The sequence below is a fragment of the Mytilus edulis genome, chromosome 10, assembly GCF_963676685.1.
Source record: "Mytilus edulis chromosome 10, xbMytEdul2.2, whole genome shotgun sequence".
NCBI classification, from domain to species: domain Eukaryota; kingdom Metazoa; phylum Mollusca; class Bivalvia; order Mytilida; family Mytilidae; genus Mytilus; species Mytilus edulis.
The window spans coordinates 39,834,388-39,977,441 of NC_092353.1; the positions used below are offsets into that span (position 1 = coordinate 39,834,388).

Genomic DNA, 143,054 nt, shown 5'->3' on the forward strand with positions numbered 1-143,054 from the left:
GTACAACATATTGCTACAAAATGGTTTTAACTTGTACACATGTTATAGTTTAGAGATATGGTTCTATCATTGCAACATTATATCGCATGTTATTAACCTCAATAATAGTTTCATCATTTAGTGTGTTTGTTCCCTTTCTTTATATAATCAATGACAAGTTTAATAGTTTTTATAATTTCTTTATACCTTTTGTAACACATACGCAGTCAAAACACTATTCAGTATTTTAATCTGATGAATTATAATGGTGAATCTACACTTCGAAGGCAATGAAAAATATCTGCATAATACTTAACACTTAAGATGCAAGAAGGTAGCCATTTCAAGGAAAATGTCTCTACACACAATACCCTGTTTTCAAAGTAGATGATATATATTTAGAACATCAAAATGCCATTCGCCTCATGTAATGATGTTATTAGTTATCACAATCAATAATTTGATTCATAATATTTGCATTAGTTATGCTGGAAGCCCAAAATGCTGAAGAGCAGATTCAACAACTGCAAAGATATTCATAATTAGGCACGATGCAGTAAAAACATTTCCTTTCTCTGGATTTTATATAGTATGCATAGGTGACATTGCTATAATTTCTTGCATGCTTGACAAAAAAGAGGGGGAGGAGTATTATCAAAATTGTAAAGGCATTGTTCTTAAAAAGTATAGACGAACCAGTTATCGGTTTAATGGGTCATTGTGAAAATGCATGAAACTATCAAACAGCGTCAGGACTATACGGCACGGGCATTGCCCATTGTTGAAGGCCGTACTGTGACCTGTAGTTGTTACTTTCTGTGTCATTTGGTCTCTTCTGAAGAGTTGTCTCATTGACAATCATACCATATCTTCTTTTTTATAATCACACTGCTGTAAGATATGGTGGACTGCATAAAACATAAAATGACATGAAAGCACATGCCAACATAAGCCATGAAGCGATAAAAAAACATTTCTGAAACTTTGTGATCACAGTTCTCTAAAGAAAAACGTTCTTTGCTTTTAATTATTGTTCTTTATTATTCAATAAATTTCAAATGTATATTCTGTTTTACTCAAATTTATTTTATAAGTTTTGTACAAGTTAAAACTATTTTAAGCAATATTTAGTACATGTTATAACATGACGAAAATTGTCATCCACCCCACGTATTATCAGTTCTTGCTATTATTCGTCAAACTGATAGCCGACAATAAATCACTAAATTCAAACTATAAACTGTGTTAAGCAGTAATTTAAAGTATCTCCAGCTTTTGTCCAGAGTCTATAAATTTCAATTTTAAGTGTTTATAGGTGACTAAGAAATACACAAGTGTCATGCACAACGTGCAAGTTTCATTTTACACCATGCATAAAAAGCTTAATATTTTAAAGTTTGTCACTAATCGGACATCTAGGAAAAAGAAAGATGGGAGTCTTAGTACTTGTATTTACACTGATTGTAGCTGGTATGTTTTTGATAGAACTTGTTTAATCTATTGTTTCTTTATTCATTCATTCTAGTCTATTGATGAAATCTATTCATATGATGAAATCATAATCTTTCAGTCAGTTTAATTGAAGTCTGGAGCTGGCATGTCAGTTAACTGCTAGTAGTCTGTTGTTATTTATGTATTATTGTCATTTTGTTTATTTTCTTTGGTTACATCTTCTGACATCAGACTCGAACTTCTCTTGAACTGAATTTTAATGTGCGTATTGTTATGCGTTTACTTTTTTACATTGGCTAGAGGTATAGGGGGAGGGTTGAGATCTCACAAACATGTTTAACCCCGCCGCATTTTTGCGCCTGTCCCAGGTCAGGAGCCTCTGGCCTTTGTTAGTCTTGTATAATTTTAATTTTAGTTTCTTGTGTACAATTTGGAAATTAGTATGGCGTTCATTATCACTGAACTAGTATATATTTGTTTAGGGGCCAGCTGAAGGACGCCTCCGGTGCTGGAATTTTTCGCTAGATTGAAGACCTGTTGGTGACCTTCTGCTGTTGTTTTTTTCTATGGTCGGGTTGTTGTCTGTTTGGCACATTCCCCATTTCCATTCTCAATTTTATTACATTTGTTTTGGTGCTTCATATATATACGTTTGTTTATGTTACCCGAATATATTCAAAAAGCTCTAAAATTAGGTCATTTCATTCATTGATATGAAAATGTTTGATGGAATTTATACATTTATAAAATAGACAGATTACATTAAGGATGCGTGATTTTGCCTTATGACGTATAATAATCATATAATGTGGGCTAAAATGAGAACAAGGCCACTTGTTGGTGTATTTGTATGTGATATGGTGCATATATAATTAATTTGTCTAACGTTGTTTAAAGTTATCCTGTTACCTCTACAAACTACTTTTGGAATCAAGTATTATTCTAATAAAATAAATTATAAATATTATTAATTTTACAAAAATGACTAACACACTGTAAATTGTCATTGCGCGTTGTGTCTTTTTGATTTGATGTACATAAAAGAGGGACGAAAGATACCAAAGGGACAGTCAAACTCATAAATCTAAAACAAACTGACAACGCCATGGCTAACAATGAAAAAGACAAACAGAAAACAATAGTACACATGACACAACATAAAAAACTAAAGAATAAACAACACGAACCCCACCAAAAACTAGGGGTGATCTCAGGTGCTCCGGAAGGGTAAGCAGATCCTGCTCCACATGCGGCACCCGTCGTGTTGCTTATGTGATAACAAATCCTGTAAATAGTCTAATTCGGTAGGTCACATTCAGGAAAGGGAAGGGGATTGTAGTTACGACGTAAGGAACATATCCGATATCATTTGTGATACGGTTATTCCATAACGGTCAACCAACTCGTGATGGCGTCCGTAAAATTTACGAAGGGATGATTTCAACTTAACCATTTGGAACTCTTGGTTTAATAGCTTCCTTGTGAGCAGCAACCCTCTATCAATAAAATCATGATAGGAAATGCAAGCACGGGAATATCGTATCAATTGGGAGATATATACCCCGTATGCAGGTGCTGCTGGAATGTTGCTACTTAGAAATGGAAAGTTCACAATTGGAAAGCTGAAATCATCTCTTTTGTCGTAAAGTTTTGTTTTCAACCGACCCTCATTGTCAATTTCTAGATGTAAGTCAAGATATGAGGCCGACTTAACTGTATCTGTAGTATCCTTTATCTCTAGCTCGATTGGATAGATGCGTTCCACATAGTCACCAAATTTTGAATTATTTAGTGAAAGAACATCATCTATATAGCGAAACGTAGAGTTAAAGGATAGTGCTAACTTCTTATCTTTCTTCCTAAGAAGTTCCTGCATGAAGTCAGCCTCATAATGATAAAGAAACAAGTCGGCAAGTAGAGGGGCACAGTTTGTTCCCATTGGAATGCCGACAGTCTGTTGAAAAACACGTCCTTCGAACGTAACAAATATGTTGTCAATCAAGAAATCAAGCATCTTGATAATATCAGTTTCAGAGAATTTCTTGTTCGAATCAGAGTGATCCTTTACAAAGTAGGATTTATCCCTCCCTAAGACAAGATAATTTATCGCATTTCTTACTTTTTATTTATTATTACAGCCTCTGCTGTTGACATATGGCAACCAGCGAAAGAACTCATAGAAAGTGTAGAAAGGGGAGACAAATGGCCGGTAAGCTTTCTTGTTTGTAAATAACTGGGTATAATTTTGAGGACAGTTGTTTCGTTGACAATCTTGCAACATCTCTTATTTTTTTTTATAAAGAGATAGAGACAATTTTCCCTGTATTTGGTTCAATCCAAGGGTCGAAGTCTAAAAAAGGTGTCACATTCTTAACTATTCATATAGTATTAAATTATAAACAGTCATTTCGGTGCCATTTATAGCTGACTATGCGGTATGGGCTTTGTAAATTGTTCAAAGTCGTAATGTGACCTATATATACCAGTAGTAGTTAATGTCTGTGGCATTTGGTCTCAAATGTTGCATCGGAGGACATCGCTTTTTATAACTACAGATTGTAAAAATTGAAAGTCTTTTGGAAAATTGATCCTGATGTGAAAAAACCCCAGAAATAATTGGTATTTCTCTTTGCAACTGTTGGATGGGGTTTACAAATTGGTTTTAAAAAGGACAAAAACAAATAAAAAATAGGCCCAAAATCAAGAATAGAGAATAATGGGGTGCTAAAACATAACGAAATAATTATAATGAGCAAACATAGAAAAGATAGATTAAAATGACCTTAAGAATGAGAAAGAATTTGGCACATAAAGCCGAACTTTATTATGTCTTGACAGAAAGGAATAGTATGTGTATTTACATGTTGACAACCCTCCGATTGTTCCGACAACTAATGTATAAATAGATATTCTTATTATATAATTTTTGAAATGTTATTATTATGATTATAAATTTTGATATTTTTTCATTATTATTACAAATTTTGATATTTTATCATTATTATTACAAATTTTGATATCTTATTGTTATGATAAATTTTCATATTTTATTATTATCATCATAAATTTTGATAATTTATTATTATTATCATAAAAAAATGACCTTAGAAATGTGAAGGAATTTGGCACATAATTCCGCACTTTATTATATCCGGACAGAAAGGCATACATAGTTTGTGTATTCACATCTTGACAACCCTCCGAATGTTCCTACAACTAATGCATAAATAGTTATAATTATTATTCTAGGTCGATGACGGTAAAGGGAAAATCGTCGGTGGTGAAGATACAACAATTTCCCAGCACCCTCATCAAGTGTCCCTACAAAGAAGTAATAGCCATATTTGTGGAGGTGCCATTGTGAATGCTGACTGGATTGTAACGGCTGCACATTGTGTCGACAGTTCTAGACCGTAAGTGTATAGATATATTGTGATAACACGACAATTCTGAACCTTAATGCCCACATCAATATCTACTAATATATCATTAAAGTAATGAAGAACTTAACATTGAATGACTGCAAGGCGGGTGGATAGTCAATTGCATTTTTTTCAGAAAAAAAATAACATCTTTATATCTGATTTAGCGCTTTCATTTTCTGAGTATCGGTTTACACTAAATCTTTCTTGACATTCTTTTAAAACCGTTTCCAAACGGATTATATTTGGGTTTTTCGGTCTCCATGATTTTTATTTTATAGTGTCAAACCTTCTGAAGTAATCACTTGTATTTAGTAAAACCCTTCGTTATAAGACTATTAGTTGTAGGTCCCTTTGTAGTGTGTGTTTTTTTTTTTTTTTTTTTTTAATATTAAACATATTTTATTAACAATCACCTGTTACATCAACCCTCAGTTGCCCAGGGAAGCAACTAAGGGGGCCCCAATTTTTACAGTCTCATTTGTCGGGGAAAAGCAAATGAGAAAAAAACTCCCACTATAAATTATTAACATCAACCTTTATAAATATTATCTATCCTTGTACAAATGTACATGTACCTGCAATCAATATCGATCTATATATCTATACATATCACCATATATAATTATTTGAAAAAAAGTTTGTTTTTTATCTTCATTTATTTCTCACAAAGGCTACCTGTATTTATTAAGCAGTTTCAATTTTATCGTACATCAAGTCTTTTGTTATGTTAATTTCGATTACATTAAATTTATGGTCGAGTGATCATTTACCACGTGCGATTTGTTAAAGGGATGTGTAGTTCATTCATAAAAAAAATGGATTAATGATTTTGATTCCCAATAAGGATTAATATCAAAGATATGGTGAGTAAATATTTGTTTATAATATGAACCTGTTGATACAACATGTCTTATTACAATTAGATGATATACATAAATATAAACACAACAGAAATTACATTTAGGGAGTTGCGAGCAGTTTACATATTATTATTCAATCAGTATCAAAGAGGTCATTGAACTGACCTGACCATGCAAAATATATATTTATATACAAAAAATGTCACACATAGTAGAAAAGGCTTCGATTTTCGTATTCGGTTTAAAATATTTGAGCAGAAATTGCATTTCATGTTTTATCATATTTAAAATCACCAATTTACTTATCCCTTTCTTTTGATATTTTGCGATATTTCTAGTTTTCCAGATAACCCATTTCGTGATTAAAAGCACCGTATCTAAAATTTGGGTATAAGATGCATCTGCATTAATGACCCCAAAAATTATACTTGTTTCCGATTTTTGTAATTTTTGGATATTTAATTTTGAACAAAATTCCCTTATTTTCTCAAAAATTTCCCGCCAAACGTCTTCCACCAGTTTACAATAAATGAAAAGATGAAATAGTGATTCTTTTTCATTGCAAAAGTGACACTTCCCGTTTGAGCGATTCATTTTTTGTAACTTTTCTTCAGTGTAAATTATATTATGTAGTAACTTCCATTGAAATTGTTTAATTTTCCTGTTAGCTAAATTCTTATTCAAAGTTTCCCAAATGTAATCCCATGGTAGTTCATTCCCAAAATGTAAATTCCACTTCAACTGACTATTTGGAGCTGTTTTATTCTCATAAAAGTATCTAATATCTTTAAGGCATAATTTTTTGGCATCAACGACAACTCCATTTTTTATAAATTGACAAGAATTTATTATTTTTATAGGTCCATCAGAATGACTATGTATACTAGAGTCTGTTTTTAAAACGTCAATTTGTTGAGGTGTTAACGAAGATTTAATGCGGCTATATTGTGCAATCCAATTCCTTTTATCTTTAAGACTGTTAAAAATATCAAGGGATGTTTTAAAGGATTTATTGTTTAAGTCCCATATATCTTTAATTTTTTTTATTCCACTGGAGGCAAAATTTGCATAATATAATGCATGTCCCTTGAACTTCAATTTTCAATTGCCGAAAATATTTTCTTCTAAAAGGTCCTCTTTCGTGACCGATTTTTGGATTTTCTGTAAGTCAGTCCAGGAAATTAAAAGTTCTTTATAATATTTGGACATTTGTATTTGCTTAAAACATGAAGTGTCCGAACAAGAACATATAAAAAAGTCTGTATCATATTTTTCGTCTAGTGACGTTAACCAGTATTTTCCTATTGCATTCCATTTTTGTGTTTTTGAGTTGACAATACTGTACATACTTTTCACTTGTTTTGATTTAATAAAGTCCCTTAAGTTTATCATTCCTATCCCCCCTTTTTCTTTCGGTAAACAGCACACTGTTCTAGCGACTTGGTTTGTTTTCCCATCCCATATAAAGGACCATATACTATTATTTATTTGTTTTTCGTATATATCCGGGATACCTCTCATTTCAATTTCGTATCCAATGACGGACAGTACAAAGGATTTAATAAATGTGAGATCTCTTGATTTCCAAACTTCCATACAGCTTTTTATTTTATTTATTTTTTCTAACCAAATTTGATCTAAGTCCACCCCGTATCCATGTAGTACCCCTAATGTTTTCACAGGACGCTTAGACCTTTTAATTTTGTTAAATTTTGGTTTTTTATTTCGCCCCTTGCCTAAATACATGCCATATGTCTTATCCATATTCATTTTAGCCCCCGAAGCATTTTCGTACAGTTTTAAAGTTTTAAATGTTTCTTCGATAGACTCCTCGCTTTTATTAAAGAGTTGAGTATCGTCAGCAAACATATTTAGCTTTGTTTCAATAAAGTCCCCAGTTCTAGTAGGAAGTTTTATTCCTTTTATATTAGGATTGTTTCTAATTGATGCTGCAAGTGGTTCTGCTTGCAGGATATATAACATCGGGGCTATTGGCATCCTTGACGAATTGAACGGGCTATGCCTACGAATCTAGAAGTAAACCCATTCGTATGAATGCACGTCTTAGCGTTAATGAAAAGCATTTTTACCCAACTCCTGAATTTTTCCCCAAACCCAAATTTGAATAAGCAAAAATCGATCCATTCCCATTCCGCCCTATCAAATGCTTTTTGTTAATCTAAAAATAATATCGCACCCTCCTCATCTTCTAATTCACAAAAATCTATAACATCTTGTAATAATCTGTTGCCTTGAAAAATGTTGCGCCCTTTGACAAACCCTTTTTGATCGAAATCAATTATTTGCGGTAATACATTTTTTAACCTTTCCGCGAGTACTTTGGAAATAATTTTATAGTCCGTGTTCAAGAGCGTTATAGGACGCCAATTTTTTATGTTTTCTCTCTCCCCAGACTTTTATTGTCTACCATACCATTGACATTTAAACTAACAATAGATATAGACATAATACATAGTTATATAGTGAAATAATGCTTTCTTTAGTTCATTCATTTTACGTGCTATATAATATATATATAATTCCATTCTCAATTTTATTTTTATTAAACATAAGCGTTATCATACCTCTGTATTGAGATTCAGAGAGCAAATTGTTGTCAAAAATTTCCTTAATAACCGCCCCGAAGTCGTCACTTATCAAATACCAATACGTTTTGTAAAATTCATTCACAATTCCGTCTTCCCCAGGAGATTTATCAAGTTTCAAAATTTTAACGGCCTTACTTATTTCATCTAAAGATATTTCCATTTCACAAATTTTTTTATTTTCCTCACTTAGTTTATGATCTATATTTTGTAATAGATTTTCTGCAGCATCCCTATCCCAACCCTCGGATGTAAATAATTGTTTGTAAAAAGACACTTGTTCTTCTAAAATAGATTCTATATCGTCCTTATACCTTCCGTCTGAACCTTTTATTCTAGTCCATAATTTTTCAGCACCCCTCTTTTTTCGAGTTTAAAGAAGTACCCTGTTGATTTTTCGCCTTTCTCGTACCAGTTAACCTTAGACCTAATTCTGACTGCCTCGGCTTTTTGTGCATAATAATCTTTAATTTTTACTTTCAAATTATTTAATTCGTTTTCATTATTGATAGGATGGGTTCCCGTAATATTATCTGACCTTTTTTCCCACTCCCTTATTTGTTTTTCTGTTATGTTTAATTGCTTTGCAACTTCTATAGTTATACTTTTTATCTTTATCTTAGTTTCCTCCCACCATTCTAGATTATTTTCGAAATGATTTTTTTTTAATTTCCAGTTCCCCCAAAAGCTTTCGAACGTATTTCTAAATAAATCCGATTGAATAACTGATGAGTTCATTTTCCACGTTCCGGGACCGCGTTCTGGTTCATTCGTTTTTAATTTCATGAACACACCGTCATGGTCACTGAACGGAAAATAAACTAATTTTACCTGTTGTGATTTATATTGAAGTTCACTACTTATAAATATATAATCAATTCGTGACCTTGAATTACCCCGGCAAAAAGTATATTGTTTTTCTTTAGGGTATCGCTTTCTCCACACGTCTATTAACTCATTATGTTCAACAAAAGTTTTTAATTAATGTGATCCTATGTCGTCTCGTAAAGGCACTGGTTTTCGATCTAAATTTTTAATAAGAGCACAATTAAAATCTCCAAGAACGATATTTCTATTATTGTTATCAATAAGTATGTCTTTTTCAAAAAATGATTTTCTGTCACCCGCCAGATTAGGAGCATAAATATTGTAAATAAAAATCCATTTATTACCTGGGGTTTTAACATGCACCGAAATTGTTCTACCAATACTATCCCGTCCGGTTTCAGTAATTTCAAATTTTAATTTTTCAGAAAAAAAAATAGCTACCCCTTTTGAATTACTTGATCCATGATTCCAAAAACTCTCCCTCTTCCATTCATTTTTCCATTTCGTTTCGACATCGCTAGAGCTATGTGTTTCTTGTAAGCATATTACATCAATGTTTTTCTTTTTACACCAATAAAAAACGGCATTTCGTTTTTCGTTTTTTATTGTCTACCATACCATTGACATTTAAACTAACAATAGATATAGACATAATACATAGTTATATAGTGAAATAATGCTTTCTTTAGTTCATTCATTTTACGTGCTATATAATATATATATAAAAAAAATATTTATACACAAATATATGAATAGAAAGTCTCAACAAATTTACAATCGTAATATTCTTTTCTTGGATATGACACCGTCACAGTTGACTGGGGTGAGCATACACCCGTAACCGTTATTTCAACTATAATTAAGTAAACCACTTTATTCATTTTTCCAACTTGTGAACTAGGCCGACACCCACATGGGTTACTAAAAATAATCATGGAAATTTTGTTTTCTTCGATCAAAACTGAAAGTAAACATGTTGTATACTTTACTTTTTCATGTTTTTGACAAACATTTGCAGTTTCATCGTGTAAGTAACGTTAGTGAACATACACAAGTTACAACAATTCATTGAAATATTAATCAATTTTACATTATAGGGTCGTAGTACATGACATAGCCCACGTGTGTCCATGTAAATAAAGATAAACATAGGAATTTGTAGTGTGTTTCATATAGTTTGAACGTGTAAAAGACCACCAGTCATATGAAACCACATTTGTCTCTCCCTTATTGCTGATGGATAATAAAACACATATTTTCTTTTTTCTCTGTATTCAGACAAGACTACAGGATACGAGCAGGATCTTCAGCTCATGCTAGTGGTGGGACTACGAGAAGTATAGAGCTCATCGTATCGGTAATATTCTGATCATTTATTCCTGTACATACAGGGTAATATATGTGTTTGTCTAGTATTGACAAAACTACATATCACCCTAAACACAGTTGTGTATCATTAGTTACACAGTGATTTTATGACATTATACAAAACCACACCTACTAATCCTATTTTAAATATACACGGTCTCCACGCGGTTGCTTTTAACCAATGATATTCCTAGAAATTTATAGGAGGTAAGATACAAACTTTTTATATTTTAGAGACTTGACAGATTTGTCTAACGTTAAATATAATTTACCATTACATTATATTTTCAGAGTCGACAATAATGTTTATAATTTTGATCACATACATAATAGTATTCAAATATAAGTAAACTTTAATTTTTCAGTACCAAAAATGAAGAAGTAAGACAGCTTATTTTGTTCAATATAAACAGTATATATATACGACACTACAGTGAATCTGGGTAAACGGGGTTTCTGGTAAATAAATTATCCAAAATTGACAAAAATCACTAATAACTTGATTTCCTTATTTATTACGTGTTCGGCATCACAGAAGCATAAACATAAATATGTAGAAGAACCGATATGTCATGATGGATTGTTTGGAATTAAGTCCGAATATAATCATCGGGCATAAGATATAAGCTATGACATCCCAAGTCATATACAATAAAATATAAGTCATTCTGTAATATTATTGTTATAAGTCAGATAAAAGTAATGTCATACAGACATATCAATGTCTAAGAAGGTAACCCTACTGGCTCTTGAGTTTACAAAAAAGTCCTTTGTAATATATTCACAAGATATTTGATTTGTAAAACAGATTTTAGTACAAACATTTGGAAAGTAGACTGCAAAACAACTTACTGAAAAACACACAATTTTGTGTTTAAGGTAGATAGGGTGTCTTCCTCCATCTTGGATTTTGAAATACCAGAAAACAAGGTCTAGATCTTTTATAAAATGTGCAAATATTGAGATAAGAAGGTAATTCATGTGTAAGAATTTTCATTGTAACATAGAAAATGTCATGTTTGACCATATTTATGGTAGTTTTTTTATAAAAAAAAGAATACTTTTGTTTTGATTCAACTTTTGCCAACTTTGCCAAATAAGGGGAGGCAACTCAAATGCAAGGGCAGATAATTCAGATAGTGCTAATTTTTCAATAGAATGTGTTAGGAAATTTCCCATTTTATTATGTAGCAAGAAAACGAGTTCGGTGACCGCCTTTTTTCTTTTTCTTATCTGAAAGCATAGTATTGGAGCTATCTTCTCATATTTTATCTCAAAATTCTATGGTGTAGTTTTCGTTTTATGGCAGAAAATTGGGTTTTCCATGCATAATCTATACAAAATCTGACAATTTTGCACAATCTGTAGTGTGAAAATAAATCCGGTGACCCATTCTTTTTATTAATGTTTTCAAACAAGCAGGATATAAACTACATTTTGACAAATTATTAAAACATTCTATGGATTATAATTTAGACACCCCATCTACCTTAACAAGCATTATTACATTGCATTTTGGTATTGTGAAAAAAGCGAAATGAAATACCCTTTTATATTCTCTTTTTTTAGCACGAAAATTACAACTCAGGGGCTGGAACATTCCCAAATGACATTGCATTGATGAAAATGTCATCCAGTTTGTCATTAACCGGAAGTATTTCAGCCATTACTTTGGCAACAGGAAGTCCTGACGAGTTTGCTGGCCAGACATGTGAAATCACTGGATGGGGCAGAACTTGTGGAACATGTAAGTACATAACTAAAACAAAGTCTGGTAGAATTTGTGAAACGTGTAAGTAAATAACTACAACACAGTCTGGCAAAACTTGTGGAACATGTAAGTACATTACTGAAACAAAGTATGGCAGAACTTGTGAAACATGTAAGTAAATAACTAAAACAAAGTCTCGTAGAACTTGTGGAACATGTAAGTAAATAACTACAACACAGTCTGGCAAAACTTGTGGAACATGTAAGTACATTACTGAAACAAAGAATGGCAAAACATGTGGAACATGTAAGTAAATAACTACAACACAGTCTGGCAAACTTGTGGAACATGTCAGTACATTACTGAAACAAAGTGTGCCAGAACTTGTGGAACATGTAAGTACATTACTAAAACAAAGTCTGGCAGAACTAGTAGAACTTGTGGAACATGTAAGTAAATAACTACAACACAGTCTGGCAAAACTTGTGGAACATGTCAGTACATTACTGAAACAAAGTGTTCCAGAACTTGTGGAACATGTAAGTACATTACTAAAACAAAGTCTGGCAGAACTAGTAGAACTTGTGGAACATGTAAGTTCATAAAACTAAAACAAAACATGGCAGAAAGGAAATTTTGTTTTCTTCGATCAAAACTGAAAGTAAACATGTTGTATACTTTACTTTTTCATGTTTTTGACAAACATTTGCAGTTTCATCGTGTAAGTAACGTTAGTGAACATACACAAGTTACAACAATTCATTGAAATATTAATCAATTTTACATTATAGGGTCGTAGTACATGACATAGCCCACGTGTGTCCATGTAAATAAAGATAAACATAGGAATTTGTAGTGTGTTTCATATAGTTTGAACGTGTAAAAGACCACCAGTCATATGAAACCACATTTGTCTCTCCCTTATTGCTGATGGATAATAAAACACATATTTTCTTTTTTCTCTGTATTCAGACAAGACTACAGGATACGAGCAGGATCTTCAGCTCATGCTAGTGGTGGGACTACGAGAAGTATAGAGCTCATCGTATCGGTAATATTCTGATCATTTATTCCTGTACATACAGGGTAATATATGTGTTTGTCTAGTATTGACAAAACTACATATCACCCTAAACACAGTTGTGTATCATTAGTTACACAGTGATTTTATGACATTATACAAAACCACACCTACTAATCCTATTTTAAATATACACGGTCTCCACGCGGTTGCTTTTAACCAATGATATTCCTAGAAATTTATAGGAGGTAAGATACAAACTTTTTATATTTTAGAGACTTGACAGATTTGTCTAACGTTAAATATAATTTACCATTACATTATATTTTCAGAGTCGACAATAATGTTTATAATTTTGATCACATACATAATAGTATTCAAATATAAGTAAACTTTAATTTTTCAGTACCAAAAATGAAGAAGTAAGACAGCTTATTTTGTTCAATATAAACAGTATATATATACGACACTACAGTGAATCTGGGTAAACGGGGTTTCTGGTAAATAAATTATCCAAAATTGACAAAAATCACTAATAACTTGATTTCCTTATTTATTACGTGTTCGGCATCACAGAAGCATAAACATAAATATGTAGAAGAACCGATATGTCATGATGGATTGTTTGGAATTAAGTCCGAATATAATCATCGGGCATAAGATATAAGCTATGACATCCCAAGTCATATACAATAAAATATAAGTCATTCTGTAATATTATTGTTATAAGTCAGATAAAAGTAATGTCATACAGACATATCAATGTCTAAGAAGGTAACCCTACTGGCTCTTGAGTTTACAAAAAAGTCCTTTGTAATATATTCACAAGATATTTGATTTGTAAAACAGATTTTAGTACAAACATTTGGAAAGTAGACTGCAAAACAACTTACTGAAAAACACACAATTTTGTGTTTAAGGTAGATAGGGTGTCTTCCTCCATCTTGGATTTTGAAATACCAGAAAACAAGGTCTAGATCTTTTATAAAATGTGCAAATATTGAGATAAGAAGGTAATTCATGTGTAAGAATTTTCATTGTAACATAGAAAATGTCATGTTTGACCATATTTATGGTAGTTTTTTTATAAAAAAAAGAATACTTTTGTTTTGATTCAACTTTTGCCAACTTTGCCAAATAAGGGGAGGCAACTCAAATGCAAGGGCAGATAATTCAGATAGTGCTAATTTTTCAATAGAATGTGTTAGGAAATTTCCCATTTTATTATGTAGCAAGAAAACGAGTTCGGTGACCGCCTTTTTTCTTTTTCTTATCTGAAAGCATAGTATTGGAGCTATCTTCTCATATTTTATCTCAAAATTCTATGGTGTAGTTTTCGTTTTATGGCAGAAAATTGGGTTTTCCATGCATAATCTATACAAAATCTGACAATTTTGCACAATCTGTAGTGTGAAAATAAATCCGGTGACCCATTCTTTTTATTAATGTTTTCAAACAAGCAGGATATAAACTACATTTTGACAAATTATTAAAACATTCTATGGATTATAATTTAGACACCCCATCTACCTTAACAAGCATTATTACATTGCATTTTGGTATTGTGAAAAAAGCGAAATGAAATACCCTTTTATATTCTCTTTTTTTAGCACGAAAATTACAACTCAGGAGCTGGAACATTCCCAAATGACATTGCATTGATGAAAATGTCATCCAGTTTGTCATTAACCGGAAGTATTTCAGCCATTACTTTGGCAACAGGAAGTCCTGACGAGTTTGCTGGCCAGACATGTGAAATCACTGGATGGGGCAGAACTTGTGGAACATGTAAGTACATAACTAAAACAAAGTCTGGTAGAATTTGTGAAACGTGTAAGTAAATAACTACAACACAGTCTGGCAAAACTTGTGGAACATGTAAGTACATTACTGAAACAAAGTATGGCAGAACTTGTGAAACATGTAAGTAAATAACTAAAACAAAGTCTCGTAGAACTTGTGGAACATGTAAGTAAATAACTACAACACAGTCTGGCAAAACTTGTGGAACATGTAAGTACATTACTGAAACAAAGAATGGCAAAACATGTGGAACATGTAAGTAAATAACTACAACACAGTCTGGCAAACTTGTGGAACATGTCAGTACATTACTGAAACAAAGTGTGCCAGAACTTGTGGAACATGTAAGTACATTACTAAAACAAAGTCTGGCAGAACTAGTAGAACTTGTGGAACATGTAAGTAAATAACTACAACACAGTCTGGCAAAACTTGTGGAACATGTCAGTACATTACTGAAACAAAGTGTTCCAGAACTTGTGGAACATGTAAGTACATTACTAAAACAAAGTCTGGCAGAACTAGTAGAACTTGTGGAACATGTAAGTTCATAAAACTAAAACAAAACATGGCAGAAAGGAAATTTTGTTTTCTTCGATCAAAACTGAAAGTAAACATGTTGTATACTTTACTTTTTCATGTTTTTGACAAACATTTGCAGTTTCATCGTGTAAGTAACGTTAGTGAACATACACAAGTTACAACAATTCATTGAAATATTAATCAATTTTACATTATAGGGTCGTAGTACATGACATAGCCCACGTGTGTCCATGTAAATAAAGATAAACATAGGAATTTGTAGTGTGTTTCATATAGTTTGAACGTGTAAAAGACCACCAGTCATATGAAACCACATTTGTCTCTCCCTTATTGCTGATGGATAATAAAACACATATTTTCTTTTTTCTCTGTATTCAGACAAGACTACAGGATACGAGCAGGATCTTCAGCTCATGCTAGTGGTGGGACTACGAGAAGTATAGAGCTCATCGTATCGGTAATATTCTGATCATTTATTCCTGTACATACAGGGTAATATATGTGTTTGTCTAGTATTGACAAAACTACATATCACCCTAAACACAGTTGTGTATCATTAGTTACACAGTGATTTTATGACATTATACAAAACCACACCTACTAATCCTATTTTAAATATACACGGTCTCCACGCGGTTGCTTTTAACCAATGATATTCCTAGAAATTTATAGGAGGTAAGATACAAACTTTTTATATTTTAGAGACTTGACAGATTTGTCTAACGTTAAATATAATTTACCATTACATTATATTTTCAGAGTCGACAATAATGTTTATAATTTTGATCACATACATAATAGTATTCAAATATAAGTAAACTTTAATTTTTCAGTACCAAAAATGAAGAAGTAAGACAGCTTATTTTGTTCAATATAAACAGTATATATATACGACACTACAGTGAATCTGGGTAAACGGGGTTTCTGGTAAATAAATTATCCAAAATTGACAAAAATCACTAATAACTTGATTTCCTTATTTATTACGTGTTCGGCATCACAGAAGCATAAACATAAATATGTAGAAGAACCGATATGTCATGATGGATTGTTTGGAATTAAGTCCGAATATAATCATCGGGCATAAGATATAAGCTATGACATCCCAAGTCATATACAATAAAATATAAGTCATTCTGTAATATTATTGTTATAAGTCAGATAAAAGTAATGTCATACAGACATATCAATGTCTAAGAAGGTAACCCTACTGGCTCTTGAGTTTACAAAAAAGTCCTTTGTAATATATTCACAAGATATTTGATTTGTAAAACAGATTTTAGTACAAACATTTGGAAAGTAGACTGCAAAACAACTTACTGAAAAACACACAATTTTGTGTTTAAGGTAGATAGGGTGTCTTCCTCCATCTTGGATTTTGAAATACCAGAAAACAAGGTCTAGATCTTTTATAAAATGTGCAAATATTGAGATAAGAAGGTAATTCATGTGTAAGAATTTTCATTGTAACATAGAAAATGTCATGTTTGACCATATTTATGGTAGTTTTTTTATAAAAAAAAGAATACTTTTGTTTTGATTCAACTTTTGCCAACTTTGCCAAATAAGGGGAGGCAACTCAAATGCAAGGGCAGATAATTCAGATAGTGCTAATTTTTCAATAGAATGTGTTAGGAAATTTCCCATTTTATTATGTAGCAAGAAAACGAGTTCGGTGACCGCCTTTTTTCTTTTTCTTATCTGAAAGCATAGTATTGGAGCTATCTTCTCATATTTTATCTCAAAATTCTATGGTGTAGTTTTCGTTTTATGGCAGAAAATTGGGTTTTCCATGCATAATCTATACAAAATCTGACAATTTTGCACAATCTGTAGTGTGAAAATAAATCCGGTGACCCATTCTTTTTATTAATGTTTTCAAACAAGCAGGATATAAACTACATTTTGACAAATTATTAAAACATTCTATGGATTATAATTTAGACACCCCATCTACCTTAACAAGCATTATTACATTGCATTTTGGTATTGTGAAAAAAGCGAAATGAAATACCCTTTTATATTCTCTTTTTTTAGCACGAAAATTACAACTCAGGAGCTGGAACATTCCCAAATGACATTGCATTGATGAAAATGTCATCCAGTTTGTCATTAACCGGAAGTATTTCAGCCATTACTTTGGCAACAGGAAGTCCTGACGAGTTTGCTGGCCAGACATGTGAAATCACTGGATGGGGCAGAACTTGTGGAACATGTAAGTACATAACTAAAACAAAGTCTGGTAGAATTTGTGAAACGTGTAAGTAAATAACTACAACACAGTCTGGCAAAACTTGTGGAACATGTAAGTACATTACTGAAACAAAGTATGGCAGAACTTGTGAAACATGTAAGTAAATAACTAAAACAAAGTCTCGTAGAACTTGTGGAACATGTAAGTAAATAACTACAACACAGTCTGGCAAAACTTGTGGAACATGTAAGTACATTACTGAAACAAAGAATGGCAAAACATGTGGAACATGTAAGTAAATAACTACAACACAGTCTGGCAAACTTGTGGAACATGTCAGTACATTACTGAAACAAAGTGTGCCAGAACTTGTGGAACATGTAAGTACATTACTAAAACAAAGTCTGGCAGAACTAGTAGAACTTGTGGAACATGTAAGTAAATAACTACAACACAGTCTGGCAAAACTTGTGGAACATGTCAGTACATTACTGAAACAAAGTGTTCCAGAACTTGTGGAACATGTAAGTACATTACTAAAACAAAGTCTGGCAGAACTAGTAGAACTTGTGGAACATGTAAGTTCATAAAACTAAAACAAAACATGGCAGAAAAATGAAAGTTCATACCTCAAACAAATTCTTGCAATACTTGTGGACCATATAAGTCTATGGTTCCTTAGAAAAGGTTCACATGATCCTAGTGAATATTCTTTGAATATATATCATAAAATTTATTGAATACTGCCAATTTTGAGACAGCTGTGCAACTCATCTGTATGACTTTTCATCATAATGTTTTTCATATTATTAATTCAAGACCGTTTTTCTGGTGGTTTTTTTCAGAACGATTATTTGCCTTGTTAAGGAAGATAACTCAGACAATTTAATAATATAAAGGAATAAACAAGTAATTCGTGGATTGTGTTTGCCGCAATAAAACACGTCCCGGAGGTATGCCACAATTTTTCTTTTCATTTTCTCAAAGCATATCATAACAGCTATCTTTATATACCCGATTTCAAAATTCTATCGTTAAGTTTCCTTTCAAGTCACACAAAAGCGGTTTTCAGTGTATAATCATTACAAAATCTTACAATGTCACACCTTGTCTAAACAAGAGATCCGTTAATCATACTTTAAATTTTAGAATTAGCGTTATATAATCTTTATTTTGTCAAAGAATGACAAAGTTTTATAGTTTTTAATTCCCCCCTCTCATCCATCGTAAACTAAAATATAGGTATATATCAGAAAGAATATGTGGTATGATTGCCAATGAGACAACTCTCCACAAGAGACCAAAAAACACAGATATTAACAATTATAGGTCACCGTACAGCCTTCAACAATGAACAAAGTCTATGCCGCATAGTCAGCTATAAAATGCCCGAAATGACAGACATAAAAAAATTCAAATGAAAAACTAACGGCCTTATATATGTACAAAAAATGAACGAAAACAGAATGTGGCGCGGTTAAACATGCTAGCGGGGTGCTAGCCCGCCGCTAACATGTGACAGTGGTGTAACCGTACAACATAAGAACAAACCATAAAAATCAGTTGAAAAAGGCTTAACTCATCAGACGGAAACAAATAGAAACACATCTTACTAAAACAGAGTTGACGTATATTCTCTTTTTATAAATATTGGGATGAAATTTAAACGTGTTATACAAATTATGTAATATCCAAAGTTCTGTCTATTGAGTGGATTTAACCCTTGGAAAGTGTCGTTCCACCACCAGCGCCATTAATCATTTCATATAATTATCAAAATATGGGACACTTATTTCGTAGTGTACAACATTTGTTCTGGGAATCCATTCATTCGGTACCATATGAAGCCCAAAAGTTCGAGACGCTAAACATGGATACAATTTTAGAGAGTTCAAAACCAAATGGGACAAAACATAAAATTTCTAAATTTCCATGGTCAACTTTTACCAGAGGAAGTAAGTTTGTTTATTGACAATTGCATGATTAAAAAAAAAGTATATAATAATGTTTCTCTGGTACGCGTTATTTATGAAATTGTCAGTTTTTATTTTCCAGGCGGTTTACCCACTAATTTAAAAGCATTAAGCATGCAAGTGCTAAGAAACAGTGAGTGCAAAAACTATTGGACTGGCAACAACATACTTGACGGCCATATTTGTATATTCCAAGGAACTGGTTACGGCGCTTGCAATGTAAGTGATTCATATTCTTACATAGGTACTGATTAAGTTTCTGTATCAAGTTTTATATATGTATATATTACAGCGTTTCATATTTATTATGTGGATTAAATTGTTTCTTTACTGAGAAATTGTTCGCACGAAAGTTATAGGCCTCGACATTTATCAATATTCAACGTGTTTAATAAAAAAAAAACGCTTCGTGAGAAAATATTTAAGATATCAAGAGAGAAACAAGAGTCATACGACATGTGTGTTCAGTATGTGTAGATGTTATATTATTTTTTATATAATGTATTTTTATTCGTCAGAAATCTAACATAAATATATATATATATATATATATACTCCTTAACACGTCCATTATATATATATATCATCTATATTTATCATTAGGGAGACAGTGGAGGACCAATGGTTTGTTCTGGTCAACTGGCTGGCGTTACATCCTGGGGCGCGAGTGGATGTCCAGGAAGTCGTCCTAGCGTTTACACTCGAATTGGTGTGTACAAAAGCTGGATGGACTTCGTGATGGCTTCAAATTCCTAATTATAATGTCCGAATAAACAATGCAGTATAATTGTGTTATTCTATTTTTTTGTTTTACATGTATGTAAGCCAACCCTTTGATTGATTCATTGGTCTTTATTTCACGTACACGTTTTTTTTTAAGACAGAGGTCAGGTGGCTACGTGGAAAGAGCTAAACAAGATAATTGATAGCTTCACAGATAGTAACGTCTCACGTTCTCTTGTTTAGAATTCAAAAAGTAACGAAAATGTTTAAAATCAATGTTTTCCGTCAAGCTTTTATTTTTGAAATTGTGGTTTTCTAAAAATAAACGTAAAATTATAATATAAAAAATTGACAATGTTTCAAAAATCGATAGTTTATTCGAATGCGTCCTTAAAACACAATTAATCGATTTACCAAATTACTTGATATAAAAGCAGCATTTTAACTAATAAAATTGGTGTAAGCGATTAACTGTATATGAAAAATCTTGCTTTAGTTTTGGTATCAAAAGACCTATTAGTTAAATATCTGGTATAGGCATGATCATTCAATTGTCCTGCCATTCCAAGAACTATCTTCATATATTGGTTACGAAATATGACAGGGATCAATATTAAGAATCGAATGATAAACACAAAAAACCTTCGAGTTCTATAATCCTGCAATTCCATGAAAACATATCTCTATCAAACCTCGGAATTATCTGTCAACAAGTGAATTTTCAAACCACAAAGCAATAAGCAAATCAGAAGATTTGCCACATTTAATATTTATATGTTCTGTACAATAATGCATGTTCGACTGGATACACTTTTTTGGTAAATGTAACGATAGGCCGTACGCAGAGTTTCTATCAAGTGGAAAAATCATGGCTGTTTTATTTCCTTTTGATGTGTTAAAAGTTTGATGACATTGTTAACGCTTAAATAATTGATTTTATTTCAAACGAGAATGTGTGAAATTAGTGATTCCCAGTATAAATAACGATTTCAAGAATTCTATAGATATTCTGAATATGAACAAAAGGAGATGTGCGGTTTAATCTAGAAGGCAACAAATTGTTTTCAACAATAGACCGACACAATCTATACAATATGTCGGGCACCAAACAGTCCGGAGTGCATACGCTCAACAAAAACAATCAACAATCATTTATAAATTGCAGAAGTATTTTTCCGTTTCTACACAGAACTTCCTCGATGTATTCATTTCAAAGCAGGGCCACTGTGCAAAACGTCTTTCAATCATCACTTAAATCAGAGACATCGTCAGTAAAACCTATGGTTGCAATACACAGTTACAAGTTTAGTTTTTTTGGTCATGGATTTTTTAAAATATGAAAGGTTTTGTACAATAAATCTGAGTTTGAGATAGTTGAAGAATAATATAACCTTCCAAGTGGGTTTATTTGAACATTTAAATTGTGTTATCATGTTTTATAGGCCATTTGTCTGTTTGACAGTCCGGTTTTTTCACATCCGTACCGCCCATAGGTCCAGATATTAGTGTAGTGTTTTTCAACAAAGATTTGACCCATGACCTTTTAATTACATTTTATGGAAAAACGAGCCGAATTGCATATGATTTGTTTGGACCTTTTGCTAGATAAATGTCTATGGTTTCATGAAAGGTATCACTGTATTGGATTTGAATTTCTCCTTTTGACCATTTTTGTTTTAGTTTTTTGTGGCATTTCCAACCTCCCATTTTTTTGCAATTTTGTATCAAATAAAAGCAGATTGTTGCCATGATTACACCAAGAAGAGATTATATTTCACCATTATAACTATTTGAAATAAAATCTATGGAAGATGTTCTTTCCAATAATATACACATGCATAACACAAATATAAAGTATTATTTTTTTAAAAGGAAGGGGAAAAGGTGGTTACAAATTATGAGTGTCAATTTTAATTTTTTTCCTAACTGTGTATTGCTACCTATGATTGAAATACAAACCCAGTTTAGTATAATACCCATATCAGCCTAAGGCAGTTTGTTACAGATTAATCTTTTCTGGAAAGACAAATTAAACAAGAATATGTCCATAATACACGGATGGTCTACTCGCACTATCATTATCTATTTTCAGTGGACTGTAAAATTGGGATCAAAACTCTTATTTAGCATTAAAATTATCATAGGAAACATGTGTACTCGGTTTCACGTTGATTGGACTTGTACGTCCTTGCTCCAGGCAGTTCACAACAGATTGGTCACGTTTTGAGTAATATTGACACAAATAATGTTACTCTTGAAATGGTGAACGGTCTATTTAAAAACGATAATAAACTTTTAGATACGACAGAAAGAGTACTATCAACAGACAAAAGAAACTGGTTCATCCCGACAGCAAAATAAACCATAGTTTGATAAAAATTGTAAAGACAAAAGTTATGAGTATCACAAGGCTGGAAACTTGTATAATACAGTGAGATCAGGTGCTGATAAACTAGCAATTAATAGTACGGTCAAGGATTACCACAAAACACTTAACATTACTTATCAGCGGTATAGAGAAAAACTGTTCTGATCAACTGGGATCATTATCGAAAATTACTGTAAGGTATTTTGGAAGACACCAACAAAAATAATATGAGTACAAAAAAGACAAACCCTATGTCTGTATTGAAGCAATCCATGAATATTTTAGAATCATGAATGCAAGTGATGAAGACCATTTAAATGATATTGATATACAAGTCTGTTTAGTGGTCCAATTTATATTGAACTTTTAAATGGAGTTTTTGTACATAAATTTGGCCGATAGTTTCCTCGTTTGAATTGTTTGACATTTGTCATTATAGGAGCATTTTATAGCTGACTATGCGGTATGGGCTTTGTTCATTGTTGAAGGCTGTACGTTGACCTATAATTGTTAATTTCAGTGTCATTTAGTCTCTTGTACGAGAGTTGGCAACCATAACACATCTTCATTTTTACCATTATAGAACAAAAGATCTTGGTACAGACAGAATATTAAAGTAGTTTTTGAAAAACTCTCTACCATTGTGATATGTATTTACACTGAGCTTTTTAATGTAGTATTGCATGCAGGGATTATCCCAGGTATAGATAACCTGATCCGTATTTGGCACAACTTTTTGGAATTTTTGGTCATAAATGCTCTGCAACTTAGCACTTGTTTGTCTTTATAACTATGTTGATCTGAGCGTCCATGATAAGTCTTATGTAGACAAAACGCGCGTCTGGCGTATTAATTATTAGCCTGGTACTTAATTATTTCTTAAACTTGGAGAGCAGGACGATAACATCACAATGGACTTGAGGTTGTTGAAGACTTTTCTTATTTATGTGTTATCTTTAGGTATAGCGTTACTGTTTAAAATACAAAAACAAACTTATTGACTAAGCGCAAAAATCGATGGATTTTATATATCGAATGGTAAGAAACGAAAACATTACAATAAGTTTGCAACTTAAATTTTTTGATTCTTTGATACACTCAATTCTTTATGGTTTTGAGGTTAGATTTTGAGCATTTGAAAATAATTCAACAGATGCATTTGAGATTTTCCAAAAGAATTAGAAAAATTAGAAAAACTTAACCTAAATTTGTGGTGTATGAAAAATTGGGAAAATTTCCTTTGCCAATCGATTTAGGTATAGACTGATTGCAACGGTATACTACTGTTGCCTTCATTTATTAATACCACCTGACCGAAATCTCTGCTGGTAGACAATCTGTCCCCGAGGATTCTACAAGTCCATTAGCCTAACAGCATGAAAAATAGTAGAATATAAAATAAGGTTGTAAACAGGATTTGTTTTCTCTCTATCGATTTATGACTTTTGACAGCGGTATACTACTGTTGCTTTCATCTATACCGGTGTAAAGTATTGAAAAAAGCAATGAACTCCGTAGAGTTAAGTACAGGCTGCTGCTTGAATAAACAAAATCACTGTTATTATGTTTCAAAATTCAAAACACTGGGTTAGGATATCTTTTCACGAACCAGATTGCCTTTTGTGATAACAAAAAAAGATCAATATTGAGTGATCAGTTTTTACCTAATGGTTTGGCGATATAGCATATTCATCTCGAGGACAATAGAATATTTGAAGGAAAACAAATGGATCAGACTATCTGAACAGACATTCTAATTCATCATTGATTCCAGGATTGAAATTTTGCATTTGTGTCAGATGCGCGATTAGTCTACAAAAGACTCATCAGTGACGCTCGAATAAAAAAAAGAAGAAAGGCTGTTAACAAGGACATTGAGCTGATGTTTTCCAATCGAGACGGGATTCTGACAAAATGTACATAGACCACGAAAAATACCAGCATGATTCTATTGGTAATTATAGGAACAATATCTACCCAGATATTGTACTATTAATCCACAATACATCAATTGTCCATACTAGTATGTAATTCGTAAGTCTATACATACGGCTTTAATTTTATAAAGAAAAATGCTTATTTATTCTAAAATATCTACAAATTTATTTCTATCCGTTTAAAAGTACAGCATGCATAATGCCTATTTTTATTGTTTGATTGTTATACTTTGACCTCAAGCATTTATGTGTGCGCGTTATCAATAAATCTTGAAAATTTTATTAACCAATTCATAATATTTACATTAGTTATGCTGGAAGCCCAAAATGTTAAAGAGCAGATTCAACAACTGCAAAGATATTCATAATTAGGCATGATGCAGTAAAAACATTTCCTTTCTCTGGATTTCATATAGTATGCATAGGTGACATTGCTATAATTTCTTGCATCTTAACAAAAAAGAGGGGGAGGAGTATTATCAAAATTGTAAAGGCATTGTTCTTAAAAAGTATAGACGAACCAGTTATCTGTTTAATGTCATTGTGAAAATGCATGAAACTATCAAACAGCGTCAGGACTATACGGCACGGGCATTACCCGTTGTCGAAGGCCGTACTGTGACCTGTAGTTGTTACTTTCTGTGTCATTTGGTCTCTTCTGAATAGTTGTCTCATTGACAATCATACCATATCTTCCCTTTTATAACCACACTGCTGTAAGACATGGTGGACTGCATAAAACATACAATGACATGAAAGCACATGCCAACATAAGCCATGAAGCGATAAAAAAACATTTCTGAAACTTTGTGATCACAGTTCTCTAAAGAAAAACGTTCTTTGCTTTTAATTATTGTTCTTTATTATTCAATAAATTTCAAATGTATATTCTGTTTTACTTAAATTTATTTTATAAGTTATGTACAAGTTAAAACTATTTTAAGCAATATTTAGTACATGTTATAGCATGACGAAAATTGTCATCCACCCCACGTGTTATCAGTTCTTGCTATTATTCGTCAAACTGATAGCCGACAATAAATCACTAAATTCAAACTATAAACTGTGTTAAGCAGTAATTTAAAGTATCTCCAGCTTTTGTCCAGAGTCTATAAATTTCAATTTTAAGTGTTTATATGTGACTAAGAAATACACAAGTGTCATGCACAACGTGCAAGTTTCATTTTACACCATGTATAAAAAGCTAAATATTTCAAAGTTTGTCACTAATCGGACATCTAGGAAAAAGTACTTGTATTTACACTGATTGTAGCTGGTATGTTTTTGATAGAACTTGTTTAATCTATTGTTTCTTTATTCATTCATTCTAGTCTATTGATGAAATCTATTCATATGATGAAATCATAATCTTTCAGTCAGTTTAATTGAAGTCTGGAGCTGTCATGTCAGTTAACTGCTAGTAGTCTGTTGTTATTTATGTATTATTGTCATTTTGTTTATTTTTCTTTGGTTACATCTTCTGACATCAGACTCGGACTTCTCTTGAACTGAATTTTAATGTGCGTATTGTTATGCGTTTACTTTTCTACATTGGCTAGAGGTATAGGGGGAGGGTTGAGATCTCACAAACATGTTTAACCCCGCCGCATTTTTGCGCCTGTCTCAAGTCAGGAGCCTCTGGCCTTTGTTAGTCTTGTATTATTTTAATTTTAGTTTCTTGTGTACAATTTGGAAATTAGTATGGCGTTCATTATCACTGAACTAGTATATATTTGTTTAGGGGTCAGCTGAAGGACGCCTCCGGGTGAGGAAATTTGTCGCTACATTGAAGACCTGTTGCTGACCTTCTGCTGTTGTTTTTTTCTATGGTCGGGTTGTTGTCTGTTTGGCACATTCCCCATTTCCATTCTCAATTTTATTACATTTGTTTTGGTGCTTCATATATATGTTTGTTTATGTTACCCGAATATATTCAAAAAGCTCTAAAATTAGGTCATTTCATTCATTGATATGAAAATGTTTGATGGTATTTATACATTTATAAAATAGACAGATTACATAAAGGATGTGTGATTTTGCCTTATGACGTATAATAATCATATAATGTGGGCTAAAATGAGAACAAGGCCACTTGTTGGTGTATTTGTATGTGATATGGTGCATATATAATTAATTTGTCTAACGTTGTTTAAAGTTATCCTGTTAACTCTACAAGCTACTTTTGGAATCAAGTATTATTCTAATAAAATAAATTATAAATATTATTAATTTTACAAAAATGAGCAACAAACTGTAAATTATCATTGCGCGTTGTGACTTTTTGATTTGTTGTACATAATTTATCGCATTTCTTACTTTTTATTTATTATTACAGCCTCTGCTGTTGACATATGGCAACCAGCGAAAGAACTCATAGAAAGTGAAGAAAGGGGAGACAAATGGCCGGTAAGCTTTCTTGTTTGTAAATAACTGGGTATAATTTTGAGGACAGTTGTTTCGTTGACAATCATGCAACACCTCCTATTTTTTTTATTAAGAGATAGAGACAATTTTCCCTGTATTTGGTTCAATCCCAGGGTCGAAGTCTAAAAAAGGTGTCACATTCTTTACTGTTCATATAGTATTAAATTATAAACAGTCATTTCGGGGCCTTTTATAGCTGACTATGCGGTATGGGCTTTGTAAATTGTTCAAAGTCGTACGGTGACCTATATATACCAGTAGTAGTTAATATCTGTGTCATTTGGTCCCAAATTTTGTATCGGAGGACATCGCTTTTTATAAGTACAGATTGTTGGTTTTACTCAACGGTGTCATAACACTTGTGTTAGGATAAGTCACAAAATGTGCCAACATTTCTGTCAAACTCATAATTTTCATCTGTCGTTAGGCGTTTTTAGTTTGGTGATATATCTAACAGTAAAAATTGAAAGTCTTTTGGAAAATTGATCCTGATGTGGAAAAAACCTAGGAATAATTGGTATTTCTCTTCGCAACTGTTGGATGGGGTTTACAAATTGGTTTTAAAAAGGACAAAAACAAATAAAAATAGGCCCAAAATCAAGAATAGAGAATAATGGGGTGCTAAAACATAACGAAATAATTATAATGAGCAAACATAGAAAAGATGGATTAAAATGACCTTAAGAATGAGAAAGAATTTGGCACATAAAGCCGCACTTTATTATGTCTTGACAGAAAGGAATAGTATGTGTATTCACATGTTGACAACCCTCCGATTGTTCCGACAACTAATGTATAAATAGATATTCTTATTACATAATTTTTGAAATGTTATTATTAGTATTATAAATTTTGATATTTTATCATTATTATTACAAATTTTGATATTTTATCATTATTATTACAAATTTTGATATTTTATCATTATTATTACAAATTTTGATATCTTATTGTTATGATAAATTTTCATATTGTATTATTATCATCATAAATTTTGATATTTTATTATTATTATCATAAAAAAAGGACCTTAGAAATGTGAAGGAATTTGGCACATAATTCTGCACTTTATTATATCCGGACAGAAAGGCATACATAGTATGTGTATTCACATCTTGACAACCCTCCGAATGTTCCTACAACTAATGCATAAATAGTTATAATTATTATTCTAGGTCGATGACGTTAAAGGGAAAATCGTCGGTGGTGAAGATACAACAATTTCCCAGCACCCTCATCAAGTGTCCCTACAAAGAAGTAATAGCCATATTTGTGGAGGTGCCATTGTGAATGCTGACTGGATTGTAACGGCTGCACATTGTGTCGACAGTTCTAGACCGTAAGTGTATAGATATATTGTGATAACACGAAAATTCTGAACCTTAATGCCCACATCAATATCTACTAATATATCATTAAAGTAATGAATAACTTAACATTGAATGACTGCAAGGCGGGTGGATGGTCAATTGCATTTTTTTCAGAAAAAAAGTAACATCTCTATATCTGATTTAGCGCTTTCATTTTCAACATATTTCTGAGTATCGGTTTACACTAAATCTTTCTTGACATTTTTTCAAAACCGTTTCCAAACGGATTATATTTGGGTTTTTCGGTCTCCATGTCTTTTATTTTATTTTGTTTTTTTTGACATTGTTTTACAAGTAAATAAAAATCGATATTCAAGCCATGTTTTGTGGCGTTTTGCGAAGATAAAAAACTAATATACTAGTACAGCACAGCAAATGGATTATTTTGTGTTTAACGCCACATTGACACCATTGGCTATTTTTGGCGGTCAGTTTTTCATGATTGGTCGATTCCGGAGTGGTTTGAGGTAACCACCGATCAACACAACAGGCTTTAAGGTTAATTTAGTGATAAGAAAGATGAAAATATGAAGTCAATTTGGAATTTATAGTGTCAAACCTTCTGAAGTAACCACTTGTATTTAGTAAAACCTTTGTTATAAGACTATTAGTTGTAGGTCCCTTTGTAGTGTGTTTCATATAGTTTGAACGTGTCAAAGACCACCAGTCATATGAAACCACATTTTCTCTCCCTTATTGCTGATGGATAATAAAACACATATTTTTTTTCTTCTCTGTATTCATACAGGACTACAGGATACGAGCAGGATCTTCAGCTCATGCTAGTGGTGGGACTACGAGAAGTATAGAGCTCATCGTATCGGTAATATTCTGATCATTTATTCCTATAATGATTCAGGGTAATATATGTGTTTGTCTAGTATCGACAAAACAACACATCAACCCGAAACACAGTTGTGTATCATTAGTTACACTGTGATTTTATGGCATTATACGAAACCATGCCTACATGGCCTCCCTTTGAAATATACACGGTCTCCACACGGTTGACTTTATCCAAATATATTCATATAATTTATAGGCTATTTTATTGAGAGATTGGACAGATCAAGCTAATGTTAAATATAAATCACCACCATTACATTAAATTTTTAGAGTCGACAATAATGTTTATAGTTTTGATCAAATACATAAAAGTATCAAAATAGAAGTAAACTTTAAGACTTTTCAGTACCAAAAATGAAGAAGTAAGGAAGCTAGTTTTGCCCATACAAGCAGTATATATAAACGATACGCACTACAGTGAATCTGGTCAACCTTTAAAAACGGGTTTCTGGTAAATAAATTATCCAACATTGACAAAATGACTAATAACCGGATTTCCTCATTTATTACGTGTTAGGCATCACAGGAGCATAAACATAAACATGTAGAAATACCGATATGTCATGATGGACTAATTAGAATTGGGTCCGAATATAATCATTGGGCTAAAGCTAATAAGTAAATAAATAATAATATGTAAATGTTCATTAAAATACTGTTATATTTGAATTGAGCGTCACTGATGAGTCTTATGTAGAAGAAACGCGCGTCAGGCGTACTAAATTATAATCCTGGTACCTTTGATAACTATTATATGTCAGGTGAAATTAATGTCATACAGATATACCAATGTCGAAGAAAGTAATCCTACTGGCTCTTGCGGTAACAAAACATTCCTTTGTAATATATTCACAAGATATTTGATTTGAAAAACAAATCGTAGTACAAACATTTAAAAAATAATCTGAATTTTTTTTTACTGAAAACCCATAAAATTTTGTATATAACAAGCATCATTACATTGCATTTTGGAATTGTGAAAAGAGCGAAATGTAACCCTTTTAAAAACCCTTTTTTGTTAGCACGAAAATTACAACTCAGGAGCTGGAACATTTCCAAATGACATTGCACTGATGAAAATGTCATCCAGTTTGTCATTAACTGGAAGTATTTCAGCCATTACCTTGGCAACAGGAAGTCCTGACGAGTTTGCTGGCCAGACATGTGAAATCACTGGATGGGGCAGAACTTGTGGAACATGTAAGTACATAACTAAAACAAAGTCTTGCAGAACTTGTGGAACATGTCAGTACGTTACCGAACCTAGTATGGCAGAACTTGTGGAACCTGTAATCAAATAACTAAAACAAAGTCTTGCAAAACTTGTGGAACATGTAAGTACATTACTAAAACAAAGTCTGGCAGAACTTGTGGAACATGTAAATGCATTACTAAAACAAAGTCTGGCAGAACTTGTGGAACATGTAAGTACATAACTAAAACAAAGTCTGGCAGAATTTGTTCGAACATGTAAATACATTACTAAAACAAAGTCTGGCAGAACTTGTGGAACATGTACGTACATAACTAAAACAAAGTCTGGCAGAATTTGTGGAACATGTAAATACATTACTAAAACAAAGTCTGGCAGAACTTGTGGAACATGTAAGTACATAACTAAAACAAAGTCTGGCAGAATTTGTGGAACATGTACGTACATTTCGAAAACAAAGTCTGGCAGAACTGGTGGGGTTTCTTAGAAAGGAGCCACATGCTCCTAGGGAATATTCTTTAAATATATATCATAAAATTGATTGAATAATGCCAATTTTGAGACAGCTGTGGAACTCATCTGTATGACCAATCCATGATAATGAATCTCTAGTACGCCTATTGTATGAAATTGTCAATTTTTATTTTCCAGGCGGTTTACCCACTAATTTAAAAGCATTAAGCATGCAAGTGCTAAGAAACAGTGAGTGTAAAAACTATTGGACTGGCAACAACATACTTGACGGCCATATTTGTATATTCCAAGGAACTGGTTACGGTGCTTGCAATGTAAGTGATGCACATTCTTACATGAGTACTGATTAAGTTTCTGTATAAAGCTTAATATATATATGTTTTACAGCTTTTTCATATTTGCTATGTGGATTAAATTGTTTCTTTACTGATAAAGTGTTCGCATGAAAGTTATCTGCTTTGACATTTATCAATATTTAACGTGTTTAATAAAAGAAACGCTTCGTGAGAAAATATTTAAGATATCAAGAGATGAACATTAGACATAAGACATGTGTGTTCAGTATGTGTAGATGTTATAAGTAAGAAATAATTCATGGGGGCTTGAATATATCGTGATTTTACCACGGGTTGGCCCTTTATGACAAATACTTTACCCTCAGCGATTCAAATAGGACAGATACGGCTATTGTTTTGGATCGAAGCGCTCTAAATGAAGGCATTATTTGCCGTTCCCATAAATAAACGGAATATTAAATTGACGTAAAAAAACGGAACAAACTGAAAAAATGACATGCTTAAACTATTTACCATAAATTATTTAGATAAGTTTGGATTATTCTAAATGACAATTGTACTTTTATGTCTTATAAGTATACAAAAATGGCTTATATAACACATTTCAGCATTGTTTGTTTACGTTTCCTTGTTTGTGATGATTTTCGGTTTCACAAGCATGTATTTTCCCGCAAAACGCTTATATTCAGACGTCGGTTAGCTCATTCATAAAAAAGCATATGACGTGGGGGTACGATCGGAACAGCCCAAATAATATCTTCATATTTTACAACGGGTGTGCACTCAAAGCGTTTGAAGGACGTCATGTTAGAATATTTTTATATAATGTTTTTTCATTTGCCAGTAATCTTTATAAATACATCTATACCCTTTAACACCTCCGTTATATTATATCACCTTTATTTATCATTAGGGAGACAGTGGAGGACCAATGGTTTGTTCAGGTCAACTGGCTGGCGTCACATCCTGGGGCGCGAGTGGATGTCCAGGAAGTCGTCCAAGCGTTTACACTCGAATTGGTGTGTACAAAAGCTGGATGGACTTCGTGATGGCTTCAAATTCCTAATTATAATGTCCGAATAAACAATGCAGTATACTTGTTTTTATCTTTTTTTGTTTTAAATGTATGCAAGCCAACCCTTTGATTGATTTATTGGTCCACATTTCACGTACACGGGACTGGTGGCTACGTGGAAAGAGCCAAACAAGATGATTTATCATTGATAGCGTCACAGATAGTAACATCTCACGTTCTCTACAATTTAGAATTGTTTCAATGTTTTCCCTCAAACTTTCATAATTAAAATTGTGGTTACTAAAGTAACCCGTAATATTATGATATCAAAAATTGTCATTATTCCAAATTTTATCATTGTTTGGATAAAATTGAAATACACTAGCTTCATGGAAAAATTGATAGTTTATTCGAATGCGTCTTCAAAACACAATTAATCGATTTACCGTATTACTACCGTAAAAGCAGCTTTTTAACTAATTAAATTGGTGTAGGCGATGAACTGTCTAAGGAAAAATCTTGCTTATGTTTGGTATAAAAAGGTCTAGTAGTTATATATCTGGTAAAGGCATGATAATTCAATTGTCCTGCCATTCCAAGAACTATCTTCATATATTGGTTACGAAATATGGCAGGGATCAATATTAAGAATCGAATAATAAACACAGAATAATCCTGCAATTCTATGAGAAAATATCTCTATCAAATTTAGGAATTATCTGTCAACAAGTGAATTTTCATAACACCAAGCTATAAGCAGATAAGAAGATTTGCCACATTTAATATTAATATGTTGTGTACAAAAAATGCATGTTCGACTGGATGAACGTTTTGGGTAAATATAACGATTAGCTGTACGCAGAGTTTGTATCAAGTGGAAAAATGAGTAATTCCAAAGTCTTCAACAATAGACCGACACAATCTATACAATATGTCGAGCTCCAAATAGTCCCGAGTGCATACGAGCACAAACACTTAAAAAAAGCCAATCAACAATCATTTATAAATATAAGTGTTGTTTTCCCGTTTCTACACAGAACTTCCTCGATGTATTCATTTCAAAGCAGGGACACTTTCAAAACGTCTTTCAATTATTACTTAAATCAGAGAAATCTTCAATAAAACATATGGTAGCAATACACAGTTACAAGTTTAGTTTTTTTGGTCATGGCGATTTTGTTTTGAATATGAAAGGTTTAGTACAATAAAATTGATTTTGAGATAGTTGAAGTATAATATAGCCTTCCGAGTGGGTTTATTTGAACATTTAAATTGTATGAGCATGTTTTACAGCGTCTGGCGTACTAAATTATAATCCTGGTACCTTTGATAACTATTTACAGGCCATTTGTTTGTTTAAAAGTCCGTTTTTTCACATCCGTACCGCCCATAGGTCCAGCAATTAGTGTAGTGTTTTTCAACAAAGATTTGATCCTTGACCTTTTAATTACGTTTAATGGAAAAACGAGCAGAATTGCATGTTTTTTGTGCCCTTTTGCTAGATAAATGTCTATGGTTTCAGGAGAGGTATCACTGTATTGGATTTAAATTTCTTCTTTTGACCACTTTGTTTCAGACTTTTTTGGCATTTTCACCCTCCCATTTTTGGCAATATTTTTATCAAATAAAAGCAGATTGTTGCCATGGTTACACAAAAAAGAGATTATATTTCACCATTATAACTATTTGAAATAAAATCTATGGAAGATGTTCTTTCCAACAATATACACATGCATAACACAAATATAAAGTATATTTCTTTTTAAAAAGGAAGGGAAAAGAGGTGGTTAGAAATGTTGAGTGAATCACAATATGTCTATAAACCACAAAGGACCAAAACTACAGTAACCGATGTAGTCGTAATTGCGTGTCGATATCTTGCCAATCGTACGGTTGTTTTATCTGACTAACTAACTTGATGCGGAAAATGACCACCAGCATGGCTAAAGGTATTACTCCCAAAGGTATTGTGAGGGGTGTGAGGTGACACGTTCAGGTATTCAAGCGATTTCCTGTCGGGCTTGCAAGTTCATGCATCGTTTAACTTCTGTAGGTATTGATCAGTGTACACGGCCGATAACTTATAACTTTCCATTCTGAACTATATCAGGTGTATAATATACATCTCCGTCTTGCGTGTCCGAAAGTGATATAATATACTAGTCATTACTTAACTCATACGCTTGTTTACAAATAAAATTTCTGGTGTAAAGAATATTATTTATAAAAATATAAATAATACCAAAAAAAAAATAAATTTGATGAAATAAAAATCTATTTACATATTTTTCCAAGGGTAAATTTGGGAAAATGTAATATATATTCGTTGTCAATAGTAAAGGACAGATTTGAACATACCAGAAATATTGATTTAAAAAAATGTACGCACTTGTCGACGATTCGTTTATACGCCTGGATAGAAAGTTACGGAACTATAGCGCAAATTAAAATATATACACATGTATACATGGAACATAAGAAAGAAACATACATTTTGTGTAAATTGGGGTAAAAGTTTTGTAAATAGACTAGTCCACCTATGCGAACAGTATGAAATCTTCGAATGTCGATAGACTATTGTATACCAAAAGAATCAGAAGAAGAAGAAGAAGAAGAAGAAGAATTTGATTTAAATACAGGTCGATATATAACTTGCTTTGGTTCATCGAAGTTATGAACATAGTAAAATCACAGATTTATGTATCAATTAGATTATTCTCGAATAAAGGAAGAAATTCGTCATCATCACAATTGTTCCGACATGCATGTAATATATAAGCAACTGGACGTACACTTATAATCCCCAAGGGATGTGAATATTTTCTTGAAAAACTATTGAGTATTAAAGTTTCAAATCAATTTCGGGATTTATTTTCCATCTTGATATTCAATGACAGCAATTTAAAGAATATACTGCTCAAGTTGTCCGCTTAAGGGTTAAAACAGACTTATAATTACATTCAAAAATAGGGAAAGATGACATAAAATTCGTTCTGTCTTTTTTTTTTAAACATCATTGATCAAATAGCTAAAGTATTATACGTTGTGAGACGAAAACTATTTTAATAAGGACATTCCCGATTATGAATAAATTTGGTTGATGTTTTTCACACTTGAAAAGAATTTCTATTCATAATTTTTCGATTCCATTCCAAGAAGATCCTTAAATTTCCTGTCAATTTTTTAAACATCTTTTTTTTCAAATAGCTGAAGTATTCATGCGTTTTGAGATTTAAAATATTTTGATAAGACCATCGATTTCTTCCTAAAGATCGCTTTGGATGGACTAAATTATATATTTGCCATTGTTAATGATTTGTTTGAAATATCAAAGGTTGCCGATTCTAATTTAAAATAGTAAAATTTTTAGTTCATACACTTGTGTTTAGAAGGCTATTTTTATTTATAAAGGAGTAGGTCCGGTAAGGACCGATTTTGGCCTCAAATTTCAGGTTCATCTGACGAAAGATTTTGACCACTTTTTAAACACTTAAGTGTCTATTTTATTTGAATTAATTAGTTTATGTGAAAGATTTTAACAGATTTAGTCATTAAAAACGATCCGATTCAAGTTCAAATATGAAAAATCTACCTAATATGCCGAAAAATGTCACTTTTCAGATGGTTTTTGGTAAAAATGAAAGTGGCCGCATCCGTGTTCATCCTCAACCTTTATATATGTTATGTATTATCATAAAATACAACTTACATTTCAATATTAAGGATGAACACGAATGCGGCCACTTTCGTTTTACACGAAAACCGTCTAAAATTTAACTAAAATGCTAGAATTATGAGGATTTCAGTAATTTAGCATGACTTAATGGTGCTAGTACCGGATATATGTGCATTGTATTGTCAAAAACAGCCCATATTTATGTAGCAGAAGCATTCTACTGTCCAATAAATAACTAAAGGTTTACATTTTAACAATTTTGTAAAACTGCTATATTTTGGGGCCAAAAAGGGGTCTTACTGAACCTTCTCCTTTGTTCAATTAAAATAATTCAGTATTTTATCGTTACAAAAGTAATCAGAAATCATAATTTATTTAAAAGTGAGTTTATGCAAAATATACAACAGCCATCCAGTTATTGTGCGACCTTATTACTCCCGTAAAATTAATTTAACTCTTTTTCTTACATTTCTGTGTCTTATGTTAATATATAAACTATAACTGACTCCCATTTAACATTCATACGAAATGTTGTTCACACCTGAAATGGTGAACCGTGACGCCTAGATGTCACTGAATGAAGATCAAAAGATTAGAATTACATAATGCTAATCTTTTAATTACCTTGAGTTTAACCACGCATTCAACATTCACTAAGTGTCACAAATTAATACACATTTTATTTCACAGTACAAGCAAGCCAAATGAAAATGTTTGCTGGAATGAAGCAAAAAGTTCAGAATACAAACATGTATTTTTAATACACTATCGTATGGAAAGCCAACGGGGTCAAATTTCTTAATTCGTAACTTGTCAATTCGTAACTTGTAACTGTGCAATTTCTAAATTGTTAATTCGTAAATTGTGAATTTGTAACTTGTTACTGTGAAATTCATAATGCTTATTCGGTAAATTGTCAGTTTGTTACTTGTAACTGCAATTTCATAATGCTTCATTCGTAAATTGTCGATTTGTTACTTGTATCTTTGTATCAAAATTCAACATTCTTCATTTGTTAATTGTCAATTTGTAACTTGTAGATTTCAAAATTCTTTATTGGTAAATTGTCTTTTTGTATATTGATGTTTTCTAACTTGTAACATGTGACTTGTCGATTCGTGAATTGTCGATGTGTGAAATGTCGAAGTGTTAAATGTCATCGTTGTATTATGCTAACGATCATTATGACGACAGATGGCGCTCGGCTTCTTCTTCTGAGTTTAATCCTCCTGTAAGTAGGAGCACCGCCATATTGAATACATACCAAAGGAGTATGTACAGCGCATACATATAAAAGATAACAAATAGATAAATACATTGTTTGTTTTATATGGCATTTATAAAAGGGACTCGGTTTTATATTCAGGTATCCTCGTATATAAACATGTTTGTTTACTGTACTGGTCACCAAACCTGCAATGAGGTGTGTCACTTCCTTTATTAAGGTATATAGATGTGTCGCTTGGACGGGCTTCCTTATCAACTTCGCAAATATATTACTGTCACTTTGCAAGAAATTTCTACTTAATATTTAACCGGGTCAAAACAAGACTAAAAACATGAAATATAAGACGGTGCTGGAAAAATACTAATATTGTCCTGGGCCCGCAAATTAGGACTCAATGTATAATGGCAGAAATGGTTTGACAACCATCATTCATTAATATTATAATCTCAATATTAAAATTTCAGAAAAGAATGTAATTATCTAATGATATGTTTTAATACAAGAAACAAATGGACGAACAGTCTTTATTTATTTGGTTCCTGAGTAATGAACATAAATCAGGAATCTGATGTACAGTAGTTGTCGTTTGTTTATGTAATTTAAACGTGTTTCTCGTTTCTTGTTTTTTTTTAATATAGATTAGACTGTTGGTTTTCCCGTTTGAATGGTTTTGCACAAGTAATTTTGGGGCCCTTTATACTTGTTGTTCGGTGTGAGCCAAGGCTCCGTGTTGAAGACAGTATCTTGACCTATAATGGGTTACTTTTATAAATTGTTATTTGGATGGAGAGTTGTCTCATTGGCGCTCATACCACATCTTCCTATATCTATAACAAATCTTTAATTATATCTTATAAGTTTTTTGTAAAACAAACTGAATGAAAAAATATTTTAAATGAGCCACTTAGTTAATGTATACTATATATCAAAACTGTGTTGAATATGCACTATTTTGTAATAAAATCTAATGGAACCAGAAAACTAATCGAGATATTGTCAACCGGAATGCGAGAAAACCGCATATACTATAATGGTCAGGTCAATAATGGGACATCATATCGTCAATAGTATGGGACCAGTTCACATCTACAATCATCAATAACCTTGAAAGAATACAGCGACAACCTGTGAGATTTATAAAAGGAGAGTACAAATCCAGAGAAGTTGGTTGCGTCTCAAACACGCTCACAAAACTGAAACTACAGGACATACAGACAAGACGATCAAGTCAGAATATTTCTGTACGAGGGGGTCGCAGTGCTATAATACCAGACAATTTAACAAAAAAAGCTCGTCCAAAAAGAACACTAAATTGCTGTCAAGGGCCCGATTTGACAATTATCAGTCAAGAAATGTTGTAAACAAACATGCAGATAAAAAACTACACGAAGTGTTTTGAGATCTCAACGAGTAAAATACAACAATATTCCAACTCATTTTTCGTATAAACAGTATTCGAATAGAACCACATTGAACAAGCGTAGTGCCGAGCGTTGACAGCCGTTATAAAACTACTCTCGTGCATCGTCAATACATCGACAGCGCTCTCTCTACCGTTGTATTAAAGCCGGTATTTGTATCCAAAACGTTTTCCTACAGATACAGATCTAAAAGGATCATGGTACAAAGTCGAAATATACTAGGAGGTGTCCCCTCTATATATTTTTAATGACCATGATCGTTAAACTATGAAACTGTTTATTTTTTACTACACGCGTCACCTACATAAATTTGAGAATGGAGATGGGGAATGTGTCAAAGAGACAACAACCCGACCATAGAGCAAACAACAACCGAAGGCCACAAATGGGTCTTGAATGCAACGAGAAACTCCCGCACCCGGAGGAGTCCTTCAGCTGGCCCCTAACCAAATGTGTATACTAGTTCAGTGATACCGGACGTCATATTGAACTACGAATTATACACAAGAAACAAAAAATTTAAAATCATGCAAGACTAACAAAGGCCAGTGTTTTTTGGAAATCTCAAACCCCCCTTCTTAATACTCCCACTTTTAAACAAATTGACGCCCTCTCCCTCTGACTTGTCAGAGAAAAGATCTTGCCATATCGCCATTTGCATGAAAGAGGCAATTATCTGTTATATGCTTACACTAATTATACCCCATGCAACGAAGTTGCGGAGGGTGTAATGTTTTGACCCGTCCGTCTGTCTGTCTGCCTGTCCGTCCGTACGTCAGTCCATCGGTCCTGTTTCTTGACATCGCAATTCCTCTCAAACCACACAACAGAATTTCGTGATAATAAGGACATACTAAGTAGATTTGCATATCGACAAGAAATTACAATTCTTTTTTTTTCTAGAAGTTACGCCCCTTTGAACTTATGTGCTTCGATATACCTCTGCAACAGTTTGTCGTCGCAACTCCTATGAAACCACACCACAGAATTTCATGAAACCTTGTAGATAATAAGGACATACTATGTAGATGTACATATCGACAGGAAATTATAATTCATTCTTTTTTCTTATACAACTTTTTTTTCTTACAGTTATTTTATTTCTCCAGTGACAATGTGGGGACGTGGGGCATGTGAGCGCGCTCACTAAGGTTCTTTAATTTTATTTCTCCACCAAAATATTTGCACATTATTTGGGGTTTGGCCAAAATAATATGTTTCTGGTCATTTTTAGAGTAACATGATAGCCTGGGATCCTGGCTGACTGCTCGACAGAAGAGCCAGGCGGAATACAACCTGGTTTGTCAATAGGAGATTAGGATGTTACGAATTCATAGCAAATGATTTGTTATTTTATATTTGAAATCCAAATTAAAAAAAAATTAGGTATATTGATTAACATCGTGAATCGTTTCAGTTAATTAACGATTGACAACATGTTAGATTTAGTAAGGTTGCCGGGCTATAAGGAGGTGTGGCACCAGGTGGGGTTCATATCGGGAGTACGGGGCATTAAGCAGCTTTTGAGATCGAGGGACTCGTGAATATTTTGGTCTTTTTGGTTGTACATTTTTATTGTAGGAAATCTGGTAGCGGCAATTTTTAAGCTTCTTGTCCAGAAAAATTCAGTAGGCATATATCTTAATACATAAAATTGAGAATGGAAATGGGGAATGTGTCAAAGAGACAACAACCTGACCATATAATCAACAACAGCAGAATAGAATATATATGTCAGCCCTTTCCTGTCAGAATAAAATGGTCCGATAATAGCATGTTATGATTAATAGAAATCGTTTATTACTAGTACCTGGGGTTTTCAGTAATGATGTAGCCTTTTAAAGCCGACTATATGGTATACGGTTTTGTCATTGATGAAGGCAGTAGGTTGCCTATAGTTGCTTGCATGGACTTTAATTGTACTTCGTGTTGGTGGATAGTTGTCTCATTGGCAATCATACGGTTTGTTACCACATCTCCTTATTGTAAATACCTGAATAATCCAGTCGTAATATTCCACTGACCAACGACTATTTTATTAACCTCGTAATAAGAAGAGATCAATTATTTTGAGGGACTGAACTAGTCGGGATGTTTTTTTTATATAGTTTCCGAACGAAAGTCCACGTCAGTAATAAAAATAAAACTGGGATCCTGTAAACATGCAATTCTTGTTTTGCTTTTTTTAGACGCATTTGCTGTAATTAATTGATTAAAATTACTTAGGTATATATTCCACATGGAGGTACTCCGACTTACAGGAGGATTATACACCGAAGAAGAACCCGAGCGCCATCTGTCGTCATAATGATCGATAGCATAATTTAACACTTCGACATTTCACACATCGACAATTCACGAATCGACAAGTCACATGTTACAAGTTACAAAACATCAATATACAAAAAGACAATTTACCAATAACGAATTTTGAAATCTACAAATAACAAATTGACAAAAAACAAATGAAGAATGTTGAATTTTGATACAAAGATACAAGTAACAAATCGACAATTTACGAATGAAACTTTATGAAATTGCACAGTTACAAGTAACAAACTGACAATTTACCGATTAAGAATGTTGAAACTACAAACTTTAAGGTGCAAGTTACAAATTGACAATTTACGAATTAAGCATTATGAATTTCACAGTAACAAGTTACAAATTAACAATTCACGAATAAACCATTTAGAAATTACACAGTTACAAGTTACGAATTGGCAAGATACGAATTAAGAATTTTGACCCCGTTGGCTTTCCATACTATCGATCATGTCAGTTTCATATGTTTGTGTAAAGAATTTGTAGAAAAAAATATCATACAAATGTTCTATTGTATTATTTACTTTAATTACTAAAATTCGTATAAAAAATCCACACAGTAATCCTACAATCTAATTTTAAAAGTTGCATGGCTATCACTTACTTTTCGTTGGTTAATAGCTACACCAAAAGTCGTCGATGCGCTTTAAATAACGTTATTATATTGTTAACGAACAAGACTTGAATGAGATTAATTTCACTCCCGGCATGCTAAAAGACTTAAACTACGTCACATAAGTCAGGAAGTTTGAAGAAATAAAATTAATTATTCCCAATTTTCTTCTTTTTTTCTTTATTACTTTTCATATCAAAATAAAAATTGGTGAATATGTTTTTTATGGTATTATGAACATTATAAGATGAAAAGTGAAAAATCCCGAATTATCCCTTTAAACATTGTTAAAATTATCATAGGAAACATGTGTACTCGGATTCACGTTGATTGGACTTTTACTTCATTAAAAACTACCTTGCTCCAGGCAGTTCACAACAGATTGATCACGTTTTGAGTAATATTGACACATATTATGTTACTCTAGAAGTGATGAACGGTCTAGTTGATAAAAAGTATAATAAACTTTTAGATACGACAGAAAGAGTACTAAAAAAAGACAAAAGAAACTGGTTCATCTTGACAGCAAAATAAACCATGGTTTGATAAAAATTGTAAAGACAAAAGTTATGAGTTTCTTAAGGCTAGAAACTTGTATAATACAGTGAAATCAGGTGCTAATAAACTAGCAAAGAATAGTACAGTCAAGGGATACCACAAGCCACTTAACATTACTTATCATTGGTATAGAGAAAAACTGTTCTGATCAACTTGGATCATTATCGAAAAATTGCTGTAAGATATTTGGGAAGACACAAACAAAATAATATGAGTACAAAAAAAAAACCCTCTATCTTCATTGGAGCAATCCATGAATATTTTAGAATCATTAATACAAGTGATGAAGACCATTTAACTGATATTAATATAAATGAGCTGTGGACCAACTTATAATGAACTTTTAAATGGAGTTATTTTTATGCCCTACGATAGTAGAGGGGCATTATGTTTTCTGGTCTGTCTGTCTGTCTGTCCATTCGTTCGTCTGTTCGTTCGTCCGTCTGTCCCGCTTCAGGTTAAAGTTTTTGGTCAAGGTAGTTTATGATGAAGTTGAAGTCTAATCAACTTGAAACTTAGTACACATGTTCCTTATGATATGATCTTTCTAATTTTAAAGACAAATTAAACTTTTGACCCCAATTTCATGGTCCACTGAACATAGAAAATGAAAGTGCATGTTTCAGGTTAAAGTTTTTGGTCAAGGTAGTTTTGATGAAATTGAAGTCCAATCAAATTGAAACTTAGTACACATGTTCCCTATGATATTATCTTTCTAATTTTAATGCCTAATTATATTTTTTATCCAATTTCACGGTCCATTGAACATGGAAAATGATACTGCGAGTGGGGCATTCGTGTACTTTGGACACATTCTTGTTGTACCATAAATGTGGCCGATAGTTTTCTCGTTTGAATTGTTTGACATTTGTCATTAAAGGGGCCTTTTATAGCTGACTATTCGGTATGGGCTTTGTTCATTGTTGAAGGCCGTACGGTGTTAATTTCAGTGTCATTTGGTCTCTTGTGGAGAGTTGGCAACCACAACACATCTTCATTTTTATCATTATAGAACAAGAGGTTGTGGATACTTGAAACAAGATAAAGCTCTTGGTACAGTCAGAATTCTAAATTAGTTTTTGACAAACTCTCCACCATTGTGATATGTATTTACACTAAGATTTTTAATGTGATATTGCATGCAGGGATTATTCCAGGCATAGATAACCTGATCCGTATTTGGCACAACTTTTTTTGAATTTTGATCATAAATGCTCTGCAGAAAGAAGAAAGGCTGTTAACAAGGACATTGAGCTGATGTTTTCCAATCGAGACGGGATTCTGACAAAATGTACCTAGACCATGAAAAATACCTACTTTATGTCATGAATGTGTTGGTAATAAATTTTACGTTTTATTATCTATGTCAGCATGATTCTATTGGTAATTATAGGAACAATATCTACCCAGATATTACACTATTAATCCACAATACATCAATTGTCCATACTAGTATGTAATTCGTAAGTCTATACATACGGCTTTAATTTTATAAAGAAAAATGCTTATTTATTCTAAAATATCTACAAATTTATTTCTATCCGTTTAAAAGTACAGCATACATAATGCCTATTTTTATTGTTTGATTGTTATACTTTGACCTCATGCATTTATGTGTGCGCGTTATCAATAAATCTTGATAATTTTATTAACCAATCAAGGTGTCCTTTAAAGGGCAGATTAAATACAATAAACTTTTTCATAACATAATAAATAAAATAGACAATAATTAAAACATACTAATTTTTCATTAGATTAATAAATTATGCTGATTGTATAGAAATAGAGAGAAAAACAATCATTCACATTGATGTTTATATATGTCGTGTACAAATTACGATTTTGTACATGTTATAACATGTAAAAATATATCAACATGATATAAATTGCACAATCCAACTATACATATTATATAATGTCCAAAAGTACCTCGTATATGTTATAACATGTACATGTACAACATATTGCTTAAAAATGGTTTTAACTTGAAAACAGAGATATGTTTCTATCGTTGCAACATTTTATTGCATGTTATTAACCTCAAAAATAGCTTCATCTTTTATTGTGTTTGTTCCCTTTCTATATATATAGTCAATTGCAAGATGAATAGTTTTTATAATTTCTTTATACCTTTTGTAACACATACGCTGTCAAAAACACTATTCAGTATTTTAATCTGATGAATTATAATGAATCATAATGGTGAATCTCCACTTTGAAGGCAATGTAAAATATCTGCACAATAAATGACACTTTTAAAGATGCAAGAGGATAGCCATGATAGAATTTACAATGTCGACGAAATTTCTCGTCAAACAATAAAAAATAAAATTGAGAATGGAAACAATACCCTGTTTTCAAAGTAGATGATATATATTTAGAACATCAAAATGCCATTCGCCTCATGTAATGATGTTATTAGCTATCAAAATCAATAATTTGATTCATAATATTTACAACAGTTATACTGGAGGCCAAAAACGCGGAAGATTAGATTCAACAACTCCAAAGATTTTCATAATTAGGCTTGATGCAGTAAAAACATTTCCTTTCTCTGGATTGGATTGTATAAAGTATGCATAGGTGACATTGCTATAATTTCTTGCATGCTTAACAAAAAAGAGAGGGAGGGGAATTATCAAAATTGTAAAGGCTTTGTTCTTAAAAAGTAAAGATGAACCAGTGATCTGTTTAATGTTATTGTGAAAATGCACGAAACTATCAAACAGCGTCATGACTATACGACATGAGATTTGTTCATTGTTGAAGGCCGTACTGTGACCTGTAGTTGTTACTTTCTGTGTCATTTGTCCTCTTGTGAAAAGTTGTCTCTTTGACAATCATACCATATCTTCTTTTTTATAATCACACTGCTGTAAGACATGGTGGACTGCATAAAACATACAATGACATGAAAACACATGCCAACATAAGCCATGAAGCGACGAAAATATTTCTGAAACTTTGTGATCACAGTTCTCTTAAGAAAGACGTTTTTTGCTTTTAATTATTGTTCTTTATTATTCAATACATTTCAAATGTATATTCTGTTTTACCTGAATTTATTTTATAAGTTTTGTATAATTTAAACCATTTTAAGCAATATTTAGTACATGTTATAACATGACGAAAACTGTCATCCACCACACGTGTTATCAGTTCTAGCTATTTTTCGTCAAACTGATAGCCGACAATAAATTACTAAATTCAAACTATAAACTGTGTTAAGCAGTAATTTAAAGTATCTCAAGCTTTTGTCCAGAGTCTATAAATTTAAATTTTAAGTGTTATAGGTGACTAAGAAATACACAAGTGTCATGCACAACGTGCAAGTTTCATTTTACACCATGTATAAAAAGCTAAATATTTTAAAGTTTGTCACTAATCGGACATCTAGGAAAAAGAAAGATGAGAGCCTTAGTACTTGCGTTTACACTGATTGTAGCTGGTATGTTTTTGATAAGACTTGTTCAAACTATTGTTTCTTTATTCATTCCATCTAGTCTATTACATTTGTGTTGGTGCTTCATATATATGTTTGTTTATGTTACCTACCCGAATATATTCAAAAAGCTCATTAGGTCATTTCATTCATTGATATGAAAATGTTTGATGGTATTTATACATTTATAAAATAGACAGATTACATTAAGGATGCGTCACTTTGCCTTTTGAAGTTGAATAAAAAAATAATTGTATCTTAGTGGAAGCGGGTAAATACATTTTTGGTGGATTGTATCTCAAGATTAATTGTTTAAAGTGGTCTAAAAGAGGGACGAAAGATACCAAAGGGACAGTCAAACTCATAAATCTAAAACAAACTGACAACGCCATGGCTAAAAATGAAAAAGACAAACAAACAACAGCACACATGACACAACATAGAAAACTAAAGAATAAACAGCACGAACCCCACCAAAAAACTAGGGGTGATCCAAGTGCTCCGGAGAATTGAGAACAAGGCCATTTGTTGGTGTATGTGTTAGTGGTATGTTGCATATATAATTAATTTGTCTAACATTGTATAAAGATATCCTGTTATCTCTACATGCTACTTTTGGAATCAATTATTATTCAAAAAAATAAATTATAAACATTATTGATTTTACAAAAATGAGCAACAAACTGTTAAATATCATTGCGCGTTGTGTCTTTTTGGTTTGTTGTAAATAATTTTTCGCATTTCTTACTTTTTATTTATTATTACAGCCTCTGCTGTTGACATATGGCAACCAGCGAAAGAGTTGATAGATAGTGTAGAAAGGGGAGACAAATGGCCGGTAAGCTTTCTTGTTTGTGAATAACTGTGTATAATTTTGTGGACAGTTGTTTCGTTGGCAATCAGACAACATCTCCTATTTTGTTTTATAAAGAAAGAGAGACAATTTTCCCTGTAGTTGGTTCACTCCCAGGGTCGAAGTCTAAAAAAGGTGTCACATTCTTTACTGTTTATATAGTATTAAATTATAAACAGTCATTTCGGGGCCTGTTATAGCACTGCGGTATGGGGTTTGTAAATTGTTTAATGTCGTACGGTGACCTACACTAGTAGTTGTTAATTTCTGTGTAATTTGGTCTCAAATATTGCATCGGAGGACATCGCTAAATATAACTACTGATTTTTGGTTTTAATCAATGATGTCATAGCACTTGTTTTAGGATTAGTCTCAAAATGTGCCATCATTTCTGTCAAAGTCATGATTTTCATCTGTCATTAGGCGTTTTTAGTTTTTATTTAACAGTAAAGATTGAAAGTCTTTTGGGAAAATGATCCTGATGTGAAAAAAAACAGGAATAAATGGCATTCCTCTTTCCAACTGTTTGATGGGGTTTAAAAATTGGTTTTAATAAGGACAAATACAAATTAAAAATAGGTCCAAAATCAAGAATAGGGAACAATGAAGTGCTTAAACATAACGAAATAAGTATAATGGGCAAACATGGAAAAGATAGATTAAAATGACCTTAAGAATGAGAAAGAACTTGGCACATAAAGCCGCACTTTATTATGCCTGGACAGAAGATATTAGTATGTAAATTCACATATTGACATCCCTCCGATTTTGCCTACAACTAATGTATAAATAGATATAATTATTATTATATAAATTTTAATTTTATTAATATTATTATACATTTTGATGTTTTATCATTATTATTATAAATTTTGATATCTTATTATTATTATGATAATTTTTTATATTTTATTATTATCATCATAATTTTTTATATTTTATTAGTATCATCATAACTGTTTTATGTTTTATTATTATCATCATAAAAAAAAGACCTTAAAAATGTGAAAGAATTTGGCACATGATTCCGCACTTTATTATGTCCGGACAGAAAGGCATAGAATGTGTATTCACATGTTGACAACCCTCCGATTGATGCATTAATATTTATTATTATTATTATTATAAATTTCGACATTTTATTATTCTAGGTCGATGACGGGGAAGGGAGAATCGTCGGTGGTGAAGATACAACAATTTCCCAGCACCCTCATCAAGTGTCCCTACAAAGAGGTAATAGCCATATTTGTGGAGGTGCCATTGTGAATGCTGACTGGATTGTAACGGCTGCACATTGTGTCGACAGTTCTAGACCGTAAGTGTATATATATATGTTGTGATAACACGAAAATTATTAACTTAAATGCCTACATCAAGATCTACTAATATATGATTAAAGTAATGAAGAACTGAACTTTGAATGACAGGTGGATGGTCAAATGAACTTTTATCTATATCTGATTTAGCGTTTTCATTTTAAAAATATTTCTGACTATCGGTTCTTCTTTCTTGACATTTTTTAAAACCGTTTCCAAACGGATTTATATTTAGGTTTTTCGGTCTCCATGTTTTTTTATTTTGTTTTGACATTGTTTAACAAGTAAATAAAAAACAATATTCAAGCCATGTTTTGTGGCGTCTTGCGAAGATAAAAAAAACCCTAATATACTAGTACAGCACAGCAAATGCATTATTTTGTGTTTAACGCCACATTGACTTCATTGGCCAGTTTGTTGCGGTAAGTTTTTCATGATTGGTCGATTCTGGATTAGTTTGAGGTAACCACCGTTCAACATAACACGCTTTGAGGTTAATTCAGTGATAAAAAAAGAGAAAATATGAAGTCAATTTGGAATTTATAGAGTCAAACTTTCCAAAGTAACCACTTGTATTTAGCAAAACCCTTTGTTATAGGACTATTAGTTGTAGGTCTCTTTGTATTGTCTTTCATATAGTTTGAACGTGTAAAACACCACCAGTCATATAAAACCATATTTTGCTCTCCCTTATTGCTGATGGATAATAAAACACATATTTTCTTTTTTCTCTGTATTCAGACAAGACTACAGGATACGAGCAGGATCTTCAGCTCATGCTAGCGGTGGGACTACGAGAAGTATAGAGCTCATCGTATCGGTAATATTCTGATCATTTATTCCTTTAATGATTCAGGGTAATATATGTGTTTGTCTAGTATTGACAAAACTACATATCAACCCGAAACACAGTTGTGTATCATTAGTTACACTTTGATTTTATGACATTATACGAAACCATGCATACATGGCCTGCCTTTGAAATATACACGGTCTCCACACGGTTGACTTTATCCAAATATATTCATATAATTTATAGGCTATTTTATTGAGAGATTGGACAGAGCAAGTTAATGTTAAATAGAAATCACCACCATTACATTAAATGTTTAGAGTCGACAATAATGTTTATAGTTTTGATCACATACATAAAAGTATCAAAATAGAAGTAAACTTTAAGACTTTTCAGTACCAAAAATGAAGAAGTAAGGAAGCTAGTTTTGCCCATACAAGCAGTATATATAAACGACACTCACTACAGTGAATCTGGTCAACCTTTAAAAACGGGTTTCTGGTAAATAAATTATCCAACATTGACAAAATGACTAATAACCGGATTTCCTCATTTATTACGTGTTAGGCATCACAGGAGCATAAACATAAACATGTAGAAATACCGATATGTCATGATGAACTATTTAGATTTGGGTCCGAATATAATCATGGGGCTAAAGCTAATAAGTAAATAAATAATAATATGTAAATGTTCATTAAAATACTGTTATATTTGAATTGAGCGTCACTGATGAGTCTTATGTAGAAGAAACGCGCGTCAGGCGTACTAAATTATAATCCTGGTACCTTTGATAACTATTATATGTCAGGTGAAATTAATGTCATACAGATATACCAATGTCGAAGAAAGTAATCCTACTGGCTCTTGCGGTAACAAAACATTCCTTTGTAATATATTCACATGATATTTGATTTGTAAAACAAATCGTAGTACAAACATTTAAAAAATAATCTGAAATTTTTTTTTACTGAAAACCCACAAAATTTTGTATATAACAAGCATCACTACATTGCATTTTGGAATTGTGAAAAACGCGAAATGTAACCTTTTTATAATCTCTTTTTTGTTAGCACGAAAATTACAACTCAGGAGCTGGAACATTCCCAAATGACATTGCATTGATGAAAATGTCATCCAGTTTGTCATTAAGTGGAAGTATTTCAGCCATTACCTTGGCAACAGGAAGTCCTGACGAGTTTGCTGGCCAGACATGTGAAATCACTGGATGGGGCAGAACTTGTGGAACATGTAAGTACATAACTAAAACAAAGTCTTGCAGAACTTGTGGAACATGTCAGTACATTACCGAACCAAGTATGGCAGAACTTGTGGAACCTGTAATCAAATAACTAAAACAAAGTCTTGTAAAACTTGTGGAACATGTAAGTACATTACTAAAACAAAGTCTGGCAGAACTTGTGGAACATGTAAATACATTACTAAAACAAAGTCTGGTAGAACTTGTGGAACATGTAAGTACATAACTAAAACAAAGTCTGGCAGAATTTGTGGAACATGTAAATACAATACTAAAACAAAGTCTGGCAGAACTTGTGGAACATGTAAGTACATAACTAAAACAAAGTCTGGCAGAATTTGTGGAACATGTACGTACATTTCGAAAAAAAAGTTTGGCAGAACCGGTGGGGTTTCTTAGAAAGGAGCCACATGCTCCCAGGGAATATTCTTTAAATATATATCATAAAATTGATTGAATAATGCCAATTTTGAGACAGATGTGGAACTCATCTGTATGACCAATCCATAATAATGTGTCTCTAGTACGCCTATTGTATGAAATTGTCAATTTTTATTTTCCAGGCGGTTTACCTCCTAATTTACAATCATTAAGCATGCAAGTGCTAAGAAACAGTGAGTGTAAAAACTATTGGACTGGCAACAACATACTTGACGGCCATATCTGTATATTCCAAGGAACTGGTTACGGTGCTTGCAATGTAAGTGATGCACATTCTTACATGAGTACTGATTAAGTTTCTGTATAAAGCTTAATATATATATGTTTTACAGCTTTTTCATATTTGCTATTTGGATTAAATTGTTTCTTTACTGATAAAGTGTTCGCATGAAAGTTATCTGCTTTGACATTTATCAATATTTAACGTGTTTAATAAAAAAAAACGCTTCGTGAGAAAATATTTAAGATATCAAGAGAGAAACATTAGACATAAGACATGTGTGTTCAGTATGTGTAGATGTTATAATTAAGAAATAATTCATGGGGGCTTGAATATATCGTGATTTTACCACGGGTTGGCCCTTTATGACAAATACTTTACCATTTTAGCATTGTTTGTTTAAGTTTCCTTGTTTGTGATGATTTTCGGTTCACAAGCGTGTATTTTCCTGCAAAATGCTTATATTCTGACGTCATAGTTCCAAGACGTCGGTTAGCTCATTCATAAAAAAGCATATGACATGGGTGTACGATCGGAACAGCCCAAACAATATATTCATATTTTACAACGGGTGTGCACTCAAAGCGAGTGAAGGACGTCATGTTAGAATATTTTTTATATAATGTTTTTTCATTTGCCAGTAATCTTTATAAATACATCTATACCCTTAAATACCTCCGTTATATTATATCATCTTTATTTTATCATTAGGGAGACAGTGGAGGACCAATGGTTTGTTCTGGTCAACTGGCTGGCGTCACATCCTGGGGCGCGAGTGGATGTCCAGGAAGTCGTCCAAGCGTTTACACTCGAATTGGTGTGTACAAAAGCTGGATGGACTTCGTGATGGCTTCAAATTCCTAATTATAATGTCCGAATAAACAATGCAGTATACTTGTTTTAATCTTTTTTTTTTTTAAATGTATGCAAGCCAACCCTTTGATTGATTTATTGGTCCACATTTCACGTACACGGGACTGGTGGCTACGTGGAAAGAGCTAAACAAGATGATTTATCATTGATAACGTCACAGATAGTAACACCTCACGTTCTCTACAATCTAGAATGGTTTCAATGTTTTCCCTCAAACTTTCATTATTAAATTTGTGGTTACTAAAATAACCCGTAATATTATGATATCAAAAATTGTCATTGTTCCAAATTTTATCATTGTTTGGATAAAATTGAAATACACTAGCTTCATGGAAAAATTGATAGTTTATTCGAATACGTCTTCAAAACACAATTAATGGATTTACCATATTACTTAACAGAAAAGCAGCATTTTAACTAATTAAATTGGTGTAAGCGATGAACTGTCTAAGGAAAAATCTTGCTTACGTTTGGTATGAAAAGGTCTAGTAGTTATATATCTGGTATAGGCATGATAATTCAATTGTCCTGCCATTCCAAGAACTATCTTCATATATTGGTTACGAAATATGGCAGGGATCAATATTAAGAATCGAATAATAAACACAGAAAATCTTCGGGTTTTATAATCCTGCAATTCTATAAGAAAATATCTCTATCAAACCTAGGAATTATCTGTCAACAAGTGAATTTTCAAAGCACCAAGCTATAAGCAGATAAGAAGATTTGCCACATTTAATATTAATATGTTGTGTACAAAAAATGCATGTTCGACTGGATGAACGTTTTGGGTAAATATAACGATTAGCTGTACGCAGAGTTTGTATCAAGTGGAAAAATGAGTAATTCCAAAGTCTTCAACCATAGACCGACACAATCAATACAATATGTCGGGCTCCAAATAGTCCCGAGTGCATACGAGCACAAACACTTTAAAAAAAACCAATCAACAATCATCTATAAATATAAGTGTTGTTTTCCCGTTTCTACACAGAACTTCCTCGATGTATTCATTTCAAAGCAGGGACACTTTCAAAACGTCTTTCAATCATTACTTAAATCAGAGAAATCTTCAGTAAAACATATGGTAGCAATACACAGTTACAAGTTTAGTTTTTTTGGTCATGGCGATTTTGTTTTAAATATGAAAGGTTTTGTACAATAAAATTGATTTTGAGATAGTTGAAGAATAATATAGCCTTCCGAGTGGGTTTATTTGAACATTTAAATTGTATGAACATGTTTTACAGCGTCTGGCGTACTAAATTATAATCCTGGTACCTTTGATAACTATTTACAGGCCATTTGTTTGTTTGACAGTCCGTTTTTTCACATCCGTCCAGAAATTAGTGTAGTGTTTTTAACAAAGATTTGATCCTTGACCTTTTAATTACGTTTAATGGAAAAACGAGCAAAACTGCATGTTTTCTTGTGCCCTTTTGCTAAATAAATGTCTATGGTTTCAGTAGAGGTATCACTGTATTGGATTTAAATTTCTTCGTTTGACCAATTTGTTTCAGACTTTTGTGGCATTTTCACCCTCCCATTTTTGGCAATAGTTTTATGAAATAAAAGCAGATTGTTGCCATGGTTACATCAAAAAGAGATTATATTTCACCATTATAACTATTTGAAATAAAATATATGGAAGATGTTCTTTCCAACAATATACACATGCATAACACAAATATAAAGTATATTTCTTTTTAAAAAGGAAGGGAACAGAGGTGGTTTAGAAATGTTGAGTGTCAATTTGAAGTTTTTTGCTACCTATGATTAAAATACAATCCTAATGTAGTGTAATACCCATACAAGACTAGGGCAGCTTGTTATAGATTAATATTTGCTGGAAAAACAAATTAAACAAGAATATGTCCATAATACACAGGTGTTCTATTCGCACTATCATTATCTATGTTCAGTGGCCCGTGAAATTGGGATCAAAACTCTAATTTGGCATTAAACATTGTTAAAATTATCATAGGAAACATGTGTACTCGGTTTCACGTTGATTGGACTTTTACTTCATTAAAAACTACCTTGCTCCAGGCAGTTCACAACAGATTGATCACGTTTTGAGTAATATTGACACATATAATGTTACTCTAGAAGTGATGAACGGTCTAGTTGATAAAAAGTATAATAAACTTTTAGATACGACAGAAAGAGTACTAACAAAAGACAAAAGAAACCGGTTGATCTTGACAGCAAAATAAACCATGGTTTGATAAAAATTGTAAAGACAAACGTTATAAGTTTCTTAAGGCTAGAAACTTGTATAACACAGTGAAATCAGGTGCTAATAAACTAGCAAAGAATAGTACAGTCAAGGAGTACCACAAGCCACTTAACATTACGTATCATTGGTATAGAGAAAAACTGTTCTGATCAACTCGGATCATTATCGAAAAATTGCTGTAAGATATTTGGGAAGACACAAACAAAATAATATGAGTACAAAAAAGACAAACCCTCTATCTTCATTGGAGCAATCCATGAATATTTTAGAATCATTAATGCAAGTGATGAAGATCATTTAACTGATATTGATATAAATGAGCTGTGGACCAACTTATAATGAACTTTTAAATGGAGTTATTTTTGTACATAAATGTGGCCGATAGTTTTCTCGTTTGAATTGTTTGACATTTGTCATTATAGGGGCCTTTTATAGCTGACTATTCGGTATGGGCTTTTTTCATTGTTGAAGGCCGTACGGTGTTAATTTCAGTGTCATTCGGTCTCTTGTGGAGAGTTGGCAACCACAACACATCTTCATTTTATCATTATAGAACAAGAGGTTGTGGATACTTGAAACAAGATAAAGCTCTTGGTACAGACAGAATACTAAATTAGTTTTTGACAAACTCTCCATCATTGTGCTATGTATTTACACTAAGATTTTTAATGTGATATTGCATGCAGGGATTATCCCAGGCATAGATAACCTGATCCGTATTTGGCACAACGTTTTTGAAATTTTGATCATAAATGCTCTTCAACTTTGCACTTGTTTGTCTTTATAACTATGTTGATCTGAGTGTCCCTGGTAAGTCTTATGTAGACAAAACGCGCGTCTGGCGTATTAATTATTAGCCTGGTACCTAATTATTCCTGAAAATTGGAGTGCAGGACGATTACATCACAATTGACTTGAGGTTTTTGAAGACTTTTCTTATTTATGTGTTATCTTTATATATAACAGTACTGTTTTAGATACAAAAACAAACTTATTGACTAAGCGCAAAAATCGATGCATTTTATATATCGAATGGTAAGAAACGAAAACATTACAATAAATTTGCAACTTAAATTTTTTGATTCTTTGATACACTCAATTCTTTATGGTTTTGAGGTTAGGTTTTGAGAATTTGAAAATAATTTAACAGATGCATTTGAAATTTTCCAAAAGAATTAGAAAAATTAGAAAAACTTAACCTTAATTTGTGGTGTATGAAAAATTGGGAAAATTTCCTTTGCCAATCGAGTTAGGTATAGACTGATTTCAACGTTATACTACTGTTGCCTTTATTTATTAATACCACCTGACCTAAATCTCTGCTGGTAGACAATCTGTCCCCGAGGATTCTACAAGTCCATTAGCCTAACAGCATGAAAAATAGTAGAATAAAAATAAGGTTGTAAACAGGATTTGTTTTCTCTCTATCGATTTATGACTTTTGACAGCGGTATACTACTGTTGCTTTCATCTATACCGGTGTAAAGTATTGAAAAAAAGCAATGAACTCCGTAGAGTTAAGTACAGGCTGCTGCTTGAATCAAGAAATCACTGTAATTATGTTTCAAAATTCAAAACACTGGGTTAGGATATCTTTTCACAAACCAGATTGCCTTTTGTGATTAAAAAAAAAGATCAATATTGAGTGATCAGTTTTTACCTAATGGTTTGGCGATATAGCATATTCATCTCGAGGACAATAGAATATTTGAAGGAAAACAAATGGATCAGACTATCTGAACAGACATTCTAATTCATCATAGATTACAGGATTGAAATTTTGCATTTGTGTCAGATGGGCGATTCGTCTACAAAAGACTCATCAGTGACGCTCGAATAAAAAAAAAAAGAAAGGCTGTTAACAAGGACATTGAGCTGATGTTTTCCAATCGAGACGGGATTCTGACAAAATGTACCTAGACCACGAAAAATACCTACTTTATGTCATGAATGTGTTGGTGATAAATTTTACGTTTTATTATTTATGTCAGCATGATTCTATTGGTAATTATAGGAACAATATCTACCCAGATATTGTACTATTAATCCACAATACATCAATTGTCCATACTAGTATGTAATTCGTAAGTCTATACATACGGCTTTAATTTTATAAAGAAAAGTGCTTGTTTATTCTAAAATATCTACAAATTTATTTCTATCCGTTTAAAAGTACAGCATGCATAATGCCTATTTTTATTGTTTGATTGTTATACTTTGACCTCATGCATCTATGTGTGCGCGTTATCAATAAATCTTGATAATTTTATTAACCAATCAAGGTGTCCTTTAAAGGGCAGATTAAATACAATATACTTTTTCATAACATAATAAGCAAAATAAACAATAGTTAAAATATACTAATTTTTCATTAGATTAATAAATTATGCTGATTGTATAGAAATAGAGAGAAAAACAATCATTCACATTGATGTATATATATGTCGTGTACAAACTGCGATTTTGCACATGTTATAACATGATAAAATATATTGTACATGATATAAATTGCACAATACAAACATACATGGTATAATATGACCAAAAGTACCTCGTATATGTTATAACATGTACATGTACAACATATTGCTAAAAAATGGTTTTAACTTGTACACATTTTATATTTTAGAGATATGTTTCTATCATTGCAACATTATATCGCATGTTATTAACCTCAATAATAGTTTCATCATTTAGTGTGTTTGTTCCCTTTCTTTATATAATCAATGACAAGTTTAATAGTTTTTATAATTTCTTTATATCTTTTGTAACACATACGCAGTCAAAACACTATTCAGTATTTTAATCTGATGAATTATAATGGTGAATCTACACTTTGAAGGCAATGAAAAATATCTGCATAATACGTAACACTTAAGATGCAAGAGGATAGCCATTTCAAGGAAAATTTCTCTACACGCAATACCCTGTTTTCAAAGTAGATGATATATATTTAGAACATCAAAATGCCATTCGCCTCATGTAATGATGTTATTAGTTATCAAAATCAATAATTTGATTCATAATATTTACATTAGTTATGCTGGAAGCCCAAAATGCTAAAGAGCAGATTCAACAACTGCAAAGATATTCATAATTAGGCATGATGCAGTAAAAACATTTCCTTTCTCTGGATTTGATATAGTATGCATAGGTGACATTGCTATAATTTCTTGCATGCTTAACAAAAAAGAGGGGGAGGAGTATTATCAAAATTGTAAAGGCATTGTTCTTAAAAAATATAGACTAACCAGTTATCTGTTTAATGTCATTGTGAAAATGCATGAAACTATCAAACAGCGTCAGGACTATACGGCACGGGCATTGCCCATTGTTGAAGGCCGTACTGTGACCTGTAGTTGTTACTTTCTGTGTCATTTGGTCTCTTCTGAAGAGTTGTCTCATTGACAATCATACCATATCTTCCTTTTTATAACCACACTGCTGTAAGACATGGTGGACTGCATAAAACATACAATGACATGAAAGTACATGCCAACATAAGCCATGAAGCGATAACAAATATTTCTGAAACTTTGTGATCACAGTTCTCTAAAGAAAAACGTTCTTTGCTTTTAATTATTGTTCTTTATTATTCAATAAATTTCAAATGTATATTCTGTTTTACTTAAATTTATTTTATAAGTTATGTACAAGTTAAAACTATTTTAAGCAATATTTAGTACATGTTAAAGCATGACGAAAATTGTCATCCAACACACGTGTTATCAGTTCTTGCTATTATTCGTCAAACTGATAGCCGACAATAAATCACTAAATTCAAACTATAAACTGTGTTAAGCAGTAATTTAAAGTATCTCCAGCTTTTGTCCAGAGTCTATAAATTTCAATTTTAAGTGTTTATAGGTGACTAAGAAATACACAAGTGTCATCCACAACGTGCAAGTTTCATTTTACACCATGTATAAAAAGCTAAATATTTTAAAGTTTGTCACTAATCGGACATCTAGGAAAAAGAAAGATGGGAGTCTTAGTACTTGTATTTACACTGATTGTAGCTGGTATGTTTTTGATAGAACTTGTTTAATCTATTGTTTTTTTATTCATTCATTCTAGTCTATTGATGAAATCTATTCATATGATGAAATCATAATCTTTCAGTCAGTTTAATTGAAGTCTGGAGCTGGCATGTCAGTAAACTGCTAGTAGTCTGTTGTTTTTTATGTATTATTGTCATTTTGTTTATTTTCTTTGGTTACATCATCTGACATCAGACTCGGACTTCTCTTGAACTGAATTTTAATGTGCGTATTGTTATGCGTTTACTTTTCTACATTGGCTAGAGGTATAGGGGGAGTGTTGAGATCTCACAAACATGTTTAACCCCGCCGCATTTTTGCGCCTGTCCCAGGTCAGGAGCCTCTGGCCTTTGTTAGTCTTGTATAATTTTAATTTTAGTTTCTTGTGTACAATTTGGAAATTAGTATGGCGTTCATTATCACTGAACTAGTATATATTTGTTTAGGGGCCAGCTGAAGGACGCCTCCGGGTGCGGGAATTTTTCGTTACATTGAAGACCTGTTGGTGACCTTCTGCTGTTGTTTTTTTCTATGGTCGGGTTGTTGTCTCTTTGGCACATTCCCCATTTCCATTCTCAATTTTATTACATTTGTTTTGGTGCTTCATATATATGTCTGTTTATGTTACCCGAATATATTCAAAAAGCTCTAAAATTAGGTCATTTCATTCATTGATATGAAAATGTTTGATGGTATTTATACATTTATAAAATAAAAAAATACCTTAAGGATGCGTGATTTTGCCTTATGACGTATAATAATCATATAATGTGGGCTAAAATGAGAACAAGGCCACTTGTTGGTGTATTTGTATGTGATATGGTGCATATATAATTAATTTGTCTAACGTTGTTTAAAGTTATCCTGTTACCTCTACAAGCTACTTTTGGAATCAAGAATTATTCTAATAAAATAAATTATAAATATTATTAATTTTACAAAAATGACTAACACACTGTAAATTGTCATTGCGCGTTGTGTCTTTTTGATTTGTTGTACATAATTCATCGCATTTCTTACTTTTTATTTATTATTACAGCCTCTGCTGTTGACATATGGCAACCAGCGAAAGAACTCATAGAAAGTGTAGAAAGGGGAGACAAATGGCCGGTAAGCTTTCTTGTTTGTAAATAACTGGGTATAATTTTGAGGACAGTTGTTTCGTTGACAATCATGCAACATCTCCTATTTTTTTTTATTAAGAGATAGAGACAATTTTCCCTGTATTTGGTTCAATCCCAGGGTCAAAGTCTAAAAAAGGTGTCACATTATTTACTGTTCATATAGTATTAAATTATAAACAGTCATTTCGGGGCCTTTTATAGCTGACTATGCGGTATGGGCTTTGTAAATTGTTCAAAGTCGTAAGGTGACCTATATATACCAGTAGTAGTTAATATCTGTGTCATTTGGTCTCAAATTTTGTATCGGAGGACATCGCTTTTTATAACTACAGATTGTTGGTTTTACTCAACGATGTCATAACACTTGTGTTAGGATAAGTCTCAAAATGTGCCAACATTTCTGTCAAACTCATAATTTTCATCTGTCGTTAGGCGTTTTTAGTTTGGTGATATATCGAACAGTAAAAATTGAAAGTCTTTTGGAAAATTGATCCTGATGTGAAAAAAAAACCCCAGGAATAATTGGTATTTCTCTTTGCAACTGTTGGATGGGGTTTACAAATTGGTTTTAAAAAGGACAAAAACAAATAAGAAATAGGCCCAAAATCAAGAATAGAGAATAATGGGGTGCTAAAACATAACGAAATAATTATAATGAGCAAACATAGAAAAGATAGATTAAAATGACCTTAAGAATGAGAAAGAATTTGGCACATAAAGCCGCACTTTATTATGTCTTGACAGAAAGGAATAGTATGTGTATTCACATGTTGACAACCCTCCGATTGTTCCGACAACTAATGTATAAATAGATATTCTTATTATATCATTTTTGAAATGTTATTACTATTATTATAAATTTTGATATTTTATCATTATTATTACAAATTTTGATATTTTATCATTATTATTACAAATGTTGATATCTTATTGTTATGATAAATTTTGATATTGTATTATTATCATCATAAATTTTGATATTTTATTATTATTATCATAAAAAAATGACCTTAGAAATGTGAAGGAATTTGGCACATAATTCCGCAATTTATTATATCCGGACAGAAAGGCATACATAGTATGTGTATTCACATCTTGACAACCCTCCGAATGTTCCTACAACTAATGCATAAATAGTTATAATTATTATTCTAGGTCGATGACGGTAAAGGGAAAATCGTCGGTGGTGAAGATACAACAATTTCCCAGTACCCTCATCAAGTGTCCCTACAAAGAAGTAATAGCCATATTTCTGGAGGTGCCATTGTAAATGCTATCTGGATTGTAACGGCTGCACATTGTGTCGACAGTTCTAGACCGTAAGTGTATAGATATATTGTGATAACACGAAAATTCTGAACCTTAATGCCCACATCAATATCTACTAATATATCATTAAAGTAATGAAGAACTTAACATTGAATGACTGCAAGGCGGGTGGATGGTCAATTGCATTTTTTTTTCAGAAAAAAGTAACATCTCTATATCTGATTTAGCGCTTTCATTTTCAACATATTTCTGAGTATCAGTTTACACTAAATCTTTCTTGACATTTTTTAAAACCGTTTCCAAACGGATTATATTTGGGTTTTTCGGTCTCCATGTTTTTTATTTTATTTTGACATTGTTTTACAAGTAAATAAAAATCGATATTCAAGCCATGTTTTGTGGCGTTTTGCGAAGATAAAAAACTATTATACTAGTACAGCACAGCAAATGGATTATTTTGTGTTTAACGCCACATTGACAACATTGGCTATTTTTGGCGGTCAGTTTTTCATGATTGGTCGATTCCGGAGTGGTTTGAGGTAACCACCGATCAACACAACAGGCTTTAAGGTTAATTTAGTGATAAGAAAGATGAAAATATGAAGTCAATTTGGAATTTATAGTGTCAAACCTTCTGAAGTAACCACTTGTATTTAGTAAAACCCATTGTTATAAGACTATTAGTTGTAGGTCCCTTTGTAGTGTGTTTCATATAGTTTGAACGAGTACAAGACCACCAGTCATATGAAACCACAATTTTTCTCTCCCTTATTGCTGATGGATAATAAAACACATATTTTCTTTTTTCTCTGTATTCAGACAGGACTACAGGATACGAGCAGGATCTTCAGCTCATGCTAGTGGTGGGACTACGAGAAGTATAGAGCTCATCGTATCGGTAATATTCTGATCATTTATTCCTGTACATACAGGGTAATATATGTGTTTGTCTAGTATTGACAAAACTACATATCACCCTAAACACAGTTGTGTATCATTAGTTACACAGTGATTTTATGACATTATACGAAATCACGCCTACTAATCCTATTTTAAATATACACGGCCTCCACGCGGTTGCTTTTAACCAATGATATTCCTAGAAATTTATAGGAGGTACGATACAAGCTTTTTATATTTTAGAGACTTGACAGATTTGTCTAACGTTAAATATAATTTACCATTACATTATATTTTCAGAGTCGACAATGATGTTTATAATTTTTGATCACATACATAATAGTATTCAAATATAAGTAAACTTTAATTTTTCAGTACCAAAAATGAAGAAGTAAGACAGCTTATTTTGTCTAATATAAACAGTATATATATACGACACTACAGTGAATCTGGGTAAACGGAGTTTCTGGTAAATAAATTATCCAAAATTGACAAAAATCACTAATAACCTGATTTCCTCATTTATTACGTGTTCGGCATCACAGAAGCATAAACATAAACATGTAGAAGAACCGATATGTCATGATGGATTGTTTGCAATTAAGTCCGAATATAATCATCGGGCATAAGATATAAGCTATGACATCCCAAGTCATATACAATAAAATATAAGTCATTCTGAAATACTATTCATATATTGTCTGCATTCTGTTATGAAAACTAATAGGCAAAAACAATTATATTATGTAAATTTTCATTAATATACTGTTATAAGTCAGATGAAAGTAATGTCATACAGACATATCAATGTCGAAGAAGGTAACCCTACTGGCTCTTGAGTTTACAAAAAAGTCCTTTGTAATATATTCACAAGATATTTGATTTGTAAAACAGATTGTAGTACAAACATTTGGAAAGTAGACTGCAAAACAACTTACTGAAAAAACACACAATATTGTGTTTAACAAGCATTATTACATTGCATTTTGGTATTGTGAAAAAAGCGAAATGAAATACCCTTTTATATACTCTTTTTTTAGCACGAAAATTACAACTCAGGAGCTGGAACATTCCCAAATGACATTGCATTGATGAAAATGTCATCCAGTTGTCATTAACCGGAAGTATTTCAGCCATTACTTTGGCAACAGGAAGTCCCGACGAGTTTGCTGGCCAGACATGTGAAATCACTGAATGGGACAGAACTTGTGGAACATGTAAGTACATAACTAAAACAAAGTCTGGTAGAATTTGTGGAACATGTAAGTAAATAACTATAACACATCTGGCAAAACTTGTGGAACATGTAAGTACATTACTGAAACAAAGTATGGCAGAACTTGTGGAACATGTAAGTAAATAACTAAAACAAAGTCTGGTAGAACTTGTGGAACATGTAAGTAAATAACTACAACACAGTCTGGCAAAACTTGTGGAACATGTAAGTACATTACTGAAACAAAGTATGGCAGAACTTGTGGAACATGTAAGTAAATAACTAAAACAAAGTCTGGTAGAACTTGTGGAACATGTAAGTAAATAACTACAACACAGTCTGGCTAAACTTGTGGCACATGTCAGTACATTACTAGAACAAAGTGTGCCAGAACTTGTGGAACATATAAGTACATTACTAAATCAAAGTCTAGCAGAACTAGTAGAACTTGTGGAACATGTAAGTAAATAACTACAACACAGTCTAGCAAAACTTGTGGAACATGTCAGTACATTACTGAAACAAAGTGTGCCAGAACTTGTGGAACATGTAAGTACATTACTAAAACAAAGTCTGGCAGAACTAGTAGAACTTGTGGAACATGTAAGTTCATAAAACTAAAACAAAACATGGCCGAAAAATGTAAGTTCATACCTCAAACAAATTCTTGCAATACTTGTGGACCATATAAGTCTATGGTTCCTTAAACAAGGTTCACATGATCCTAGTGAATATTCTTTGAATATATATCATAAAATGTATTGAATACTGCCAATTTTGAGACAGCTGTGCAACTCATCTGTATGACTTTTCATCATAATGTTTTTCCTATTATTAATTCAAGACCGTTTTTCTGGTGTTTTTTTTCGAGAAAGATTATTTGTCATGTTAAGGGAGATAACTCAGACAATTTAATAATATAAAGGAATAAACAAGTAATTCATGGATTGTGTTTGCCGCAATAAAACACGTCCAGGAGGTGTGCCACAATTTTTCTTTTCATTTTCTCAAAGCATATCATAACAGCTATCTTTCCATACCTGATTTCAAAATTCTATCGTTAAGTTTCCTTTCAAGTCACACAAAAGCGGTTTTCAGTGTATAATCATAACAAAATCTTAAAATGTCACACCTTTTCTAAACAAGAGATCCGTTACTCATACTTTTAATTTTATAATTAGCGTTATATAAACTTTATTTTGTCAAAGAATGACAAATTTTTATAGTTTTTAATTCCCCCCTCTCATCCATCGTAAATTAAAATATAGGTATATATCAGAAAGAATATGTGGTATGACTGCCAATGAGACAAATCTCCACAAGAGACCAAAAAAAAAACCCACAGATATTAACAATTATAGGTCACCGTACATCCTTCAACAATGAACAAAGCCTATACCGCATAGTCAGCTATAAAATGCCCGAAATGACAGACATAAAAAAATTCAAAGGAGAAACTAACGGCCTTATATATGTACAAAAAATGACCGAAAACAGAATGTGGCGCGGTTAAACATGCTAGCGGGATGCTAGCCCGCCGCTAACATGTGACAGTGGTGTAACCGTACAACATAAGAACAAACCATAAAAATCAGTTTAAAAAGGCTTAACTCATCAGACGGAAACAAATAGAAACACATCTAACTAAAACAGACTTGACGTATATTTTCTTTTTATAAATATTGGGATGAAATTTAAACGTGTTTTTCAAATTATGTAATATCCAAAGTTCTGTCTATTGAGTGGATTTAACCCTTGGAAAGTGTCGTTCCACCACCAGCGCCATTAATCATTTCATATAATTATCAAAATATGGGACACTTATTTCGTAGTGTACAACATTTGTTCTGGGAATCCATACATTCGGTACCATATGAAGCCCAAAATTTCGAGACGCTAAACATGGATACAATTTTAGAGAGTTCAAAACCAAATGGGACAAAACATAAAATTTCAAAATTTCCATGGTCAACTTTTACCTGAGGAAGTAAGTTTGTTTTTGACAATTGCATGATTAAAAAAAATATATATAATAATGTTTCGGTACGCGTTATTTATGAAATTGTCTGTTTTTATTTTCCAGGCGGTTTACCCACTAATTTAAAAGCATTAAGCATGCAAGTGCTAAGAAACAGTGAGTGTAAAAACTATTGGACTGGCAACAACATACTTGACGGCCATATTTGTATATTCCAAGGAACTGGTTACGGTGCTTGCAATGTAAGTGATGCATATTAATACATGGGTACTGATTAAGTTTCTGTATGAAGCTTTATATATATATATATACTACAGCGTTTCATATTTGTTATGTGGATTAAATTGTTTCTTTACGATGAAATTGCTCGCATGATAGTTATAGGCTTTGACATTTATCAATATTCACCGTGTTGGATAAAAAAAAACGCTTCAGTATGTGTAGATGTTATATTATTTTTTATATAATGTATTTTTATTCGTCAGAAATCTTCATCAACCCAACAATGTTAGATCTGTAAATTTGCTTTCGCAAATTTTTGGTTCTTCCCTCGCCGGGATTCGAACCCATGCTACTGTGATATCGTGACACCAAATCGCCTGCACTGCAGCCGTCCCGCTAGACCACACGACCACCTGGGCTCTCAATAAAAGAGCTTTCGCTGGCCATGTGTTACCTTCCACGTCAGTTTTAATCTAGCGGCGTACTACAGTACATGATATATAAAGCATGCAGATGTTATTGTTACAGATCAGCTAATTTATCTATAATAAAGGATCCTACAAATTAATGTAAGATACAGTCACAGAAAATAATTATATTCATAAGTACGTCTGAGTCAGTGACAACCCTACAACAGATGTATCCATCGGATCGCCATCAATGATGGTGATACATGGCTGTGTACATAATGTATATACAACTCGTCTAACCATCAACCCAACAATGTTAGATCTGTAAATTTGCTTTTGTTTTAAGTCAAAGCCTATAACTATCATGCGAACAATTTCATCGTAAAGAAACAATTTAATCCACATAACAAATATGAAACGCTGTAGTATATATATATATATATATATATATATATATATATATATAGAGAGAGAGAGATTACTAAAAAATCCAACATTTCCGGTATGAATAGTTTTAATTCACTAGTACTTTCATGTTTAAATAACAATCTTCAGGTGAAACTATACATGATTAACGTAACTATGTAACGGTAGGTATGTAACGTCATAGTTGTCGTTGAGTATATAAAGGGAGATAAATCGTATTACACTTAGTCTATATATAGAAGTATGGAGCGTCATTATTACACAATAGAAAATGCATAGTTTGCATTCAATCGTGATTTAAATTTTGAAATAAAATGTTTTTCCTTTACTTCTCGTGTAATGTCACAACCCATATTCATTTTATAAAATGGGAATATTTTAAAAAATCCCCCTCCACATTCGTCTAAATGTTTGCTTAGGGGGATTTTTCTGTATTGTGGCTGCCTTATATGTTGTCTATGAATGCGCACTCTTTCTGTTACACTGTTCCCTGTTTGGCCGATATAAATTTCCTGGCAACTATTACATTTAATGCAATAAATTAAGTTCTCGGATTTACAGGTAATGTCTTCGTTGGTAAAAAGTGATAGACCATTAGGTTTGTCCATTCCCTTGCCGACATGGATATACGGACATGCTCCACAACGACTATCTCGACATTTTGACACACTGAATGTTCTTTGTTGGTCGAATCGTGCTCGGGTCAATAGTCGTTTAAGGTTTTGTGGTTGCCGTTTACTTTGTAGAAGTGTTTCTGTATTAATTAAACGGCGCTTCTTTTCATCCTGATCAAGAATAGGTAAATGTGCCTTTGCAACGGGAATAATTTTAAAGTTCCGGGGATTATGTGTAATAACGAACGGTATTTTATCGTTGTTATTACTCTGCTCCTCGCAGGTGGAGCGTAGTTGGTTGGTTGGGATCTGTTTTGCCATTTGAATTCCCCTTTCTATTAAAGTCTCTGGATAGTTTTGCTTGATCAAAAATGATTGTAGTTCTTCTAGACGGTCTTCTCTCAAATGTTCATCCTCGACTACTGTACATATTTTTCTTGCTAAACAATAGGGGATATTCCTTTTGGTATGAGATGGGTGGCACGAATTAAAATCTAAATACTGATGAGTATCAGTACCTTTGTAAAAAATATCGGTTTTAATTTCAGTGCCATCTTTAATAACAAGAATGTCTAGAAACGGTAATTGGTTAAAATTTTCATCCTTCGTAAATTTTATGGAGGTATGAAGGTTATTTAGTATGTCCGAAAATAGTTGGAGTTCTTCGTCGGATTTGTTCCAGATAATGAAGCAATCATCAAGGTATCTTTTCCATGATAATTCGAATTCTCTTGCAAATTCAACTCCAAAATTATTTTCAACTTCTTGATACAGTCTTTGTTCAAGGAAGCCCATGACTAATGTTGCATAGGTTGGTGCAAATTTTGTTCCCATTGCTGTCCCCCGATGTTGCAAATAGTTCTTGCAATTGAAATAGAAAGAATTGTTTTCAAGAATTAGTTTAGTAGAATCGAGTATAAAGTCAACAGTGAATCGATTTGGTATTGCATCTCGATGTTTTGCAACCCAATATTGTATTGCCTCTATTCCTAAATCGTGTGGAATGTTCGTATATAGGCTTGTGACATCGAAGCTTACTAAACGAGCGTGAACCGGTGCTATTTTTGGCAGGTGTGAGAGAAAATCTATATCGTCTCTTATATAGCTCGGTACATATTTACACAATGGTTTCAAAATGATGTCTAAAAAGTTGCTTAGTCTGTGAGTGGGACTTGATGGACCTGCAATGATGGGTCTAAGTTTAAGATCCGTCGGTTTTTGCACTTTTATGTATTCGTTTTGCTGAGAATTAATAGCCGATTGGATCTCCTTTGATTTATGGATTTTTGGAAGGCCATAAAAGTTACTCGTTTTCCTTTCGAAATTTTTCAAGTAATCATACTCTTTTTCCGTAGTGGCCGTTGTGTATTTGTTCAGTACGGTATTCATTCTTCTCTTGACTAGATGATCTATATTATCAGGAATTTCTGAGTAAAATGTCGAATCATTGAGTTGTTCTTCAACTTTAATTCTATAGTAGTCTGAATCCATTATTACTATTGCCCCACCTTTATCGGCCTGCTTAATTACTATGCTTTTATCGTTTCTTAGATTTTGGAGTGCTGACTTTTCGCCTTTAGTTAAGTTGTGGTTGACTTTAATTATATATATATAGGCGTAAAAAATAATTTTCACATGTGCAGACATATATATTCATTAAATAAAATAATAAAATAAGTAAAAAGTTAACAGTTCCATTCTATCGATTTCATCCTTCCATTGGGACTCTTCAGGATAACTGATGTAGTGTCGCTATAGGCGACGTCGTTAAGGAGGTTTATGACGTTCCGTCATTGTTCGTTATTAAAAGTTCTCGGGATTTAATTTTGATCGGAACGTTGTTATGAAATATATATATATATGAGTCTACATCTATAGCTCTGAACACGAATAGTATGAAAATCTAAAACAGATACGAATTTTTATATATTTCTTTAGAAATTTTAATTTTATAGATTTTAAAAAAATAATGCACAAATCCCTTTGTTTAACTTTAATTAAGATATGAAGTCAGAAAAGAGTAATACAATTGTGTTACCTTGATTTGTAATATCAATTTTAGTCTACTTACGAAGGCTATGGCGCTATGCTTGTAGAAGTAATATCTAGTTGTGAACTGGACTTTGTAAAGACAAAAGCAGCTGCATATGCTTCATGTACGTATATCTAATGCAATTAAATTAAAAAAACATATTTTACATCTTAAATTCCCTTTTCTTGAGATTTAAATCTAAACGAAGTGTTAAACGTTTCAAGTTCAAAATAAAGGCAACAGTAGTATACCGCTGTTCAAAATTCATGAATCGATAGAAAAAAGAAACACATCCGGCTTACAAACTAAAACTGAGGGAAATATCAAATATAAGAGAAGTACGACACATCAGAGACACAACACCGAATTGTAACACATACAGAAACGAACTATAATGTAACAATGGCAATTATTTAAAGGTAACTGAAACCTATAATCCTTATTTTTACCAGCTTGATTCAAACTCTTAACTTAAAACTGTTTTAGATTCCAATAAAGTTTTAAATCACTAGTGGATATCCGCACTGTGTTGTCGTTTTTCAAATACTCGACAAACACAGCGGTGTCGACTGCCATGTTTAAAAACAAACATCCGGAAATGCACGAAGTTGCATGTGATAAACTTCACGAAAAATAATGGAAAAGCATGTGATAACATTCCGGATGCAATCTGGTTAATTAACATAGTAATACTTTCCTTTTTAAATGTTATTGAACTGTAAATTTATGTAATATGTTTTACAAGTATATGATAAATACTTTATATTTTAAATATGAAGCAGGATTTTACAGCGGTATATATTTCTGTTGTTTTATCTACATATTCTATTTTTATTCCTATATTTATGAGATGGAATGAAACTAATCTAACGGATAACATCATTATTGTACTGTCTAATGGCTTTTGAATTGATCCCCGACCCCTATCACAATCGTGTATTTCTGCGTAGCACTGTACAATATTGAATATGAAGCAAACAGAATGGTACTTCCAAAATCTTGTTTTGCATTAAGATATTGTCTTAGCATCAACAGAAATATACCGGGGATATGATGAACCAGGAGTACATGTGTATGTCAAAGAACGTCTCGTTCTTTAAAAAATCATCGAAAGGTACGAAGACCTTGTTGTTATATATTCCGTTTCAACTTCAAAAATAATACATTCTTCATTTAAAATTCAGTGTGAAGCCTTCAACATGGAAGAAAAATGCTCACTTAACTGTTCTTTCAAGCTTAATTAATATTTTTTTGTTTGTAAATTGGATCTCTGAAATTGTTTATATCCATATATATATATAAATCTATTATTACGTGCTTCTTTCGTTTTGCAAACAACACCATGATAACAATTTCTATATATCTATTCCTAACGCAGACTCAGAGATGTGCATATCGGTGGCTGTTACTATTTACCTCCTACGTAAATTCGCATTGTTCGAAACATATGAACAATCACTATATCAATTTCGTCATGCTCATGCTCATGCTCAAATTGAAAGAAAAACTAACAAAAAACAAAAAACAAACCAAACGGAACTGTTAATCACATTCTTAAGCATTATAAAAAGAATGAATGCACAAGAGCGTAAAAAACGTATACAATAAAAAAAGATAAAATTCTGCGAATATTCATGAATGATCTCTGTGCATTAATGTTATACGAATGGACACTTTCAAGCTGAAGGTTACGTTACGTTTAAGTCATAAGTTCGGGTAATGTTGCATTAAAATGGAGTTTTGAAGTAGGTGTTGTTTCAATTTCTGTTCTTTTGCATTATTCAAACATTTATATAATTCAGCAAGTCAGCATGGTTGATTTTCATATTATGAAGACATAATGTTTCAATCAGTTTAATGGAAGTCTACAGATGGATGTCAGTAACTAATAATAATAGTCATTTTCAAATTAATGTTTATTGTAATTTTGTTACCTCTTCTGACATATGACTTATTTTGTATTTGGTTCACTTGTTTGTTTCATAGTATATTTTTGCGGTTGTTTAGCTAAATTAGTAAACATTATTGTTTATGAGCCGGCTGAAGCCCGTCCTTCGGGTGAGGGATTTTATCGCTACGTTAAAGATTAATTGGTGGCTTTGGATTGTTTTCTGCTTCTTGGTCAGGCGATTGTATCTTTGACACATTCCCCATTTTCACTATCTATTCTTTCCGTTGAATCATGTCTTACAAGGAACGGACAAAAAATTTGTACATGTACAAAAAAATCAAAATCCTTTAGTCCTTTATGTTTGTGCTGTGTTTCCGTCAAGTAGTGTTGTCATTTAAGCGATACATTTTTTTTTAAATTGTCATTGTTTGGTAAACCAAAAAACCAGGTTTAATCCACCGTTTTTTCTTAAGATGTCCTGTACCAAGTCAAGAATATAGCAAATGTCATCAAAAAGATCATTTCTATGTGTGTTTGCGCTTTTTTTGGCTGCATTTCTGTGTTCCTATTGTTCCTTTGATTTCCTTTTAAAGCTGATTTTCCCCATCGCTTTCGGTTAATGACCCTGATTTGTTTTTTTCTCAATCGAATTATGACTTTTGAACACGGGTATACTACTGTTGCCTTTATTTACGTTTATTTGCATTCTGTTTACTGGTAACAACTTTTGAATTCATTCTCTTATTTTGATATGATAAATGTATGATTGATCTGATATGGATCGGTCCCTTGTCATTAAATCTATTCTGCAATGAATAAAGGTGAACACTTTTTTTGACAATTTTGCAACAAAAAAGAAAACGATGGCGTTTATCATCTTCATACAAACAAAAATATAATTACATGTTAGTCGACATATATATATTTTTTCCCGATTATAGATCGAGGAATTGACTTTTGTAATCATGTATAACATCTGTAGAGGTATATCTCGGTTACTTATCTATCTGATATTTGAAGTATTAATTTTGAAAAAAATGCCACGACATAATTTTGATATCAGTTTAAATAAGATTTGGAGCTTTATGTCAGTAACTGCTAGCAGTCATGTTAAATTTATGTTTATTTATTATTATCAATTTGTTTAGTTTCTCCTGTTACCAATACTGACATCGGACTTGTATGTTTTTTTTTCATTTTTTTTCTTCATTTGTTTGTTTCGGAGTTTAGTTTATCGTTCATGTCGATGAACTAGCAAACATTAAGGTATGAGCCAGCTGAACCTATCGCTATGTTAAAGATCAATTAGTGGCCTTGGACTGTTTTCTGTTCTTTGGTCAGGTAATGATTTCTTTGACACGTTCCTTGTTTGCACTATCTATTCTTTCAATTATATTATGTCTTACCAAGTAAAGAGTTTAATTAAGTTTAATTGTATATGTAAAAAAAAATCAAACCCTTTATGTTTATTTACATTCTGTTGACTGGTAACTACTTTTGAATTGATTCTGGTTTTTTTTCTCCATTCGATGTATATAATATTTTTATCTTTGAATTGGGTCAACACCTTGACATTAAATCTAGTCTGCAATGAATATCAATTTTACAACAAATACGAAGGCGTGAATCATCTTCATATATACAGCAATATAATTATATATTAGTCGACATATACAGTTTTTTATCGGTTATAGTTCGAGGAATTGATTGTTTTAATCATTTATAACATCTTGCAAGATATATCTCGGTTACATATCTACCTGATATTTGAAGCAATAATTTGGGGAAACCTGCAGTTATAATGATTACATAATTTTATATCAGTTTAAATGAGATCTTGAGCTACATGTCAGTAACTGCTAGCAGTCATTTCAAATTTATGTATATTATTTTCATTTTGATTAGTTTCTTTTGATGTCTATTAAGACATCGAACTTGTATGCATTTAAAAAAAATCATTTGTTTGCTTCGGAGTTTAGTTTGTAGTTCATTGCGCTGAAACATTGTTGTTTATGAGCTAGCTGAAGCCCGCCTTTTTGGGTGAAGGATTTTATCGCTACGTTTAAGATCAATCAGTGGACTTGTTTTCTACTCTTTGGTCTGGTAATGATCTCATTAATACGTTCCCAATGTCCACTATTTTTTTGTCTTACCAAGAATAAAGCATAATTGTATATGTGAAAAAGGAAAACCAAACCCGTTACGTTCATCTACATTATGTCGACTGGTTACCACTTTCGAAGTCTTTATGCTTTTTTTATTCGATATATATATATATTTATCTTTGAATTGGGTCAGGTCCTTGAAATTCAATCTATTCTGCAATGAATGTCAATTTTAGAACAAATACTAAGGCGTGTGGTATCTTCATATATACAGAAATATAATTACATGTTAGTCGACATATACAGTTTTTTTTTCGGTTATAGTTCTGTGAATTGATTTTTGTAATCGTCATAACATCTGCCAAGATATATCTAGGTTACTTATCTACCTGATATAGGAAGCAATAATTTGAGGAAAACTGCATTTATTATGAAGACATAATGTTGATATTAGTTTAAATGAGATCTTGAGCTACATGTCAGTAACTGCTAGCAGTCATTTTAAATTTTTGTTTTAGTTTCTTCTGTTACATATTCTGACATCGAACTTGTATGTTTAAAAGAAAATCATTTGTTTATGAGTTTAGTTTGTATTTCATTGCGATGAAACATTATTGTCAATAACCTAGCCGCTTTTTGGGTGCGGGATTTTGTCTCTTTAATACGTTCCCGATTTCCACTATCTGTTCTTCCCATTATACCATGTATTACCAAGAATAGAGTTTAATTGTATATGTAAAATAATTTCAAACCCTTTTACGTTTATCTACATTATGTTGACTGGTTACCACTCACTTTGGAATTCATTATGCTTTTTTTTCGATTCGATGTATATTTTTTTTAATTTTTGAATTGGGTCAGCTCCTTGACATTAATTCTAGTCTGCAATGAATATCAATTTTATAACAAAAGCAAAGGCGTGAATCATCTTCATATATACAGCAATATAATTATATATTAGTCGACATATATTGTTTTTTTATCCGGTTAAAGTTTGAGGGATTGATTTTTGTAATCATTTATAGCATCTGTTAAGATATATCTCGGTAACTTATCTATCTGATATTTGAAGCAATAATTTGAGGAAAACTGCAGTTTGTATATTGAAAACGTTAAAAACACATTAACTCAGAACAATGAAAAGCTAGGAAATAATATTGAGTATTGTTCGTTCTGTTGCTCTTTTTTTTATTGATACTCACGTTTTGTCTTGTAAAACTGAATATTGAAAAACGAAATTTTATCAATACAAAAGACAGAAAATTTTTACCAAGCAGTTCAACATTGAAGATAGAAACAGCTACATCCTCTATTGCTTGAAGTACTCTTTGTTGCCAGACTTGGGGTAATTGTAATTGTAATCGTTAATCAGCTGTAATTGATTACAATTTTTCAAGTAATCACTGTAATCATTAATCAGCCAAAAATCTGATTACATGTAATTTAATTTAATCAATAACTTTTCAAAATACCCTGTAATCCTGATTACTTTTTGATTACATTCTGATTACAATGAAAAAAAATCTAAAATTGTGTTTTTGGTCATTAAATGAACCTCTTTGTTATTCATATTTGATAAATATTTAACATGCTAAAATGGTTTGGTTTACTTTAAGCATGTCTTCTTCAGTAAAACAATAAACTGTTACAGTATTGAAAAGTCATCATTAGCCTAAGCAGAGACATATAATACAATTATATACCTTTTGTCTTAGTAAAAGATATTGTACATATTATATTCATCATTTAATGATCTTCATATTAATATTTGATAATAACTGTTATATATTCAAGTAATACTTTTCTTTAACACTGAATTATAATCTTTTGTTAATTTTTGTGATTTTTGTCAACTCTGAATTGACAGGTAGGGGACTAATTAAGGTTTGTTTTTATTACAATTACCAATTGAGTATAGCTGTAGGGAAATATATATGATAAAAGATAAATAAGACATGAATTAAAAGTTGGACAAATATGTTGTTTAAAATTTAAAAAAATTGTATTTGGACTGGACATGTAAAATGCAATGATTTTTAGTACTTATATATTGTTTAAAATTTGATTAAACATTTTTACTAAAATTTAACATAGTTGTAACTGGTAACTTTATTTCATCCACATTTTAACTTCCATAAACTGCACCTTGGAATACATATAAAGTATGAAAGAGGTCAGAAGACAAACAAAAAACTCTTTATAAATCTTTATTAAATTTAATTCAAAATAATTCAGAGATCATTGGTGATAAAGTGTAATGTATAATAACCAGTGACACAATGTTCATGTATGTATATGTAGGGAAATTTGGTGTTTATTAAATAGATGAAGTTTGAAGTTATCACTTTATAATGTATCAAATAAAATACTTTCTCAAAAATGCTATAGATTTATTGAACGTTTATTCATTCACATCATTCAAAATGTTTTGTTTTTAAATTCATTGTAATCAGATGTAATCATGATTACTTTGCCAATGTAATCATTAATTTAATCAGATACTTTCAGAAATGATGTAATCATTAATTTAATTTAATCGTACAAATGACAAAGTAATTGTAATTTAATCAATTACATTGCAAGTGATCGGACCCATCTCTGTTTGTTGCATGCTTGATTCATTTTGCTATTCTAGTTATGAAAAGAAAACTAGAAAGTGTATTTTAGAAGAATCGTGCTGCTCACAAAGTGAACTTTCAAGAGATGCACTTACGATGATGAAGTCCACAGATGGATTTTTCTTTCAAAGTAGAATTTTAAACATTTATAAAGATGGATTAGAATTCATTTAAATTTGATTTTTATCTGCCAATTTCCCCCGAATATAATTAACCAGTGAAAAAGGCAGGTTAACATGACATTTTTATATAACAATATCAATACAACATAGTTTTACTTTGTAACAAACATGGGCTTCGGCTGTTGTTCGCTCTTTGGTCAGGTTGTTGTCTCTGTGACATATTCCCCATTTCCATTCTCAATTTTATAGTCCTGTTTCTACCATCAATAGTACACTCAATACCTACGGTGGCGTATTACAACTTCACCTTTAAAAGTATATGAGACTATTTGCTTTGCTTTGCTTTTGCAGACGCATACCATCACGCAAATATTAATGAATCTTTCAAATCAATTTTCGCAAGTTCGTTTGGTTTTAAGGTAAATTGAGGCTTAAGTAAAAAAAAAAGGACAAACATTCTAAAATACAGTCACAGTGTTTCTATTTTAACATCCATATAAATATAAGTATACGATAGCTTATTTTATTTGACACATCGTACATGTGAAAAGTAATATAGTGATTTCAATATTGTGACGATGTATAATGTTTATTTAAGAAATAGTAATGGAGTAAATTTAAAACCCAATTTCTAATCATGACTATCCATGTGAATAACAATGTATCACAAAAAAAAATGAAACTGCAAAACCATCTGTAATTTGTATTGACATGTAGGAACAAATGCTGCCACCGCTGAAATTTATGATAAAAAAAATAAAAAAACAAAAAACAAATCTGAAAAGCTCGAATAAACACAAAAATATTTACTATGAAATTTCCTTATAACAGATTTTTTAAAACAGAATATATTTGATTATTCGGACAACAAAACGTCTTAAAGGCTTCGTCCATTTTAATTCAGTATTTTGATTTTTGTATTGTCCACAAAATATGTTCGTGCTCAGCAATTCTATTCAGTGTTTGTTTTTCATATAACGTTTTTTTTTCAAATAATTATCCTTCAAACGCCAAAATGCAACTTCCTTTAAAGATGGAATATGTAATTATTTATGTTTGTCATATTCCGCAATGTACCAATACAATGATATACGTGTTAGTAAGTTTATATTAGGTCTTGTATGTAGAACTTTACTTTTCTCTTTAATGCAAAATTTCATGCCCAAATGGATGGTTTAAGAACGACAATACTACTTCAGTGAGGACAACAAAATTGGAACGATGCCAAGGTTTGTACTCCTGAATTATCTAATCAGTTTAGTACTTTTCAATAAAGGTATTAGAACTTAATTGTTTTTACAAATGGCTCATCAATGAAGTTTGCATACAATATTAAAAAAGCTAAATAAATTGAAGAGCACTGAGGACAAAAAATTCCGAACGATTCGCAAAATATAGCCAAGATCTTAATAATTTGTTCTGAAGGCGAAAAAGGTACCTAGTGAGGGTTGTATAGTTAATTTCTAAGCTATATAAAAAAAAATGTGATATGAATGCCAATGAGACAACTCTCCACAAGAGACAAAATGGCACAGATATTAACATCTATAGTTCACCGTACGGTCTTCAACCATGAGCATGCTTAATTCAAACACGTAATTTAAAAAAAATGCACAAATACACAGATATATTAAACCATAATGAAATTAGATAACGGAATAAAAGTTGTGATACCATGATTCTGAAAACGAAAAAGATACATAGTGAATGTTATGTGGTTTATTTCTAAGCTAAAGCATGCAAAATTCGAAGACATGATCATTACATTCATCAAACCTGTTCTTGCAAACACAATTCTATTATGAAAAAAAATAATGTAAACGAGCCTCCATCGCATAAATTTAGGGTGCCAGCATGTCCTCCTTTTATTCAAAATATTGATACGTAATAAAATTTCAGTAGTTTATACCTCATGCTGACTTGTCCAACAAACTTATTTGACAGCATCGACCAAAACTGACCATATATGCACTTTAATTTGTAAATCTATTTATCTGACCTCCTATACATTTCTGGGAATATGATTGGCTAAAAGCGTCCGCGTGAAGACCGTGTTTATTTGATATTAGGTTAGTAGGGAGGCAGGGCTTATTTCATACACGGTTAATAGTGGAGTTACGTCCCTTTATAAAAACAAAACGGAACTGAGAAAAAAATCTTAAAGGTTTCAACAGACGAAGAAATTGATGACTAAGATTGAAATAAATTCATTAAACACATTTAAGGAGGCTCGAGGGTATAAAAATTTCAGAAAAAATTAAACATTTGTTTTTCACTACAAATTTTATTTATTACCTTTTGTAGTTGTTACTTTATCATATGGTACAAAAATCATCCAAAAACAATCAATTCGTGTTGGCCCGAGATGACATTTAAAATGTATACATCATTGAAAAAGTTCCAAATTATCCCCCTTTGGTGGAAAAATGTCTTTTTTTGGCTTTAAAATTGAAATATCTTTTTTAACTCATCGGTGACATATATTTTTTAATATAATTTCCATATAAGCTGTTTTTAAACTAAATTATTGTAAAATTTGAGCGATTTCTGTAATAAATTTCTTTTTTTATTTCGATATTACCTATATTTCTCCTATTACTTCAACCACCTTTTCAAAAATGTATGCTTCTTTCGAAGGCAGATTGTGAGAGCAAATGAACGGTGACCCCACTTTTTTATTTTATTTTTCTATTAACTATAAGATAAAGTTCATTTATAGAAAAATATAGAGAAATCCTATATAAATGATTTAGACCCGCGAACCCCCTTAAACCTAACAAGTTGTTATCGTTGGCTATTGTTCTTGTAGGATCAATGGAAATAGTTTCTTAATGTTAACAGTATAACTGCATAAAGTAAAATTTAGGTAGAGACAGGTAAAAAACGGGGAACGAAGCAACGTCGACAATGATGTTGATATCCCATGATATAAGAGTATTGTTCCGATGGGTTGGATTACCTTTCTATCCGCCTTCTAATAATACAAAACACAAAACATAAACACGAGTATTTCTACCAACTGTTGTAAGTATCAAAGTTGTTACCTGGATTATTCCAAATTCCAAATTATAGTATCTTGAAACAGAGTGTATATTTAAATATGAACAATATTTATATTGTGTTTTAAATTTTTGCTCTGCATTTACTTAATTTGAGAAAATTCAAACACACTCATTTACAATTATTTTCTTTCCCGGTGTTTTTATCAATCTCGCATACTCAGTATCAGCTATACATTTATGTATGCATACAAACACATGACACTTTGTTCGTCATTTCGTTTTCAGTGTCATTTAGTCACATAAGGCCTAGTAGTCTTCCAAAACTGTAAGGTTTTAACATATGCTAGTTTTTAGGAAAACTCTTTCTTGAGTTATAATTGTTTCCTTATGAGGTACGGACAGAAAGACTGTGTTTATGAAGGCAAATTTGGCAGTGTAAATGAAACTATAAAACCAGATTCAATCCACCATTTTCTATATAATCTTTAAATATTTATCTGTACCAAATCAAAAATATGACAGTTGTTATGCATTCGTTTGATGCGTCTTATCTTTTGATTTTGCAATTTGGTTAGGGTCTTTCCGTTTTGAATTTTCCTTGCAGTTCAGAATTTTTGTGATTTTACTTTTCTTCATAACCTAAACACGAGTATTTCTACCAACTGTTGTAAGTATCAAAGTTGTTACCTGGATTATCCATGGAAAGACATTTTAAAGGGAGATCCATTGAATTCAGAATTTGTGCAGGTTTAATATATGTAAAAAATTGGGCGATCACTTATGTATCTTCTTTTTCTCTTTTAATAAATTGCTTGTGAACTTTTACGAACCTTTCTTTCTTTTTTATAATATTTATAATTATTATAACATTTTCAGGCTATTTAGTGGTAAACAATAGATTGCATGCAACGACACTGACTTTTGAGATATGTTGATGCATTAAACTTTAAATGCAAATGTAAGGTTGATGACTGGCATATGTTGATTTAACCAAATATCTTGTTAAAGCTTTAACTCCGATTTTATTTAGCGGTCTAGTTATTTTGATGCTTGCGTAGAAGAAAAACAATTACATTTTTCGTGGGATCAGTTCCCCAGTTTTACCCTTAAAATTTGTGAACAAGTATTAAATGATATGCAAAGGTAAAAACCAAACAGGTGGTATCAACCGTTGTCGGATAGTTTTTCTGCATAAAAGTCAATTCAAAATCCGAGGCGATAGCCGATGATCAGGACCTAACTACACGTGCAGAACAACTACACGGTATTTTGTTATCGGCCAGTTTTTTGTATACGTTTGTTTTGTATCTTACTTGAACGACGTTTCAAGAAAGGAGTAGTTCATTTTGCATTAAGAAGAGGTAGCAAACAGATTAGAAACATAAATGGTCATAATCCAGTTAATGCAATTTGCTGCCTTTCATCTGAGAGTCTTTTTCTTTTCTTTATAGAAATATAGAAATTATAGAAGTTAAACTTGAGGTGCTACTTATTTGAACATGTATTACACCGACACGGTGGACACTTTTTATTAATAGATTCAATCGTGCATTAGTGAGTTGAAAGGGATTTTATATTTAGCTTAGACATGATCTTTTTTATATATTTCATGTATTTTCTATTAAAGTATTAACGTTGGTACCGGCATTTCTTTAAATAGAAAACATTGAATAAGGAATCCACCATTTATCTTGAAAAAGGGACCGGAGTGTTTTGTTTTCAGTGTAAGAAAATTATTTAGATTTCCAACGCTATCTTAAAAATATTTCTTTCGAGATAACCACTTTTAAAATGTTTGTAAAAGTATGAATTATTCTAAATAATAAGGATGTTCTTATCTCAGGCAAAAACACCCTAGCCGTATTGAACTTTTCGACCGCAGTGGTCTTCAACTTTGTACTTGTTTTGGCTCTTGAAAGTTTTTCATCCGAGCGTCACTGGTTAGTCTTGTGTGGACGAAACGCACGTCTGGCGTATGAAATTTAAAACCTGGTACCTTTTGTTATCTATTATTTGTGTGTTTCCCTGTCCTAAATGTTCACCAATTTATTTGTATTGTAGTCTTGTCATGTAATGTTGTCATTCTAATGTTATATTTAACATTGCCATAAACGGGGAGGTTTGGTATGCCACAAAACCAGGTTCAACCCAATATTTTTTTTCTTAAAATACCCTGTACCAAGTCAGAAAAATGGCCATTGTTATATTATAGTTTGGTTCTGTGTGTGTTACATTTTAATGTTGTGTTTCTGTTGTGTCGTTGTTATTTATTATCTTATATTTGATGCGTTTCCATCAGTTTTAGTTTGTAACCCGGATTTGGTTTTTTTTTCTCTATCGATTTATGAGTTTCGAACAGCGGTATACTACTGTTGCCTTTATTTATATACGGTATTGAATATTCAGGAATCAGAAAATGTTTGTGTCAATTGCTTGACCTCAATCTATTGATTCTTATAATATTGGGGATCAGAATATTTTTTGGGAAAAAGATATAAGCCCTTTTGAAGCTAAATTGTCTGTCTATTATTTTTTTTAAACATGGGCAGGATTAGAGTTCCTGACAATGCTAAATGTGTACTGAAAAGTAAAATGCTGGAATTGCTTGAAAAACTGATGCAAACGTTGATATGTTAACAAAAAACTCAGAATGGTAATTCGTTTAAACTTAAAATTTTAAATTTTAAATGTAATTGAATTTCAAATGGTCCATGAACTCACTGATCAATGAGGTTTCAATTCTTCACCTTTTCGTTGTTTTTATTGATTAACGTGGCCAAAAGATAACAATGTTTAAGGTTTCAAAGCTAATATATGTGTATCTGAGATAACCCTAGTTTTAGATACTCTGTTTGTCTTTCAGAGCTTCAGTTTCATCATGTACATCTTTTGTATAGTAATTTTATAAATTTACTGTTTGCAAAAGTATAAATTATTCTAAATAATAGGGATGCTCTGGTAACTTAACATAAAACCCTGGTCGTTTATGGCACAACTTTTATTTTATCTTTTGGTCCTCGATGCTGTTCGACTTCGTGCTTGTTTCGGCTTTCAAACATTTGTATCTGGGCGTCACTATTAGATCTTGTGTGGACAAAATGCACTTCTGGCGTATTGAAATTTTGAACTTGTTGCCTTTTGTTGGCTGTTGTTCGTGTGTTTCTTTGTCAATTGTGTTCTCCAATTTATTTATATTGTAGTCCTGTGGTGTTGAGTTGTCATTTTAATGTTATATTTCACATGGCTATAAAAGGGGAGGTTTGGCATGCCACAAAACCACGTTCAACCCATCATTTTTTCCTTTAAAAATGTCCTGTACCAAGTCAGGAATACGGCCATTGTTATATTATAGTTCGTTTCTGTGTGTGTTACAATTTAACGTTGCGTCGTTTGTTTTCTCTTATTTTTGAGTGTAAATTGACATTGCGATAAGACGTGTCACGGTACTTGTCTATCCCAAATTCATGTATTTGGTTTTGATGTATATTTGTTATTCTCTTGGGATTTTGTCTGTTGCTTGGTCCGTTTCTCTGTGTGTTACATTGTAGTGTTGTGTCGTTGTTCTCCTCTTATATTTAATGCGTTTCCCTCGGTTTTAGTTTGTTACCCCGATTTTGTTTTTTGTCCATGGATTTATGAGTTTGAACAGCGGTATACTATTGTTGCCTTTATATATGTTGCTTTGTTTTTCAGAAAGTGTAAGTTTTTGTAAACAAATAATCTGATAGAAATGAGTAATCAAACATTATATAGTATGTAGAAAAAAAAAACATCGATTATTTGGTTTTCCTTATCAAAACATTATTGAAGGCATGCATGCATTGTGTCTTCAATGTTGTATTCATTTTTTTTTTAAAGGTAAAGGTATCTTTTTTACCAATATATCATGAAAAATAATTATAATATTTATCTATTTGGAACTATTCAGCGTCGTAGGCCAATACTTGTATATTATTGACTTCATTGTGCAAATGCGGAATAAATAATACAACATCCCAGTGGCACCAGCATACGGAGCATATGTGTCTCAATTGATAAGTTACTCTAGAGCTAGCTTATAGTACGTTGATTTTGTTAAACGAGGAATACTGCTTTCTAAAAGTTGCTAAGACAGGGCTATGCATCAATCAAATTGAGGTCATCACTCAAGGAATGTTACGGTCGTCATCATGAGCTGATTGGCCATTATGACAAAAGTGTGTCAGAAATCATATCTGATATTCTTTCTCAGTCATAATAACCATCCATCATTATCTAGATGAACAAAGAAATACCACGACGGTTGCCGTATGCAGTGCAGAAAATGCTTACCCTTTCGGAGCACCTGATTCACTCCCAGTTTTTAGTAGAGTTCGTATTGGTTTTTTTATCATTTGTAACTGTTGATGTAAATGTTTTTCGGTTCTATTAGTCTTTGTTTACTCCTTTGTTTTGATAGTTATTGTCTTTGTGACAAGGAATGAAACAGGCAATATAGACAATTAGTTATCAATGTTAAACAGTTTGTTATAATCTTTGAAAGTAGTTCTCCTGGATTTTAAGAGCAAATTGATCGTGATGTCAATAATTAGTGCATCCAAAATTATAAACAAATTTTCGGCGCTTTATGGTGCAAATTATACTTTATACATCGGATATTTTTGGATAAATAATTCAAGCAACCAATACTACTTTTATTAACATTATATATAACAAGTACAATAAATAGATTTAATATAGAATATTATGTATATTCCTGCCTTAAATGTTTATGGCATTGGTCGTCAGTGAGAAAGGTATAGCAAGAAAGCAGTTCTGTCGCATTAAATCTATAAATTTTTTTCTAAAAAGGAGCGACAGATACCATAGGGACATTCATACTCATCAAAAAGAAAAGACAACGCCAAGGTTGAAAAAGTCAGAGAACAGAAAACGATAGTACACAAAACATAATAGAAGACTAAGTAATACGAACTCCACGAAACAAACTGGGGATGATCACCCGTGGTGTTGCTTATCTTAGTACATACCTGGTATTGTTGTGTGATTGGATGAGGTGGTTGGTTGTTTCAAAAAATGGAAACAACACAAGAAATCTGAACTCTAAGGAAAATTTAAGCCAGAACGTTCCACATCAAATAGCAAAATCAAACATATGCTATTCTCATTTTCACGACCTCGTCTGTATTTATCAGCATTTCAGAGTTACACAACAAAGCGTTTAAAATACAAGGTATGATGGCAACAGGTAGCACATGTACTTGGTATTAAAATTGACTGCAGTTATAGTGAAGAAGTTTATACAATCTCTAATTTAGTACAACAGTTTTGTACTACTGTTCAAAAGACGTATATCGATAAGAGAAAACAAATCCTGGTTACAAACTAAACAGAGGGAAATACATCAACTATAAGAGGAAAAACTGGACAACAAAAAACTAGTGTGCAGCAAAAACCAAACATCAACATATTTAGAAACGGCCTATTTGATATAAAAAAAAGTTCATACTCCTGACTTGATATAAGCCATTTTAAAACAAATGATGGGTTGAACCTGGTGTTATTGCTAAAAAAACATCTATCAATAAATAAATATAGCTCGTAAATAAAAAGAAAAGTTTAAAAGTACATTGAATTAATTACAATATTATATCAAGTAATCACGTAATTTCAGTAACATTTGAACACTCTGCGGATAACATTTTCATTATACAACAACTGGTTCACTAAACAGCATTGTCTTTTTAAAGATGCCATCTTTGTCGCTTCTGTCTGTATGTTTTCCACTCAATTAAATAAGTCTGTAAGAAAAAATGTCAATGCACAATAATTACTAAGAATATATTTGATTTAATGAATGATTAAGTTAACAAACATGTACATGATGTAATACTATGAGTTATTGGAAACTAAAAATATATCAATCAAGGTGTTTATTAATGACTACAGGTATAACCACCATTACAAACGTGTGCCTGTCATTTTAATTTTCCGTAAAACGTCTTATAAAAGAAAAATATCCTAGATATACTTACTTGAGGTGTGATGAGATGATTGAAACTGTTAATTTTATCCTTGATAATATTTATGTACGTTTCGGCAACAAAGGTTATCGACAGTTGTAGGTATCCCCATAGGCACTAATTGTGCCCCTTTAATAGCAGACTTGTTTTTGTACTGTTACGAATCACAGTTTATGACTAAACTTAGTAGAGACCCGTCGAAGTTGCATTTAATTGATAAATTCAACAACACTTGCCGTTATGTTGATGATATTTTTTCGTTAAATAATCAAGAATTTTCTCAATATACTGCTGAAATTTACCCCAAGGAACTTACCTTAAATAAATCAAATTTATTCGGTAATAACTGTCCTTTACTGGATTTAGATATTTCGGTTTTAAAGGGGAAACTCCACACTAAAATTTACGACAAAAGAGACGATTTTTCGTTCCCTATTGTTAATTTTCCATTTTGAGATGGTGATGTTCCTTTGGCACCATCTTACGGTGTTTATATTTCACAATTTGTTCGCTATGCCCGTGTCTGTTGTGACGTTTTGATTTTAACGAACGCAACCTATGTATTACTGGTAAATTATTAAACCAGGGATATCGTTACCATAAATTACTTAAAACCTTTACTAAATTTTTCCATAGATATAAAGATTTAGTTTTGAAGTTTGGTTGTACCTGTAGAAAACTTCTTTCAAACGGGATAGCACATCCTCATTTTTACGGAAATGTTGTTAAGCGTGCCCGGAAATTTCGAAATGATCCATGTAAACTTGTCGCTCCTTTAAATAAACTTATTTTAAAAGGTTACCTGTTCAACACTGTAATAAGATCATTGAATATTGTTTTTATTGGTATAAATATTGATTTTGTAATCAGTAAATTAAAAGCTAACTAAATATTACTAGTATGTTATATACATATACTTATTCATGGATCTACAATCTGTCAATACCTGTAACTTGGCATTGTACAAGGTCATGTTTTTCTCTGGCTGTTTATGACGTCTTTACACTAAATCCATTGGATGTTGGATGTGTATGGATTGATAGTTTAGTCTGAGATGCATGATTTTTTTTATTAGTTGTTAGTGGCTTAACTGCGAGTACTCTCAGATCTGTTCATTGTGTCTTTTTGTGTCGGGATGTTTAAGTACCCGGCCACGTCCACTTGTATTTTTGTCCATCTGATGAGTTAAGCCTTTTTCAACTGATTTTTATAGTTCGTTCTTATGTTGTACTGTTATATCACTGTCCCAGGTTAGGGGGAGGGTTGGGATCCAACTAACATGTTTAACCCCGCCACATTATTTATGTATGTGCCTGTCCCAAGTCAGGAGCCTGTAATTCAGTGGTTGTCGTTTGTTTATGTGTTACATATTTGTTTTTCGTTCATTTTTTACATAAATAAGGCCGTTAGTTTTCTCGTTTGAATTGTTTTACATTGTCTTATCGGGGCCTATTATAGCTGACAATGCGGTATGAGCTTTGCTCATTGTTGAAGGCCGTACGGTGACCTATAGTTGTTAATTTCTGTGTCATTTTGGTCTTTTGTGGATAGTTTTCTCATTGGCAATCATACCACATCTTCTTTTTTATATTATAACGCCTAAAAAATAATGGAATAAACAAATGAAGCATGATGTCAATGCAAAACGTAACATTTCAACAAAAAAAACCCTGAAAATTCTTAATCACATGACAAAAGCGAAAGCTCACACACATCAAACAAATGGACAACAACTGCATTATTCCTGACTCGGTACAGGCATTTTGTTATGAAGAACATGATGGATTAATAGCTAGCCATTATGCTACAGAAATGATATGCGAAAATACTAGCGACAAGATTGACAGACAAAGATCTTTAAAATCTTATAAATATAATGTTATAGATATAATACAACATGAGCCACATATACAACAGGTGTTATCAAAAATGAATTATAATGAGTGACAGCACAAAAGAAAAAGGCAAATGCTACTCAGACAGAAAATGTACATTCTCAAATTAAAAAAAACGTAGTTTTGGCGATCATCATTTTGTCATGGTAAAACAATTTGTTAATTTATATATATATATATTATACACACTCTGCTTATTAAATCGACTACAGATGAAAAACAAAGCTTACTTTTTTCACAGATAAAACGAATTATGATTGTACAACGGCCATCATTCCATTCAAGGTTATTTTCCAATTTCATTCGAATGCAATGTTCATTTCCCTGCCCATCGTCTGGTTTTCCGATACTCCAGTCATTAAAGGTGATATCAGTCTGACTAGTGGACCATACCCAATCGCCCTTTTTTTCTATGTCTGTGCCGCCTATCCAGAAGGCTATAAATAAAACTATATGTAAATAAAAAGTTCCAAAATAATTATGGCGTTCATGGCTTATAGATGCTACGTGTTTTGATCTGAGCGTCACTGATGAGTCTTATGTAGACGAAACGCGCGTCCGCCGTATTAAATTATAATCCGAGAACCTTTGGTAACTATTATAGATAACCAATTTTTAAAAGTGTTCCAAATTTTTCAAAGTATATGAGGAAACCTAAAATTGCAAAAATATGCAACAATAGATTATTAGTGATATATAAAATTGAGAATGGAAATATGGAATGTGCAACAACCCCACCATAGACATTAAAGAGTAGACAACAGCAGAAGGTCACCAACAGGTCTTCAATGCAACGAGAAATTTCCGCACCCGGAGGTGTCCTTCAGCTGGCCCCTAAACAAATATATACTAGTTCAGTGATAATGAACGCCATACTAAACTCCAAATTGTACACAAGAAACTAAAAGTTAAAATAATACAAGACTAACAATTGCCAGAGGCTCCTGACTTGGGACATGCGGCGGGGTTAAACATGTTTGTGAGATCTCAATCATCCCCCTATACTTCTAGCCAATGCAGAAACGGAAACGCATAACAATACGCACATTAAAATTCAGTTTAAGAGAAGTCTGATGTCAGAAGATGTAACCAAAGAAAATAAACAAAATGACAATAATACATAAATAATAATCCAGACTTCAATTAAACTGATTTGAAAAATTATGTCTTCATCATATGAATATCAGGCACAATCCTCCCCGTGAGGGTTCTAGTATCATACCATCATAACATATATGAGAAGAACATAACCCGTGTCATGCCAACAACTGGTTTATTAATAATAAATGTGTTTAGTTCCGATGCAAAGACCCTATAAGTGAATCAATATTAACGCCAAAATATGCAATCTTTAATGACCTGACAACAGTATCGTAACTATATCCCTTCGTAATAAGCATATTTAAAGGTTTTGTTTGCTTCTGAGGTGAATACTGACATTTTGTGCTTTATAAAGAATATTTCCATAAAATATTGGATGTGAAATACCTGAACGTATAAGAAGTCTACATGTTCAGCTATGTTTACGAAATATGTCCTTATACCGATGATAAAATTTACTAGTTTGTGATATCGAAAACCCAGGTATAATAATTTTTCAGTAATACATAAATTTCGCTCGTTAAAATCTAAAAAATTGTTGCATACAAGAGCGAATCGTACAAGTTGAGATATATAAACACCGTAAGATGGTGACAAGGGAACGTCACCATCTAAAAATTGATAATTAACGATAGGAAATCAGAAATCATCTCTTTTATCATAAATTTTAGTATTAAGCTTTCCGTTAATGGTATATATATCAAGATCGAGGAAAGGTCATTGTTAGTTTTAGCTTTATTTAAAGTAAGTTCAACAGGATAAATTTCTTTAGTATACATACTGAAGTCGTCATTATTGAGAGCCAAAATATCATCCAAATATCTAAAAGTATTATTAAATTTGTGTATCAGATGTTGTTTCGATGGGTCTGATTTTTGTCATTAATTGTAACTCATAGCAATACAAAAACAGGTCCGCAATAAGTGGTGTACAGTTAGTCCCCATTGGAATTCCGATAACCTGACGATATACGGAATCTCCAAAGCGAATAAAAATGTTATCTAGTAAAAATTCAAGGGCAGATATAATATCAAATCATGTCCAATTGACATAGTTTTTTTTGGTTTATTGCTACTAAAAATGACCTTAATGTTTATATTTTGACAGATATAGATAGGTCTGTAGTTTTCTGGCATATATTTATCACCATTTTTAAATATAGGAGTTACTTTAGCTAATTTAAGATTTTCCGGGAAAACACCTTCTAGTATACTTAAGTTTATTAAATACGTTATACTTGGGGCTAAAGCTTCCGATGACAGTTTAATGAAAAAACGGACCAACTTCATCAAGTCCAGTTGCTTTTAATGTTTCGAGTTTAGAAAGTAATTTCTTAGTTTCGTCTAGTTTAATAAACGGAATCGTAAATCTAACACCAGCGGGTATTTTATCTTGAACATAATCATTTAATTTATTTGCTTGATATTGCGTGTTTTTTGTTAACTGTTAACAAAACTTTTTTTTTTTTTTTTAAAAACTAAGGCTTTTCTACCTCAGTAATAGATTAGGAATTTTTGGTCATCACTCTCAATGTGTAAAATTAAAAAAAATCGCGATCTAGTCTTTTTCCATTTCAGTATGACGTCATATGTCCTTTTCCGATGTTCGACTTAAACATTACAAAAAATAAAACATTGTTACGCTATAGAGTGTAATTAAGTTTGAAAAAAAGAAGATTGCCAGGTGAAATGTTTGAGTGTTTTATATATCATTGACGAAATCACAAAGCATGTTGCCATAGATGAAATGTACATCGTCATGATATTTGAAAATAATCATTGAACTAACGAGTAACTAATGATAATGCAGTAATAATATCTAATGGTGCTGGATAAGCCGATCAAATAAAAATGGATTGTCGTATCACATTATGTGTAGTGTGATACGAAAATATATATGAAAGAAATAGATAACATGCCATAACTATAAGAGAAAATATGTTATTAGTTAAAATACAATTATATATACATACATGAATTATATCCAGTTGCCATTGTCTTTAAAAAGTTCAATTCCCAACTTGATATTACTTCTACAAGCATACTGCCGTTACTTTCGCAAATAGACTAAAATGGATGGATATTATATAGCATGGTATCACAATGCTGATTTCCCTGTTTTGTCTTTTAGATTCTAAAATTAGCTTCAAAATTCAAGATTTGTGTACTAATTATAACAAAATATAATAATAACTTGCAAAAGAATATATGTTCGTATTTTTTCAGTTTTCATTTTTCTGAAAGCATTTAATGTATACACCCAGAGGAAGGGATTATTTAGGACTTTTATTATTTGTTTTATTTGTTTTATATTTTATAGGGGTGTAAAATAAAGGCTGCATTAGTATACCACTGTTCGAAAGTCATAAATCGATTGAGAGAAAATAAATCCGGGTTAAAACTACAACCGAGGGAAGTACATCAACTATAAGAGGAAAACAACGAAAAAATAGAAACACTGAAGTGCAACAAAAAACTCAAACGACAATATAACACACCCAGAAAAACTGCCATTGACCGAAGTACATTTTGTATGAAGCGAAGAAGCCATTCATATTGAAAACGTGCGCATAATCAATACTTTTACAACTCAATACAATTATAAGTTGAATTCTTCCAATTAAAACAAAAATTGATGGTACTTCAGTTTATACTGATTTTACTACGGGTTTGCCCTTGATGATGAATATTTTATGATGAGCAATAGTGAGGGATAAGACGTTGGCGTAAAAGGCAAAGCTGACTTATTATCAGTATATATGCAGTATATATGCAGACCCCCAATGAAACAACTTTTTTATTTTAGATCGAGGCGCTCTTATTGAAACCAATTATGTGCTGTTCCCGCAATTAAACACACTAGTACTATATCGTATAAAACAAAGAAGACATAGTTAAGCAATTTCAAAAACATATTTAGATAGGTTTGGACCAAGCTAAACTAGTAATCTTAATTCTACTTAAGAAAACGGGTTTTCAACATATTTTCTTCAAATGCGTTCATGTTGTCATGACTTTCAGATTCACTTATCTTGAGAAGTGTGTTTCACTAATAAATTAAATGAGAGCGACCTTTGATATTCCCTATTGTTTTTACTAATGAGGGAGTACAAACCTTAGAATCGTTCCAATTTCTTTCGTCATTACTGAAGAAGTAGCAGCTATTTTCGTTCTTAAACCATCCGTTTTGGCATTGTAATGAACCTGAAAATTTTGCATAAATTCTAAACGAAAACCAATATCAAGCAAAACGTTCTGTAAATATTTACATAGATTCTAATGGTACAAATATAATGATTTGAGTTCTACAGGCTCAATGTATTGTAAATTTACTAAGACGTTACGGCATGTTATGACTATTTACGTACCGCTATATGAAAACACATCATAATTCTATTAACATACCTTTGAAGAACGTTAAAGAAATGATAAAGGGAAAATCCAAGTTAAATAAAAACAACACTAAATAAATAAGTTTCGCACTAACAACTTTTTTTGACACTTTCAAAGTGTATTACGATATTTCTCCACTCTCAACAGTTAAATTTTAAATATTTAAAACGCTCGGCGCTTTAGATATTATAATTCAACTGTCTCGAGTAAAGAATATCGTTATACACTTGTTTCTGTTGTGGAATCTATATTTCAATAATTTCGATAAACATCACAAATGGACGAACTATGCAAACACATATCAATTCACAAATGAACGTTGATAAGCATATTCACATATACAATACAAAACACAGCGTAAGAAAAAGGAGAGGAGTCATGAAACATGAAAATTAGATAAAAGAGGGACGAAAGATACCAAAGGGACAGACAAACTCATAAATCTAAAACAAACTGACAACGCCATGGCTAAAAATGAAAAAGACAAACAGAAAAACAATAGTACACATGACACAACATAGAAAACTAAAGAATAAACAACACAAACCCCACCAAAAACTAGGGTTGATCTCAGGTGCTCCGGAAGGGTAAGCAGATCCTGCTCCACATGTGGCACCCGTCGTGTTGCTTATGTGATTACAAATCCGGTAAATAGTCTAATTTGGTAGGTCACATTCATGAAAGGGAAGGGGATTGTAGTTACGACGTAAGGAACATATCCGATATCATTTGTGAAACGGTTATTCCATAACGGTCAACCAACTCGTGATGAAGGGATGATTTCAACTTCACCATTTGGAACTCTTGGTTTAAAAGCGGTGTGAGCAGTACATTCATAAGGCTAAAAACCGCATTCTCAATTCGTTTTAAAAATAATCGTCGAAAATAATGGTTTATATGGTTTTGTCTGGGAAACTTTCAGTCACAATCTTTTGTACTTTTTCCTTCTCTTGTTTTTTGTTTTTTTTTGTTTTGCATCGTTTGATTTCCATTCTGATACATTGTCTTTCACTTCACTAAAACTGCTAAAAAAGTCCACGGAACTAGTGATTGCTCCGTTTAAGGTAGACACATTGTTACATTTTTCTCTTTACGTGTGTAAAACGACCAAAAATTATATTTCTATCAATGTCGTGTGAACTCTGCTTATTTAACTGATTATTTTACATCTAGAGAAAAGTAGCAATTATCAATCAAATTTATCAGGAAGGAGAATCATCAAAAGAAATGTATAAAATTCTTAAAATTCTTAAATTATATTCTTGTACCTGTGACCCTCTTCATCATCAATGCATCTCCTGAAATTTCACTTTGTGGAAAGCACGATTCTTCTAAAATACACTGTCTAGTTTTCTTGTCATAACTGGCGTAGCAACATGCTCCCAGCATACAACAGAGAGTACTACAAGCAATAGATGATGTAGCTGTTTCTATCTTCAATGTTGAACTGCTTGGTAGAATTTTTCTGCCTTTTGTATTGACAAAATCTTGTTTTTTAGTATTCAGATTTGCAAGACAAAGTGTGTCCATAAGCAGAATAATAACAGCATAGCGAGCAAAACCCAAAGTTATCTCCAAACTTTTCATTTTACTAAGTTGAAGTTTGATTTAACGTTTACTATGTGCAAACTACCACTTTCCCAAATGATTGCTTCAAAATCAGGCACACAAATAACCTAGTTACATCTTGACATATGTATTTGACGAGTAGAAAATCTATTCACAGATCTATAACATGATAAAGAACAAACTATATATGGCTACTAACATGTAATTATAAAGCTGTATATGTCAAGATAAACCATGCCTTCGTTTTCTTAATTGTTGTGAAATAATTTCAATCAAAGAATTTAATCTCCTTGACGTATACGATCGTCACTGTTTCCATTGATACTATATTCCTTTTTAAATAACAATTACAACTGCACACCAATTTTCTATTTGACATTATGCAAACAAATTCGTTGCAACAATATCTAGAAATACGGCGTATAATTATAAATGAACAATGTTTTTATTGTCTTTACATTTTTTTCTCAGGTTTTAATTATTTACTTGGTAGGTACCGACAGAAATACTTTGCTTATAGAAGCGTAAGTGGCAGTGGTCAATAAAACTTATCCATAACCTTGAAAATAATATTTCTTACAACTTTTAACGGGGTCTATGATTTTACCTGGTAAGACGGTTTAAAGGGATTGTGATAAATGTCTTTAAGAATTTGTTCGATAACTTGTATATTTATTCTGTATTTTGTTCACCACTTATGAATTTTGATGAGCCTTTTTTCTTTTCTATAATTTTTTAAAACTTTGTCGAACTATTGAGTGGTAAAATAAAGATGACATGCAATAATACTCAACAAAGGTAAAAGAAGTATACCGCTTAAAAGTCATACATCGATTGATAGAAAATAGATCCTTGTTACAAATTAAAACCGAGGGTAACACATCACCTATAAGAGGAAAACAAAAAAACTGAAGTGCAACAAAAACCAAACAATGCATTCAAAGGTCCACGTTTAATGGTCGCACATTTTTTTTGAATTTTGAAACTTATATAACTTGAAAAACAACAGTATTATTTATTTACTCACATGAAACAAACCGGGATGTGGTATTCAATACGTAGGAGAAACTGGACAATATTTATCTAAACGCACCCAAGAACATCTGTATCGTTTTAAAAGACCCAATAAATTCAAAATTATCATTTACCAACACCTTAAGAAGCACAACCATCCTTTTAAATATTTAGCAGTTCAACCTTTAGAAGTAGTAAATAAGCAGCCTGGTGAATCTCATTCAAAGTTTGTACGATCACGGAAAATAATTGAGTTAAATTTGATTAAAAAATTACAGACAGTCTACCCTCTCGGTCTGAATGATAATATCATGGGAATTGGTAATATATCTAGAACCGATTCCGTAAACATTTTGGATATAGTTTCTAAAACTGTTCGTAAAAACCGTTCTCACGATCGTAGGACAAATCGCAATCAAAGAAAATTTCGGACCAATCATACCGATATTTCGGACCTAATTTCTATTTAAAAAAACAACGGCAGACATTATCTGTTAACAAAACTCTGTTCATTACCGGTTAATAAGTTAAATAAAATTTTGGAGGATTGCAACACAATTTCATATAGCAGTCCTAAGAATGAAATTGTTCAAATTATTATGGCATATTGTTATTCTAACCTATTTCCAAAAATTGATCGCCCTGAAGATCATAAAAAACATTTTATTAAAATAAAGTATGTCAATAAAGGTTTTGATTTTGTAAATATTGCCGCTATATTTAACGACCATTCTGTTAAAGAACAAATTCCTGGATATTTTGACAATACTGAGCTACCTCTTATTTGTTATATTTACAAGAAATCTACCCGGAAATGTGTGTTTAATTATAGGCAACTGTGTAAAGATGTTAATATCAGTGAAAATACACCTACTTCATGTAATTGTAGTACCTCCGAATATATTTATGGACCCATTTCCCATGTTATAACAGGAGATCTTAACATCGTTCAAGACCGAGAGTTAAAATCATTCCTCAGTAAAGGACCTAAATATCGTCCCCCGTCAATTATTAATTAAAATGAGTGTCGTAATATTATCCACGACTCACTCCATACTTACTGTATGAAATGGATAAAACGGGAAAAGCTGACAAAAAATCTTTGGACTCTTTTTTAATTCAGTAATGAAGATAGTTGATATACGTATTCAACATTTTAAAGAACATTTTACTAATAACAATAACCACAAAAAACCTATTTCTCATATCAAACATAAACTAAAAGAACTAGCCAAGAAATTTGTTTTTGTCCGGGCCGATAAAGCTGCTAATAATATTATTATTGTTTGACGTAAATTTTACATTGAGGTTCTGAAAAAAGAAATCACCAATTCACCAACATTCCAACTGACTCCATTTTCAGAAAACGACATCTGTAACAAACATAAACTTTTAGCTACCGCTTTACAAGCAGAGCCAAATACAATGAAAGTCCCAACTATGTACTGGCTTCCGAAGCTACACAAAACACCTTACAAATATAGATTTATTTCGTCTTCAAGCCATTGTTCCACTACTAAATTGTCTATTCTTCTTACCAGCACACTTGGTACAATTAAAAACCTGATAATAAATTGTTCAAATAAGGCCTTCGAAAATAGTGGAATTAATTACTTTTGGAGTGTCAAGAACTCGTTGGAAGTACTTGATAAATTGCATGCTTATATTGGTGATTTTAAATCTGTTGAAAGTTTTGATTTTTCTACCCTGTATACCACATTGCCTCAAATTCTCATTAAGAAAAAATTCACACACCTAATTAAATGGGCATTTAAAAAGTCAGAATGTGAATATATATGTTCAAACTCTTTTAGGTCATTTTTTAGTAGCAATAAACAAAAAAACTATGTCAATTGGACATGCTTTGATACTATATATGTCCTTGAATTTTTACTAGATAACATTTTTGTATATTGTCAGATTATCGGAATTCCAATGGGGACTAACTGTGCACCACTTATAGCGGAACTGTTTTTGTATTGCTATGAGTTACAATTTATGACAAAAATAAGCAAAGACCCATCGAAACAACATCTGATAAACAAATTTAATAATACTTTTAGATATTTGGATGATATTTTGGCTCTCAATAATGACGACTTCAGTATGTATATTAAAGAAATTTATCCTGTTGAACTTACTTTAAATAAAGCTAGTACTAACAATGACCACTGCCCTTTCCTCGATCTTGATTTCTATATCACTAACGGAAAGCTGAATACTACAATTTATGATAAAAGAGATGATTTTTCATTTCCTATCGTTAATTATCCATTTTTAGATGGTGACGTTCCCTTGTCACAATCTTACGGTGTTTATATATCTCAACTTGTACGATTCGCTCGTGTATGTAACAATGTTTTAGATTTTAACGAGAGAATTTTATGTATTACTGAATTTATTACACCAGGGTTTTTGATATCACAAACTAGTCAAAACATTTACTAAATTTTATCATCGGTATAAGGACATCATTCGTAAATATAGCTCAACATGCAGACTTCTTATACGTTCCGGTATTTCACATCCAATTTTTTATGGAAATATTCTTTTTAAAGCACAAAGGTGTCTGTATTCACCTCAAAAACTAACAAAACCTTTGAATAGACTTATTAAGAAGGGATATAGTTACGATACTGTTGTCAGGTCATTAAAGATTGCATATTTTGGCGTTAATATTGATTCACTTATAGGGTTTTTGCATCGGAACTAAACACATTTATTCAAAAACCAGTTGTTGGCATGACACGGGTTATGTTCTTCTCATATATGTTATGATGGTATGATACTAAACCCCTAACGGGAAGGATTATGCCTGATGTTCATATGATGAAATCATAATCTTTCAGTCAGTTTAATTGAAGTCTGGAGCTGGCATGTCAGTTAACTGCTAGTAGTCTGTTGTTATTTATGTATTATTGTCATTTTGTTTATTTTCTTTGGTTACATCTTCTGACATCAGATTCGGACTCTTGAACTGAATTTCAATGTGCGTATTGTTATGCGTTTACTTTTCTACATTGGCTAGAGGTATAGGGGGAGGGTTGAGATCTCACAAACATGTTTAACCCCGCCGCATTTTTGCGCTTGTCCCATGTCAGGAGCCTCTGGCCTTTGTTAGTCTTGTTTTATTTTAATTTTAGTTTCTTGTGTACAATTTGGAAATTAGTATGGCGTTCATTATCACTGAACTAGTATATATTTGTTTAGGGGCCAGTTGAAGGACGCCTCCGGGTGCGGGAATTTCTCGCTACATTGAATACCTGTTGTTGACCTTCTGCTGGGTTTTTTTCTATGGTCGGGTTGTTGTCTCTTTGGCATATTCCCCATTTCCATTCTCAATTTTATAGAAACGAACTATTAGATAACAACTACCATATTCCTAACTTGGTACAGGACATTTTGAAAAATAATGGTAGGTTGAACCTTGTTTTATGACTAACCCTCTTCTAAAAAACTGAGCATTGATATATGTTGATTCATTTGGACGAATATATTAGTTACTTTAACAGAAATTTTAAGACAAGGACTGGTAAAATTTGAATTAACAAAATATACTTCAGGGTTAACATAAACACTGGTTTTTTAAGTTCTTTTAATTCGTAGTTGATTTGAATTTCTTATTATTTTAATTCATGCATAGACAAAACCAACACATTTTTCTTCTGATTCACTCCATCAATCAAAGTGTGACGAAATAAGTGATGTCTACATTTCTTTGGTGTCCGAAAAAAATCAAGTTTTATGAAAAAATGTATGATTGCCATTGAGACAACTTAATCAGACTATGCAATTTAATATCCGCGAAAATGCAAGTTTTTATAAAAATAAATGATTCCACAGTAATTGGAAATTTTACTTTTAAGAGTAGGAGTTTCCGTTTAATAGGGCTCCAAAAATAGTACCCATATACCTTAACAGATATGCCCAAAAAGTATGTATACTTGTTTAATATATAAAAGGATTATAAGGGTCTAAATGCTGTGGTTTAAATAACTTTGTAATGATATCCTGTTGTAATCATTACTTGTTAATTCACAACTAGTCGTTTTTGGACCATTTTAGTGTCGAATATGCTATATTCATATACAAAAGGGAAAGATGTGGTATGATAGACAATGAGAGATCTGTCAACTAACGATCTTCAACATGTAATCAAACTTATACCATATCATAGTCAGCTATAAATCAACCCGACTTGAAACTGTTAAACAATCCAAACAAGAAACCTGATGGCCTAATTTATAAAAATTAGATAAACAAAAATATACAAATCAATAGATTGAACGCCTTTTTGGTACCTCAACATAAACACGTATAGTATAGTTCGTTTGTGAAATCGATACTTGGATTTTACTCAATCTGTTTAGGGGAATGTGATACATTTCACTCCAACCTTTGTAAATACTTTACTCATGCATTTCATTGAATTCAAGTTTACACTTTTCAGATGTCTGTCTTGATTAACGTGGTCTTAAGATAACAATGTTTGAGACTTCAAAACTACTATATGTATTTCTGAAAAAAACACAGCTCTAGATAATCTGTTTGTTTTTCGTATGTCACTTTGTTACTCAGAAAGTGTAAACTGTAAACATATGCTGTGATAGAAATTATCAATAACAAATTATATAGTATGTAAAAAAAAATAATCATAACATTATTGAAGTCGTTTATATTGTTTTTGAAGTAGTATTTCATTTTTCAAAGGTATCCTTGTTTTACCAATAAATCATGAAAAATAATTATTGTATTTATTTGTTATGATCAATTTAATGTTGTGAGCCAATATTTGTAGATTATTGTCTTCATTGTGGAAATGTGGAGAAAAATAATGTATACAATATATTTTTTAACATAGAATAAAACAGGCCATGATTAGTTATCTATTTAGAACTCTTTGGTGATAATCTTTGAAAGTAGTTTACCTGAGTTTTAATATGGCCATTAAAGAGGGAGGTTTTGCATGGCACAAGAACAGGTTCAACCCATCATTTTGTTCTTTAAAAAATGTCCTGTACCAAGGCAGGAATTTGGTCATTGTTATATTATTGTTCCTTTCTGTGTGTATAACATTTTAACGCTGTGTTTCTTTTGTGTCGTTTGTTTCCTCTTATATTGGATTGTGAATTAACATTATTATAAGACGTGTCACGGTAATTTCCCATCCCAAATTCATGTATTTAGTTTTGATGTTATATTTGTTATTCTCACCGGATTTTGTCTAATGCTTAGTTCGTTTCTGTGTGTGTTACATTTTAATGTTGTGTCGTCATTCTCCTTTTATATTTAATGCGTTTCCCTCGGTTTTGGTTTGTGAGCCAGATTGTTTTTCCATCGATTTATGAGTTATAAACATCGGTATACTACTGTTGCCTTTATTTGATAGCCAATTGATCGCAATGACAATAATTAGTGCAACCAATTATTTAACACGATTTTAGGAAAAACACATGTTCGACACCTTATGATGCAATTGGTACTGTGGAGTAGGTTCTGCTTACCCTTCTGGAGCACCTGAGATAAGTTTTTGGAGGGGTTCGTGTTGCTCAGTCTTCAGTCTTCTGTGTTGTGTCTTGTGTAGTATTATTTGTCTGTTTGTCTATTATTTTTTCAGCCATGGCGTTGTCAGTTTATTTTCAATCTATAAGTTTGACTGTACCTCTGGTATATTTTGCCCCTCTTTTTCGGACACAATTTAATTAACAATTCAAACCACTTATACATACTTTTATTGATACATATTATTTACACCAAGTACAAGTACAAGCATAAGGACAATACGTCCCCGCCTTTAATATTCATGGCTTCGGTCTTCTAAGATTATAAAAGTATATCAAAAACACACGTCTTACACATTAAATCTCTATGTTTTCTTTTCTCTTTTAATATTTGTAGTACATTTTTCATGAGTGCATGAGGTATCACATGTCCTTTGTCGTTAAATTGACTGCAGTTATAGTAAAGGAACTTCAAAATTCCCTAAATTAACGGATGTCAAATGTAGAGAAGGTTATGTTTACCCTTCTGATGCATCTGAGAACACCCAAAGTGTTTAGTGGGTCGGGTTCAGGGTTTCCCCTTGGTCAATTACCTTTTACGCCACCTCTTTCGACAAAACAACATGTTTTCGCCATTAAATCATTTTTTTCCCTCCATGTAACATTAATATACTTTTCGTTTACAATTTCCTTATTTTTAGTCCCCCCCCCCTCTCTCAAAAAAAGAGATAAGATGAGTTAACCCGTTTTGATAATGCTCTTATACTTATCTTTAAGTCTACAGTGTAATGAATAAACACTAATCATTTACTTTTAAAACGAAAAAACAAAATTAAAAATTGGTGGAAAATTCATTATATTTGAAAATTAAGGTAGGTAGCAGCAGTTTATTGTTGTTCGAAAGGACTGCTGTGACAACTTTTCAAAAAGAGGCGTCCACTTCCTTTCAATGTTTAAAAAGATATAAGTCCAGGAAAATAACAAAATTGTTATGAGTTTAAATATCCCGTAACTTATTTAGCCTCTCTTTAAAAGACATATTAAAATTTATTTAACAAAGTTCTATAAAACGTCTACAAATAATATAAATCGTAAATATAAAACAAATCAATAACATGGTGTGAAGAGTACAGTAAAGTAATCAATAGTATTTACAAACTCGGTTGATAACATTTGTATTCTAGAACAACTTATTCTATCAAGGCATTGTTGTCTTAACGAATGTCATCTGTGTGTCCTAGAACTGTTTTATGTTCAATTCATCAAGCCTGTAAGAAGAAATGTCAATGCTCCATGTTTAAAAGGTATGATTAAGTTTACAATCATATTCAATCAGCAATTACAATCGAATAATATCTCAACTTAAGCTGATAACAAAAGACTTCACATGACCAACATTTCAAATATGTGACTGACATTCTTAGCAAGTAATTATATATGTGGCAGAAGACCACACGATGTGCAGATAAACTAGTTAAAAATGCTATCAAAACTAGAACTCTTTGCAGTAAAGCGTACTAAAGCATAGAGTGGTGTAAAGATGTATAGATTATTTATTTCTATGTTTTATCACCACTTTTAAGCACTGCTTTTGGGATATTTTGTGGCAGTCGGTTGTTATTGGTTGAAGAAGCCGGAGTGCCCGGTGAAAACCACCGACCTTCGATAGGAAAACTGACAATCCTAGTCAATTAAGATTAGAGTGGAGTGTACCTGCACGAGTAGGGTTCGAACTCACAACATCATTGTTTACTGGTAATTATAGAATGTCCACATATCCTGCCAACGAAACTTCTGTCATTCTTTTAACCCGAAATCACAAATGTAAAAGAATTTAAACGAGAAAACTAACAGCAAAGTTAATGCACACATAAATTAACGGGAATAAAATGTAACATAGCAACAAACGACAACCACTGAATTGTTGATCTATATTGTACACATTTTCAAGAAAAGGGTTACGATTTTAACATATATGTTGTAATTATGTTGACTACCGATGAAATACAAATCTTACTTTTTTCACAGATGAAGCGCGATACTAGCATACATGGGTCGTCATTCCAAGTCAGACCATACTCAACTTTCATCTGAAGACAATATTCATTTCCATCGAAATTGTTTGGTTGTCCGACACCCCAGTCATTATAGGTGATATCAGTCTGACTGTTGGACCATTTCCAATTGTCTTTATTGTCTATGTTTGTACCGCCTAACCAGAAGGCTATAAATTATGATTTAACTTATTTTCATAATAAAAATAATTCTTAAAAATGACGATTTTGTTTGTGACTTTGATTGAAAACGTTTAAAGTCTAAAACATTTTAAAAAGAGTTATCGGAAACCTATTATTTCAAAACACAGTGAGGAAATAAATTATTAGTTATTGATTCGATAGAAAAATATCGAAAAGTTGATAACTTACATGTATCTTAAGTATTGCATATATCTTGTGTACACGAACACGTTTTCTCCTATTTGTCTGTTTATTTATTGTAACCCTGTCGTGTTATGTTGTCATTATAATGTTATAACTTACACTGCCATTAAAGTGGGAGGTTTAGCATGCCATAAAAACCAGGTTCAATTCACAATTTTTTCAAAAAAATGCCCTGTACGAAGTCAGGTAAATTGCCATTGTTTCTGTATGTGTTACATTTCGGTGTTGTGTCTCTGATGTGTCGTAGTTCTGTTATCTTTTATACGTTTCCCTCAGTTTTAGTTTGTAACCCGGATGTGTTTCTTTTTTCTATCGATTTATGAATTTTGAACTGCGGTATACTACTGTTGCCTTTATTTTGAACTTGAAACGTATAACACTTCGTTTAGATTTAAATCTCAAGAAAAAGAAATTTAAGATGTAAAATATGTTTTTTTTTTCAATTTAATTGTATTAGATATACGTACATGAAGCATATGCAGCTGCTTTTGTCTTTACGAAGTCCAGTTCACAACTTGATATTACTTCTACAAGCATAGCGCCATAGCCTTCGCAAGTCGACTAAAATTTATTACAAATCAAGGTATCACAATAGCATTACTCTTTTCTGACTTCATATCTTAATTAAAGTTAAACAAAGGGATTTGTGCAATATTTTTTTAATCTATAAAACAAAACTTTCTAAAGAAATATATAAAAGTTCGTATCTGTTTTAGATTTTCATATTATTCATGGTCAGAGCTTTAGATGTAGGCTCGTATATATATATATATATATACTCTTTAACACGTCCATTATATATATATATCATCTATATTTATCATTAGGGAGACAGTGGAGGACCAATGGTTTGTTCTGGTCAACTGGCTGGCGTTACATCCTGGGGCGCGAGTGGATGTCCAGGAAGTCGTCCTAGCGTTTACACTCGAATTGGTGTGTACAAAAGCTGGATGGACTTCGTGATGGCTTCAAATTCCTAATTATAATGTCCGAATAAACAATGCAGTATAATTGTGTTATTCTATTTTTTGTTTTACATGTATGTAAGGCAACCCTTTGATTGATTCATTGGTCTTTATTTCACGTACACGGGACAGAGGTCAGATGACTAATTGGAAAGAGCTAAACAAGATAATTGATAGCTTCACAGATAGTAACGTCTCACGTTCTCTAGTTTAGAATTCAAAAAGTAACAAAAATGTTTAAAATCAATGTTTTCCGTCAAGCTTTTATTTTTGAAATTGTGGTTTTCTAAAAATAAAAGTAAAATTATAATATAAAAAATTGACAATGTTTCAAAAATCGATAGTTTATTCGAATGCGTCCTTAAAACACAATTAATCGATTTACCAAATTACTTGATAGAAAAGCAGCATTTTAACTAATAAAATTGGTGTAAGCGATGAACTATATATGAACAATCTTGATTATGTTTGGCTTCAAAAGACCTATTAGTTATATATCTGGTATAGGCTTGGTAATCCAATTGTGCTGCCATTTCAAAAACTATCTTCATACATAATGGTTACGAAATATGGCAGGGATCATTATTAAGAATCGAATGATAAACACAGAAAATCTTCGGGTTCTATAATCCTGCAATTCCATGAGAAAATATCTCTATCAAACCTAGGAATTATCTGTCAATAAGTGAATTGTCAAACCACCAAGCTATAAGCAGATAAAAAGATTTGCCACATTAATATCAATATGTTGTGTACAAAAAATGCATGTTCGACTGGATACACTTTTTGGGTAAATGTAACGATAGGCCGTACGCAGAGTTTCTATCAAGTGGAAAAATCATGGCTGTTTTATTTCTTTTTGATGTGTTAAAAGTTTGATGCCATTGTTAACGCTTAAATAATTGATTTTATTTCAAACGAGAATGTGTGAAATATTAAGTAATTCCCAGTATAAATAACGATTTCAAGAATTCTATAGATATTCTGAATATGAACAAAAGGAGATGTGCGGTTTAATCTAGAAGGCAACAAATTGTCTTCAACAATAATCCGACACAATCTATACAATATGTCGGGCACCAAACAGTCCAGAGTTCATACGAGCACAAACGCTAAACAAAAACAATCAACAATCATTTATAAATTGCAGAAGTATTTTCCCGTTTCTACACAGAACTTCCTCGATGTATTCATTTCAAAGCAGGGCCACTGTGCAAAACGTCTTTCAATCATCACTTAAATCAGAGACATCGTCAGTAACACCTATGGTTGCAATACACAGTTACAAGTTTAGTTTTTTTGGTCATGGATTTTTTAAAATATGAAATGTTTTGTACAATAAAATTGATTTTGAGATAGTTGAAGAATAATATAGCCTTCCAAGTGGGTTTATTTGAACATTTAAATTGTGTTATCATGTTTTATAGGCCATTTGTCTGTTTGACCGTCCGGTTTTTTCACATCCGTACCGCCCATAGGTCCAGATATTAGTGTAGTGTTTTTCAACAAAGATTTGACCCATGACCTTTTAATTACATTTTATGGAAAAACGAGCCGAATTGCATATGATTTGTTTGGACCTTTTGCTAGATAAATGTCTATGGTTTCATGAAAGGTATCACTGTATTGGATTTGAATTTCTCCTTTTGACCATTTTTGTTTTAGTTTTTTGTGGCATTTCCACCCTCCCATTTTTTTGGCAATTTTGTATCAAATAAAAGCAGATTGTTGCCATGATTACACCAAGAAGAGATTATATTTCACCATTATAACTATGGAAGATGTTCTTTCCAATAATATACACATGCATAACACAAATATAAAGTATTATTTTTTTAAAAGGAAGGGGAAAAGGTGGTAAGAAATTATGAGTGTCAATTTTAATTATTTTTCCTAACTGTGTATTGCTACCTATGATTGAAATACAAACCCAGTTTAGTATAATACCCATATCAGCCTAAGACAGTTTGTAACAGATTTATCTTTTCTGGAAAGACAAATTAAACAAGAATATGTCCATAATACACGGATGGTCTACTCGCACTATCATTATCTATTTTCAGTGGACCGTAAAATTGGGGTCAAAACTCTTATTTAGCATTAAAATTATCATAGAAAACATGTGTACTCGGTTTCACGTTGATTGGACTTTTACGTCCTTGCTCCAGGCAGTTCACAACAGATTGGTCACGTTTTGAGTAATATTGACACAAATAATGTTACTCTTGAAATGGTGAACGGTCTATTTAAAAACGATAAAAAACTTTTAGATACGACAGAAAGAGTACTATCAACAGACAAAAGAAACTGGTTCATCCCGACAGCAAAATAAACCATAGTTTGATAAAAATTGTAAAGACAAAAGTTATCAGTATCACAAGGCTAGAAACTTGTATAATACAGTGAGATCAGGTGCTGATAAACTAGCAATGAATAGTACGGTCAAGGAATACCACAAAACACTTAACATCACTTATCAGCGGTTTAGAGAAAAACTGTTCTGATCAACTGGGATCATTATCGAAAAATTACTGTAAGGTATTTTTGAAGACACCAACAAAAATAATATGAGTACAAAAAAGACAAACCCTATGTCTGTATTGAAGCAATCCATGAATATTTTAGAATCATGAATGCAAGTGATGAAGACCATTTAAATGATATTGATATACAAGTCTGTTTAGTGGTCCAATTTATATTGAACATTTAAATGGAGATTTTGTACATAAATTTGGCCGATAGTTTCCTCGTTTGAATTGTTTGACATTTGTCATTATAGGAGCATTTTAAAGCTGACTATGCGGTATGGGCTTTGTTCATTGTTGAAGGCTGTACGTTGACCTATAATTGTTAATTTCAGTGTCATTTAGTCTCTTGTGGAGAGTTGGCAACCATAACACATCTTCATTTTTATCATTATAGAACATGGAATATTTAATAAAATAATTTTGGATCCTCTATGCTCTTCAACTTTGTATTGTTTGGCTTTATAACTATTTTGATACGAGCGTCACTGATGAGTCTTATGTAGACGAAACGCGCGTCTGGCGTACTAAATTATAATCCTGGTACCTTTGATAACTATTAGTAACATTTGATTGTATATACAGTAACAGGTAATTATTTTTTGTTAGTATTGTTTTATTACAAATATCTGACACAAATGGCTAGTATAAATACATTTTGTCTTAACCATGAGGAAGACCCAGAGTTAACATATAGTTATTTATTTATAGATATATTAAATAGACTAAATTGGGGAAATATGATTTTGATATAATCCTTGTATTTTTGTGTGAGCTCCGAGTACAAAACTTCAGATCTATTTGTTACAACTTTCAGTGAAAGTATATAGTTATTCTAAAGTTATTCTAAAATATATATTCTAGGAATGATAATAAGATATATGCATGTAAAATGTGCATTTAAATCTCAATATTAAATTTCTAATTGTCGTTGTGTTTTTTTCATCCGGATTATTAAGCTTAGAAGTTACATTCTGCTGTTGTACAACTGCTACATTAACACCTGAATGACATCAACTCATCACATATTCATCTGAACCGGTGAATTTTTCTCTTTTATCGAGAAAGCGCCAAATCAAACTCCTTGAATCATATGACACATTTTTATTGTATCAAATGATATAAAGGGCCTCGTGAGGTGTGGAGGTGTTGGCAGTGAAGAGAGACTGAATTATTGCGGGAGTGTTTTTCCATCTCAGAGTGTATTTTAAAACTTTTAAATCTCAACATTTTTTTATTCTCAAATCACAGAGTTTTCTATTGGCGGGTATTTTTTTTTTGATAAATTAAAAAGAAATCCATGATTCAATCTGAAACTAAAGTTTCTGTAAAAGTTTGACGGAATCTTTCTGCAAACTTGCAGCTAACAGGTTTATTAGCTGAAAGCCCAACAAGTTGTTTGTACATGTTTGGCTAGAAGCAAACTTTTGGTGAAAAAAAAGTTTGCCACAAGTACACCGTAATCCATATATGAAATCAGGATATACAGAAGCGAACTTCTAGCAATTAAAGTAAGTTAGAGGCTCTAAAGAGCCTTCATGTGTCCCTCGCCTTGGTCTATCTATTTGCATATTAAACAAAGGACACACTTTACATGAATAGACAAGAATAGAATTCATGACAAAATTCTCTAGAAATCACTTTTTTGAATATTCTTGCTGTCAACAATTATCTTTATCTATAATAAACTTGGTCTAGTAGTTTCAGCGGAAAAAGATGTTTTTAGGCTAAGTTTGGTTTTATTTGGCCCAGTATTTTCAGGGGAGAATTTTGTTAAACGACGACGATAGATGGACGACGGATGCCAAGTGATGAGAAAATGTCACTTGGCCCCTTTTGGGCCAGGGGAGATAAAAAACAAAAGTTGCTTTAAGTTTTACACCATAATGAATGTATTGAAATACAGCGGCAAACTTCTGGTAAATATAAGTTTGCGTGTTCATATTTTAAATTAAACAGAAGACAAATTTACAGGTTTTAATTGTAGTTTCTTAAATATCCAATCTAATTAAAATATTGATCTCTGATTACGTTATATACTACATATGAGTGTAGTATAACGTAAGCAGAGATCGATATTTTAATTAGATTGTTAAATATCATGTATATTTCGGAGTTTAGTATGACGTTCATTATTACTGAACTAGTACACATTTTTAAGGGGCCAGCTGGAAGCATGTCTCCGGGTGCAGGATTTTCTCGCTGTATTGAAGACCAATTGGTGACCTTTGGGTGTTTTCCGTTCTTTGGTTCGGTTGGTGTCTCTTTGGCACATTTCTCGTTTCGATTCTAAATTTTACTGTCTTAATTAACATGATTAATATAATTATTTTGTATATAATATATTCTAAATTAAACAAACTTGATTCATTCAGAATGAGTCTCACGTTCAACTGCAGTTTCAAAGGTAGACTGAAAACGTCATGCAGATAGAAAACTGATATACACAGAGGCGGATTTAGAGGGTTTTTCAGGGGGCCCGGGTCCCCCCTTTTGTGAGAAAAATTTGGTTGCTTATATAGGGAATCACTGAAGCATGACTGGAGCGGGCCCCCTCTTAGGCAGTCAGTGGGCCCCCTCTTATGAAAATTTCTGGATCCGCCACTGATACATAATATGTAAATATATTATTTATTCATAAAATAGCTTTTATATAATTGAAATGTATAAATACTAACGAAATGTCTCGCCTGCTTTACTATCTATGATTTATTTTATGTTGATAGTCCTGTTGTTTACTACAAATATCGTGTAAACTTGTAACATTATATAATCAACAATGAAAAGATGTTAAGGTCAGAAAAAAACAAATCAGACAGACATGTTTATCTTTTACAACATTATTACGTACACAAAATATAGTTGACGTACTGCTTAAAGTATACATGTACAAGAAATAAACCAAACAATGAAAACCTAATATGAACCAATGAACCATACAAATGCAGTCAAGGTCAAATGAACCCTGCCGTTTTTCTGAATTGAATCATGTAATATTTTCATTTTGTGTTCCTTTATAGCTGACTATACAGTTTGGGTTTTTCTCATTGTTGAAGGCTACAAGATATGATTTCCAATCATTGCTTACATCATTTGAACTTTTGTGAATAGTTGTCTCATTTAATAGGAATCATACCACATCTCCTTATTGTCATACTGGTGTACGTTAAAAACAATGTAAAATCAAAAAAATACTGAACTCCGAGGAAAATTAACGGATAGTCCCTAATCAATGGCAAAATCAAAAGATCGAACACATCTAACGAATAGATAACAACTGTCATATTGGACTATGTCTTATCTAGAAAATGATGGATTAAACCTGGTTTTTAGAGCAAGCTAAACCTCTCACTTGTATGACAGTCGCATCAAATTCAATAATATAACAACGATGTGTGATCAAAACAATAGGACATAATAGGTAAAAATGTGAAAAAAGAATTGAACAGATGTGAGCTTGTGCACCATATATAAACTCAACAAATGTGACATCACCAACCCCACCCCCTAAAATTGTCGCCAACTTTATAACGTTGTCCACTAAAAAGGGGGATATATATCATAAAAGGGGGCCAGGATGAAATTAGAAAAAAAATTGGCAGGACAGGATTTTTCAGTAAAAAAAAAGGCAGGATGATACACTTTGCAAAAAAAAAAAATCACGATGGCAATTAATGTATTTTCCTTTTTAGGATAAACTTAAAAAAAAAAAAAGCAGGACAGAAATACCACCTTTGAAAAAAGGCAGGACAAAATTTTCGATCTTAGCCACCTCCCTCTTAAAATTCAAATGGTAGCTCCCTAACACATTTACATACATATTGCAACGTTTATGGGTCATCGCAAATTCCCCTGTTTCTATTTTTAGATATTATATATAACCAGATTGTCCGTTCACTTTTCGCGGGGATCGTTGTTCTCGTGCTTGAGACTCAATGACTTAGATATTTAAAAACCTCGTCTGGACAATATTTCCTTAGATTGGGGATAACTTTCGTACTGGTAAGATGTACTTTAAATTTCACTATATTTATTTTCAATGTTTGACTTAAATATGTCCATTTATTTACATTTGATTATTTTGTTTTGAATCAAACATTTCTTAATTCATAAATGTACGTTTCCGTTCCAAAAAAATAGAAGGAATTGTACACTAGCTAGATATTTTATGATTTCGGGTTTATAAAGAAATGGGGTATATTTGCATTGGTTAGCGATATCGAAGAATGGGGAATATTTTAGAGAAACGGTCGTTAATCTTCAGAATTGTTCGTGCCTTACTCTGAAATTGAACTTTGTATTATCGCATGCATGTGTTTTTTTTTTTAATTCATAAACTCATAGTGGGATTTATAATAAGGCGGATTAAGAGGGTTTTTCAGAGGACCCCCCCCCCCTTTTCTTGGAGAAAAATGTAATGATTGTATAGGGAATCACTGAAACATGACAGGAGTGGGCCCCCACTTATGAAAATTTCTGGATCCGCCACTGAACCTGGTCATTGCTATTGAAAAATGTGTTACAGACATTGCTCTGGTTAGACCGAAAATCAGACGGAAAAATTGTTTTTATGCAATTTTTTTTAACTGGACATATTTTGGTCCCTAGTATAGTGTAACAAAGTCGGTGGGAACCGGTGGGTATATATATATATGTACTTATCTCGGAAGATGGGACGTCAAACTTGATTGATATAATTTAGTTTCTTGTTAAAGACAACTACTAGTGTACAGCAAGGAAAGGAGTAAGGGCCGATTTTGACCTCAAAAATTAAGTTCATATGACGAAAGATTTAAGACACTTTTTAAACATTTAAGTGTCTATTTCAGTTGATTCAATTACTTTATGTGAAAAAATTTAACTGATTTTCTCATTAAAAACGCTCCGATTCTAGCTTAAATTTGAAAAATCTATCAAATATGTCAAAAAATGTCACTTTTCAGATTGTTTTTGTCAAAAATAAAAGTGGCCACATCCTAGTTCTATAATATAAGACTCTGCAGGTTCATATCATTTACATTCAACGTTTTTTATCGGATATTTTTTTTTTACTATATGCAGGTTCATATCATTTACATTCAACGTTTTTTATCGGATATTTTTTTTTTACTATGTTCATATCATTTACATTCAACGTTTTTTATCGGATATTTTTTTTTTACTTTATAATAGTAAAAAAAAAATATCCGATAAAAAACGTTGAATGTAAATGATATGAACATAATAGTAAAAAAAAAATATCCGATAAAAAACGTTGAATGTAAATGATATGAACCTGCAGAGTCTTATATTATAGGACTAGCCGCATCCGTGTTCATCCTCAAACTTTATATATGTTATGTATTATCATCAAATACAACTTGCATTTCAATATTAAGAATGCGGCCACTTTCATTTAAGACGGAAACCGGTTAAAATTTAACAAACTAGAATGCTAAAATTGTGAAGATTTCAGTAATTTAGCATGACTTTATGATTCTAGTACCCGATACATGTGCATTGTATTGTAAAAACATCCAATATTTATGTAGCAGAAACATTCTACTTTCTAATAAATAACTAAAACTTTACATTTTCACAATTTTGTAAAACTGCTATATTTTGGGGCCAAAAAGCGGTCTTACTGAACCTACTCCTTTATACGAACAAATTGTCTTGCCATGCAAGTATTATAGACTTATTAAAGGCTTTATCCTGTTCTTCGTTTATTATATCTGTTTGTTTCCTGTAGCCAGTAATAGTTCGCAAGTCATCATGATTACTTTATTAGTTTCATGTGTACTTGTAGAGATATTCCATTGAAAATTTTATTTGTTAACTTCCAGTGATGGTTTTTTTTTTTTATATGCGATGAAATGTTATGTGAAATTTTGTCTATAGTACTGGACAGGATAAGCTTTAAGCATGCCAAATACTTCTTTATTTTATCTGTACAATTTGTTTGAAAAGTGCAAATTTAACAAAGACTTATATATGGGAAAATCAATGGTGGTATTACACCTGGTAAAGATTTTGCTATTTTTCAAGCTATGAGTCGTTGAAAATTGCCTCAATTTGCTTAGAATGATCATGAAAAAACACTTTTTTGTGCAAAAAAAGAAATCTATGAGATAAAAGTATGAAATAAATTTTGAGTAGAAAGGTTTTATAAAATGTTTTAAGAAAATAAAAATAAAAAATGGTGTGACCGAACTTGTTTTCTTGCTACAAGTAAAAATGTTCGGTATTTGTATAAATATTTTTGATAATGTAATCAATCAGCAAGTTTTCTTCGTACAAATAAAGTCTAACCAATAAAATTGCACATATCTGTACCGCGCTGAAGTGCAGCTAAAGTACGTCCATTATTCATTTTTCATTATTCAAAATTCAATAATGAATAATGAAAAAGTTCACTATTCAATGTTGAGTGATGAATAATGAATAATGAAAAAGTTTGTTTAATTATTCAAGTTGAAGCGTCGAATAGTGAAATAAGAATTAAAAAAATGACCGTGACACTGAAGAATAGTGAAAATTAATAAAAAGACAACGTAGAGTATTTTGATTAATATATAGATCTGGTGTACAAAAACATTGTTTGCACTTCATGTTTGTGGTATAACATCTTTGCTGCAAGTTTATTGTTTTTCTGTTTAGTATAAAATTCATATTAAGATCCATTTTGTAACATCTTGTGATCAATTTATTTGGCAATCGCCAATGGCATTCAGCAGGGTTAACCCGTTTAAGTTGTTCGACCTGGTAGTCAAATGCGTTTTGTTAAAATATACTTTTCACTTTTTTGGTCTTTTGGAAAATGTTGTTTGAGCTGTATTTAGACCCTTCTACAACGAAATTTGTTTTACATGCACACGTATAAAAATTGCGGTTTTTATCCAACGCAATCATAGGTTTGAACGTAGTTTTCAATTTAGACTTGTTTATATTTTTTCGTTTGGGCTTGTATCATATTTTCCCAACAGTTTATATGATCCGTTCATCCTACTTTGACTCTTTAAATTCAAGAGTCTATCCTAAATTGAGATAAATTATATGGCCTTCCAAATACCGTTTCGATCCCTAATATCACCGAAGAGACATTTATTGTCGAAATCCGGATCTGGTGTACAAAAAAAATTGTTTGCACCTCATGTTTGTGGTATAACATCTTTGCTACAAGGTTATTGTTTTTCTGTTTAGTATAAAATTGCACACGTATAAAAATTGCGGTTTTTATCCAACGCAATGTCTGAATTGAAAACTACGTTCAAACCTATGATTGCGTTGGAAAAAAACCGCAATTTTTATACGTATGCATGTAAAACAAATTTTGTTGTAGAAGGGTCTAAAAACAGCACAAACAACATTTTCCAAAAGACCAAAAAAGTGAAAAAGTATATTTAAACAAAACGCATTTGACTAACAGGTCGAACAACTGATGTTCTTTAACCCTTCTGACTGCCATTGGCGATTGCCAAATAAAATTGGATCACAAGATGTAACAAAATGGATCTTAATATAAATTTAATACTAAACAGATTTTTTTTTATATATATATATAAGTGCCTATAAATTTTTAAATAGCAGCACATGACATACAAATCTATGGAAGTGTGGATTATTCAGTACAGAGATTAATTCAATTACACAAATAAAATTATAGATTGCCTAACAATGTAGTTTTAACACACTATTTAGTATGTAAATATAAGAATGTTTAAAATATTTACAAAATGATGAAAATAAACGCAATATTTCGCTAGACCAACTAGCTTTATCAAGCGTGCATCTATCCAGGTGAAATCGGATGTACAGATGATAAGGAACTTTTGCAGCTCAATGTATATGTTGCACTTAGCTGCCTTGAAAATAAGAAAATTTTGCAGCTCAATGTCTATGTTGCAAAAAATAAGAAAATTTACAGATCTAACAATGTTGGGTTGATGTGTAGACGATGTGTATATATATATTATATATATATGTTTTGGTATTCAGGTCGTCCATACATTGAACCCCGGAATTTCTGTTAAAAATAGTTAGGAAAATCCACTGGTTGATCCTCCGAAACTAAATAAAGAAATAAAATTAAACTTTAAAGTGTTTTTATTTTTTGTTCTGATATTAATTTGAATATTTGTTAGATAACACCAATATGACGAATTTAGAAATACGAAATATAGCTATAGTGTCACGGTCATTTTTTAAATTTTTATTTCACTATTCACCGCTTCAACTTGAATAATGAAACATAACTTATGTGTCTATTTCATTATTTATTATTAAATTTTGAATAATGAAAAATGAAAAATGGACGTACTTCAGCGCGGTCATATCTGTCTACAAATTTGCAGATTTGGGCAAACAACTACATGTATATATAGACTGACTGTGTACTGCGAAAGTACAATCCAAGATGGCGGTACCTGCACTATGATAATCTTGCCTTAAAGCAAATACATCTTAGGGTTACGCGATATATTCTATACAGTTATAAAATCTAACGGTTCTATTATATATCGATAATATTAAGTTTGCATTGCACAAGGTCATGTTTTCCTTCTAAGTCTATATAAGACGTAGCCAAACTCTGAGCCAATGACTGCTATCTTAGCTGCGAGCACCCTCAGATAAATATTAAGTGTTTTTCTGCCTTGTATATATTATATTGTTATCCGTTTGTTTTTTTTTGTTGCTGTTATTCTAAAATTGTTTTTTGGTATTATTTTTTTTCGTGTCATGAGTGTTAAAAGATATGCACAGAAAAATTGTTTGTTGCTTTTTTGTAGAATTCATACACTGAAAGAAGAACGTCATTACAGTGGTAGTCAGGATGCTTACGTGTCAAACGATCCTCATTTTCTTGGCCATGTCTTTGCCCTTCATAGCGTGCAGTTCAAAGTCATGTGTTATGGACATATTAGATGATTTTGAACAAATGAAAGTGGACATGGCAAGGTCTAAAGGTATGTTTTTAATACTTTGTTTATAGATAAAACTTGATAATTGTCAGCATTTTCATACGCCCGTCAACGGGACGTTTAATGGTATACAAATGTCCGGCGTCCGTCTATCCGGCGTCCACATGTCGCACCGTAACTTGAGAACCGCTTATCCAAATTTCATGAAACTTTACATAGTTGTTTCTTATGATCGTTAAACGATCTGTATACTTTTAGGTGAAAATAGGATTTAAACTTTTTGAGTGACGGGACTTTATAACTAAAACAGCGGGTGTATTTTTCACATGCGGCGCTGTATCTCAAATATGATTATTGCATAAAACTTCTCACACAAGACGAAGGGCGTATCATACGCTCATGGCGCAGCTGTTTATTGTAGTATGAATGGCTTGTGAGCAATAGAAAAAAGTGGTTTTTTTTTAAATTATTGCTTTTATCATTGTTACTTTATCGAAATGCAAATATTTACTGTGTCATCCGTCGTTTGTGGTTTATTGTTTTAAGCCTACAAGGACAGTCCTGATACTGCAAAATGTATGGTTCCATGAACAATGTTTAAAAGTATGGGATACTTTTATTAAATTATTTGTCTTACAGATCTTCAAAATGAATTCATGACCCATTAGTTTCGTTCAATACAGTGGTACAAGTACTGAAGTACTCAAGGTGGCCAGTTTTGCAAATCGCAATCTGAGTGTCACTATCTTTCTTTGCGTACCTTTTTTACCGTACAATGTGAACCATTCAACGAAATATTGAACAAATTGAGGCAAGGTTAACTCAATTCGTGCATGTTTACTTATTTCTCCGTTAATTGAGAACGGTTGTAGAAAATATTAAATCTCAGGGGCGGATCCAGCCATTTTAAAGGGGTCCAACTACATGTCCCCATTCAAATGCATTGATCGTCAAAAAAAGGGGGCTTCAACCCCCGGAACCCCACCCAACCCATAACATTTTTATTGTTTCTTTACTTGGATGCGATAGGTAGTATTTCATTTGGTCATTTATATTAGATTTAAGAAATTTATATAGATATATTTTATTATTTTCGTTCAAGTTATTTATTTTATCACCAATAAGAGTTTGATAATAGTTAATATAACCTTTTTTTAATTGGGGTTTTCACTTTTTAGTCTGTTTTAAAGTTTTAATTTCCTCAATAAGTTTGTCAATATTTATATCTTGTGACACAATTTTTGCAAAAGTATACCAAGAGTATGTTCCTTTAGTATCTAAATTTTTAGTTAATTTAAAGGCTTCATTAAGAAGTTGGTTTAGATTTTCAATATTTAATCTAGATAGGTACATCATAGTTTTGGTTTTTATGAAAGTTTGGGTTTTATGAAAGTTTCTAATGGCAGAAGTCCTAGTTCATTTCTAACAGCTTGATTTGTTGAGCGTCTGTTTGTCCCCGGTACTTGTTTAATAAAATGAAGCTGGTTTTTTTCTAAAATAGTTTAATAGCACAGGGGCGGATCCTGCCATTTTAAAAAAGGGGGGTTCCTAACCCAGGACAAAAAAGGGGTGGGGGGTGGTTCCAATTACATGTCCCCATTCAAATGCATTGATCGTCCAAAAAAAAGGGGGGGGTTCCAACCCCCGGAACCCCCCCTCTGGATCCGCGCCTGAATAGCATCTGGTGTTGAGCTATTTTTGTTAGCTCGGAGTTTAGCTCTAAAAAAATGAATTTAAGTATCCATATAACATATTTCACTATTATATGTTAGAATAGGTTTAATTAAAGTTTCAAAAAGGTTGCAAGACACAGGAAGTTGTCCAAAGCCTAATAAGTAAGAGGTAATAGCAAATAAAATTTGTCTTGCCTTTTTTGCAAGATCTGAACTACAACTAGTTAGACTGCCATTAATATATATTAGATGTTATTACACATCCAAGGTATTTATATTCATATACTTTTTCAAGGTATTTTTCTTTAAATTTCAAAAAGGGGTTTATTTATTTTACCTGAGTTATTTTGTAGTATTATGGTTTTAGATGTTTTTGTATTAACTGTTAATTGCCATTTAGCACAATACTCAGAGAGATTATTTAAGCTATTTTGCAGACCGTTTTCGCTCTCTGATAATATGATCAAATCATCTGCAAATAGGAGACTTCCTATGTCAGAATTTCTAAGTTTTACAGGGGTACAGTGTTACTTTTCAAATATCTGACTTAAGTCATTTATAAAAATGTTAATTAAAGTGGAGCTTAAAGAATCTCCTTGGCTTACACCTTTATCTGTAATAAAATGTCTAAGACTCTGAATTCTTATGTTCGAAAGAACCAAGGGTATGATTGAATTGTGCTTTAATGATGTTAACGATGTGTTTACCTACTACTAGTTTACACAATTTATACATTATTCCTAGCCGCCAAAGAGAGTCGAAGGCATTTTAAAGTCTATGAAGCAAATATTTGTTTTCTTTTTATTTTTATGAAGGTATTTATTTATGATAGATTTAAGAATAATTAAGCTATCAGAAGTTCTATGATTCTCTCGAAATCCAAACTGTCAGTGGTTATATTTGGATTCTATTATCTAACAATGCACTAAATACTTTTGACAAACAGCTCATTAAAGCAATTCCTCTATAATTATTTAAATCATATTTGTCTCCTGATTTATGAATTGGAATAGTATATGATTTTCCCCATAATTTAGGATACTATCCAGATTTTAGTATAGCATTGAAAAAGATTTAATTGTAAGAGGGCTCCTGAATTTAATAATTTCATTTAAAATTTTATCAGGTCCTGAAGATTTACCTGTTTTTGTTTATTTATAATAATTTTAACCTGATAGTGTAAAAGGTTTGTCAGTGGTGTTTATATATAGCATTTTATCTTCAATGTTTTTAAATTCTGTTTCTATGTGTTTTTGAAATTCTTTGTTGACAGAAGAGCAGTTTCCTTGGTTTTGAAAATGTTTTTCTAGCTCTTCTAAGTTTTTAAATATTTCTTCAGAGTTATCTTCGTGTTTTGTGGTCGTTTTCATTTCTTTAAGTATTTTCCAATGTTCCTCTGAATCTGAATTATTTTTATAGTAGTTTTCAAGTTTGTTTTTTTAAATATCTGTTTTATCTCTAGCTTTTTTTTTTGTTTAATCATCTTTTTGAAAGTTTTTAGAAGGTTAAAATATCTAGTTTTATATGTTTTATCAAATGGATTTGCTTTAATATTTCTCCCTATGGCATTTATTTGATGTTTTAAATCTGTTATTGCATTATCCGACCATGGTTGTTTATTTTTTGGTTTACTTAAAAGTTTTTTTCTTTTAAATACACAATTTTCATATGATCTGATAGATAATTAAACTCATGTGTTCTAAAATATTCAACTGAGTAAAGGAGACTCTCACTTACAATAGGATTATCTACAACACTTGAACCATTGCTTGTCATACAAGTAAAATTCCCATTATATCACCAATATATCTACTATTTAATACTGAATTCTACCTTTGCTCTGTCTAATAATGTTGCATGACCGCGCCAGTTATTAGATACCATAGAGTCCAAATAGTTTTTGCCGGTGTATATAAAAAAGATGTGGTATGATTGCCAATGAGACAACTGTCCACAAGAGACCAAAATGACAGACATTAACAACTATAGGTCACCGTACGGTCTTCAACAATGAGCAAATCCCATACCGCATAGTCGGCTATAAAAGGCCCCGATATGACAATGTAAAACAATTCAAACGCATTTTTTGTTGTTAAGGATGAGGGATGAATATGAATATGTTAACTGCCACATCCTGTCTGTTTTTGTTAGATGTTTTTCTTGTATTGATCTGATGAGTCTTTTTCAACTGAAGTTAATATAGATATATTGTGATGTTACACTATTTTCCAAGGTTAGAGGTAGGGTTGAGTTATCACAAACAAAACCCGCCACATTCTATGTTTGTCTATGCCAAGTCAGGAGTTCAGTAGTTGTTGTTGGTAAATGTTTGTTATATTAGTTTTTCGTAAATTATTTTTCAATAAAGTGGGCCCAATTTTTTTGTCAATTTAATTGTTTCATATGTTGAATGTAGGCTTTTATAGCCTTTTATACGGTATTGGGTTTCGCATTGTTGGAGGCCGTACGGTGGTATATAGTTACTTTTATCATTTTATTTGACCTTTTTAGGTGGATAATTGCATTAGTATCTCCCAGGCAATCTTACCACTTTCTCCTTATTTTTGTTTATCAAAGTCGTCTGAAAATTAAAATAAAAAAACTCTCATCAATCATTTGTCATTAGAACATTACATAGTTACTGACTGTTATATCCTAACTTTGAGTAAGAACTAATTGATGAAAGCCATACTTTATTGTAGTTTTAACATGGGTAGGCATTATATTCGTAATTATTTTTGCCCGAGCGATAGTGAGGGCTAAAATAACACGAATATAATGCCGACCCATGTTGAAACTGCAATTAAGTACAGCATGCATCAATTATTTCGATTCTGATTAACTCAATTAGGTTTATATCTATGTCCGATGTGTATAAGTGTGAGCGTATGTGTAGGCTCTTCCATGAAACTCATTTTTTTGTTTGTAAACAAGCAATTAAACGACGGCACTGGCAATTCGATTTTTAGATGTAGGAGTTTTGAACAGCCAGCATGAACGGTTGTTGTATCTAGGTCAAATATGTCAATTTCGAATTTCAACATATAACACTCAAAATAAATGAATTAGTAACACCATGGGCATCATTTAAAAGTTTGGGAAGTGTTAAGTTAATGAAATATATTTAATCCATGTCAGTTTGATAAAATTCATTATTCTGCAGAAGTCAATATACGCATGTGCAAACAAATTTTATTGGATTTAGAGCATGGGTTTATTCACAAAGCGAAAGAAGCACATCATATTAGAACCGGACACTTTTTATGTTTTCTGACCCCTTACACCTCCCTCAGTACTTTCCAATTCCAATAATGTAACACCAAATAGGCAAACTACGTTACAAGGGGCGATCATTTGATTTTTCGCCAGACCAGGACCATTTTGGAAATGAATATGCTGACATGGAAAGAACTGATAATAAATATTTTTGCAAAGATATAAGAAAATGTGAATATTATGCCCTACAAAATTGCGAAACAATTCATTGTGTTGAAATTAAATAAGAAAGCCTATAAGAGCAGAATTCCGTTGAGAAAAAAATGTTTGCTCCTTTAGAAACGTAACTGGTCGTTCCATAAAACTGATCGAATTCAATAATTTTAGTTCTTTGTTTATTTGTTATAACTGATTATACTTTTGTTTATTTATACAGCAGTCAAGCCAGCATTTTTTGCAGCACTAACTCCGCATTTTACATTAACTGGAATAAATGCCGTATTGAAATTCGATGATGTCAAAGTGAATAGAGGTGAAGCATATGATCCATCAACAGGCGTGTTTACAGCGAGGGTTCCAGGACTATACCATTTTTCATGTATGATTTTGGCAAATCATCGTGCCGTCGTTCATTATCAAATGAACAAGAATGATCAGCCATATATTCTAGGTTACTCCCATAAAGGACTAGCTGCAGACTCGAGTACTATTAGTGCTGTGATGGAGCTAGCAGTTGGAGATCGAGTATTCGTGAAACATAGACATACTAGAGCTTCAGAAGTTGTTTTTGGGGCAGCTCACACGTCCTTTTCTGGATATTTTATACACGAAATAACACCTTGATTTTTCTTGTTTTTTCATGCTGTTAAGGTAACTTAAAATAAAACCTATGTACAATGTATATAATGTGTTATAATTGGATAACGTCTGGTTAACTATTTCAATATAATAGCAGACACGTCTTTGGCAAGTTTTCATCACTTATAAAATCAAATAGCGAGTGATGAAGACCCCTAAGTGAAAGATTATCTAGAAAAAAATGTTCATACAAACGATTACTGGTACTTACACGGAAGCAGGTTACTGGACATAGATATAAGATGACGTATTAGTGCCAATAAGACAACTCTCCGTCCAAGTCGCAATTTATAAAAGTAAACCATTATAGGTGGTCAAAGTACGGTCTTCAACACGGAGCCTTAGCTTACACCGAACAGCAAGCTATAAATAACCACAACAATTACTAGTGCAAAACCATTAATTCAAACGGGAAAACCAACGGTATAATCTTATAAAAATACGAGAAACGAGAAACACTTATGAACCACTTCAACAAACGACAACTACTGAACATCAGATTCCTGACTTAGGACAGATGCAAATAATTGCAGCAGGTACACATAAAACAAATTTATTTATGTACCTGTTATTTGTACAATAGTCCGCTGATTGCAGGATAACACTTTTAATGGTATGCATCAATAATCAATATCATGGAAGATTTCATCCCATCTTATTTGGCATAAAGTAATGCATTTAAAAATACAATAGTCCTTTATGAAATTTGACGTATTCCTAATATAATTCAAATTAAACGAATGGAAATCAACTGTAATATTTCTGGTTTGGTGCAGGTATTTTTTTATGCAGAAAATTGTGAATAAAACCTGGTTTTATAGCTAGCTATAACACTCACTTGTATAACAGTCACTTAGAATTCCATTTTATTGATAACAGTGAGCAAGCAAAAAAAAAAAAAAAAAAAAGACATAAAAAATGAAAATTTCAAAAAAAATATACAGCAGTTATTATAACATTATCGATCTCAATCACCAGTATACCGCTGTTCAAGCTTCATTAAAAAATCAAACAACTTTTACAACAAAGAAAAACAGAATGGCATAAAAGAAACAAAGTACATAAGCAGAAATGAAATACAAGAAAGCAAACAATTACCATAGCAAATATAATAACAAAATAGTAGATGCTATAAATACCGAGCCACCTTGAAAGATTATAACCAACAATTGACTAAATAGTAAAGATTAGAAATATACATAGACAAATAAAAACAACACTATTACACGTAACTTATTATGTAGCCTAAGGGTTTTATATATAAAAAAAAAACAGACAACACATTCACATTAAAATGAACGTATGGACAAGTATTAAATGCAATGTCCACAAACTTCGACATCTAAAAAGCAGAATGATTATAACCACATTAAAGACATGAATGCCTGTAACGGTAATTGCGTTTATTACAAAAACTGTGTGCTGATTGATATTTTACCCTTGCGGAGCACCTGTATCACCCCCAGGTTTTTGTGAGGTTCGTGTTGCTTAGTCGTTAGTTTACTATTTTGTGTCGTGTGTAATATTCTGTTTGTCTTTTTTTTTTAAATTTTTAGCCATGGCGTTGTCAGTTTATTTTCGAACTATGAGTTTGACTGTCCCTCTGGCATCTTTCGCCCCCCCCTTTTAGCTGCGAGTACCCTCAAATAAATATATAGTATTTTGTGCCTTGTATCGATCTAATGAATTGCGCACTTTTCAACTAATTTTCAGTTTGTTCTTAAGCTGATGTCACACCGGAAAGCACGAACGGACGACTAATCGATGAACAAAAAGTTTTCCGTCGACAAAATCGTTATCCATGGGGAGTCCGTTGATGTACAGACGGACGCGTAATGAATGCACAACAGACACACACATGATATGCAACGTACGAGGAACGGTAAAGTACCGGACAGAACGGACGTCGACGGATAAATCGGACGCTGAACGAACATGAACGGACGTCTAACGGTTAATAACGGACATCTAACAGATCGGAAAAAAAAGTTATACTCTCGTCGTCCGTTCGGCTTACGTTCGCGCAATCTGTTAAGGTGTGACCGGGGCTTAAATTTATATTGTGCTGTAACACCAATTTCCAAGGTAAGAATGACGAATGAGCGGCTGCGAGTTTGTTCAACTCCACCATATTCTCTCCGTGACGTTGTCGGGTCAGAAGTCTGTCATCTAGTGGTAAAGGTTTATTGCTGTTTATCATATTTCTTTTCGTTAATTGTTTTGTACATAAGACATGCCGGTTTTTTCCCGATTGAACTGTTTTACATTTGTCATGTCGTGGCCTATTATAGCTTGCTATGTTGTTTGATGTTTGCTTATTGGGAGACCTATATGTTCTCAGTTGCTAACGTATACGCCATCTTCTTCATTAGAAAATACATGTTCCAAGTTAAAAATATGACAGTTCTTATCCATTCGTTTGAAGTGTTTTTATTATGGACTTTCGTTTCAAGTTTTCATCTGAGTTCGGTATTTTTTTAATTTTATTTATCTATCAGCATACCACATCTTCTTCCCGTTATATAGATGTGCAGTTACTTATTACTGAAAAGTATTCGAGAAGCTGACTTAGCAGAAAAGTTAATATTGATGAACCATGAAAATGAAGTCAAGGGCAGATGGACACTGCATGAGGCAGACATATATAAATACAACATGTACAATCATTTCATACATCAACTATACACCTTCTTCCTATATACCGACAAACTGACCAAAGCAGACCTAGGATTAACATTGAAAAACTATGAAAATGGAGTCAAGGTCAAATAAACCCTGCAAGACATATGTGCTACCTACAATCTTTCCATACATCAAATATATATGACCTGATTACTTTAAGTATCCAAGAAACTGATTTACGCAGGAAAACTAAACATTAAACAATGAACTCTAAAAATAAGGTAAAGGTCAGATGAACACTGCCAGACTTACATGTTCATTTTACATGTTCATCTTACAATCATTCAAATTCATACACATGCAGTGTCTGAAAAACTGACTGAAGAAAGAAAACTAAACAGCCGACATCAGTGACTGACCAATGAAACATAAATTAGTTTTTTTTCTGAATTGAATCCTGTCATATTTTACATGTCGTGTTCCTTTATATAGCTGACTATACAGATTGGGTTTTTCATTGTTGAAGGCTATAAAATGGGATTGCCAATAATTGCTTACATCAACTCATTTGAATTTTGGTGAATAGCTGTCTCATTTAATAGGAATCATACCACATCTCCTTATTTTTATATTGGTGTACGTAACAAAGAAAAAGTAAAATCACAAAAATATTTAACTCCGATTTTAAAACGAAAGTCCCTTATTAAATGGCAAAATCAAAAGCTCAAACACATCAAACGAATAGATAACAACTATCATATTCCTGACACTCAGGGTAAAATAATCGAATATAAATGCCCATCCCATGGTTAAATAAAAACAAATCTACATCTGCCATGAATTATTTCTTAAAAAATCAATGGCAAATGGAGAAAAAAAAGTTAAGAAAATAAACAAAACGAAAATTATGAGATAAAATATTCCCCACATACAATTATTTGTTACCCCCTTTTAGTAATTACCCCCAACCTCAATCCTAGTTTTCCCTATGTATATGTGGTATGGTACCATGCAGTAAAATTAAAGATAGGTTCATCCTCTTAAACACAATTTTATTTTGTCTGGAAACTAGAAAAATGCTTGTTTTGGTCCCTAATTCCTGAACGTTTTGGGCCAGGATGAAATTTGAAAAATAGGCAGGACAGGGGTTTTAAGTAAAAAAAGTCAGGATGAGACATGTTGCAAACAAAAAAGGCAGATGACAATTTATGTAAAAAAAAAGTGAGGATAATCTAAAAAAAACCCAACAGGCAGGACCGAACAGATTGAAAATTAAAAGGCAGGGCAGAAATAACAACTTAAAAAAAGGCAGGACAAAATTTTCCATACTACCCCCCCCCCCCCTCCCCCCCCTTCCCCCTGAAAATCAAACGGTAGGTCCCGAACACGTTTACATACATATTGCAACGTTTATAGCCATGCAGTCAGGATTCTACTTCGTCAAAATTATCTCCCCATTACGCCAGTTCATTTTCACAATCGTAAAAATGGAAGCCATTGTAGGGATGACGCGCTGCCAATTTTGCTCTGGAAAACTAATAAATTTATCCACATAGCACCATTACCATCCTCATATGTCAGTTGTATTTTAAAGGACAAATGTATCTACTAGCTAATGAGCACCAGTTAATGATCTTGTCTGCATTGATTCAACTTAAAACTATTGTCTGATCGGTTGTCAGGTGGAATTTTGAAAATTCTTAAACATTTAAAAAAATTCTTATTAAACATTTCGTGGAAGGGCAGACTAAAAATTTTCAGTGGTTGAAGATTATAAATGCTAGTTATCACGCACAAAAACTGTATTTTTTCGAAGATATGCACTTCCATCATCCAACTTAATAGACTGTCGTCAAGTACTTTTAGTAAAAAAATAGCTATTCGAACAAACCAATTCTGTTTTTGTGATTCATTAGATATATATATATATAGGTATTTACGGAAGCCGATAAGGGCCATTCAAAAAAAATAAATTATGTCGTAATTACGACATAGCATGTCGTAATTTCGACATAACATGTCGTTATTACGACATCGCTATGTCGTAATTTCGACACAACATGTCGTAATTTCGACATAACATGTCGTAATTTCGACATAACATGTCATTATAACGACATCGTTATGTCGTAATTTCGACATAACATGTCGTTTTTACGACATCGCTTTGTCGTAATTTCGACATAACATGTCGTTACAACGACATCACTATGTCGTTATAACGACATATCTATACTAAAAGAATATGTATCATGATTGACAAGATACTAACAAATGACACAGAAATTAACAACTATAGGTCATCATAATGCCCCCAATAATTAGAAAAGGCCCCATATATATAAAAGAGGGAGGAAAGATACACGAAATGCTGTGTGGCAGACAGTGTTATTATTTAATTATTAGCTCCCTTGGTAAAACTCCAAATTTCATATTTAGTGTATTTTATTGTTAAATAATTTACAAGAAGCTTATAAAGTATATATTTGTTAATTGCATAGCTTTTGCTATTTGAATTCATTGGTTAAAGATTTCTATTTATATTGTAAAGTTAAATATTTGCATCGTCGCAAAATCCTAGGTTACCTTCTTTGAATACCTTCAGTGAGAAACTTATATATTTTTAAGATTCAATTTTCAATAATTATAAATTAGAATTAGATTAATGCTTTGTGATAATTATGTGTGATATGTAATATCTGTTGTATATATAAGATGAAGAATTGAATAAAGATAAAAAAAAAAAAAATTACTGGACTTAAATATCGTTAATTAAAGGGCTGTACAGCCAGACAAGGGTGTATCAAATTTTTATTAGTTGGAAGATTATTTTTTGGATTGATATGGGAACTGATTTTGCAAGCCAAGCATCCCATCTCCCTTTACATAAGCGCAAACTACATGGCATCTTGTATTAAGGGTGAATTGAAGTATTGATAGCTCTATTTCTACTTTCAAACGTCGGGCACGATTTTCCGTTACACTTAAAATGCGCTGTCAAAGAGGGATTTGGACTTTGATTCATTTTTGCAAGTTTATTCGTTTTTTTATAGTGTTGGTTGATTCTGGTTCTGTTCGTTTTGTGATGTCATTTTATCAAAAATTACCTCGAGTTGTGGAAATCGATTTAATAATGTTTACCCTTTAAGTTATTTCAACTAACAATGCAGTACAGTCGCAAGTAATGTAGGAAGGAAAGACAGGACGGAAGTACATGTATACGATTTTCTTTAAATTTTCTTTATCATAGGATAGGATGTTTAACTCTCAAGGTGCATATCATCCACTGTGATATCATCCGTCATTGTAAACTTTCTATATCTTAATTCAACCCCAATACAAATATATCTGACACTCTGCAAGGAAATCGCACATGTTTACCCTTGGTTAAATTTGAATAGAATTGTATTTTCCCTGGCACATATGTTTTCGAAATACACCCCTTCAATTACTTGAACCTAAGTTTGAGAATTATTTCCCCAAGTCATCTTCAAATATATACATTTTAAAATATAGTAATCTACTCCTGGATCGTCCGCGAAAAAGGCCAATATAATCCCGGGTTTTTATTAATTCGATGAAACGGTTTTCGTCGCTGTTTGGGATTCGTCTTTAAGTTACCTCCATTTCATGCACAAGTTTATATTGACGAAAAGTTCCGGCTTCGCTAGTACAGGAATTAATTTTTATCACGACAGTTATAACATGAATAGCAGGACAAATCGAGAAGTAAAACATTCCGTGAACTGGTATTAAGTCTTGTTTTGCGGACGAAATTGCGAAGATTCTGTTTTAAATCCTAGGGGTTGTAGGAACATCGTGCCCAACGTTTGAAAGATGAAATAGAGCAAACAATACTACAATTTATCCTTGTTACATACAGCCATATAGTATGCGCTATATATAAGAAGATAGAAAGAATTGCTTGCCTTGGTAGGACAAATGAAACGTGGTTTAGTTTACAGCTTTTTGACCATTGGTATCTGTCACTATATATATGGAAGTGTTTAACGACCTTGACTGGCTTTTCAGCCCTCGCACGGTCGGTGTCACTCAGAGATGAGATCTATATATAAATTTCTTACTTTACGTATCCAAAGAAGGTAGCCTAGGATTTTGCGACAATGCAAATATCAAACTTGACAATATAAATAGAAATCTTTTACCAATAAATTCAAATAGCAAAAGTTATGAAATTAACATATATATACTTCATAAGCTTCATGTAAATTATTTAACAATAAAATACATTAAATATGAGGTATTTTACTTGACCCATATATTTCATCTTTCCGTACTGTGATTTCTTTGTTATAAAGTCAACCTGTAGCTTCGATATATAAAAATGATAGAATCTGAAGCGAGATGATATATCAAAAAATCTTGCTTGGTACGATTTAAAGACAAAATATACACCTCAAACACGCCCTAACTTAAAAAGGTGCAATCAATTTTCTCTGTTCGATACAATTGTTACCCATTTTTGGGATTTTTTTTTAGTCACATAATGGAAGGGAGACACGAAAATTACTGAACTAATAGATTGATATGTTCTCCGTCCGTGGTAATTAAAAAAAAAACGGAGCATTTTCTACATCCAACTTGATAGATACTCATGTCGTCGACTTGATATCTAATTTTTCTGCATTACTATGTAATTCATGCGCGTAGCTACGTTTACGTCAAAACGCCCGGGCGTACACTTGAATTTGGTAAAAAAAAAATATTTTCATATAAATAAAAATAAAAGAATTGGTTACGTCAACCTTCTAAATCTTTCTTCAATGACTTGTAATTGCGAATAAAATTGACGAAAATTAGTTTCATATTATTTCTGTCAAATTAATTCTTAAACGCGAATTCTATACTCTCTCTCCTTTATTTTTTTAAAGCAATTCATTATGAGCTAAGATTCGATATGTGGTTTTCAGTTTTTGTCGAGCCATTGACATTTATGTCGCGAAAGCGAGCTACAATGTATTTTGATCGTAAATTTCGTCGGCAGTGCCAATGTTATAACTATGTACATGCAGGTTCATTATGTTGCTTTAGTTTTAAGATATAAATAACTTTGTCAAACATTTGTGAAATTTTACGGTAGCTGGACAAAAACTGTTTATGCTCAAACGAGTATCCAGAGAGCAAATGACGAAATTATATATGATGAGTTTTCCCGTATTTTATATATTTTTTTTTTTTTTTTTTTTTTTTTACATTTACAGTCTAACGTTAAATTTATTACATATCAATGACTTTATTAAACCTTCGTCGAATTCACTTAAACTTCCTTAACGTGATATTTTTTTCATGGTTAATTTCAGAAACCATTTTTTTTCGTTCCTTTTTTTAGTTTTTGCGCGATTTAAGTCAGACGATATGGTCACCGTTTAGTAACATATTGCAAGCTTTCAAATACTTGTAAGATCGAGTTACGTTGCTACATCAGATCGACAAATGCAGAGGCCATCGCTCTGCTAGGTTCAATTTCAGATGAAAACATTATACGAAAGAAGTCAAGAACACTTTTCTGCGATTAATCAATCTTGTTTTCATAAAGTAAAATAATCCTAAATGAAAGACCACGCATACTGCTTCGGTAATGATTGAAGGTTATCCACGGCTCCCTTTAGTAACTGGTTTGGACGTTTACTCGAAATTAAACCAATGACCGTCATTAGATTCATTCAGGCTAAATAGATTTTAAACACAAAAATAGATTAAACATAAAAAATAAATTATATTGAATCTAAAAAATGTTGTTATTGATTCGGAGTTTTGACAGGAATTTTATGACATTCTCTATTACTCTAAAACTTCCGGAGGCTTGTCCCTGCTAATCAACTTCCAGCATTTTTTTTGGCCTAGAACCGCTTTGGCATTCAGACCCCTTACCGAGGTTCGGGCGTACACGTAAAAATAACCTACGCCACTGGTAATATCTAAAAATAGAAAAATGGAAATTTCCGATTACCCATAGAAACCCAGTTGAAATAGAACAAAAGAATCGAAGCTCTGTGTTAGAGAAGGCGATAAATGCTTAATGTAATATTTACTATAGTAACAAAAATTTTGTAAGTAAATAGAAACAAACAAAACGACAATTTTCTTCTCAATTATGAAGTGTTTTATTTTATAAACACTATTTGCATAAGTTTTCAATTTATCTATAATTACAGTGGCGTCGCTTTCGCGACATAAATGTCAATGGCTCGACAAAAACTGAAAACCACATATCGAATCTTAGCTCATAATGAATTGCTTTAAAAAAATAAAGGAGAGAGAGTATAGAATTCGCGTTTAAGAATTAATTTGACAGAAATAATATGAAACTAATTTTCGTCAATTTTATTCGCAATTACAAGTCATTGAAGAAAGAATTAGAAGGTTGACGTAACCAATTCTTTTATTTTTATTTATATGAAAATATTTTTTTTTTACCAAATTCAAGTGTACGCCCGGGCGTTTTGACGTAAACGTAGCTACGCGCATGATTACAGTATATATACAACTAGGTTGTCCGTTCACTTTTCGCGGGGCTCGATTTTCTCGTGCTATAGACTCATTGTCCATCCAGACTTGGATATTTAAACCTCGTCTGGATTAAATTCTTCAGTTTGGGATAACTTTCGTACTGGTAAGTTGTACTTTAAATTTATTTTATTCGTTTTCAATGATTTACTTAAATATTTATTTCTCTACATTTGATTATTTTTTTCTGATTTTAGAGTCAAACATTTCTTAATTCATAAATTTACGTTTCCGTTGAAAAAAATAGAAGGAATTGTACACTAGCTAGATATTTTATGATTTCGAGCTTATGGGGTATATTTGGGTATCGATAGTGAAGAATGGTTAATCCGAGGGATATTTTAGAGTATCGGTCGCCAATCTTCGGAATTGTCCGAGCCTTACTTTGAAATTGAATTCTGTATAATCGCATGCTTTTTAAGGTCTTAAACTGGTCAATGCTATTGGAAAATGTATCAGACGTAATTAAACGGATAATTTAAATTAATGCGATGTTTTTTTTAACCAGACCGACTTTGGTCCCTAATTCATGTAATTACGAGGTTCATGTTCTAGTCTAACAAAGTCAGTGGGAACAAGTGGGTACATTTTCTTATCTCGGAAGGTGGGACGTCAAACTTGATTGATATAATTTAGTTTCTTCTTAGTGTACAGCAAGGAAATTTATACAAACAAATTTTCTTGCCACGCAAGTATTATAATAGACTTATTAAAGGATTTATCTTGTTCTTCGTCCATCATCTGTTTGTTTACATTCAGACAGTATTAGTTCGCAAATCATTATATTACTTTATTTATTTCATGTGTACTTGCAGATATATTACGAGGAAAAAAATAACTTCTCTTTAACAAAAGTTCGGGGGAAAAGTAACTTTCCCTGAATATTTAAGGTTCATCATAACAAATGGTCGAATATGGCCGTATTTTCAATTTAAATATTACTCTGTGTGCTGACTTACCTGTGCAGTTTGGAAAGTTTTAAGGCCTGGCATCCACTAGACATATAAAAGTCAAATGTATTTTGCATATCAGAAAGATGAAATCTTTATTTGGATTTTACTAGGCATTATTTTTCTTTCCTGTAGAAGGCTCAAAATCCAAAAACTATTTTATCTTTTTGAAGCACAAAATGCATTTAACTTTTATATATCTAGTGGATAAAAGGCCTTAAAACTTTCCAAACTTCACAGGTAAGTCTGTACACTGAGTAGTTTTAGAGGTGAAAATACGGCCATATTTTCCTGAAATCTTCAGGTTTGCAAGAATTCTTTTAACGACTGTTTGTATACAGGCAGGAATTCTTTTTAAAAATGTTGCTGTGTAAATTGAATGTCTACACAAATGACATTTCCTGCAAGATTACCGCAAGTTTGCATCAAACAATTGCCGCAAGCTTTCAGCAAACAATTGCCGCAAGCTTTCAGCAAACAATTGCCGCAAGCTTACAGCAAACAATTGCCGCAAGCTTGCGGCAAATCTAATTTGCATAATCATGTTTGCAGCAAGCTTGCCGCAACCTTCATTTGCATGGTAAAATGGTTGCGGCAAGTTTGCAGCAAATGTTTGCTGCAAGCTTGCGGCAATGTTTGCTGCAAATTTGCGGCAAATGTTTGCCGCAGGGCTTATTTTTCGGTAAGGGGAAATAAAGAAATAAAATTAAAATTTAAAGTGTTTTTATTTTTTGTTCTGATACTTATTTGAATATTTGTTAGACAACACCAAAAATGACGAAATACGGAATTAGAAATACGGAACATGGCTATAGTGTCACGGTCTTTTTTTTTTATTATTTTTATTTCACTAATCACCGTTTCAACTTGAATAATAAAACATAAACTATTTCATTATTAATTATTAAATTTTGAATAATGAAAAATGAGTAATGAACGTACTTCAGCGCGGTCATATGTCTACAAATTTACAGATTTGGGCAAATAACTAGACTGACTGTGTACTGCGAAAGTACAACCCAAGATGGCGGTACATGTACCATGATAATCTTACCTTAAAACAAAATACATCTAAGGGTGTCGCGATATATTCTATACAGTTATGAAATCTAACGGTTCTATTACATATCGATAATATTAATTTTTCATTGCACAAGGTCATTTTTTCCTAGTCTATATATGACGTAGTCATATATAATCTCTGAGCCAATGACTGCTATCTTAGCTGCGAGTACCCTCAGATAAATATTTAGTATTTAGTGTTTTTGTGCTTTGTATATATTATATTGTTATCCGTTTATTGTTTTTTGTCGAGCCTATGACTTTTGTCGCAGAAAGCTCGACATAGGGATAGTGATCCGGCGGCGGCGGCGGCGTTAGCTAACTTCTTAAAAGCTTTATATTTTAGAAGGTGGAAGGTCTGGATGCTTCATACTTTGTATATGGATGCCTCGTGTTACGAAGTTTCCGTCAGTCACATGTCCAATGTCCTTGGCCTCATTTTCATGGTTCAGTGACTACTTAAAAAAAAAGTTGAAGATTTTTTGTAACGTTAAATTCTCTCTTATTATAAGTAATAGGATAACTATATTTGGTATGTGTGTACCTTGCAAGGTCCTCATTCACGTCAGACAGTTTTCACTTGACCTCGACCTCATTTCATTGATCAGTGACCAAGGTTAAGTTTTGGTGGCCAAGTCCATATCTCGGATACTATAAGCAATAGGTCTTCAAGTAGGATATACGGTACTATAGTTCCGGCTTTTGCAATAAATTCATACGCGTATGTATTCATGGGTAATAAAGTTAAAACTGTTTAAATTTTACATTAAACTGAAATAAATGAGTGATTGACAGGTTGACAAGTCGACGGGTTGGCAATTTTTAAAAATGTTATGGTTGAAATAAGTGGTTGACAGGTTGATAAGTTGATAACAAGTAAGTTATGGTTGACAAGTCGACAGGTTGACATGTTGACAAAATGGCAGATTGACAACTTGAGAGCATTTATAAAGAGTAAAATAGTATTATTAGTGACTGGTAGACAGATCGACAATTCGACAGGTTGACAATTACATTTTGAGAAATGTAAAATGTACAAATGGTAAACAGATTAACAGCAAACAGATATAAAAGTTAATACTTGTAAAAAAGGTTAAAAACTGAAGTTAATTTTATTTTACTTAATGGATGGTGTACTTTTATTTACTTGTTTAATTGTAAAAGTAAACCCTTCAACCTGTCTACCTGTCGACCTTAACATTTGTCAACCTGTCAACTTGTCGACCTTAACATTTGTCAACTTGTCAACCTGTCGACCTTAACACTTATCAAACTGTCAATCTGTCGACCTGTCGACTGTAACACTTGTCAACCTGTCAAATTTTAAACTTGTCCTCCTTTATAGTGTCAACCTGTCGACCTGTCAGTCTGTCAATTTATGTTCATTTAAACCAATTTACTTCTTAAGTTAAACCGATTTATTACTCTGTTCTTCTGAAGGAACTACAGTACCGTTTATCCTACTTGAATATTCGGTGTATGAATGGATTGTAAGGTGTACGTGTTTAACTGGCAGGTGTCATTTGACCTTGACCTCATATTCATGGTTCAGTGGTCAAAGTTAAGTTTTTGTGTTTTAGTCTGTTTTTCTTATACTGTATGCAATAGGTCTACTTTATTTGGTGTATGGAAGAATTGTTAGCAGTTCATACCTGCCTGGCATGATTCATCTGACCTTGACCTCATTTTCGCGGTTCATTGGTCAATGTTTAGTGTCCTTGGTTAATGTTAAGTTGATATGCGGTTGTAATAAAGCTTTATATTTAGGACTCAACATAATATCAATGATTAGTAAAGAAGGCGAGACATTTCAGTGTATGCACTCTTGTTTTAAATATGTTTGGATTTTTTTTTTTGCTGTTATTCTAAAATTGTTTTTGGTATTTCTTACTTGCTTACCTGGCTCATAGGGCCAATTGAGCTTTTCTCATCACTTGGCGTCTGTCGTCCGTCGTGGTTAACTTTTTACAAAAATATTCTCCTCTGGAACTACTTGGCCAAATTTAACCAAACTTGGCCACAATCATTACTGGGGTATCTAGTTTAAAAAATGTGTCCGGTGACCCGGCCAACCAATCAAGATGGCCGCCATGGCTAAAAATAGAACATAGGGGTAAAATGTAGATTCTGGCTTATGTCTCTGAAACCAAAGTATTTAGGTCAGATTTATCAGATCAATATCTATCTACCCTGAAATTTTCAAATGAATCTGACAACCCGTTGTTGGGTTGCTGCCACTGAATTGGTGATTGTAAGGAAATTTTGCAGTTTTTGGTTATTATCTTGAATATTATTATTGATAGGAAAAGACTGTAAACAGCAATAATGTTCAGCAAAGTAAGATCTACAAAATAGTCAACATGACCGAAATGGTTAGTTGACCCCTTAAGGAGTTATTGCCCTTTATAGTCAATTTTAAACAATTTTTCGTAAATTTTTGTTATCTTTTACAAAATTCTTCTCCTGAAACTACTAAGACAAATTTAACAACTTGTCCACAATCATCATTAGGGTATGTAATTTAAAAAAATAGGTCCGATGACCCCGCCTATGAACAAATATGGCCGACATGGCTAAAAATAGTACATAGGGACAAAATGCAGTTTTTCGGCTCATATCTTAGAAACCAAACATTTAGAGCAAATCTGACTGCATAAATTTGTTCGTTAGGTCAAGGTCTATCTGCCTTGAAATTTTCAGTCCAATCAGGCATTCCGTTGTTGGGTTGCTGCCGCTGAATTGGTAATTTTAAGAATGTTTTTGCAGTTTTTGGTTATTTTTAAATTTATTTGTCTGTTATTGTTATTCTTGAATATTATTATAGATAGAGAGAAACTGTAAACTGCAATAATGTACAGCAAAGTAAGACCTACAAATAAGTCTACATGATCAAAATGGTCAGTTGACCCCTTAAGGAGTTATTACCCTTTATAGTCAATTTTTAACAAATTTTGTAAATTTTGTAAATTTTCACACAATATCTTAACTACTGGGCCAAGTTCATTATACATAGAGATAATTGTAAGCAGCAAGAATGTTCAGTAAAGTAAGATCTACAAACACATCACCATAACAAAAACACAATTTTGTCATGAATCCATCTGTGTCCTTCGTTTATGATGTGCACATAGACCAAGGTGAGCGACACAGGCTCTTTAGAGCCTCTAGTGTTTTCGTGTCATGAGTGTTGAAAGATATATGTACAGAAAAATTGTTTGTTTCTTTTTTGTAGAACTCATACACTGAAAGAAGAACGTCATTACAGTGGTAGTCAGGATGATTACGGGTCCAATGATCGTCATTTTCATGGCCATGTCTTTGCCCTTCATAGCGTGCAGTTCACAGTCATGTGTTATGGACATATTAGATGATTTTGAACAAATGAAAGTGGACGTGGCAAGGTCTAAAGGTATATTTGGAATACTTTGTTTATAGATAAATCTTGATAACTGTCATTTTTGTAGTACTGTATGAGTGGCATGTGAGCAATAGGAAAACATTTTTTTTTATTATTATTATGGCTTTTATCATTACTACTTTGTCGAAAAACAAATATTTATTATATTCTAATTCGTCACCTCAAACGCATATAAAGTATTTATAAAATAAAAACAAACACTTGTTACATAGGAATAGCTCGCCAGCATGTGCAGCTTACTGTTAAATTTTATTAAATCAAAATATTGAGTCCCGATGTCATGATATCGGTCACACCGCTGCGTAGTACACGACAGCCTACAAAATAGAAAAACAAAATCAGAAATCATATATACATATAAATCTTAATAATCGAACAAACAATGTCCTACTGATAGAATAAATATCTTTCTATCTATGCGCGAAAACATTTCAAATGTACAAGCATCTTAATCCGGGAGGGGGGGTGGGGGGTCTTTACCTAAACTAAGCTGCCTTACTGAACGGTATACGAGCTTCGAATGACCATATATCTTAAATTACTTAAACAAGACAACTATTCGCGCTTTAAAAATCCCGTGCTATTTACATAACAAATATCATACTCAATATATTTACGCAATGCGACAAATATTGACCAATCCGAAATATCATATATTTAAACACAAACCTGTTTATCTAACATAAACACCAATAGATGACCACTATGCGGACACACAATCACGTGTGATTGTTTACATAATAGAAAACACGTGTATGCTCAACTTTAATAAATACATCTATACTGTCGCCTGTGATTTTTACGTTTAAGGATTATGTACCCTTGTGTTGATGCAATGCTAAACATATGGAAATTTTATAGAAAATCCAGTCTTTTCCCTTGATGTCTCATATTTGGCAATTCGGGGACTGATATATAGAGTATTATTGCATGCAGTGCTAGCATTGATTCCCTTAAAACACATATATACATTTAGTTATTGGTAAATACAAATATAAATATGGATCAAATCAAGTACACCTTTTAGGGTGCGCTCGCCTATAGTGACTCAGCACGAGGTTTTTTGGAATTAAAAGATTGTTAAGAACTCTTTGTAAACAATAAAACGCTGGCACATCATAGAAAAGCAAGTGAGTGATCTATGATAAAAAATTTATAACAGTAACATCTCCATTTAAGACTGGATTTTCAATAAAAAATATTGGTTTGTTTGACACAAAGTCCCCTTTTTCTAGTAACAGTAAATAATAATGCTTTGCACGAATTTTCCCCTTTGTATATGTACAAAATGGCCTATCTCCATTATTCGTTATTTTTGTTGTTTTGATACTATTGCAGTATTTAACTGGCTACAGAAGAGGTCATAAACCTTAAGCTAAGGAGTCATGCCACCATTAATTTATCTGAATGTTGCGCTTGTTTGGTAGACGAATAACCAGAGTCTAAATTGGAGGTTTTGATACGTTTTATTATACTGTTAAAAGTCCTATGAAACTTCCTATAACTTTCATCAGACACTCTGTAATGTTTTCTGACACCTTACACCTCCCTCAGTTCATGCCAGTTATACAAAGGATTCATCTATTAAAGATAAATTACCTTATAAGTGGACGATCGTTTGATTTTCCTGGACATGGAACATTTTTGAAATAGATATGCTTACCTATTTAGAACTACGGTGATATAAGAAAATGTAAATATTATGCCTTACAAAATGCAGAAACCATTCATTGTGTTGAAATTAAATAAAAAAGCCTACATGAACAGAATTCCGTTGACAAAAATAGTTTGCTCCTTTGGAAACGTAACTGGTCGTTCCATAAAACTGATCGAATTCAATAATTTTAGTTCTTTGTTTATTTGTTATAACTGATTATACTTTTGTTTATTTATACAGCAGTCAAGCCAGCATTTTTTGCAGCACTAACTCCGCATTTTACATTAACTGGAATAAATGCCGTATTGAAATTCGATGATGTCAAAGTGAATAGAGGTGAAGCATATGACCCATCAACAGGCGTGTTTACAGCGAGGGTTCCAGGAGTATACCATTTTTCATGTATGATTTTGGCAAATCATCGTGCCGTCGTTCATTATCAACTGAACAAGAATGATCAGCCATATATTCTAGGTTACTCCCATAAAGGACTAGCTGCAGACTCGAGTACTATTAGTGCTGTGATGGAGCTAGCAGTTGGAGATCGAGTATTCGTCAAACATAGACATACTGGAGCTTCAGAAGTTGTTTTTGGGGCAGCTCACACGTCCTTTTCTGGATATTTTATACACGAATAAACCAATAGTAACATCTTGATTTTTCTTGTTTTGCATGCTGTTTTACTTAGGTTTGTAACATAATATAAAACCTAATATGTACAATTTGTATAACGTGTTACAATTTGATAACGTGTGGTTAACTATTTCAAAATAATAGCAGACCCGTCTTTGGCAAGATTTCATCACTTATAAAATCAAATAGCGAGTGGTGAGGACCCCTAGGTGAAAGATTACCTAGAAAAAAATGTTCATACAAACGATAACTAGTACCAACACAGAATCCGGTTAATACTTGAGATGTTCTTTGTACATGGATATAAGATGGCGTATGAGTGCCAATAAGTCAACTCTCCGTCCAAGTCACAATTTATAAAAGTAAACCATTATAGGTGGTCTAAGTACGGTCTTCAACACGGAGCCTTGGCTCACACCGAACAGCAAGCTATAAATGACCACAACAATTACTAGTGTAAAACCATTCAAACGGGAAAATCAACGGTCTAATCTATAAAAAAAGAAGAGAAACGAGAAACACTTATGAACCACATCAACAAACAACAACTACTGAACATCAGATTCTTGACTTAGGACAGGTACAAACAATTGCAGCGGGTACACATAAAGCATAAATTCATTTATGTACCTGTTATTTGTGCAATAGTAGGCTGATTGCAGGATAAAACACTTTTAATGGTATGCATCAATAATCAATATCATAGATTTCATTCTATCTTATTTGGCATTAAGTAATGCATTTAAAAAAACAATAGTTCTTTAGGAAATTTAGTGTATTCCTAATCTAATTCAAAATTCAAATGGAAAGTCAATTATCAAAAGGCAAAACTAAAATCTCAAACTAATCAAACGAATGGAAAACAACTCATATTTCTGGTTTGGTGCAGGTATTTCTTTATGCAGAAAATTGTGAATAAAACCTGGTTTTATAGCTAGCTAAAACGCCCACTTGCATGACATTCACTTAAGAGTTCCATTGTATTGGATAACAGTGAGTGAGCAAAACAGACGTAATAGGTTAAAATTTCAAAAACTGATATACAGCAGTTAACATTATGTCAAAATCTCAATCACCATAGATAAAGACAACAGTAGTATACCGCTGGTCAAACTTCATTAAAAAAAACCCAACTATTACAACAAAGAAAAACAGAATGGCATATAATAAACAAAGTACATAAGGAAAAATGTAATACAAGATGACAAACATTTACCATAGCATAATCAAATAATAGTGGATAGTAAAAATATCGAGCCACCTCAAAGAATATAAACAACAATATACAAAACAGTAAAGGTTAAAAATATACAAAGACACATAAAAACAACACTATTACACGTAACTAATTATACCCCCGCTTTAAAAAAGGGGGGGTATACTGTTTTACCTCTGTCTGTCAGTCCGTCCGTCCATCAGTCCGTCAGTCCGTCAGTCAGTCCGTCCCATGACACTTTCGTCACATTTTTCTCAGGAACTACACATCCACCCTTTCTGTAATTTGGTATCAACATTTATATATGTCCGCCATACCGTGTGATGCGTTTTCAGATTCATCACTTGACAACTTCCTGTTTACCGAACACTTGTCTGATTTTACACATGATAGCCAAGTTGAAAATTTTCGTCACATTTTTCTCAGGAACTACAATACAAGGATTTCTGAAATTTGGTTTCAGGATTTATATAAGTCAGCTATACCGTGTGATGCGTTTTCAGATTCATCACTCGACAACTTCCTGTTTACCGAACGCTTGTATGATTTTACACATGATAGCCAAGTTAAAAATTTTCGTCACATTTTTCTCAGGAACTACAATACAAGGATTTCTGAAATTTGGTTTCAGGATTTATATAAGTCAGCTATACCGTGTGATGCGTTTTCAGATTCATCACTCGACTACTTCCTGTTTACCGAACACGTGTATGATTTTACACATGATAACCAAGTTAAAAATTTTCGTCACATTTTTCTCAGGAACTACAATACAAGGATTTCTGAAATTTGGTTTCAGGATTTTTATAAGTCGGCTATACCGTGTGATGCGTTTTCAGATTCATCACTCGACAACTTCCTGTTTACCGAACACTTGCATATTTTTACACTATTGATATTATCCCCTTGCTCACTGGTATTAAAGAGATAATAGTAACTGCAATTACGATTATCCCAATATGGCGACGGTAGATATAGGTAAAATCTTTACACTCATTTTTCTTAAATGTAGCATGCTTTTGTCAATAGTTACTCAGCTGCAAGGTTTATCTATACAATTACATCATATTTGAATCGTAACGGTGCACTGGAATCGTCTGAGCGCTTTGAAAATTGCAGTTGAAAAATTCGGTATGATAATCGTAACTCTATGGTATTTTTCTTCTTTGATAATGATTAATCGTAATTTTCTTTATCGGATAATAGTAACTGAAACATAACAAATGTGTCTTTCAGCATTTCAATGGTATTTTGTGTGTTAAAAATGCAAATGTCAAGTTTAACGATGACATAAACGCATATAAAAATAAATGAAGAAACTTACAGGTTAATATCTAGGACAAATTTACCTATATATATATATAGATATATATATATATACAGTCATGGGACTAAAGTGAGTTCCCAGTAAAAAAAAGTCCTATCATTTCAACTTGTATATCTATTTATAGCTGACAACAATATGCATAACCTTTTAGTTTAAACATATTTTACTTGCAAAAGTAGCAAAAGGGATTGGACACAAGTTATAACAACATTAGAGACGTCCTCTCCCAATATAAATATAAACACAAAGTACATTAGATAATGGCGAAAAAGAAACACAACATAGTAGTAATGCATGTAATACATACTTCAAACAAAAATTAGAAAAAAAAGAAAAAAGAAAAAAAAAATACAATATAATAAGGAATAATAATGAAACAACTAGACTGAAGTGAAAGGTTGTAAAGTAGAAATTTAGAATGTTAATTGACTGCTTTAAATCTTTGTGTTATTCTGATATAAGATTGTACGGACTCAAAATGTCTTTGTTTTGCTGAAAAGAAAGGTCACCGTCACCAGCTAAAAGAAGCTCAATGGATATAGCATAACTTTCTAATTTTGAAAACAGTATTTCTCTGGCTTCGTTGTGAAGAGCGCACTGTAAAAAAATAGTGTATACTATCCTCAACAGGGTGGCCACAGCTGCATGCGGGACTGGGTTTAATATTAACACGATGTAAATCTGAATTTAAAGAACTGCACATATTTCTCAAACGTGTATGAATGATATTAATTTTCTATCCCCACAACTAAAATAGGAAGGTGGCTGTATCAATTTGGACTTCATCTTTCGTTTAAAAATATTTATGTTTTGGACGTACGTATGTCGGGGGGAAGGCTATTCCATTCAAAAGTAGTGGATGGGAAAAAGGATTTTCTAGTTATGTCTAGTCTATAACCGGGTACTACATAATTATTACTGTTTCGCAAATCGTAGTTAGATACTTGACCAACAAGCGGGGGCATTAAATCACAGAGATAATCAGGGGCAGTCTCATTATGTATAGAATAGAACATATTGAGCATTCTGGATTTTCTTCTGTTCACAAGCAATTGCCAGCCAGTTTCAAAATATATAGCTTCCCGACTAGCAAACACGGGCAACCCAGTTACTAACCTCCCTGCTTCTAACTGAACATGTTCTAAATGGTCTTATAAAAGTTAAATATATACGAGCAAGATAATTTCTATTCAATACATATTTCAATTTTTTAAGAACATTTAATCTCGTGCTTGCACACTTTAAAATATTTTCTATATGTGTATGGAATTTATCATTGGAATCAAAAGTAATCCCTAAGTGTTTATGACAGGAGACAAATTCTACTAATTGGTTTTGAAATTCTATTTCAATATCATCTGGGGAAGTATGGCAGGAGAATATCATAGCCTTTGTCTTATTAGGGTTAAAGTTAATAAGCCAATCTTTAGACCATACTGAAATTTGTTCTAAATCGCTGTTTAAGACATCCTCTATAGTGTAAGGGTTATTGCTGGAATAAGAAAGAGATGTATCATCAGCAAACAATCGAGTTAGACTTGTCAAATTATCAGCTATGTCATTTACATAAATAATAAATAGTAGGGGACCTAATACAGAGCCTTGCGGAACTCCTGCATTAGTATTATCAAAAGGCGAATAGGCATTTGAAACGAAAACGCTTTGTTTTCTATTTGAAATATAACTTTCAAACCATTTATACAGATTTCCATCAATACCATACGCTTTTAGTTTTATTAAGAGGCCACTATGCCATACCCTATCAAAAGCTTTCGAGGTATCACATAATATAAGAGATGTTATACAGCGATCATCAAGTGACATGCATATCCTATAATAAATTTCTATTAGCTGGTGAACCTTTTGATATATACATTTTCCTGTTAAAGATACGGAAAAGGAAGCAGCTGTCGAGACAGCTATTGTGGTAAGTAGATATTTTGATTTTTTTCAAAGTTTCAATGTTGTGTGCGCGTTTAAGTCCGTTTTTGTTTGTTTTTTTAGGGGGGAGGGGGAGGGGGGGATTAGCTATATCCCATATCCCAAAAGTGCAATCCTTTCAATTCATTGCTCAAAATGAAAGTCATGTATACCACATTTTCATATGTCATATATATGTTTTGCCTCCAATATCACGTTTATATTAAAATTCTGCGCGAAATGAACAAAAGTTTCCGTCAATAACTTTATAACTGCATTATCGGATTTAACAGTTGATACCTTTATCGGTAGATATGAGTGTTCATATCTCCCTTTTCCTTATAATTCAATAAATATAGCCGTCCATTTTTTCCCCTTTGATTCCCTTTTTTCTATTTTATACTGATATTAAATATATGATTTTAAAAATTTACTTCAAATGTTTTGATCAAATACCCATGTATTTTAGGACGTTTCTTTAAACAGTGTGTATGGTAAAGGATCTAAAATAGTTACAGTTTATTGTTACTATTGTTTATTGTTACTTTTGTTTATTGTTACTTTTGTTTATAATTACGTACTTTTGTTTTTTGGTTTTTTTAGCCTTACCTATAGTCTTAATACGAAGCACTTGACGGACTGAAAAAAACACACACAAATATGTATATTGATAAATTACATCAGAAGGCATAACATGTACATCATCACAGTCGGAACTTGTTTAATTGCAAAGATTTTTATAGATTTTACAACAAATATTTTGTGTTTCAGAAAAATACATGACAATTAGGTTAGGCTAATTTTTGTTTTCATTTAATAGAACATAACTTATTGTATGGCAAGTATGCAAATGCAAAAATGTTCCTTGTTTAGTACCTTCAATATTTGTCTCTACAATATCTTCCATGCATATGTATGCATCATACTTTTCATATACCGAGTATTTATGAATTTTTGAATTAGTTTGTTTCTAATATTGCGGAATATGCGTTATTTTATTCTCCACTTTGCAGTCATTCTTTGAATAAGTATTCCTTGTAAGACAATTTAAAGCCACATCAACTTCAATTCTTCATTTTCGGGCTTTTGGCCAAACTATAAGAGAACACAAATCCATGTTTGTCAAAGAACTCCACGTTACTTAATTTCATAATACACAAAAAATCCCAACCTTTCTCTATTCTTATATAGCATTAACTGTTTAAAGGATGTCATATTGTTATAATTCAAATTTAAATTTGTGTTGTTTATAGTTATTTTCTGAGATATCGAAATTTCAGTGACAGTCATGAAGTAGCTAAAATGCCAAAAAAATATGGTATGATTAACAACGAGACAACTTTCCACAAGAGACAAACATGACTCAGATATTAACAAAAATAGGTCACCGTACGGCCTTCAACAATGAACAAAGACCATACGGCATAGACAGCTATAAAAGGCTCCGAAATGACAATGTAAAACACTTTAGACGAGAAAACTAACGGCATTATTTATTAAAAAAACTAAATTTTATGATATCCTAGTATGTAGATATAGGAAGATGTGGTGTGAGTGCCAATGAGACATGCAACTCTCTATCCAAATAACAATTTATAAAAAGGTAAACCATTATAGGTCAATGTACGGCCTTCAACACGGAGCCTTGGCTCACACCGAACAACAAGCTATAAAGGGCCCCAAAATTACTAGTGTAAAAAAACAATAGCATAACATCACAACATAGAAAAACACACGTTAAAATATCAATTGGCAGACTTAACTCAATCAAAAAACATAAATTAATACACATATGTAGCTGTTTTCCTAAGAACTGTTAATAATATATGCATAAAAAGAAATGTCATAAGATGTTGGAACGTTTCGTAAATAATTCATCGACATAACTTCATTATATGCTATTAGATATATGTTTTAAGTGTCAATATCAATAAAACACTTTCCAGTTACGACTATCTTTCCATTTTTAAATACCATAATTACGATTATCTTTTTTTCCGAGTTACGATTATCATCCCGAATTTTTCGACGGCAATTTTCAAAGCGCTTAGACTAATCCAGTGCACCTTTACGATTCAAATATGATGTACTGGTATAGATAAACCTTGCAGCTGAGTAACTATTGACAAAAGCATGCTACATTTAAGAAAAATGAGTGTAAAGATTTTACCTATTTCTACCGTCGCCATATTGGGATAATCGTAATTGCAGTTACTATTATCTCTTTAATACCAGTGCTTGCTGCGGGGGTATCATCAGTGAGCAGTAGCTCGCAGTTTCACTTGTTCTTTAGGGTTTTATTAAAAAAAAAACCAGCAAATTCAAATGAACGTTTAGTTTGTTACCCCGATTTTGTTTTTTGTCCATGGATTTATGAATTTGAACAGCGGTAAACTACTGTTGCCTTTATCTAGAACCTTCACAAAGAATTTTCAAACCATATTTTAATACATTCAAAAGATCCCAGCACTTTAATTATTAGCTTATTGTTTCAAAATCTTGGAGGTCATTTACTTTTACCGGAGTTGTTTACAGAGCCCATATATTAAACTATGGAGGTCATTTACATTTACCGGAGTTGTTTACAGAGCCCATATATTAAACTATGTCAGGATGGGAGATATGCTTATTTTCACTTCAAATACCATATCGTCGCTGTTATGCAGAAACCTCGTATCTCAATTTTTTGTGGAAATCTTTTTATCGATTATTTAGGATTAAATATGTATGTTCCACTGTATGAGAAAATATCTGATCTTCTAACCAATCATTAATCCGAATTCTGACAATTGTGACGAAAAAGTGTAGTCAGATTGGTGAGACATTTTGTTGTGCGAAAATATCGTATCTCAAAAGAAAAACACTTTGCACCGCAGCTGACATTATAACAGGTACAGTTTTATCAATTTTAGGTTCTCAAAGCTAATAAAAATAATGAAAAGCTTTGAAAATACAATATAGGTGATGAAATGTTTGCTCGTCTTGGTAATTGATTGGTTAGAAGATCAGATA

The 143,054-nt window shown here is 32.2% G+C and overlaps 6 protein-coding genes and 1 long non-coding RNA gene across 8 annotated transcripts; all 7 read left to right on the plus strand.

The window, feature by feature from the left end:
• The first annotated feature begins 1,387 nt into the window (after positions 1 to 1,387).
• LOC139492762 (trypsin beta-like) lies at positions 1,388 to 20,550 on the plus strand. The gene is made up of 9 exons (XM_071280913.1): positions 1,388 to 1,449; positions 3,570 to 3,640; positions 4,681 to 4,844; positions 13,202 to 13,280; positions 14,861 to 15,042; positions 15,975 to 16,053; positions 17,634 to 17,811; positions 19,846 to 19,982; positions 20,367 to 20,550. The coding sequence occupies exons 1-9, from the start codon at positions 1,410 to 1,412 to the stop codon at positions 20,517 to 20,519; spliced, it is 1,083 nt and encodes a 360-aa protein (XP_071137014.1). The 5' UTR covers positions 1,388 to 1,409; the 3' UTR covers positions 20,520 to 20,550.
• Positions 20,551 to 24,796: 4,246 nt separating this feature from the next.
• On the plus strand, positions 24,797 to 28,562 carry LOC139492765 (trypsin-4-like). The gene is made up of 4 exons (XM_071280914.1): positions 24,797 to 24,808; positions 26,034 to 26,067; positions 27,127 to 27,197; positions 28,391 to 28,562. The coding sequence occupies exons 1-4, from the start codon at positions 24,797 to 24,799 to the stop codon at positions 28,556 to 28,558; spliced, it is 285 nt and encodes a 94-aa protein (XP_071137015.1). The 3' UTR covers positions 28,559 to 28,562.
• Positions 28,563 to 29,335: 773 nt separating this feature from the next.
• LOC139492424 (fibrinolytic enzyme, isozyme C-like) lies at positions 29,336 to 32,515 on the plus strand. Its single transcript, XM_071280623.1, has 4 exons — positions 29,336 to 29,408; positions 30,454 to 30,631; positions 31,296 to 31,432; positions 32,328 to 32,515. The coding sequence occupies exons 2-4, from the start codon at positions 30,505 to 30,507 to the stop codon at positions 32,478 to 32,480; spliced, it is 417 nt and encodes a 138-aa protein (XP_071136724.1). The 5' UTR covers positions 29,336 to 29,408; positions 30,454 to 30,504; the 3' UTR covers positions 32,481 to 32,515.
• A 13,120-nt stretch (positions 32,516 to 45,635) lies between these two features.
• On the plus strand, positions 45,636 to 101,583 carry LOC139491152 (trypsin beta-like). Of its 2 annotated transcripts, none has more exons than XM_071278571.1 (7): positions 45,636 to 45,698; positions 46,460 to 46,530; positions 47,697 to 47,860; positions 48,603 to 48,681; positions 49,728 to 49,905; positions 64,321 to 64,457; positions 101,400 to 101,583. In XM_071278571.1, exons 1-7 carry the CDS (start codon positions 45,659 to 45,661, stop codon positions 101,550 to 101,552), a joined length of 822 nt encoding a protein of 273 aa, XP_071134672.1. In that variant the 5' UTR covers positions 45,636 to 45,658; the 3' UTR covers positions 101,553 to 101,583. The 2 variants fall into 2 exon arrangements, with proteins under 2 accessions (XP_071134672.1, XP_071134671.1); XM_071278570.1 differs by lacking the exons at positions 64,321 to 64,457; positions 101,400 to 101,583 and adding exons at positions 50,479 to 50,615; positions 51,288 to 51,475.
• LOC139491153 (trypsin beta-like) lies at positions 57,649 to 62,183 on the plus strand. The gene is made up of 5 exons (XM_071278572.1): positions 57,649 to 57,710; positions 58,768 to 58,838; positions 60,008 to 60,171; positions 60,941 to 61,019; positions 62,062 to 62,183. The coding sequence occupies exons 1-5, from the start codon at positions 57,671 to 57,673 to the stop codon at positions 62,137 to 62,139; spliced, it is 432 nt and encodes a 143-aa protein (XP_071134673.1). The 5' UTR covers positions 57,649 to 57,670; the 3' UTR covers positions 62,140 to 62,183.
• A 6,365-nt stretch (positions 101,584 to 107,948) lies between the features above and the next one.
• LOC139491154 (uncharacterized) lies at positions 107,949 to 118,420 on the plus strand. The gene is made up of 3 exons (XR_011656469.1): positions 107,949 to 108,064; positions 112,831 to 113,007; positions 118,288 to 118,420. It is a non-coding gene; the product is annotated as an uncharacterized lncRNA (long non-coding RNA).
• Positions 118,421 to 127,827: 9,407 nt separating this feature from the next.
• Positions 127,828 to 135,603, plus strand: LOC139491155 (collagen alpha-1(VIII) chain-like). The gene is made up of 3 exons (XM_071278573.1): positions 127,828 to 127,965; positions 133,104 to 133,280; positions 135,187 to 135,603. The coding sequence occupies exons 2-3, from the start codon at positions 133,148 to 133,150 to the stop codon at positions 135,582 to 135,584; spliced, it is 531 nt and encodes a 176-aa protein (XP_071134674.1). The 5' UTR covers positions 127,828 to 127,965; positions 133,104 to 133,147; the 3' UTR covers positions 135,585 to 135,603.
• Positions 135,604 to 143,054: the final 7,451 nt, after the last annotated feature.

Coding starts and splice junctions, on each gene's coding strand:
- LOC139492762 (XM_071280913.1), top strand. CDS start 1,410: ATGGGAGTCTTAGTACTTGTATTTACACTGATTGTAGCTG. Junction 4,845..13,201: donor TGTGTCGACAGTTCTAGACC/GTAAGTGTATAG, acceptor CTCTGTATTCAG/ACAAGACTACAGGATACGAG. Junction 13,281..14,860: donor GTATAGAGCTCATCGTATCG/GTAATATTCTGA, acceptor CTCTTTTTTTAG/CACGAAAATTACAACTCAGG.
- LOC139492765 (XM_071280914.1), top strand. Junction 26,068..27,126: donor ATTTACACTGATTGTAGCTG/GTATGTTTTTGA, acceptor TTATTATTACAG/CCTCTGCTGTTGACATATGG. Junction 27,198..28,390: donor AAAGGGGAGACAAATGGCCG/GTAAGCTTTCTT, acceptor TTATTATTCTAG/GTCGATGACGTTAAAGGGAA.
- LOC139492424 (XM_071280623.1), top strand. CDS start 30,505: ATGAAAATGTCATCCAGTTTGTCATTAACTGGAAGTATTTCAGCCATT. Junction 30,632..31,295: donor GGGCAGAACTTGTGGAACAT/GTAAGTACATAA, acceptor TTTATTTTCCAG/GCGGTTTACCCACTAATTTA. Junction 31,433..32,327: donor CTGGTTACGGTGCTTGCAAT/GTAAGTGATGCA, acceptor ATTTATCATTAG/GGAGACAGTGGAGGACCAAT.
- LOC139491152 (XM_071278571.1), top strand. CDS start 45,659: ATGAGAGCCTTAGTACTTGCGTTTACACTGATTGTAGCTG. Junction 48,682..49,727: donor GTATAGAGCTCATCGTATCG/GTAATATTCTGA, acceptor CTTTTTTGTTAG/CACGAAAATTACAACTCAGG. Junction 49,906..64,320: donor GGGCAGAACTTGTGGAACAT/GTAAGTACATAA, acceptor TTTATTTTCCAG/GCGGTTTACCCACTAATTTA.
- LOC139491153 (XM_071278572.1), top strand. CDS start 57,671: ATGGGAGTCTTAGTACTTGTATTTACACTGATTGTAGCTG. Junction 57,711..58,767: donor ATTTACACTGATTGTAGCTG/GTATGTTTTTGA, acceptor TTATTATTACAG/CCTCTGCTGTTGACATATGG. Junction 60,172..60,940: donor TGTGTCGACAGTTCTAGACC/GTAAGTGTATAG, acceptor CTCTGTATTCAG/ACAGGACTACAGGATACGAG.
- LOC139491155 (XM_071278573.1), top strand. CDS start 133,148: ATGATTACGGGTCCAATGATCGTCATTTTCATGGCCATGTCTTTGCCC. Junction 133,281..135,186: donor GGACGTGGCAAGGTCTAAAG/GTATATTTGGAA, acceptor TTATTTATACAG/CAGTCAAGCCAGCATTTTTT.